Source organism: Zootoca vivipara, chromosome 12 (genome assembly GCF_963506605.1).
Source record: "Zootoca vivipara chromosome 12, rZooViv1.1, whole genome shotgun sequence".
NCBI lineage: Eukaryota > Metazoa > Chordata > Lepidosauria > Squamata > Lacertidae > Zootoca > Zootoca vivipara.
In genome coordinates, this window is record NC_083287.1 from 39,496,001 (window position 1) to 39,640,179 (window position 144,179).

Sequence of the window (144,179 nt, forward strand, 5' to 3'; positions counted from 1 at the left end):
GCGTGCATGCGCAGAAGCGATCTGCGGGCTTCACGCATGCGCAGAAGCACTCTATCGGCGCTTCATGCATGCGCGCTATCGCTGCTCGGGTTAAATACTTTTCGGGGTGTGAATGGCACCCCGGAACCAATTAAGTACTTAACCCGAGGTACCACTGTAAATGTTAATTTATTTCATCTACAATACTGTCTTATTTATTTTATAGTACAGTACATTGATTATTGCCTTCATTTTATGGATCAATGGTCTCGTTAGACAGTAAAATTCGTGTTAAATTGCTGTTTTAGGGGGTGGTTTTCATCGTCTGGAACAGATTAATCCAGTTTCCATTACTTTCAATGGGAAAGTTTGCTTCAGGTTAAGTACGCTTCAGGTTAAGTACGGACTTCCAGAACCAATTAAGTACTTAACCTGAGGTACCACTGTATTACTTCAGTTGCCCAGACATCTGCCCTCAAATCCTGCTTGATGGCACCTTTATGCAAGCAAGGCATCAAGGTGATGGACTGCTTTTGCTGCTGTTGCCCTGAGCCTGTAAAACTCTGAAGTATACTCTCTCTGAACATGACTGTACAATTTAAAATAAACAAAGTGCCACACACCACCACACAGGCTTGGGACAGCATGAGAGACTCTTTGCAACAAAGATAGCGGGATAAAAAGGGATTCTTTACACTTCAGAAAAGAAGAGTCTTAGTTCTTCTTCTTCTTCTTCTTCTTCTTCTTCTTCTTCTTCTTCTTCTTCTTCTTCTTCTTCTTCTTCTTCTCCTCCTCCTCCTCCTCCTCCTCCTCTCCCCCTCCTCCTCCTCGTTTTCTACAGATTCAATCGCAAATTCCAAAATTGTAAAATTAAATGCAGGAGGCTGTCAAAACATATTGCTAAATGGAGTGCTTACTCTCCTGGCTTGATTGCAAAAGAACTACTGTAAAAACCAATCACTTCTTTTCTTCAAATTAGCAATGGTGGTTGATGAATGAATTTCTCAAAATAAACCCAGCAGTTAAAAGTCTCTACTTTCACTATGGAAAATCCAGACCTTTTAGGAAGGGAAAACACAAACAATTCCATCTGTACTTCCAATTGCACAACCTAATTTACTGCAGACATTGTTCTGTTTACTGTAAATGGGCATGTTTCACTACAGAAAACAACATGTTGCAGTGAACAAGAAATTATCTGCATAGTCTGATCAGATTTAACCCAGAGGCTTGCTGCTCCCCAAATGTCCTGATTTAAAAGATAAAACTTTCTTCTGCTGGCTCTGTCAATTAAGATGCAAAAGAGCAGAGCTGGTAAGGGGACAGATCTGACAAGCAGATCTGAGCAGGGGGAAAGATCTAACCATTAAGGATGATATGCCTAAAACCTCACTATGTTCTTAATTGTGGGTTATAAATAACCTGAAAGAGGTTTTCAGTTAGGAAGGCACCACAGACTGTTCCCATGTTGGTCCAGCAATTTGGCTCTCATGACATCATGGCAGAACTGCTTTTGCTATTTAACAGGATTTCACTGATTTTGTAGGGTGCCTCGAGAGCTTTTATACTGGAAAGGTGGGTTGAAAATAGGGTTGCCATATTTGGAAAAATAAAAACCAGGAGACACGCTCCCCAAGTTGTTGAGCCTTTTTTAAAAACAAAAAGCGTTGTCTTTCAGAAATTGCCCTCAGATGTCAGTTCCTCCTTTGATATCCCAGTAATGTCCCGGAGAATCAAGATGCATGGCAACCCTACTGAAAATATATTTCTGTAAAGAACAAAATGAGTTCCACAAGCTACAAACTCTGTGTATAAAAGGAGAGGAAAAAAGGGATGGAGCCACCATTTTTATTACATGACACTGTTTTAAAGGTACCCTTGAAATTAAAGTGTGAATGTGACAAATATGTGTTTGCAAACATACATATCAGGGCCAGTCCAAGCTCTGAAAAGACACCCAGAAAAATGACACTCCCTTATGTCAATGGGCCCTGCTAGGCACACTGAGCAGCAGAACTCTGCTTGGGGAGAGCCGCCATTTGAATTCCCTACAATGACATGGAATTGTGCTCAGTTGTGAGGCATTCTGGGAAATTTAAATTGACTCCAAGCTGCTGAGAAAGGGAGAAGGGGAAGGCAGGTGCTAGCATTATAATCAGGAAAAGCAATGCAATATTCCCCACCTCTGAATGTACCTCGGAAGGGCAGCCAGGTGGGGACTGGTTGAGGGCAGACTGAGATTGGTGGGGCAGCACCCCATTCATCCTCATGGACCATCCTCCACCATCAGGCCCTTCTGCATATAAGACATGTGCTCTATGTCTGAAGTACAGCTTCTCCCCATATGGTTCTATAATACCATTTTGTCTTTAACCACCTATTCCTCGTCTCCAGACTTTGTTTAAACCAGTGTTTCTTAACATTCTGTAGGAGGGAAAATATGTTATGTAGGCAACAGACCAACAGATGATACCAACAGTGAGTGGGGAGGGGGAAAGAGAAGCAAATCTGGCTTTGATTTGTGGAATGCAGAAGGAAAGATGGAGCGCGGCTCCATCCCTGACCGAAGAGGTCAGGCCTCCAAAATGCTTTGGGAATGCAATTGTGATTAATCATTTGACAGCCATTGTTCAGAATCGGAGGTCAAAGAGGCCAAGGCCAAGCCGTCTACCCAAGTGAAACAAAAGCCAGCATGTGTCCGCACCCAAGTGCTGGAATTCAAGCGGGTCTGTCTCTTCGCGCAAAGGAGGAGGCCAGTCATAAATTTGATGTGCGCCTCCTGTTTTCACTCTGCCAGGTTAGAGAAACAGGGTGCTTTGATATTTGATCCTATAACCTTTCACCCAACATCTGGCCCTAATCTACATCTCTTTGGGAGAGAAGCATAGGCCTTGACAGAAAAGAGAGGGAAAGTGAGCTCTGGGATAGAGGTTGCAATCCACAGCAGGTTCTTCAATCATAGGCCGGGCCCAACGAGGCAGCTTAAGAACACAAGGAGAGCCCTGCTGGATCAAGTCAATGGCCCATCTAGTCCAACATCCTGTTCTCACAGTGGTCCACCAGATGCCCAGGTATACTAGCGTTATAGAACAGCCATTATTCTTGCCGTTCCCCTTGTGAATTCACCAGGGGAAGGGGAAGATGCTCACTATTATTGTTTGAAGTGGCACGTGAATATTTGTGTCCATCCTTTACTTTGCACCCTTCCCATCAAAGGCATCAAAAAACAAACAAACAAAAAGCTGCAAATTGGGGATGATGGAGGAGGAGGAGGAGAGAGTGAAGTACTCACCTAAGAATACTTGCCAGGAAGACTCTTGAGCTCTGTGGGAGTTTCTTGCAATTAAAGGTGATTAAGACCTATCCCATCTTTTAAATGATTATTAGGAGAAGCTGCAAATTTCGGGTTCTCTCTGTTTCTTATTTTTCCCATCTTAGGTTCAGTTCTCCACATGTCCACACCAGTTTGATTTTCCTTTTTTAAAAAAAGTCGTTATGAAACTTCATAAGCATTCCAGTGCAAAATTTATCCTAATAAATACATGTCAGGATGCAATTCTTGCAATGCGTACCCTAATGAAATGCATTTTTGTATGTTATTTTCACGAATATACACATTTTTACCCAGACTTCCCCTTGGTATATGCATTTTTGTACGCATTACTTGTTTGGAGAGCTGCATATATTGCTATGAGGGACCCAGGTGGCGCTGTGGTTAAACCACTGAGCCTAGGGCTTGCTGATCAGAAGGTCGGCGGTTCGAATCCCTGTGACGGGGTGAGCTCCCGTTGCTTGGTCCCAGCTCCTGCCAACCTAGCAGTTCGAAAGCACATCAAAATGCAAGTAGATAAATAGGAACCACTACAGCGGAAAGGTAAACGGTGTTTCCATGTGCTGCTCTGGTTTGCCAGAAGCGGCTTTGTCATGCTGGCCACATGACCTGGAAGCTATACGCTGGCTCCCTCGGCCAATAATGCGAGATGAGCGCGCAACCCCAGAGTCAGTCACGACTGGACCTAATGGTCAGGGGTCCCTTTACCTTTACCTTTATATATTGCTATAATCAGAGAAGTGAAAATTTCAAAGGACGTCTGCGGTCCGATTCTTACATCATTTAGGAAAATGCAATTGGGTAGGCTTGCCTTTAAATGCAAACTGGACGAAATCTCTTCCTTAACCCTCGTGTACACCCAACAACTCATGCTCCCTTTTTCAAACCACTTTCAGCTGTTTACACCAAATGGAGCATGCCCTCCCACACTTTAGCTTGTTGCACTCCCTAGCTGTTAAGCAGTTCTCTCCCCCCCCCCCCCCGCCCAAGCCACAGCCTAACTCTCTTAGGCTAAGAGTGTCCTAAGTAAGCCAATTTGTATCATGTCAGGGCAGGCATAGGCAAACTCGGCCTGCCAGATGTTTTGGGTCTACAACTCCCACCATCCTTAGCTAACAGGACCAGTGGTCAGGGATGATGGGAATTGTAGTCTCAAAACATCTGGAGGGCCGAGTTTGCCTATGCCTGGCCCTAACTCCAATACCAGAAGAGGAGAAAAGTGCCTAAATCTACAGAGTACAATGGCATAAGGCGAGGGAGAGGCTGGATTTACCCCCCTTTCCAGCACGCTCCATTTTAGGTAAAAATACATTCCACTGCCTCATGTGAATGGCACACACGCATGTTTAGCATGTGCACATTTTCCATCCAGCCTCGTTTGGCCCTAAGTTGCTGCAAATATAAGCAATTACTGCTGAGAGACGGGTAAATGCAGGCAACTTTTGCTAGGAGGCTTTGCTGCTGCGTGCCAGTAGGAAATGAAGATGATTGTGTGTTAATCGAAGAGAGAAACCTCATTAGCTCATGTGCAGCTTATTAGATCTTTTAAAGGGAGCAGCCCACAGAGGGGGACCCAAAGCCACATGCAGCGCAAGTGCAAATAAGGGAGCGACAGCATGTGCAGCAGCCCATGGTAAGCCACAAGTCTGGTTTCTGTCAGCAGAGACAAGAGACTCGTTGTCCCCTTGCAAATCCCTCCAGCTCTGCTGAGCATTAAAACTTCTGCCTCATGCCAGATATATTTGACTCCCATCTTACAACAACGTTAATTGCAGGCATAGGCAAACTTGGCCCTCCAGATGTTTTGAGACTGCAACTCCCATCATTCCTACCTAACAGGACCAGTGGTCAGGGATGATGGGAGTTGTAGTCCCAAAACATCTGGAGGGCCGAGTTTGCCTATGTCTGGTTAATTGCCTCTCCTCCTTCCAGCTCTACTTTTCTGTCTCTTTTAGGACACCTTAGTCCCCAAAAGCCTGACCTTTCCAAATAATGCTACATGAAAGCTATTTTTCAAGTTAGAGTCTCAGGATTGCAGTATCTTCATATTGAATGTGCAGGTGAAGAATATCAGGGTGTCAGCTACCTCCAGTTCTCCTCCTTGAATAGCTTGCATGATGGCTTTTTCAGGTGATCAGTTTATTTTTCCAATACCATTTTGGTATGGGTGAAGCATGGAGGGGTGGAATCCTCAGCTGTATATATCACATGCTTGTTTGCCCCACATCACAAGGATCTTCCAGGATGAAGCGAGGCGTTAGAAAACCTAGATGGTGCTGCCTTGTCAACATCACAATTGGTTCGGGGTTAAAGACAATAAAAATAGGACTTCTCATAAGTCAACATTACCCACAATACATGCTGTGAGTTCAGCTCAACTTGGCCTATTCATTATACTCTCTGTGGCATTATTTACACAAGTCAATGTTGTGCCTTCAGATGTGCTTGGACTACTACCGTATGAGTCCAACAAAACTCCTCTGAATTCCTCCTCCTCCTCCTCCTCCTCCTCCTCCTCCTCCTCCTCCTCCTCCTCCTCCTCCTCCTCCTCCTCCTCCTCTTCTTCTTCTTCTTCTTCTTCTTCTTCTTCTTCTTCTTCTTCTTCTTCTTCTTCTTCTTCTTCTTCTTCTTCTTCTTCTTCTTCTTCTTCTATCACTTGTAGCCGAGTAAGGTTGCCTTCCATTAAACATGGTTTTAACAGTGAGTCCGTAAGTGACTGTGGAGGCCAATTCTGGACCCACACATCTTTCCACAGTGGGGACATAGATTTATGGGAGGGAGTTGACCATGGCGAGGGTTTGCCAAGCGTGCCTTCCTCTTATCATTTTTCTCCCTTTCGTCCTGAGTTTGAACGTCTTCAAAGCCCACGACACCACTACTACAGCTCAAAACTTGCGGGATAAATGCAGGACAAATTTCTTCCACAAGAGACAAAAGGAGCAAAATCCCAGTGCTGTGGCAATCTCTAAATCCAGAATAATCCCACAGATTCAATTTTACGTACTTAGTGTACCAGTGTATCAATGGCGCTACCTAGTGATTCAGGAGTAAATTTAGAATACTGTAAATGGAAGTTAAACACGAGGGGGAAAATATCCCTGGCAGGTTTCCTTCCCTCTATTTTGAGCTCAGGGTATTAATTTGACTGAGTGAACTGGGATAGCCAATGCGGTGCCCTCCGGATGCTTGCTGGACTACAACTCCCATCGCCCTGCCTAAAACTGATGGGCCATAGGCGCCATACCTAGACCGTGTCCTCCCTTTGAAATCCAAGCATCAGTGACTTCCTGCATGATTTATATTTTCAGCGTGGAATGCAAGACACCCTGCAGCCTAGGACGCTCTTCGGCATGCAACAGTCCTGCGTTTCAGGGAACGTGTGTGAATGACAAGCCGTCGGTAGTGGGTGTGTTTCTCACATTAACCTGCGTCTGGTTGATGATTCCACGGGAAAGAGCGTGGGGAACCTTGGGCCTCCTGCTGTTGCTGAACTGCAAGTCCCCTCAGTCCTTGCAAGCCTGGCCAATGACCAGGGATGAGTAATGTCCAATATGGTGTGACTGCTTTGTTCAGCTGCCTATCCTTGAGTGCGCCTGCGAACAGGCCTAGGCAGCCATTTCTGTTCTCTTGCTGCAAGCCGCAAGCCTTTATTGGTTAATTATTGCCCATTAACCAGCACTCATTGCAGCGGCCAAGCCATTAAGCAGGGCAGCATAGGGTTCCTAACAGCACTATTAACATACTCTTAGGAAGCATTTCCTGAAGCAGCAGGGCATTTCAAGGGGAAGAGAGTGGCTTTGCTTCTTTTTGAAAGGAGCTCACTGGTTCAATGCCTGGGCCCAGATGACAAAAAACCACTTCCGCACCTGCAAACAATAGCAGGTGCCCTTAGCTGAAACAAGCATGTGAACATGCTGCAGAAGAGCTACATTGGGAGATAATGCCTTAATCTCTCCTGCAATAAATGAGTGGCAAGCAACGATGGACTCAGCTAAACTGATAAAGAAAAAGTGATTTATATGCGTTGTATATGCGATATAACATTTTGCCACCAGATGGTGCTGTGGAGCCCTGTTTTTCTCTACTTGTTTTCCCTGTTTAAATTTACAACATGTTTAACTGAAGCGCTTCTTTGAAGTGTCTTAGATCCAGCCTATGTATTTTACTGCATGGGGGGAATGTGTGAAAAAAGTCCAAAGACTGAATGTTCAAAATTAAATGAAAGCACATTTGCCAGGTCTCTCTCCACAGATCTTTGGGAAAGAGCAGTTCGAGATGCTTCCCTTTCCCGCCCCCCCGCCCCCCGTTCAGCTTTTAACATGACCTGATTCTGCTGCCGCTCTGCATTTGGATTGATTGATTATTTATTTGCTGAAGTGTTTTGGTTTCATATATTGACATTCTGCAGTACCCTTGGGAATCTCCATGATTGAGAGGCGGGACATAAATTATTATTATTAATAATAATAATAATTGTGAATTGTGTCATACTTGTTGAAATAAAAAGGATAGCAAACAAAATGCATAAATAAGAAAATATTCCATTGCATTTTCTCTTCTCTATGTGAACTGTTTATCTTCAGGATCAGATCTGAGCAGTGCTCCTCTTGCCTTTAACCATCAGTGCCCCCATTTTTAAAGTAGCAATGCTTGCTCCCCATAATTACAGAATACACTGTTTGCAGAACATACGGTATCTGTTAGTTTATGCTCTACTTCTGTTATTTTACTGACACAGTTTTCTATTTTGTGATATATGCAAAACACTTAACCAATGCAAAAAAAGAGAACTCTCTCTTCTGGAATTCTTCAGTCGCAAAAATTCTTCAACCTCTCTGGGTTTTCTCTTCTGATTATCGTCTCCTTTTCCAACATCTATCTTATTCCTAATCTCTCCATCATGTCAGGCAGATCGTTAATCATGCTGCACATCTGCTTTGGGTTTCAGGATGATTCTAGTTCAATAAAATATAGTTTCTAAACCCATGTTTTTCTGCTTTGTACTCTGGATTTGTGATCATTTCTTTTGGCATCTCAGATTCTGTGGAGCCCAGGGTGTATGTTATCTACACATACTGGTTTCATAAACTGGAATTGTTTCCATATCTGTTTATATAGATTGCACAGATCCATTATAAATAAGAATGCCATTTGTCACCTTGCAAGCCTTTCTTCTAAGGATGGAATACATATATCTGTGCCCTACTGCTCCAGAGCACCCACACCTTAGCTCAGGGCTGGGCAGTGGCAGCTGATAACATTTTGATTTCATAGGGTTGCAGTTTTCATCTCAACAGAAATTGCACAGCACTTATTTAGGAAAGTGTGTCATTGCACATGTGCAGAGTGTCATTGTCTCCTCCTCTCTAAACTCCACTCCCCAATTGTTCTCTCCACATCTATTGACAGAGAAACAGCTCCAATGTAAGAGGCCCAAGTATGATTTCCAGACAAGATTGACTCCATACCTCATATTTAGAATTTAAGCCATGACACACAGCATAAGTTTTCAAAATTTACATCTATGCATCCATTGCCCCCCAAAAACCTGAACACAAAAAACTTTTAAATGCAACAAAGGCTTTCTTTCAGTTGCATGCAGTTTTCCTTTCCCCAAAAATCTAAGTACTGTATTCATTATCCAAAACATTGTTTTCCTCTAAATTCAAAGAACAGAGTATTCCAGCTAATAGGGGGAAACATGATTGTTTCATTTGAGTCAGGACACAACAGAGCACACCAGAAAATATTTGCCATGCATGACTCAGTCCTGAAAATGTGAAGGAATACTCTCTGTTCATGTGCAGAGTTCATCATACCAGAGTGGTTGTAATCAGCTCTGTAATGTTTGGGAGAGCCCGAACTATTCACTTCAGAAATTCACCAACAAACTCACAAAGAACAAGGGAGAAATAATAGGGACCAGGGAAGTGGCTTACAGTACTGTTAAAACGGACCCACATACCTTTTCTGAAAATGATCCTGGAAAATAATCTGGAATTGCAAATGGCCCAGTATCTACCTTACTTGCCCTACTCCACCCTTGCAGCTGCAGTAGTTTTTAATGAGTGAATATAGGAAAATGGCTGATACAGAGCTTAATGCAACACACAATGCCCCAAATTTCTTTTAAAAGTAAAATAAAAATAAAATAAAATATAGCTATTTATTGTAGAAAGAGACTCACTGTAGTTCACAGTGGTCTTTGAGATGCTCTTGGACTACAACTCCCATAATCCCTGACCATTGCCCATGCTGGCTGGGTATTGTATTTCAACAGTATCTGGCAGCCCCCAAGTTCCCCAACCCTGGTCTAATGGAAGTGACTGAATTGGACTGCAATTTTGTGCACGCTTAACTGGGGGCAAGCTACCGTGGGACTAACATCCGAGGAAGCAAGTCTAGGCTCACGCTGTTAAGCTTAGCAATGAAGAGGGCTTTGACGGGAGAGAAGTATGCAGAGCCCTCTCTAAAGTGTCTTCTTGGGAGTGAGAAGACAACAGTTGGCCAGAGGCTTCCCTCTCCATTCAGCGAGGGAGACTCAGCAGCTGCTGTAATCATGTGCTGCAACTCTTAACATGACCTCATTTAGCTTGATAAATTAACTGAGTCTTGCAAGGCTTTCTTAAGAGAGCAGCAGGATGCTTAGGAGTGATGTAAGTACACTTTATTCCACAGACTTATTTATGTAGGCAGCGGATTCTGAGAGCGTATTTATGGTGCAGACAAATTTGGCTCAGGCAGCTGGAACCCCCTACTTTCTTGCAAATAATCACTGGAATTATCACATTAGTTTGGGAAGATGATATGAGTGAAACTGACAGATAGAAGACCCAAGGGCTTAGGAGGCTTAATTTTATCCTAAAACCCTTCCCGACCAAATGTTTTCAAATTGACATCACAGCCTTCAAGATTATGCGCCATTGGCACTTCCTTGTAAGCAGAGTTGGAAGTGGAAAATAAAACCAAACGTTACCTAACTGCTTGATTTGATCGGTGCAATCAATCAAAAAGTTTTGAAGTGACTGGTAAAATGTGCCTTATTAAATCAAAATATACCTTGAGTTAATCTAGTGGCTGCATACTTAGTCACCATCCTTCAAGAGGCGCTTCTCTGCAAAAAGTGCCGGACCAATATATTTTGCTGCCTGAGGCAAAGGGGAAGGTGGCGCTCTCCCTTTTCCAGACGTTGAGAGAAGAGAGTTGACTCTTGTGTCAACACTGGCAACAGGACTTCGTGCTCCACAGCAGGCTAGCAGAGCACATATTATTTATTGTTATTATTTAAAACTTATTTATTTCCCATAAGGCATCCCAAAGTGATTCACAATATAACAACCTATATAACTTACATATATAAAATCTTTTTATTATTATTTAAGCACTTTATAAGCACTTACAGCGCCTGAAGCTATAGACGCAGATATGGGAGACACATGCTTTATTGTAGGTGGGACAGGTGAAGGTGTCTGGTTTTGCTGCTGCAGGTGCACCATGGCATTTCTTTCCTCTGCACTCCTCCCAGCGGTCATTCCTCCACTGGTCACTGCTCTGGATGCAGCACAACCTGACTGCCTGTCGTGACTGTTGTCAGGCACGTCAATAATCACAAGTGCAATTTTGCTAGAATTAGATATCATCCTCAAAGGCAGAAAAGGAAGCTTCAACTAATAGGGAAAATGGAAATTTAGACAGCAGCTCTCTATACAGCTGCTGCCCACAACTACCAATATTTTGGAGGCATAACAGACAGCAGCAATTTGGCATGCTGGAATACTATGTATATAATTAGAGAGAGAGCAGCTTTTCCTGCAGTTGTTAGGACCTCGAGAATGACTTAAGAATGGTTGCTGTCAGCGGGTTCTGTTTTTTCAGAGCCGTCAGCCAGAAGTCCCTTACTCTGTCATATGCTGATCTGAGGACATTTCAGTCTCCTTACCTGCATCACCCCTGCCCTCCACCGCTCCGTGTTTTACAAGGTGGCCTTCCCAATAATACATGCAAGTGTGAATTACAAATTAAGCTGGTTCTTAGTTTATTTTTTGCAATAGGTTATGAAAAGTTAGAGTTATATATGTGTGTGTGTGTGTGTGTGTGTGTGTGTGTGTGTGTGGTATCTATGCATAATCAGGTTTTTTTTTGGGGGGAAGGAACTTTTTCATTGGTTGGTTTAAGTATATATATATATATATATATATATATATATATATATATATATTAAAATTCTGTGGAATTGAAGGCTTCAAAAACATGATCAACAGGTATTCAGTTTTGAGATTTCAGTGCACATCCTAGAAAACAAATGATGTGCAAAGCAGCCTCCATGAGCATTTTTCCATGTACTGATTTTAAGATTTAATTTATATCCAGCATTCCTTTTCTCAATACAGTGGTGCCTCGACTTACAAATTTAATCCGTTCCGAAAGCACCTTCGTAGGTCGAAAAATTCGTAAGTCGAAAAGCGCCATTGGAAACGCGATTTCCCATAGGAATGCATTGGAAACAGAAAAATTCATTTAAGTCGAAGCAACCCTATCTAAAACCACGACGACCCTCTGACAGACGTGAATTGTATTGTACACAAACAATATACATTTTTGTTAGAGGACAACTGTTGCCTCTAAAATTGTCATCTTCTCTCTCTCTCTTTTGCAAAGATTTTGTTTTTTTCACAAGGAGGGGCATTGTTGTCTTCGGAGCTGCTGATGTAACACTTTGTCATCGGCTTATACTGTACCTCAACACAGGTGATGGCTCGGTACTTTGCATAGATCACAGGTGAGTTTGGTCACTCAGGGGTAATGTAATCCAACAGCTTGAAATGACTTGAGACTGGGACCCCAGAACCCACTGGCCGAGAGACTTGTCCTCATCTTCCAAGGAGCTCCTTTGGAAGGAATTGTTGCTGGTGTACTACAGTTGTGAAGGGACACAGTAAAAGCTTGCAACAAAAAAGTGGACAAGCCCTGCAGGATTTACCCAAGTGTTATGTCCTAAATCCTGCCCACATCGCCCTCAGACGCATTACTGGAACCACAAATGTTTTACAAACCAATTCTTTCCTTTCCGTTCTAAAAATAGTAGAAGCTGCGCTGTTGCTTTAAACACAGCCAGTGGTATGCTGAATCCCAAGTACTCTGCTCACTGATCCAGCAGCTGCTAGGCTCCTTGGATCATGTGTCAGTTGGCACTAGCATGTAGTCCTTGCAGCATCTAAAAAAATCTTAGGATAAGCAGTTAAGTTTTAAAGAACTTGATTTTCAATTGTTTATTGCTTCCATGATATTCTTTATAAAAAGTAACAATTGATACATAATAAAAACATTAATAAACCCACCAATACAAGATCAAAGACTGACATTTATTGTATATAACTTTTCACCAAGCCTAATGCTGTGTTTGTTGGAGCCCAAGTGTTTGTATATCCCCAGTCACATTTCTATTCGGCATTATCATTTTGTCTAAATTCCCCGTTTCGGCTTTCAAAACGTTCAGCAGCATCCTAGAGCTTTCCAAGATCTTATCATAAGTCAACGATGCTTCAGCAATAACTTCGTTAAGTTTCTTCTGTGCAGCATTTTTCTGTGCTAAGTTCTCACACACACAATCCAGTTGTTTTGTCAGTGTCTCGATTTTATCCTGGATCCTATTCTTTTCCTCTTCCACTTCCCTGATCTGCTTGCTCACTTCTTCTCTTTGCAGGTACAAGTCTTCTATATGTTTCACAAGTTCGTTATTATAGCCTTGCAGAACAGCCCCCTGATGAGTCATCCTGCTGGCTCCACCCTTCAGAGAAGGAAATGATCCCTGCTCCCACCAGCTGATCTCACCACTGCCTGCCTGCATTTTATAATTTAAAAGGAGGAGAGAAAGAAAAATTGTTAAGTGCTTTTGAGCAACACTGTAAAACCAGCACATACATAATGGAAACGTCAATAGCAATTGTAGAAAATGTGATTAAGGAAACCATTTGAGTAACTTTCCAAGGATCCTATTTTGCCATTACTTTAACTTCTTCCACTCTGACATGCAAGTGGCCAATGGTCTTTTCCAAGACGTTATGAAGCTGCTGCTATTTTGAGACAGCTCTATAATGTGTGCACTTAAGTGCTGTGTGCAAGAGAATGTGTAGATGCACAGTTCCATGTATGAATGATGCAGGAGTGAAATTATATGAATGCATGTGCCTTGATAGGCATGGGAGAGGAGCACTGAGGAAGAACAGAATAGGGGAAAGAATTGGAGGAAAGTTTAATCTCCCCATGCCTTCCCTGCTTCTCTCACAAGGTTCTCATGCTGCTTTATTATTGTTGTTAATAAGTATCCTCCTCCCTTTGTCCTAGGATACGGCCATTAAGGTGCTCTCTAGCTATAGGATGGCTTAGAACAGTAACTACACTGGCAGCATGTGCACCAGACTATCCAGGATTGATTTACTGCAGTTTAAGTAAGGTTTCTGGGGAGATTTGCAGGGTTTGAGGGTGCTGAGAAGAATCCAAGCCTGCCCAAGCATTTGCTTCCTTACCTCTACAGTGCCTGCTTAACTTGTTCGTTTGCTGGTAATAGCAGGTAATGCAGCATTAAGGCTACCTGTACTAGCAGAAGCTCGGCACTGCTTAACTCCTAAATAAATATACTTAGGGTAATACAGCAAGTCTCCAGGGCACTTTTCTCCCACAATTTCCGGAACGGCTGCCTTAGGATTCTGACCATGGGATTGAAAGGAGGGGAGTGAGAAATAGACCAGCTACTAGAACTTTTCTGTCTGAAGGGCTCAGGCGTCTCACCTTCAACCCACAAGAGAGTAGTCCCCAAACTTATCCAATCTCAGCCTGCAAACAGAGACTCTACTACTTTGATTTTGTTGCTAGTGGGATCCTCCAGCACAGGCGCCTGCGCAGTAGTAAGTTTGGCTTTGGAAAGCGCAGCTTTTCATGTGAGCTTGAGGGAGAACATCCCTACTCTTTCCTGCACATCCATTAAGGCAGGCAGGTCAAACCTGCGGCCCTCCAGATGTTTTGGACTACAATTCCCATCTTCCCCAACCACTGGTCCTGCTAGCTAGGGATCATGGGAGTTGTAGGCCAAAACATCTGGAGGGCCGCAGGTTTGACATGCCTGCATTAAGGGGAAATAAAGCTTCGCGCTGACTGCCTTTATTCTCTCTCCCCACAAAACCTTCCGCTAAAGCCGCAAAAGAAAGGCAAGCGGAAGCACCAAGCCTCCCCGGCCACCCGCCCTCTTTCCTTCGCCTCCGCGCTGCGGGCAACTGTTTTCCCCCCGGACCGAGAATAGACCAGCGGCCGCCCACGTGCCTCCCAGAATAGCTCCGTTGTCACCCTCCTTCCTGCCGCGGATCGCTCGGAATGAGGGGCCGGGAGGGGGCGGAGCCCGCAGTAGCCACTGGGCACCTCGGCGCGGGTACCACGCAGGAAGGGAAACGAGCATCTCCGCGGCTGCGCACTGCGAACATTGAGGCCACGGCGGCCCTTACCTCTTCCCCTCTCGCAAGCAAACGCCCCGGCAGGTCAATGCGGCATCAGCCCCGCCCAAGCCAAGCTTTGCGCGGGACGCGCGGCGCTAAGTTGTTTGGAAGGAAAGATGCCCTTGTGGCGATCTCTTGCTCAATAAGCCAGCACGGGACCGTAGCTTCTACAAAGGCTCGTTCGGAAATATATGCCCCGCTTCAGCTCGATGGAGCTTGGAGTAAAAATCCCATTCAGGTCCATAGGCGCTCACTCTCAGGCAAGCGGGATGGGATCGCGCCTATTGTCTACCTGGGAACACGCATAACTGAACTAAACTCGTTTTACTCCTGGATAGGCATGCAAATAGGACGTTTTCGTCTTCTCACCCCAGAAGGCTTTTCTTGGAGACTCAAACTACAATCTACACACAGTGCAGAAATGGTTCTGGTGACGTTTTGTTTAAAATTACAGGGGCTTGGACTAGATGACCCTCGGGTTTCTTCCAACTCTATAATTCTACGAAAGTCGCATTCATAGCTACATTTGCTACATTTTTCTAGTTTTCCATCCTCACCTCTGGTAACGCCCACTAAATAACTCCGGTAACTTCGGCTTCGTCCGGAATGGAACAAAACGCGTTTCTGTAATCCCAGCAGAGAACGTCGTTCAGCTGAAACAGGAACGAAAAACTCCAAGCCACCTAGCTTGAATTTATCCACCACTTTAAGAGTGTATTTCCGGAGCTCATTCTCGGAGGATTAAGGAGGGGAGGGGGGAGCTACGGAAATAGCCGATTGTGGCGGCGTTTCTCCTTCCCCTTGCGGAAATAGTCGAAGTGAAGATAGCGATCCGTGACGGAGAAAGCCGGTGCCGCCCGAATGCGAGGGCTGCAGGCTGCACGGAGACTACCGATGTTTTCCGAAACCGCAGCGACCGAACAGAGAGCGAAGAAGGGAGGCTAAAAAAACCAAACCCTGGTGAGGGTTTGTCGGAGCCTGACGGAAATGACCGATGTTTCCCGAAGGAAAGCGCCTTAGCATCCAGAACTGAGGAGGCGGGGCATAGACTTAAGAAAGAGGGTGGGTTCAAAAAAGAAAAAAGGACTGGATGGAATGGGAGGAGCTTTGGCGGAAAGAGCCGATATCAGCCGACGTTAAGCGAAGGCGTCGTCGTCCGAGTTTCCCGGATGTAGTCGGACGGCGGTAGTGTTGGGAGCTGGAGCTGTAGCTGAAGGGAGGGAGGAGGAGGTGTTGGCGGCGGCGGAGGGCGAGCGAGCGAGCGAGCGAAGGCGGCCAGTGGCAGCAGCGGAGGGGACACCGCCGCCTTGTGCCTCCCGCGCTCCGCTGCGCGTGTGTGTCCGTCCTGCGGGGGCGCCTCTCCTTCTCGCTGGTGCGGAGAGGAGGAGATGGGCCCGTGAGCGCTGCTTCCCCTCACAGCCGAGCTGCCTGAGCCGCCCCTCCTCCGCCTCCTCCTCCCTCCCTCCCCCTCCTCCTCCTCTTCCCTGTCCCCGGTCGGAGCGCTGCCTCCCCCTCCCCCCTCGGCGGCGCCCGTGGCCCGGCCGCGCCCTCCTGGTCCCCTCAGTCTCTCACACACAGGCCGGGCATTGATGGTAATGTATGCGAGGAATAAGCAAAGACTCAATGATGGGTAAATAACCCCCTTTCTCGTTCCGCCCTCTTCCCGTCTTACTCTCTATCTTCTCTCTCTCTTTTTCCTCCCCCCCCCACCCTCAATACCAACGGCCAGTAACGGTCGCTCACTAACGTAACGTCTTTTTCTCCTCTCTTTCCAGCTGTCACGACCGCAAGGGGGACTCGCAGCCCTACCAGGTACCGACTTCTTCGCCCGCCGCAGCCCCACACACCGATAGGCCCCGGCGGCGGCGGCAGTAACTGGAGTGTGGGAGGGCGAGCGAAACTACTCGAGCGCAGGCCTCGGCCGCCGCTGCAGGCCGCGGGGGAGGGGAGCCAACCGCTTCCCTTCGCTATACTCCGCGCGCGGCGGGCCGGGAGGGGGGAAGGGGGCGGGAGCGGCGGCGACTCTGGCTCTTGCTCTCTCTTGCCCCCGCGACCGCGAGGGCTTGAGCGCGAGCTGAGGCGGCGATAGGCGCTTGGCGGTGGGTCAAGGAAGCAGAGGCCTAGGCCCGATGCGGGCCGCAGGAGGCGGAGGGAGGCATTGTTTTTTCTGTTTTTTTTTTCTTTTCCGCCGAGCGAAACCCATGGGATGGCGGTAAGCGGCTGGAACCCGAGTCCGAAAGGGCTTCCCGAGTGCCGCTGATCCTCTTCCCTTCCGTAGGAGACGAAATAGGAGCCGGGATAGGTTCTAGGCCTTGGGCTTGTAGTAAAGCCCGAAGGGAATTCTAGTTCCTCAAACCATTTCTGTCAACTGAGGAAACTTTAAATTGGGACCATGTTGAAGGTACCCCTGAAGAAATTTGGGAAATGGCCGGTGTGAAGCTGTGTCTGTGTGAGAAACATTTGAGGCTTTCCCTTTGTCATCCCCCCAGTGTTAAAAGGATCGGGAGGGCTGGAGGTGTAAATAGGGTCATTTACAGTGGGTTATTTGACCACTACACTTATAGACCTGAGTGATCAGATGAAAAAATGCAGTTTTGATAACTGGAGGCTGCAGTTAGTGACAGCACATCTAATGTAAACATTTATCACACAGCCTTGTGAAAAGGGGCAGATGGAGAGAGGTAATGGACAAGGCCCTGTTGTGTTTAGTATAACACAAGGCGGTGTGGATGCTACAAAGCTGCATATTCCACTCATACTACTACAAAATCTATCAAAGCCTTTGATTCTTTTGCCAGAAATCTCACCGCTCTTTAAAGTGCGTAACAATCTCAGTTCATAGATGAGTAGTACCACTGGTTAACATTGACTATTTGTTTAGATTGTGCGGGATATATTTTTAAGGGGGGAAATGGAGAAGATGTCTTATTGAAGCTGGTATCAAATCCCTCAAACATTTTTCATTGTCACCTGTATATGGTAAAAGGTATTTTCCATTTAGTAAGTAAATAAAAACATCCTGCATCCTGCAAATGAAATAATTCTATTGGGCAGTATGCATAGTCGAACGTGTTTCAGCCAAGGTGGTACTTAAGACTTATTTGAGAATAGTCTCCCATTAAACACAATGGAATATACATAGTTATGATGTAGAACACCAAAAAGAAGCTTGACTTGGTTGAAGATTGGCACCATGTGTTAATTGTACTACTCTGAATAAATCCCAATTTTGGAAATAGAATGTTTGTAATAAATTGGAATTGGGGTTGAGAAACCCAGTATTACTTGCTATTAAGTTTGTAAAATGACATAGCACTAGTTATCATCTAGACCAGGCATCCCCAAACTTCGGCCCTCCAGATGTTTTGGACTACAGTTCCCATCTTCCCCGACCACTGGTCCTGTTAGCTAGGGATCATGGGAGTTGTAGGCCAAAACATCTGGAGGGCCAAAGTTTGGGGATGCCCGATCTAGACAATTGTGAAACTAGTTCCATGATTTAAGAGGATTTCTAGGTTTGATTTATTTTGGACAGCAGCTTTTCCATGCTGCATGGCAAACTGTTTTTTAAAAAGATATTTCAAAACACAGCTTCAGAAATCTGTACTTGTTATTTCTTTCAGGCTCTTAAATACTCATCAAAGAGTCACCCCAGTGGTGGTGATCACCGGCATGACAAGATGCGAGACACCACAGACCCTTCACCACCAAATAAAATGTTGCGGAGATCTGATAGCCCTGAAAACAAGTATGGTGACAACACTGGACACAGTAAAGCTAAAAGCATGCATACTCACAGAGTTAGAGAAAGGGATGGTGGTGAGTTAAACTTTAACTGATTTGTATTCAATATACTGCTAGTAATTGAAATAAAACTTGCACCAAAACAAAAGCACATTAATTGAGGTGAAGAATTTACCTCACCATTATTTCAGTTCATTCACAACACTGCCACAGGTTCTGTATCCCTGTGTTAGGGGGCTTTAGGGAAACCTGGCTGCTTTTGTTGGCTAGTCAGGACGGCTTCATAAACCTGGGCTTTTTGTAGAAACTGCCATCCAGTGCAATCTAGCATGGTGGTGTTTGAAGGAAATGATACTGTGTCTTTTGGAAGGCAGGCCTTCATGTGCCTGATATAAAATTTGTTCTTCCCTATAAGTACAGTTTACAAGAGAGACAGTGTAGTGTAATGGATACAGTACTGGCCCTGTACTGGAGGTATCTGGCTTCAGATACCCTTACTCAAGCTTAAAGCTTGCTGGATGGTCTTGGGAAGCTACACATCTCACTCAGCCAAACCTTGCATTCAGGGAAATTATGAAGAAAATGGGGTTTACCATAAATACTCTGCAAGGAGCTATAGGTTGAAAGATAGGGATACAAATGTTATGAATAAAATACACTGGGACCTCGACTTATGAATTTAATCCATTCCGAATGCATACTCATAGGTCAAAAACTTCGTATGTTGAGTTTCCCATAGGAAAGGTGGTTTCCCATGGGAATGTATTGGAAACGGAGAAATTCGTAGGTTGAGGAAACCGCATCTAAAAATTCGTAAGTCGAGGAAACCGCATCTAGCTGCGAATGGGTTTTCCATTCGGATATCGAAAAAATTGCAAGCGTGCGGCCACTTTTTCCGCTCGTAAGTCGAAAACATCTGATGTCGAGTAGCTCATAAGTCGAGGTCCCACTGTAAAGTGAACAATTAGTGAAGTAAACAACATATAAAACAAATTCTTAATGCAATGAGTTAACACAGTTCTTGTGTCTTGGTTTTATTAAACAAAATTTATATACCATTTTATTGTAATAAAACCTATTACGTGGTTAGTTGAGATTTGCAAGTATAGAAATAACAGTAATTCCATGAAGCATTTTCTTTTATGCTAAGGCTATCACAAATCATTTTAAGTTTTTGGGACAGCGAGGAGGTTTTTGTTTTTGACAAATTTTCATGTTGGGTATCCAACACCCATCATATTGTTGTAGTTAAATGCTCTGATAATGGCTGCATCCTAGTGCTATAGAAGAAGAAACTGTTTTCAGGTTCTGCTATATTACATATTCGCCGCTACACTTTGAAGGTTGTAATTGACAGCCCAAATCCTGTTCTTATCTATAGCTGTTGTGATGAAGGGACAACTATGGTGTCATCTTGCATGATGTGTAACTACATCTCAAGAAGTCTAATTCTAAAAAGAGAAAGTCTCTCGTTCCAATACTCTACTGGAGATTCTCACTAATGCTGGATTAATGGGGCTGCTTCTGAAACTGTATGGGATTTTGTATGTCCCATGTCCCCACCTTTTCCTTGCCCCTTGCTCCCTGCTCCCCAGGCTTTCATGTGGTGTTCATGTTCAGTACTTTCGTCCAGTACTGGAATAGCAGTGATGAAGCTGTTGATCTGGTAAAGACAGCATCTGCCTACAGGCCTGTGATGCTTTTCTGCCACACTATAGTAGAGTAATGGGCCTTTGGTAGTTTTTACTAGAGGCGTGCATCTGCCACAAAAATCAACTTGTATCTGTAGATTTGAGAAGTGGCCAGTTCTGTTACTCAGAACTAAATTGGATATGATAAATAATTAAGCTCTCTTTTCTTTCTATTAACTATTATAGGGAATCTAAAAATGTCCATAACCACCTCCCCCTTCACAGACGTGGATGGGATTTTCAGGCACAGCAGTCCCTCCAGAGTGGTTTTTTGTATATTTTTAATGCATTGTTACAACTTATAAATACATCATACAATATTCATCATTATCTCTTATCCTTGGACTTCCCAGTCCATCTCTCCATGGTGTTCTAGGTAGTCTTTTGTTGGCTGCATAATCTATTATTCCACCCATTTCCGTCTCAAATCTTCCTTTATTTAATGTTATCTGCTGTTCATATGTTCATTCCTACTTGTAGGTTGAATTGACTATTATACTTTCTAAGATAGTCTCTAAAACACTTTGAAGAGTGGATTAAGCCTGCCAATTTAGAGGCAGATGCACCCAGGAATTTTAAAAGTTTGTTAAAAGGAAAAAAATATATTTTCTACCAGGTGTGGTTGCAATTTGCAGGCATGCTCCCCACTTTGGTGGGGGTGAAATCTGCCAAATTTCAGCTGCAGTAATTCCCCTTCAAAGCCATATTTTTTACTATTTTGGGGTGGTTGTGGTAGGAATCATAACATGGTAGATGGGGTGGATAAATACCCCCAGGAAAGACTGGGGTGGGTAAAATATCACCCTGAAATGATTCTATTACACCTAGGGTCATTAGTAGAGTTGGGGTGGGCTACTGCCCCCATCAATGATTTTTTTGGGATATAGCCTTTCCTTTTTGTGACATAACACCATTGACTTGCATAGAGAAGGGTGTTGGCGTTGGGGGAAAAATAGCATAGGTTGAAATAAACAGCATAGATTGAATTGAGCAGCAGTTTTTAATGTTTTCTTGAACATTTCTCCCCCAAATTGGTGTGCTCTGGAAAATAATTAATTGTGATTAAAATCTAGACTTCTTCATATTGAACTACAGTATTCTCCTTGCCCCCCTACTCCCTCCCCATCTGAGCTCAGTGTGTGTTTCTCTAGTTAGCTTGGCTTTACTTAAAAAATAAAATAACATGCACTTAAAAATGCAGTGCTTTAAGGGCAACGGAGTTCACAAAGTGATTTGAGACTTTAGGGAGTCCGTCACCTGACTCAAAATGCCTTAGCAGTGCAATTTGACTTGGGAATGTGAAAAGCTCATACAAATCACCCCTTTTTGACTCATAATTTTGGAGGTACACAAAGATGATGCACATCTCCAGTATTTACCTTTTAAATGCGCCTGCTTCACGGATCCATGCTTCAAGGTATTAGATGTTTAGACTTGCATGGATTCTTCATTCACAATATCACTGACTTGTTCATCTTAGGTTAGAAAATAGGAGTAGCAGTATTAAAATATACGGTAATGTGTTATATTTGCCAGTATCTTAGTACCGTGTCAGATTATCTCTACATCAAGAATGTTTCTGTGGGGAGCTTCATTCTTAAAGGATGGTATGCAATTGCGACTCTACTAGCATCAGTAGAATGGGGAGGGAGACAATTTTTAGGGAGTTGAGGAACTCTCTGGAGCAGATTCAGGAGGACGCCAAAAATTACTTTCCTCCCTGTTCTGCCGATGGATCCCTTCAATCAATGGGCGGTCACCGTCACCATTGTATATAGTACCACCGTGGGAATCATCTTGCTCCCATAGTAGAAATTAATACAGATCATCTTGACCAATTTGCTTGGAAGTAAAGTCAAAGGTAGTAAATGTGTGCTTGTCATTTAAAAAATAGTAGAATAATTTTAATATTGGGGGTATTCATCCTTTCCAGAAAATAACTTGAGGCCTCAACTTCAGTTGCTTACAATTCAAAGGGCTTGCTCTTAATGTTGAACCCCATTTTGAAACAGATACTAGTATGATCACTTTGTACCTGGAGCGGGGGGGGGGGTGTCTTTCTTGAAAATGCCTTTCCTTGGCTAGAACCAGGGTCGGCCCTATGGCAGGGGGGCGTCGCGTCGCGAAACGGGGCGGAGTGGGGCACCGGAGGGATCCTCGCACCACGGTGCCAGGGCACCAGATATGCTTAAGACGGCCCTGGCTAGAACCTGGAATGAACATATTGGGTAGGTGGGTATAAACTTGAAAATATGAAAATTGGGAGAAGGTAGCAGAAGCTGTTAGGTTGAACAGCCACTCCAGAAGTATATTGATCCATTTGGTTGTGCAGTAGTACCCAAGTGGGCTCTTGCATGTTTCCTCTTTCACAGGAATGAGTGTGAAGCTTTGTATGTGACCGTGTTGGGTGTAAAAAGGCAGGGCTTTGATGTTACTGCCTCTTGGAGACCTTTGTGGGGTCCCTGAAAGTTCTGTGTGATATAAAAACACAAAAGACACTAACTGAATGCCTGATCCTATTGGATTAGCTTCCCAGTGATGATGATAATTATTTAATTTAATTTGTCTGTTTGCTTGCTTGCAGCCCACCTGACCGGGTTACCCCAGCCATTCTCTGCAGCTTCCAACAAATTAAAACACACTAAGACATTAAACATTAAAAACTTCCCTATACAGTGCTACCTTCAGATGTCTTCTAAAAATAAGATAGTTCTTTATTTCCTTGACATCTGATGGGAGGGTGTTCCCCAGAGCAGGTGCGACTATTGAAAAGGCCTCTTCCTGTTTGCCTGTTACCTCACTTTTTGCTGTGAGGGAACTGCCAGAAGGCTGAATCTGTTTCCAGGCTGAATGCTAGATTTAATTTTTCATAATTCCTAACACAATTTATTTAGAACAGAATGGTAGGTATAATAGTAGGCAGGAAAGTTTGATAAATCTGGAAGTCATCCTTTGAAATGTAAAGTTGTTTAACATGGCTGTTCTAATCTTAATTTGCACTTTAATGAATTAAGTCTAATTTTATATCCATTGAACCTGTTAGAACTTATTTGTAAGAGTAGACATGTTTAGGATTTAGCTGTCAGACATTTTTCGATTTTGGCTTTAGTTGAATTAATTTTTAAAATGGATTAAATAAACATATAAAGAAAAATATATTGTCTTCGGTTGAATCCATCCTTTAAAAATTATTGAAAACTAAATATCAAGTATTAATAAAATGATAAAACAAAGACAAATGTAATCTTCATAAATTGATATTGACATAAATAATCGATAAGCACAGACCAAGCAAAATAGACAAAATTAATACTTGTTGGGCTATTTGTATTTTTATTATTCTGCCAGGAAAATAGATGTAGTATTTGCTTTCTGTAAATCAGATCAGTTAATTCTGCTGGGCAAATGTAGTTTTATAGCTAATGTCATGTAGAGGCTAAAAGGTTTGAATCATAGAGATTGCTCTTCTGTAAGCTTAAATATTAGAATTAGAGAGTTCTCAAGCTCAAGATTCAGTTTATGACACAGCTAATATTCTCAGCCTAGCTTCCCTCCCTCTCTTACTGCACAAATTATTAATGTGGAAATATTAAGTGTCAATGGCTTTTTGTGCCATTGAACTTAACATTTTTGCTTAATCTTGAAAAATGATGTAGACCTCTTGGAAATTATTTCTTTATATTTGTCCCAAGGCCAGATTCCAGGTTCAAGTTATCTGTATATGCCTGGGAACTTTATAAGACTTCTTTCAATCAGCAGCCATCCACACCCATAAAAAGCTTCTTGCAAATATATGGAGGGCTGTTATTGAAATGTATTTTTGACCCTCAACCCAATGCAAGAGCAGAAGCAATTTATGCTCATACCAACTTTGGTTTTTAATCTCATGTTCTGAAATTCATATCATTTATATTAAAAATGATGTGTAGCTGTTGAATATCGTAAAGGGGTGTGTGTGTGTGTTGATCCATGAGTAAAAACAAGTTTCTATGTGCAAACCTTTTATCTGGCAGGCACATGTGTTGGATGCAGTGCTGTTCTACTAGCTAATGATTGTTACTGGTCCATCAAATATGATGGTTACTTGTCACTTGTTTAGAGAGAAAAGCAGCGAGAGAGCATTTGTTTAGAGCAGGCATCCCCAAACTGCGGCCCTCCAGATGTTTTGGCCTACAACTCCCATGATCCCTAGCTAACAGGACCAGTGGTCGGGGAAGATGGGAATTGTAGTCCAAAACATCTGGAGGGCCGAAGTTTGGGGATGCCTGGTTTAGAGAGAAGCATTCTGGTGATGAGTACTTTCAGGGTGAATGCTGCTAATCACATTTTAGGTCACATAGGCAAGTACAGTGGAACCTCTACTTAAGAATTTAATCCGTTCCGAATGCACATTCGTAAGTAGAAACATTCGTAAGTCGAAACGATGTTTCCCATAGGAATGCATTGGGAATGGATTAATTCGTTCCGGAGCCTAGGGAAAATACACTTTAAAAGAGACTTTGAAGACTTTTAAGGCATGGAACCTGCACAGCAACATTACCTTGCAGTGCAGAGAGCGCGGGCGGCGGCGGAGAGGCTGCGGGAGACCGGTTAGTGGTGGCGGTGGGGGCCTGATCCAGCTGTAGGCCGGCCAGTGGTGGCGGCGGGGCCCGATCTGGTCGTGGGCCGAGCTCCAGAGGCGGCGCAAGGCCACTCTGAGCGGCGGCGGGGCCCGATCCGGCCATGGGCCGATCGCCAGAGGCGGCGCGAGGCCGCTATTGCTGGCGGCGGGCCCCGATCCGGCCATGGGCCGAGCTCCAGAGGCGGCGCGAGGCCGCTGGGAGCGGAGGCGGGGCCCGATCCGGCCATGGGCCAAGCTCCAGAGGCGGCGCAAGGCCGCTATGAGCGGCGGCGGGGCCCGATCCGGCCATGGGCCGATCGCCAGAGGCGGTGCGAGGCCGCTATTGGTGGCGGCGGGGCCTGATCCGGCCATGGGCTGAGCTCCAGAGGCGGCGCGAGGCCGCTGGGAGCGGAGGCGGGGCCCGATCCGGCCATGGGCCGAGCTCCAGAGGCGGCGCGAGGCCGCTGGGAGCGGAGGCGGGGCCCGATCCGGCCATGGGCCGAGCTCTAGAGGCGGCGCGAGGCCGCTGGGAGCGGAGGCGGGGCCCGATCCAGTCATGGGCCGAGCTCCAGAGGCGGCGCGAGGCCGCTATTGGTGGCGGCGGGGCCCGATCCAGCCTTCGGATGTCGAAGAAATTCGTAAGCACACCCCAATTAGTATCGTTCGTAAGTAGAATTTTTCGTAAGTAGGGTTATTCGTAAGTCGAGGTGCCACTGTACAGCAGTGGATATAGCAGCACATTTTTGGATCAGCAGCAGTATTTTATTCTCCAGTGGAAAAAGAGTATGAGTATTGAGTATACTTAAGGACAATTTCAAATAATACAGTGGTACCTTGGTTTGCGAACGCAATCTGTTCCGCGGAGGTGTTTGCTCGCCGAAGGCATGCTTCTGTGCATGCGTGAGCTGCGCAGATCGCTTCTGTGCATCCGACACCGCGGAAACCGGATGTAAACACTTCCGGGTCCGTGGCGTTCGTAAACGGAGGCGTTCATAAACTGAGGTAGGCGTTAACCAAGATTCCACTGTATCCCTTACAAAGCATTCCTTAAAAGCATTCCTTAAAAGAAGAGCTGCCAATTTGTTGCTTTGGCAAAAAGTTGATCTGTGCCATTTTTTCTCAACTCCAGAAGTTATACTAGATAGAACTAGGGATGTATTGCTTTTCTATAAAATTAAAATAGACAGCTTCCAGAGATTAAACATGTAATGTAGTAAAAACTGTTATAATGTCCAAACTATCATTAAACCTACCAGTTACTAAGCACACAGAGAGAACAATATATAAAATAGGAATTTGGTTAGGATGTTTACAGGCTTGATCCCCGGAGAAGTCTCATATTATAAAAGGTGTTCCCTAAGCTTTGCTGGACCATCTCGTGTGGATTTTAAGGCTCAAAACCAAATTGAAATTCAACTCATTGGCTTCAAGGGCAGTCCCCATACGTTTAAAGTAATAAGATCATAGTGGACTGTAACTGTATAAAAACTGTGTTTTTATTTTTGGGTTGGTTTGTCTGACGTTTCTGAAAATGAAGATGGTTGGTTTGATTTTAATTACTAGTTCTTTAATTACTAGTAGTAAAATCACTTCTAAGTATCTTGGAAATGGTTCAATGAAATCTCCTCTGTATCTGGTAAATCATGGCCTCAATTTCCAAAGCTTCTGTCACTTATTGTTCAGCTAATCCAGTGTATTACTATGCCTAGCAGATTTGCAGAATGGTTCCATTGCAGTTCTGCTTTTTCTCAGTATTTCATATAGCATATGTTTTCTTACCTCTGGTGCTAGCTACCATTTTGCAATGATCTATAATGTGCATCTCAATATATGGCGAACATATTTGACTTACAATAAAAAGGACATAATATTCTTTGTCCTGCAAGTGGACATCTAGACCCTTTCCAAAAACTTTGACCCAGTCCAGTGCAAGAGCAGAAGCATTTTGTGCTGTACTACAGAAATGGTCTTGAAATTATTATTATCCCTTTCTGAAATGTTATATTGAAGAATAACTTAAAAACAGACAAGGTTTGCCTATGCAATCAAAACTTCTGCTTATAAAAATACTTGTGTCTAGCATTTTAGTTGCTGAACAGCTGTAGAGTGTGTATGATTTTAATTAAACACGGGGAAGACAGGATGCTGGTGATCATAGGTTCCTGCAGTCTTAGAATATGCAGCTTGTTCTTGGCAGAGTTGTCCCTCTGAAGCAGCTCATGTACAGATTTGGGATACTCTCTAACTTAGCGCTTTCCTTGGATGCACAGGTAGCAGTGGTTATCAGGGGTGCATTTCCCTAGCTACAGCTTGTTCACTAGCATGTTTTCCTAAAGACGTTTGGCCTGGTATTAGTTACTCATAGCATAGTTTGGTTACTTCCAGACTAGATTACTGTAATGCTGCCTTTGAAAACCAGAGACTTAGAACAAAATACAGCTGCCAGACCCACTCCCCCTGCCCCCCCCCACTGTTGGAGAAAATGGATGGGAAAAGACGGTTATTTGGGAATGCAGTTGGGCAGGCAGGAAGGTTAAGCTCCTACGTGTGACTTCTTACTGGTATTTAGCTGTGAGATCTATCCAGGCTTGAGCTAAGGCACTTGCCAGCAACATTTTCAGTTTGGTAAATTAGAACTCCCCACATCTCCTTAACTATGAAACAATGCTTTGTGAAACTTGCAGCCTGATTCCATGCAAAATTAGACAGAATGTCTCACCAGAGTGGTGCATGCTCTAGTTATCTCCCACTTGGACTACTGCAATGCGCTCTATGTTGGGCTACCTTTGAAGGTGATTCAGAAACTGCAGCTAATCCAGAAGGCGGCTGCTATACTGATGACTGGGAGTGGCCACCAAGACCATATCACACCGGTCCTGAAAGACCTTTATTGGCTCCCAGTACGTTTCCGACCACAATTTAAAGTGTTGGTACTGACCTTTAAAGCCCTAAATGGCCTCGGCCTAGTATACGTGAAGGAGCGTCTCCACCCCCACCCCTCAGCCTGGACACTGAAGTCCAGCTCCGAGGACCTTCTGGCGGTTCGCTCCCTGCGAGGTTGCAGGGAACCAGGCAGAGGGCCTTCCTGGTGGTGGCGCCCACCCTGTAGAATTTCCTCCCATCAGATGTCAAGGAAATAAACAACTGTCTGACTTTTAGAAGACATCTGAAGGCAGCCCTGTTTAGGGAGGTTTTATTGTGCTTTTAATTCTGTTGGGAACCATGGCTTTAGGTGCACCTAATCTGCATAAGGATTGGATTGCTACCACAGCCAGGTGATGGAGGCTATTAGCAATGTGTGCATTTGTGTTGGGTCAGGAGGGAGCTGTACCCTGCTCTTAGACAGAGGCAGTTAGTAGCCCATGCATTGAATGTAGGGTGAAGGAGGGGACACCTGACATTTTAACTGGACAGCAAGAGACAGGCCCTCATAATAAACAGTTGTTTTTGGACATAATGGTAAGGGCTCTTTTGGATTATAAACCCTATTCATCTCTGTATTCTGATTTGAAAGTGAAGAAATAAGCATGTTGATGGCTAGAGAGCAAATTACGGAGAACAGATTAAATCTGTAAGAAACTGTTTTAGTATCTAATCTGTGGCAGTGATGGCAAATAACATGCTATATCTCTGACACTATTGTGTCTGCTTTATGTTGTCTAGAGGAGTTGTCCCATGTGGCAAAAGGTCTGTTGCAATCTTGCCAGCAGGGCAAAGAAGTCTGGCTGTGCCAAGTTTGCAATAAACAGTGCAAATAATCACATCTATTCTGACTTTGATTCAGTGGCTATTTCAGGAGTATGGTCACAAAGGATTTCTCTGGTTGGCCTTGGGTATTTTTCAGCTTGTGCAATCTGAGGATATGGACAAGTTATTTGGAAAGATGAGAGCTACCACATGCACTCTTGATCCTTAACCTTCCTGGCTTATTAAATCTGCCAGGCAGCTGGTTCAGATAAGATAGTAAATCCTTTATTGTGGGAGGGAGAAGTTCTAATGACCCTGAAGGAGGCTGCAGTGAAAAACCATCTAACACATAATTTACTCCCCTCCACATGCTTTCTTCATGTTATCAGTGTGGTGTGTGTGTCATTTTGTTGCCATTGCTTAGCAGTTATTTGACTCCTAATTGTCTACACTCTACAGTGTGGTGTAGTGGTTAAGAGCGGTAGACTCACGATTTGGGGAACCGGGTTCGCGTCTCCGGGATATCAAATCCAAACTCTTCTACTTCAGATTGCCAGAAATCTACCAGTAAATTCCTATCTACCTTTGGTCCATCGTGTATTGAATTTTCCTTACCTGGTTAAGGTGATGAACCTGTGATGACAATATTGCACTAGGTTGTCTTGGATGAAACTGATAATTGGGATCCTTTCCAATCTGGTTTCCAGGCTTGGTTTTGGAACTGAAACTGCTTGGCTGCCTTGGTGGTGGTTGTTTACTGGGTGATAAAATGGGGGTGGGGAATTGGCATTCGTCTGTCTCGAGACAATGGAGTGTACCTCTGGAGTTGATGTCAGACCACACAGACGTCGTGACCTAGGGGCACAAGCCTGGGCAGTGTGTATGGAGGAGGTCCTGAACTATCCAGAAGACAGAACCCCTGGTGTGGTCCAAAGGAATTAAAGCAATACGTTTGGCACCAGCTTGGCTGCAGGGGTTGCTAGGAGGTGGTGTACAAGGTGCAATCCAGCTGTTTTAGGGACTTCACTCCGAATTTGTGTACGCTTTATTCCTTAGCCTTTTCTTCCTCCAAAGATATCTCACAAAGCAGCAGAGGTTTAGGATCAGAGTTTTCCTTCTCCTGGGTGGGCTACCTTCCCAGGTTGACGAGTCCCATCTGCCCCTCACTTCCCTCTGCAGCACGTGCAGAAACCTCCTTGACTGTTGGACCCACTATTGGTCTCATCCGCTCAATCCACTGAAGCCTATTTTTGCATGCAGGGGAAGTCCCTGTTCACTTGGTTTAGCTGGCCTGTTGAAGCCCGTTTCCCAGGGTGTGGCCACTGCTACATGCTGACAGCTTCTAGGAGCCAGGGGTGAGAGTTGAGTACCAGGTGGGAACCAAAGTAGACACCCCAGAAAGGAGCATGACGTGTCCCCCCCTAACAGAGGTATTATCTCTTACTTAATGCCCCATATACCCCTCCCCAAAACCCCCAGGAAGTGTATCCCTGTTAATTCCCTGAGTCCTCTCGGTAGCTTTTGATGCCATCAGCCATTGTATCCTTCTGGGTTATTTCTCCAGGTTAGGAGTGGGGAGTCCTGTTCTGATGTGTGTGCTCTAGAACCTCATGCTGGGAGACTGCTAACATAGCCATTGGCCTGTGGGATGCCACAGTATTTCAGCCTGCCTTCCATGTTGTAACATCTACATGAAACAGATGGAATATGCTTTCCAGAAATTTGAGGTAAAGTGTCATTAGTATGCAGATGGTACTTGGCTCTTAATCTCATTTCTAATTTCTAATCTCAGGGAAGCAATGGAAATACTGAATTGTAGACAGGCAGCTGTTTTGGCCTAGATGAGGTGCTTGCAGTCCCACTGAAGCATCACATTTGAAGTTTAGGAGTTCTCTTAGGCTCAGATATGTGCTGGGTGCTAAGGTGTAGGAAATGACCATGAGTGATCTTTACTGATTCTGTCTTGAATGCAAACTGTGTCATTTCCAGGAGAAATTAGACCTAGTGTCAATCATTCATGCTCTTATCAGCACCCTGTTGAATTATTACAATGTACTCTACATGGAGCTGCCATTGAGTACAGTCTGAAAGCTACTGTTGGTTCACAATGTGACTGCCCAGATTGTGACAGAGTCTGCTTGTTTATATTGCTTTCAGGTTCAATTTAAGGTGTTGACTTTGATCTTTTTAAAATCCCTAAATAATGTGGAACCAGACTATATTGGGAATCACATTCTTCCATATCAACCTGATTGGGACTTTAACAATACTTCATAGATTTCTTTTGGTTCTGCTGCTGTCTGAAATAGGTTACATGAGGACCCAGGAAAATGTGGTGTTGGCAAAACAACCTCACCGCACCCCTTTCATTGGGCAGTGAAGATTATTTTAAGCAAGTTTTTGTAAGATTCGGATTTTATCAAGTGTTTTGCTGCTATTTTTGCTGTGGTTTTGCTATAATTTATTGTGGCTGCCAGTGATTATTTTATCTCTGTATTATGTTTAAATGGCCTTGTGTGCATGGTTCAGTAATATAAAAAGCATTCTGAGAATGTTTTCCTGCCTTGTACATTTAACACATATCAGTGAGCCATGGGAGCAGTATTAAGAAGTTAGTGAAATCATCCCATTCATGAACTGGAAGTTATGTTACTGGGTTCTGGTAAGGTGCAAGGCTTCAGCAGATGCATGTGAGACAGAACTTGGTACTGAGCATAGTTGCCAAGTTTTCCCTTTTCTCGCGAGGAAGCCTATTCAGCATAAGGAAAATCCCTTTAAAAAAGGGATAACTTGGCAGCTATGGTACTGAGTAAGATGGTTGAAAGTAGTAAGTGGTAACATAATGTTAAATTGTCACTTACCGTATTTTTCACTCCATAATATGCACTTTTTCCCTCCTAAAAAGGAAGGGAGAGTGTCTGTGCGTCTTAGAGTGAAGGCACTGGACGGCAGTGGGATCCCTCGAGCTGAGGAATGCTTCTGCCGCTGGAGCCATAGCTCCCGGTGGCGGAGGGAGGAGCAGCCAAAAATCAGGCTGCTAACAGCGGCGGAGGGGCGGGGGAGGGACGAGCAGCCTGAAAGGCTGCTCCTCCCGCCGCTGCCGACAGCGGCATTGATTCAGAATATTTTTTATTTTGCTTTCCTCCTCTGAAAACTAAGTGTGTCCTTTGGTCAGCTGCATTTTATGGAGCGAACAATACAGTATTTTTCTACTTGACTAGATGTAGTACTGCTTGGGAAAGAAACTGGGCTACTTGCATTCTTCCATTCTTGTAGTTCTTACCTTTATCTAGAAGATGCTTGGCAAAAATTTGTAGCCTTTGCTTTACCAAGGGTACCTGTACAAAACATATCTCTTATAATTCAGGGATATCTTGTAGTTCTCTGTTGAAGTTGCTCCCAGCCTTAATCTTTATCCTGCACTTCTTATAAGCATGTATGTGCACACCCAGAGGGAAGAACAAGCTTCCAACATACATAAAAATAATAATAAAACATCAAACATGAATAGTAAGAATATAATCCAATATAAAAAGTCACAGTAACTTTAAAATAATTTACATCAAATACAGCAGTATTCAGGAATCCAATAGTAAACAGTAAAATTAAACATCAGCAAATAATAAACAGTTTGTACTTACCAATCTGTATTAGTTTGTACTTACTAATCTGTAATCAATAAAAATACAATACAAAACTATGTAAAATTATCAAATTGAGAAACAAGGACACACAACTTACAAAATTATATTTTAAAAAATATTCCTTGCGGCGAGTCATAATGGCGGGCGCCACGGAGCTCCTGAGGTCAGCAGGCAGATCTTGACTGCCCGGGGGGCTCTTGAGCCGCCGGGACCACTGCCGCCGCGTGAGAGCTGGGGGTGTCGAGTGAACCAGTTGAGGGGCTGCCCCCCCCGCCCGCCCCCTCAGTGTGTGTTTCGGGCCGGAATTGAGGGCGCCCGGTCGTCGGTCGTATAGAGCCCCAGGGCCTTGAACCACCCGCCCCGCGGCGCACCGGAGCCTCAGAGAGGGAAGGGGGACATTAAAAAATAAAATAAAAAATATTCCTTAACTCCTCTTTTCCCAGCTGCTTCTCCTGCTCTCAAAAGTCATGGTCTGATAGACTCCCAGGGCTGGAGAGTGGGGCGAGGCAGATGGAAAAATGTGCCTGCAGATGTGCCCGCAGAAAGTCTCTCTCCTCTCACTACTATGGTAGTGTAGGAGCTATATTCTCCCTTCCTCCCCTCTCTCAGTATAGAATAGCATTAAGGGTTCTTGCTGTGCCCTCTCTCCATGTCGGTGTCAACTCTTGGGAAACTGGGTTAGCATTCATGGGGTGAGGTGACATTTATGGTTCAGGCATTTTTGTAAAACCCAGCAGTGCAGGAAAGCCTAGTGCTGCTATGGCTCCCACATTTCCAGAGCAATGCAAATTTTGGGCCCTGTAAATGGTGTCTTTACGGCCACTGATAAAACATAGTGGTACCCTTTCGCTATTTTTCTACCAAGAGAAAGTTTGTTTACTTGTGCAACAGTGACAGAACTGCTTTAGGGGATGCTTATTAAACTAATAAGTGCTTTGTTTTAGGTTTGGATTACTAATATACAGTTAACTTGCAACTTCTGTGGGAGTTACTTTCCATGGATGGCATGTAAAGCTGAAATAACCCTGAATCTCCCCCCCCCTAAGCATCCCTACCTTTCTGAAGCTGGCATTCTGAGCAGGCTTTTGCCCTCCATGCAAGGTGGAGAGCTTCTAAACTGTCTGCATATTTGTGCATTTAATATGTGCAATATTAATTGGCCAGCCACCAAGTGTGTAAACCTGTGATTGTGGAAGTTAAATGCCATGTAGGGTACAAGTTGGCTATTACATTTGAAGACTATATTTGGTACTTCTGGAGAGGATGCTTTTGTTCTTTCTCCTAGTTCTTGGCATTGGCTTACTTTGAGAAAACTCAAGATGCTGCTCTCATTCTTTCAATAGAGAGCATTTGTTTTATTTATAGCGTTAAAGCATTTCTGGATACTACATAAGGTGCTAAAAAGTAAAATAAACAAATAAAAGACGTTTGGATAACTTAATGCAGGGGTAGGGAACCTCTGGCCTATGGGCCTCATTAGGCATACCAGGTTTTTCTGTTTCACCTGCAATGCCTTTTTGGCCAAGCCGTGTTTATTTGCCCTATACCTGATTTCACAAATAATCTTAGGAAATTTATGCTTGCAATACAAACACTATTTACTAAAATAATGCAAAATTGTAATTTACATGTGATAGGCATTCAAAATTAGAAAACATAAGCAATATAAGGTATGTTCATTCGTTTATTTTTCAGTTTTGTTAATGTTTTATCAATTATAAATGTCTTATTGATTTGTTAAACATATAATATGACTTATGCTGTAATTGTGATGTTCTAATTGTTTTGCTTATTTTTTTGGTTGCTGGTTTGTTAAATACTATAATATAAATATAATATAAATTGCAATTGTTTTACTGACGATTTGTTAATTATATGATTTATGCTGTAATTGTGATGTTCTAGGATGTTACTGTTATTTACTGTTTCTAAGCCGCTTTGGGATTCATTTGAATGGAAAGTGGCATAGAAATGCAATGAATCAGCAATCAAATCAGGTGTGCAGCAAGTAACAGTCTGGCTCAGCCAAAAGGAGATTTGAAGGCACTGCTGATCAGAGGTGCTTGCTGATTGTCTGGTCTTGTGAAGCCCTTTGCACTACACTGAGATTGCATTGATTATTTGATAGGTGTGTCATATAACTGGGTTCTTTATATTGGTGATTACAAGTCTAATTAAGTTATTTGATTAAGTATGTGATGAAAGTTGTGTAGTAACACAGAAAATAAGATGCAAGCAAATATGGTTGACTTGTAAATGCAGCAGAGTTGAGAAATGATAGTGCTTCAGTAGTGTTTTTGTTTTGATGACTCAGCAACTGTGTGTTGTAATGTTGTTCAGCAGGTTTAATATTCAGCATTTCCAGTAATTATTGGAGAAGAAATATAAGAGCTACCTACCTGAAATTCATTTTTATAACTTCTGTTTTTGAACACTATAACCTAACATTTTAAAAATATGTCTGTTTAGACATGCTTACAAATAATAAAGAAAAATGTGGCTTGAACAGATCACCTGACTTGGCTCTGGCCTAGAATACTCACCAAAAGCTTCTGCTAACTCTTGTGTCTTTTTCTTGGTATCAGTGGGAACAAAGCTAGTTAATAAAACTTTGTGCTCTCTGGATTTTTATCTAGTGGTTGCCATGTTTCTTAAAACTCTTTATATGCCTTCTGTACAAAAGCAGGCACATTAACCTTTTTACATAACTTATGTAATATTTTTTAATGATTTTCAGGTTTTATCATTTACATGTTCTTCACTGCTCTGATATTTTATGGGATTGCAATATGTAAGCCTATAGAAGTGTTTATAGAAATCAGCTTAAAGTAATTTAAGACTGCAATCATTTGCACACTTAAAAGTAAGCTTGTGCAACACAGTTGGGTTTACTTATGCGCTGTGTTCTGCTGTGATCGTGTCTTCATATGAAGATGATTCAGAACACATTTAACCGTTTGAAAAAGCCTTTATTCAGATCTTTACTGTTGAAAGAAAAAAATTATTGCACTTTAAATTACTGAGATTCTATTACAATGGAAACTTGGGTTACGTACTGTCCTCCTTATGAACCCCTCGGGTAACGAGCTCCGCTAACCTGGAAGTAGATGCTCCTGGTTGTGAACTTTGCCCTGGGATGCGAGCAGAAGTTGCGCGGTGGAGGCAGTGGGAGGCCCCATTAGTGAAAGTGCGCCTCATGTTAAGAACGGATTCGGGTTAAGAACGGACCTCTAGAATGAATTAAGTTTGTAACCGGGGGTACCACTGTATAGCATTTGTGGTTGAAAGTTTAAATTACAGCAAAATGTTTTCAACATTAGTTATTTGAGTTGTTAGTGATAAAGTTTGATGCTATTGTAAGTCTAAACTCTAAAGCAGGGTTGGCCAGCTCCCAAGAGACTGTGATCTACTCAGAGTTAAAAACTGTTTTGTTTGATTTATTTGTTTCTGTTGGAATATTTGGTTGTTTATGATTTGTTTTGTTTTGTGGTGTTTGTTATTAGATAATAATGGAATATACATTTGTTTGGTTTGTTTCTTTTTTGATTGGTATGTTTTGATACAATTTTCAATAAAGATTATTCTATTAAAAAAGAAACTGGCAGGTCAAAGTTGTTGAGCTTTTTTTAGAGAGGAGGAAAGCGCCGTTTTGATGGGCTGCAGGGGGGCAAAAATGTTGAGCTTTTTTTAGGGGAGCCATAGTTGTTGAGCTGCTTTGGGGGGAGCCAGTGATCTACTACAGATCACAATCTACTTGTTGGACGTGCCTGCTCTAAAGAATCCAGTTGCTCTTTACACCAGGGGTGGCTAATGTGTAGCCCTCCAAATATTGGACTCCAATCCCCATCTGCCACAACAAGCATGTCCAGGGGTTGTGGCTGATGGCAATTGTAGTTCCACAACATCTTAAGGGTCAAAGGTTCTCCACATCTGCTTTACACAGTTTAAAATGTGATAGTATTGGAAATTATAACTTCTTCCCTCATCCAACCATTCACATTGGTTAGAATTAATACTGTTTCAACTTTTAAGGCCACAGAAACATAATACAGACTTTGAGCTTAATTATTATATATGACAGTAGTCCTTACCCATTTTATTAGCACCAGTAAAATCTCTTGCAGCTAAGGCTGTGATAAGGGAGTGATACTGGATTTATTTTCTAACAAGAATTTAAATACTGTGTGTGCAGATTAAAGATAATACAGAACCAGAAAGAGGTTTGATTGAAATATATTTCAGTGTACGAGGAGGAACAATTTCCTTTTCCTATTTGAACATGCTGCTTTGTAGCTAATAAAAATAATCACAGCTTATGTATGTGGTATATTAAACCATAGCTAGGGCTTGCTTGCTCTTCTTGTTCTTCCATATGGTTGGAAGTAGGTCTTCTGTCAAGTTTTGATTCACTTTCAAAGAAATTTGGTTTTGTGTTAACATATGAAATGAGGATTGTGGCTTTCAACTAACAGTGTTACCAGTGTTCTGGCAATGAGCTACAAAACCATAAATGACTTGGGACTTTTATACCTGAAGAAGCACCCTGGAAGCATTGATGGAGAGCTTCTGACCCTTGTTACCATCCCATCTTTATGTGTTGCACATAGTGTGGCGTGGGAGAGAGCCTTCTCTTGTGGCACGCTGCTTGTAGAATGTCTGTTTCACTTATATTTGACTGGCATTAGTCTTGTTTTCATTTTGACACCAGGTTAAACTTGGTTATTTGCTTAAGCTTTGATCATTGTTAATCTCACTGATTAATTTGTATTAACTGTTATTTGTATGTTAAGAATATTTTATCAACTCCCGGTTGGCTTTATTACAAGATTGGTGTATCCTGCCCTGAAATTCTCGGATAGGGGACATATTATTTGATGTAAACTGTGGTGCTTAACTCATACTTGATCCAAAGCCAAGATTCTTTGAAAGTGAAACTAAGCTCTGCAGAAGACTTCCCAGCCCTGCAGAAGGAGCAGAGAAGTGCATGGACCTGATTGTTTTCCTTGGTTTGTGGAGGTTCATGCATATAATGCTGAACCATGTTTTAGCATTTTATGCAAACTTTGAGTAGCAGTAGAGCTTCTACTTCATAACGGATCTTAATCTATGGTTTGCTGCTTTAAAATGCTTTTCATGGAATTATATTCCTTCTTAGGCATTGCTAGTTTGTCCTAATCTTGCAAATGCATAATGTTTTCCAGTATGTCCGATACTGGGCAGTTTGCCCCTAGACGGTTGGGGTTTTGCAGCTCAGAACAGCATTAGAAATGCTGGAAGTTGATGGTTTCGAATAAAGAAAGAAATAGACAGTTTTCAGGTAAAACATTGCATACTCTCATTTTGTAAGGCTACGAAAGTCCTGGTTCTCAGTCTTAGGTGCGAAACCTGCTGCATCTACATCATGGCGGTGTTTGGCTTCCTGAAATAAAGTTTAAAAGAGGAGTTATTTCTGTTCCAGAAACTAGTTATGTCTGTATCTTTACAGAAGGTGTGTCCAGCTGTATATACAAATGAGATTTCTGTTCTAGATCAGCCATTGTTCCTACCTTGATGGCTATTGTTAATCCTTTTACCCAGAATCCATTAGTTGGATGAAATGGGTGTTAATTAGGGTTTGGGGGACATTGCATCAATCAATCGGGTGTGATGCATAAGACCCCCACATTTTCACTTTGCAAACCTGAAATTTCAGGGGTCTAGTCTAGATCATAGAGTGAGGCAGCTGAGTTCTGTAGCATAGACACTGTCAGATTGGTGCTATCTGGTGTGTTCCTGCTGTCTTGAGAGATTATAAAGCGTTTCCTCAAACTTTGTCACACTAGAGCAGTGGTTTTCAACCAGTGTGCCGTGGTACCCTGGGGTGCCTTGAATGATGGTCAGGGGTGCCACGGCCAACACTAGCCTGTCCCTCTTCCACCCCCTCATGCGCTCTCCCGCCTCTGCCTTCAAAGGCTTGCACAGCTGTTTGTTGCAACAGCCCCTAGCTACAAGCTCCCCAGGCAAATGGTGCCTCTGGGGCTGGACCGGGGTGCTGGTTGTCAGGAGCTGAAGTGGCCTCGGAGTAAGCAAGCAAGCGGACAAACAAGTCCCAGGCCCCTGTGGGGCAGTGTGAGGAGACATCTCTCTTTGGGGCAGGGGCAGGTCAGCTCAGACACCAGAGACAATAGCTTTAGCTGCCTGGAGAACTCCCAAGGAGAGGGAAGAGAAACAGAGGCTGAGGGAATACTCCACAAGGGAGGGTGTTCTAAAAAAGTGAGAGGCTGCTAGCTCTGCAGGCAAGGGGTGACATAACTGGGCACCTGAGCCCCACAGGGTTGTCACAGAAAGAATGTAGTTGGTCAAAGGAGCCATGGACTCAAAAAGGTTGAAAATCTCTGCACTAGAGGATAACTGTGCCAGGTCACTCCCCTTCAGTTGCTATGGAGAGTGTTAGATGTTTTTCCTATCAGAACAGACAGGGTTAAGAGCACTTTGGGCAGAAAGATTGTATAGTCTTCTAGATGAAGAGTTTCTTGCTTTTTTTTTTATGAAGGCACTAGAGCAGGGGTGCCCAAACATTTTTCAAAGAGGGCCAGATTTGATGAAGTGAACATGTGTGAGGGCCAACCAAAGTTGTTGAGCTTTTTACCCCAGGACATATACTGCCACAGGGGCTGGATTAGCCCCCTGAAGCAGACTTTGGACATGCCTGTACTACAGTTTTAGGATCCGTATTAGAGCAATGACTGTCTATCCTCCAGGTCCTCAAAAGCTACGGTAGTGGGATGTTTCCAAACACAACAGCAAAAGAACCCATTGGCTCCTCTAGAGAGCTCCAGTCAAATTTGAATTGCCTCATGAGTTTTCATGAGGATGTAAGGTTTCTTTTAATGCCTCTGTGATATTTATATTTGGAAGCATTTTTAAGTGTAGCAAGGCAGAGTCCCAGTTTGCTCTTCTGAATAGCTGCAGTCCAAAATAGGCGAATGAATAAATTTACATTGTGAATTATTGAGGAGTTTGAAGGGTTTCCCTAAAGAATGGCCTTGTAGTTACCTTGCTAAGTAAAAATTAAAGATGAGCTTGTTTTTATCCCAACTTTCATGAGGCTTCTGTCTTATCGATTTCAGTGGCATAATCACCTCTTTTTACCAGAGTTTCAGTTCCCTGGCTAAAGGAACTCCTGGAATAATAATAACAATAATAATTCAATTTATTACCTGCCCTTCATCATCAGGTTCCAGGGTGAGTTCGAACAATTTTAAAATCAATTTTCAAACAGTAAAATCATAGCTTGGTATAGGGCTTAATTCTCTGTACTATATGTGTAATACACTTTTAATTATATATTATGCTGAAATCCTAAGAAAGAATGAGAAAAGCACTCCTGTTGGCGAATGGGCTTGACTGTATCAGGTGTGTACACCAGGGGGAGGGGGGAATTATGTTTGTTGCTTGCAGAGAGCACAGAGTGCTTTCTATTGTACCTTATCAGAGATAGCTGCTTGGTATTCTCTTAATATTTTCCTCAATATTAAGGAATGTGCTTGGTAAATGAAATCTGGAATTCACAGTGTTCAGCCTGTTTTCTGGGTCTTCATGCCTTGATTTCTTCATCTTCGTATTGTGAGCTTCTCAGATCCATATGTTGTACTTTAGCAAAAGTAGAGACTGGTGGATTGAACCTGTTAATAGGCAATCTTCTTGTAGGAAGACTTTCGTGTAGAAGGGCTTCTGGACTGTTGCCTCTTTTTCTCCTGTTCTGTCTAGTGGAGCCTTTCTTACATTGATTTAAGTCAGGGTTTCTGAACTTATGAGTTCATTGCCTCCTTGTTGAACTTTTAAAGTTGCCATCAACACACACTTCAGTTAGGAATGTAAAGGAAATAAAGGAAATGAATAACAGTACTGTATATATTCAACTTTTATTAATTATCCACCACTTTTACTAGGAATCTCAAATGTAAGAAAAGAAAATAGAACAAGTGAAAATAACAATGAAACCATGCCATTCTGTACATGCCCTTTATTTCTGAGCGTAATAGTTTCTATTTTTTTGCTCTACACCATGTAAACTTACTTTACACCCCTAATAGTGCAGTTAGACAGGTCCTGCTTGCATGCTTCCCACAAGCATCTGCTTGGCCACTGTGAGAACAGAATGCTGGACTACATGGATCATTTCCCTGATCCAGCAGGTTGTTTTTATTGCCCTTTACGACCCTATGGTCTTTATTCACACTCTGCATCATCCCATTTACCCCAGGAGGTCAATACAGACTGCTTTGAGAAACCCAGAATTAAATTACAGGGTGGAATTGCCCTGTTTTCCCTCTTCCCTGCCCCTAGAGCATCACATTCCTATTATTTATTTATTTATAAATTTATCTATTCATAAAATGTTAAAAGTATGTATCAAACTTGAACTTTTCATGTCAAGAGCAAATTTGATATCATTTTGGGTCGGTGAGTGTGTGTCACCTTACCATCTTTATATGCTAGCAAATGAAACTTACATTTTGCTAATATGAGTAGAGGTTTCCCAAATCCAAGTCTGAGTCAAATCTATAGATAAGTGCTTGAATAGATAAGTGAATTGATGTAAATTAAATAATGATGAAATCAGCAAGAGAAAAAGTTGGATTTCCCACTGATAACTGCATATATTTCTTAAAACTTAATGGTGTTTTATTTTACAACTAACAATAGTTACTGTATTTATCTGCGTATAAGACGATGTTTTTTGCAAACTTTGTAGTTTTAAAAAGACCGTCAATCTCCGCAGAAAAGCTCAACAAGTTTGGGTGCAGTAAATTTACTGGTGCTTTGAATATTTAATTTAAAAAAGCGAAGTTGCTCTGTTTGATGTTAAAATATTGATTTCTTAATTTGGGGTTTTAAAAAATAGGGATTGTCTTACACATGGGGGCATCTTATACATGGGAAGATACGGTATATTCTTACAACCAGGCCTTTCATCTATTTATTTCATGTTATACATCTTACAGACTTTGCTTTAAAAACAAAACAAAACAAAACAAAAAACCCTATATAGTTCAAAATATTGCAGTACAAGTCTCTCCTATGACTGGCAGCCATGATAGTTGATTAAGTATGGGTGTATATACAAATCTACACCAGATAATTTTTATTTTCTTTCCAGTTATGCTCTTTTATATTTCACTTTGCCTTGGCTTTGCAACCCTTTGCAAAGTAGCAACCAAAAATGAAATACCAGTGACTGATAATTACTGGCAGACTAGAGCAGTTTATATTCACAAGGTGATTGTGGTTATGTTGAGCTGGTACCAACTTCTCCATCAGCATAAGAATTGCCACTAGCACAATGAGACTTTCCCCATCTCCCCTCTCTATGCACACCCCACCATTTCCCTGAATCTGCTCTGGGGGGTTGGGGAAAATCTAGAACAGATTTAAGGGGGTGTACAAGAAGGGGTAGAGTTCTGTGCAAGCAGACAGCTTTGTGCTGATGAAACTACTTAGCACTACAATTGAATACAATCCTAAGTATTAATATGTGAGAAATGATCAGATTGGTTCTTTTATATAAAAGTCTCCTTTGGCTCAAATGTATCTGATAGAGGGTCTTGATTTGGCTTAGAGATTAACTGTACAGTAGTGCCTCGCTAGACGAAATTAATTCGTTCCAGGACTCAATTCGTCCTACGAAAATTTCATGTAGCGAGTCACCATTTTCCATAGGAACGCATTAAAAGTCAATTAATATGTTCCTATGGGCTCCGGGGGCCTGGCGGCGGCAGCGATATTTACTCTCTTGGCTCGGAGAAGGCAGGCAGGCACTTGTTTCTCTTGCCTGCCTGCCTGCCCCAAGCCAAGAGAGGTGTGTGCCACCACCTCGCCCGACAGAGCCGGCATTTGACAGGGCTTCCGAACCCCCGTCAGATGCGGGTTCTGTTGGGCGGGAGGGAGGGGAGGAACGAAGGAAGAGAAAGCAGCCCTTTCTCTTCCTTCCTTCCTCTCCCCCTGCCGCCGACAGCTTTCCCCCCACCCCGCCTACACAGCGCTGATCAGAGGAGACGCTGTGTCGGGCGGGGTGAGGGGAAAGCGGGGCTTTCGGCAGCCGGCGAAAAGTCCCCGCCCCGCCCCCCTTCGGCTCCGGGTGACAGGGCCGAGGTGCGCCAGTGCAGGGATGTTTTGCCAGCTGCCTTCCCCTTGGCTTGGGGAAGGCAGCCAGCGAAAACGTCCCCGCATCGGCGCGCTTCGGCTCCAGGTGACGGGGCCGAAGCGCGCCGGTGCGGGGGTGTTTTGCCGGCTGCCTTCCCCTTGGCATGGGGAAATCTAATAATGTTTGTAGACAGTGTAACTGATACAGGCCCTGAATTTAGACCCAAACCCTGTTTCTAATGTCTTTATATCACTCCTGAAAGGGCAAAGCACCACCAATGTTACCTGTAGAAGTGAAACTTACTGGATTTGGTGGCACCTGCAAAACCTTAATGTATGGGGTTTTTACAGTATTGTAAGCATACATAATTTGGATGGTATCAGCAAGGAACAGGACACACAGTTGTGAAACAGGTTGCCCCTCACCGGCAGAGACCAGCGGAACACAAAGGGGAATGAGCTGCAGCGCAGGAAGAAGGCAAAGGAAGATCAGCTGAGAGGCGGTGACAGCTGTCAGCGCCTCTCCGCTGATCTTCCTTTGCCTTCTTCCTGTGCTGCAGCTCATTCCCCTTTCACTAGTGGAATGCCCTTTAGGTTTTGTGATCGGAGGTTTTTATGGCCACGCTTCGCAAGACGAAGCGGCGGCCATAGAAAACCTCGTCCTGCGAGGCAACCTCCGATCGCAAAACCTATTTGTATAGCAGAAAATTCGTCTAACGGCATTTGTCTAGCGAGGCACCACTGTAGTACTTATATCTAGATATAGTACTTATATCTAGATTTAAAAGAAACGTTTGCTGAAATCAACACCGTGTGAGTTGACACCTGCAATTTAACTACCCCTTCCTCTTCTGTCTGCCTGCAGTCCCCCACCCACCTGCTGCAGAGGTTTGAACAAGGCATAGTATCAAGGGTTAGAGAAAAGGAAAATTGTATTGTGAAAGCAGATGTCTGTTACATTGGCAGATAGACACAACTGAATATCACCCTTAGTATATATATATTTAAAAAGCAACACACACCATTTTTATCCATCCTAATTCTCACAGCCTATCTTGTGTGTGTGTGTGTGTGTCTTTGAACTTATATTGCAGTGGTGGTCTTTAAGGCATACTTAATACTCTACATTTGACTCCCAGATTTTATAATGCTCTGATTTTAGATTGCTCTAGCGGTGAATGTGTTGACCTACATTTATGCTAACTTTTAGCTTTCAGAATAGAAATGGCCTGGCCATTTTGAAGCACACATAGTATTTTCCCATTTGGAGGGATTTTTGTACAAATAAGTTGCCTAGTACTATTTCATGGATTGTTGTAATTTAGCTGTCAATGTGGTATTAGGATTACTTTTGAATTAGGTGCTCCCATTTTGAGTGAGGAAAATGCACATTTCCTACTTTTATAGTAATTGCGTTTTTTGGATAATGATGTATACCTCAGCATTATGGATCATGTGAAAATGCCCTACTTTGACATTTCTGTAAATAGGTAGTCTCAGATATTATTATGTATGAAAAACAGACTTAAATGGATTTTAAATGCCTTAATATAGATATAGGTTGAGCAATAAGTTCCTGTTTGTGTCTTGTAGAAGTTTGAGTCATATTTAGGTAAAATCCTTTCTTTTCATTGGTTATATAGCAACTTTACAGGCTAATCCTATTTAGCTGAGCTAACAGCAATGGGTAATTTTTAAGGGAACAGGAAGCACTTGTACAAATCAATACATATCAGGATTATAATTTTATATTGGTCTGTCATCTGCTACATGATATAGTAAGCATTTTACTTGTACCTGAAAATTAATATAAACTTTAATTTTATTTTTTAGGGACCAGTTATTCTCCACAAGAAAATTCTCATAACCATAGTGCTCTTCATAGCTCAAATTCACACTCTTCTAATCCTAGCAATAATCCAAGTAAAACATCAGATGCAGTAAGTATCTATGGTGATTATGCAACTTTTTCACATTTAGTATTTGAGTTCATAGCACATAATTTGAGTGATACAGACACATTTCAGAAAGCTATTCTCTTGCATATTGTTGTGAACCCATTGTTTCTTCAAGTCTGGTATGGCAGTAGGTTTAAAAACTCTGGCAAATAGAACATTTCTAAGAGCCATGAAGGAAGATGTAGGTGTGCTGTTGGAAATATTTTTACCCATTGCAGATGTAACATTGGTGTATGTTTAGGGAGTAGACTACAAGATTGTGCATTCTGTCCCTTGGTTTGTCTGATTGAATGTTCAATTCCAATTTAAAGAAATTTGGACAGTCCCAGATTCCTTTTCACAACATTGATTCATCCCAGTTTGGAAACAGAATTTGGATTGTCCTCAGATTGAGCTAGAAGTAATTATGATCAGACTTAAACCAAGGTAGGTGGGAAGGCATGCACAAAAACTTGATCCCGTGCTGGAAGCCTAGTTGGCATTGTCTGCACTGACCTAAATCTCTATGGACACAAGGGTTCCTCTTGCTAAATGAAAGTATATGTTAAAGGACAAACTGGAAAGAGGGGTTGTTGTTGTTGTTTGTATAATATATTAAGCTGATTCCATCACTTTTGCCCTCCCTCCCCCAAGTCCTATGATTCTGCAGATGACTGGTCTGAGCACATTAGTTCTTCTGGCAAAAAGTACTACTATAACTGCCGAACAGAAGTTTCCCAGTGGGAAAAACCAAAAGAATGGCTTGAAAGGTAATTACTAATATAATAGGTGAAATGCAGTGTTGTACACTTGATATGATTTAACTGTTTGCTTTTTCCTCTCCAGAGAGCAGAGACAAAAAGAAGCAAGCAAAATATCTGTCAACAGTTTCCCAAAAGACAGAGATTACAGGAGAGAGGTGATGCAGGCAGCTGCTGCTAGTGGGTTTGCTAGTGGAAGTATGTATGTTTTAATACAATAAAAAAACTGCCTATCCATTTTCTATGCTTTCTCAGTAATTTTACATCAAAATAAATTTTACAGATATGCTAGACTTTATATGTGTTTTCTTGATGTACTTGTACCTGATTCTTGCATAGACACTGAAATGGTTCCTGTGATCTATCTTATGAGCATGAATTGTACTCACAGCCCTTGCACAAAGTACCATAAACTGGTGCTTTCTCCCTCCAATCCCCTTCAATGACAAGCTCACCAGCATGTCTAAAGTTCTCTGTTTGGGTTGAGAATCAAGGTTGCTTTGTGTATTTATTAATTTCAAAAATTGATCAGTTTAGGAATTGTTATAAATATTGCCTATTCCACCTTTCTCATGAATTTCAAGCACAATTGTAATGTCAGTATTAAAGCATACTGAAGATGAAACCTTTCGTTTTTATATTAAAAACTAGCTGGCCCGGCCACGCGTTGCTGTGGGTTTTTGTGTTAAATGGACCCTTTTCTGTTAAATGGACCTTCAGAGTCTCCCCTCACCTGCCCTGTCCCAACCCTGAGTCCCCTACTGTAAGTTTCAAAAACAAGACTCCCCCACCCACGCGTGTTCCTGAAAATGTCCCCACCCCCACTGCTTTGGCTGATTCAGGGTCCTACCTCCCCCCCCCATGGCTATGTGTTTCCCACCTCCCTTGGTTGTGCCTCATCCCTGTGGCCCCCCCCCCCCCGTTGTGAAAGGCCCTATTCTGTTTGTTTTTCCCTACTTGGCAATGCTGCAGCCTATTGAAAAAGCTGGGCCTTGTTGCTGCAAAAGGACTGCTTTCAGTTGGTTGCTGTGGAATTTTGTGATGTCATCTGGCAGCGCAGCTTTGGAGGCGGCAGCATGCAATCTGCCTTTCTATTGGATGCTGCTGGAGTCTTCAGAGCTTCTAGTGGTAACATCTAATTTGGGCGCCACTTTTTGTGTTTAATCATTATTTTAGGTTTTTTTTGGGGGGGGGGAATTATGCCAGATCCCTCCCTGATGGGCATGGAACATTGTGGCCAGATTTGTTAACATTACGGTTCAGCAGTTATGGAGAAAGGCTGTGACCTCTGCGCGCAATGCCTACATTTATATATATATAGATATACTCCTATGTCCCTTTACAACTTCAGTGTTGTGTACTGTAGGTTTGATTACAAATGCTTCTGAGTTTTCAAACTTGGAGTAATCAATTTAGGGATGTGTCATTGGTTTTTATTATTTCATGCTGGAATACTAGATGCAAGTGTGTTTAGCTCCCTATAACCCTTGAAGGCAGTAATGTCATTGCTTCTCAAGAATATTTTAGCAGCTTGTCCCCAGAAATGGTAGTTCCACCTCAATCAGAAGATGAGGGAGGCCTGGGAGAGGGCAATCTTTGTGGCAGCCCCTCTTTTCTCCCCACAGAGTTGTTTGCTTTCTTCACTATGTAGCATTTTGCAAATGTTGAAGATACACCTCATTACCCTAGCCTTTTGACACCTGAGATGTGGGTTTTCAGGGCCCACCCTATTCCTGTAATTGGAATCTGTTTTAACTTTTTAAATTTATTATGAAGTGTTCGGATTGGGCTGTTCCTCTAGCAAAAGACTCAGGCAGGAGCAAATAATTGTGTTAGGTAGACTGCTTCTCCTCAGTTTTTTCCTCCTGCCTAAGACAGAGCTCTCACTATTTTGTTGGCTGTTAGTCAGCTGAGTCCTCTTTAACTCCTTTCATTGTTATTCTTAGTTACTTAGTAATCTTACTCTTCTTTAATTGTTTGTCACATACTTTTTCCTGTCTTTGTTACTGTTTGGTGTATGTCCTTTTTTACTGTTTGGTGTCTCCTTTTATTTGTCCTCCACTGAGGTAAAAACAACAACCCTTGTCTCCTTGCTAAATGTCTTTTGCTATTCTATGCTCTGTGTTTTACTTCTATTTTGCAATTAATTCCTTACTTCTGGTCTTTATTTCTTGTTGCTGGCCGTTGCCGTTTCGGTGGTGCCTTTGACACCTGAGATGTGTGTTTTGGGGGCCCACTCTATTCCCGTGATTGGAATCTGTTTTAACTGTTTTAAATTTTATATTGTTGTAACCCTCCCTGGGACGTACTGGTAATAAATTTAACAACAGCAACAACAGTAAATGGAATTTGATACTGAAACACTCAAACCTTTGTAGTATGGCATTTGTAGATATGAATATTAGAAAAGTTAAATTTGATAAATACATTAGTATTTTATGAAATAATGTTCATTCTTCACAATTGGAGCTAGAATAGGATTAAAGTTCAGCAAATGCAGATATATTTACTTGGTCAGTATTGGAGCTCTAATTTGGTCTTTTCCGTTTCTCATTGCAACATTGTGAATGATAAACAAAAGTGGAAGAGAAGCATTCCAGTGATGCCGCTAATATGCTCCCACAGAATATTTTGTCTCAGACAAGCAGACACAATGACAGAGACTACAGACTGCCAAGAACAGAGACTCACAGTAGTTCTACCCCAGTACAACATCCCATCAAAACAGTGGTTCATCCATCTACTACCCCAAGTTCTGTTCCACCTAGTCCATTTTCTCTACAGTCTGACCACCAGCCAAAGAAATCGTTTGATGCAAATGGAGCATCTTCCTTATCGAAACTGCCTACACCCACCTCTTCCATCCCTTCACAGAAAACTGAGAGAAAAAGTTTGTCAGGTAAAAACGTTTTTGGCTTCTCCATGTTGTTCGGTCAGATAACTAGAATACCCAACCTTTAGAACTTTAGCCTGCTTGCCCTATGCAGAGGAGTTGAGGTTTACATTAACCATGAATTTTAACTCTTGTACAAAACCTAGAGCTACAGCTCATATATTTGCTTGTCACCTAATGACATGTGTTGCTATTTTTATTTTCTTTGACATTACATTTTCAGTGATTTACTCATTTTCTTAATCTAAAAAGTCTGCTTAAACATCGAATTGCTTCAAGCCTTTTCAGGAAAGCATAAGTGGTATAACTGGCTTGTTTGACATATTTGTGTGATTAGTATTCATACACAGCCTCTCTGAAGCCACTGTGTTAAGAGATCTTGACACCTGGTATTGAAACTTTAGAATACTGTGGGGTGTATATGATTGGTGCTCTTGTTTAAGCACAAAGTCTGATCCAGCAGTAGGTGTCCAATAATGGGGGAGAAAGAGAGATTTTTGTCCAGTCCCTTCCCCCCCCACCTGTATGAACATAATTTCATTTGTGTATTCTGATATTCTCCAAAATCAGTGAGATCTAACATTAGCACAGGATATTTGATAGATATTTTTTCTGACTGCATAAAGTTTAGCAGATGTTCTAGGGGGTGCACGACATCTTTCACAAGCACAACATACCCATTGAATTTACTATGATGTGCTGAGAAGGGAACTGCTTCTAGTAAAATGGCTGTTGCATGAGTGGGCTGTCACAAATTGTAGCATTGTTTTTATCTCATTAACCACTTTGGGAATTTGAGTATTCTATAATACAATTAAAAAAAACACCTTTATAGTGGGAGAAATTTAAAACCAGCCACAAAATTTTGTATTATTTTTGCAAGTTTCTGATATATTACTGGATTTAGGGTGTGTGAAAGAATGTAAGTGGGTTATGATGGGAAGAAACATAAATATCTCTGTTTCTTCAGAATCTATGTCAATGGACAAATCTCTATCCCACTCGTGCACAACTCCTTCCACATCATCTGCTTCTGGGCTGAATCCAGCTTCTGCACCAACTTCATCGGCTTCAACAGTTCCTGTTTCACCTGTCTCACAATCCCCAATTCCTCCATTACTTCAGGACCCAAATCTCCTTCGACAGTTACTACCTGCTCTTCAAGCCACATTGCAGCTTAACAATTCAAGTGTAGATATATCCAAAATAAATGAAGGTAAGACAGATTTTTAATACTGGTAGGTTGTCCTAATAATGTATTTAACAAAGTGACCACGTATCTGGAAGTTACACTTCTACATAAGATAGATTTCAAGTGTTAGTTTAATGTAATGACTGTATTGTGCACTTACTTTCAGAACGAATATTACCTTTGCAAATATGTGTCCAAGCCAACATTTACTAAGGTGATGGGCAGGAAGGAAAGATTTACGGGGATGAATTAGAGACATAAAAATATGACTTGAAAACAGCCTGAGGGAGTGGCATTTGTAAGGGAGACTCCAGCTGGTGATTCCCCCCTACAAATGCCTGCCACTGTATTCGTGTAACATGACAAATGGGGTTGGGAACCTCCATGTTTTTCTGCCTTTTATCTTTCATGAAGCCAAGACTGGCTGTATTAATGAATTGGAAATTATTTACCATGTGCTATTTGCATTTTGCTTAGGGGAAAGTGGGGGCAACAAATGGAACTACTTGCATTTCAGCCAGTGAAAGTTGATTAACCTCTTAAATTTGATTTTGGTACAGTGCATTTTAAACTGCAGTGATGTACTTAACCATTGAACCCAGTGTGGCATACATCTTAGTAGAACACACACAGGATTGCACTACAGATCCCTGCAGATTCCTACAATTGCTGCTGCACTTACAGGAATAATGAGTACAATTCTGGTCACTGCAACTCAAAATATAGACCTGGGAAATAGGGGATATTCAGGACTTTTTAGTTTTGGGGAAATGGAAAGTAGAGGAAGTCATGATAGAGGAGAATAAAAATGTGTAGAATGGAGAAAGTTGATAGAAGTTTTTCTCCCTTAATATTCAATGAAACGGAATGTTGGAAGATTCAGGACCAAAAAAACAACAGTGCCACTTCGCATAATACATAGTCTTATCCTCCACTACTTTGTCATATAACTATCAGTGGTTATTAGTCACGATGTCTATGTTTTACCTCTACTGTTTGTGGTGGTATACATCTGAATACCAGTTGATAGAGAACAGAAATTGGGAGAGTACTGCTGCTCTCAGGCTTTCCTTAAACGTATTGTTGGCCACAGAGAGAACAGGATTCTTACTAGAGGGACCTTTGGTCTGCTGCAGTAGGGGTGTTCTTAGGTTCTTATGAGAAACTGGATCAGAAGCTTAGTTTTTTCTTATAGCTATTGTAGATACACTGTTGCTTCTTTTCAGGGAATGAAACTGATAATCTTAATTTGTGTGTTAGTTCTTACAGCTGCTGTGACACAAGCTTCTCTACAATCTATACTTCATAAAATTCTCACCGCTGGACCATCTGCTTTTAATATAACTTCCCTGATTTCTCAAGCAGCACAGCTTTCCACACAAGGTATTTTGGAAGCTTCTTTTTGTCTCCATGTAAAATTGCCTTGTACGCTATGAGACTTCAGTTCATTTTACTGTAGAGGGATTCAGTTAAGAAAAATATATGAAGTGTTAGTCCTAGTCAGAGTAGACCCATTAAAATAATGGACATAACTAACATATAGATATAACCTTTAAAGTCAGATTCCTAGAGGGTGTTCAGAAAAGTTGGTAGCTTCCACTGCAGCAACAATTTGTTGTTCTGTTATTCTGAACATATTTATGAAGCTGAGTTGGAGAAGGGTGGGATTCAGTTGTTTGGTGAATTCAGTCCAAATGTTTCTGGACCAGTCAAGCATAATAACCTTATAAATAATCAGCATTTACTAAAGCCAACAAAATTGACACTGCATATATTCTGTTGGACTGAGCTGCATATGTGAAGATGTTGTTATTTCTCTTAATGTGTTTTATTACTCAAGGTTCTCGAATGGGAGACCAAATCTATTCCAAATATAAAAAAGCTAATAGTGATCTAGTTCAAGTTCTTACTATGCGGTACTTACTATGAATACCTAAAATAGGTTATCTAGAAAACTCCTGCTATGTGCTATATTACTTTGAACTTAGTGGAAGCATTGGGAATTGGTTCTGTTACAAGCTAATAATAATAAGCAGGAAATGATTCTGACCAAAATTAACTTCCTTTAGTTTTTGTTGTTTGGTCTTCTGGGTCTATGTAGGGACAAAATGCCTTCATTGAAAAAAAATTGTGAGCTGAAATTAGAACTTCTTAAAGAGAGGTCTGTGGTCAGTGGTAGATGTCAAAAATTAAGTAGTGCATGGCCTAGAAAGGCTGCAGCTAACAAATTAAATAATAATAATATATATTGGAAAATACACTTTACATTTGCAGGCATAGAAATATTTTGTTTGCCATTTAAAAGACCCCTTAGCCCCCCTGTCTAAAACTGGCTCAATGTGTGAAGTGGGAATTCTCATACACATCAATTATTATTCATATGCAACTTGACTGCCTGCTACTTTAAAGTAAGCTTTTTTGTATGCTTCCACATGATATACAGTATATTTTCAGACTCTTCATGGACAAATATATTTGACTATGCTATGGTCTGCATGCCATGTGATAAGCCAGACTATGGCTCGCTGGGACCACATGAATATGTGGGCTCCTAAAGAGGAGTTCACAATTGTTTTGCTCCTCCCCAACCCTTTTTATTCCCATGCTAAGCTAAGTCAAGATCTAGCTTAGCGTGACATCCAAACCAGGGCTTCTGGTCAAGTGCTCTCCTTGCTAACCACAAACGATAGCTAAGGTTTGTTCCATGACTTAGCTTAGTGTGGCACAGGAGTGAAAAAGAACAAGGACAGTATGTACTTAAATTGTATGTTTGATAGTTTGGTCAGTCTGAGGCTGAAGCATCTGTGTATGTAAGTACTGTACAGGATTTACACTTGATTATATAAATTGGTGTGTGAGGCTTTAAATAGTTAACTTTTAAGTAAAACCATTTCAGCAGTGAAAATTCCATACAGATCTTGGTGCTGAAGTAGCAAAAGATAGTCCAAAGCTTTTAAACCCTTCAGCACCTAGTTTCTGCAAACAATGTAATGGCATCATCTGGATATGACTCCTGTTACAGCATAAAAAGTTGCTGAGTTTGTAATTTTCAGTCTTCAGTTGTAATTTTCAGTCCTTCATGGAGCAACTGTTTTATGTCTCTTGGCTTTTCTCATTTGGTCACAGCTCCTTTTCTCCCTTCCATTGCTTAAGTCTTCCAAGCTTTATTTCCTAAGAATACTTGTTTAAAAAAACATATTGAGTAAGATTTTATAAAATTGTCATGGTCTTATTTACAGCTCAGCCATCTAATCAGTCCCCAATGTCTTTAACATCGGATGCCTCATCACCAAGGTCATACGTATCTCCAAGGATAAGCACGCCTCAGACTAACACAGTTCCTCTGAAACCTTTGATAAATACACCCCCTGTATCCTCACAGCCAAAGGTAAGATTTTAATGAGTTACAGTAGGAGTAAAACCCTGCTTCTGTTGTTAAAGCATCCGCAAGACTCCAATATTGTAAGGCTTTAAATATTTTTTAAAAATATTTTTGGCTGTTTCTTGTATTAAACAAGAAACCCAAATGATAAGATTTAGTACTTCAACAGTTTTCATTAGATGACCTTTATTTCTGGTGGAATAAACCAGTTGCTTTAATTATTATTATTTTAGTCTACAACTGTCACTGTTTGGACTTTGTAACAAAGTGGCTAAGAGTGAGCCAGGAATTCCCAGTACAGATCTTGCCTTTGTTATATTGGTAGGCAGCCTCAAGCAAACCACTCGCATCTCCTTCTACCTTCAGCATGGGCATGATAATAGTGGCCTACTTTAAATGTTATTAGCAGGATTTCTATTCCAAAAAAATTAATATTAGTCACTATTCTGTGCTTACTGAGCACAGTCCTTGTCGGGCTTTGTGGGAGGAGGTTTAGACACACTGGTGTCCATCTATTAAATTATTAGTTCTCTGCAATAGTTTTAATAGACAGCTTTCACTTCTGTCCTTTCCATACTACCCACAGTTCTCTGAGCAGTTTGACAAAGTACTAGCATAAATTTTATCGTTATCAGCCAGACCCAGTTAATCTAGCTGTCCTTGTTGGCATCCCTCTATCTTGGGAAACAATGGAGGAGTGTACCTTTGACGGTAAAGTCAAATTTTGGAGAGTTACAGCATCTGCTGTGACTGTAGAGGCCAATAAAGGAGAGAGATGTTTTGTTGCAGCTAGGGCAGATGTGTGGTTGTGGTGCTTCAGATGCACCATGGTCTGACTGTCTCCAGGCATTGAATTAGTCTGCAAGGGATTCCCACATGGCAGGATTGATGTTGCCAGCCTCGTTCGCAGTATAATTGAAGATCATGGACTGTTTTGAAAGTTGTATAATGCACTAACGTGGTGCCTATAAGGCTCCCTCCTGCTGAAATTAGACTTAAAAGAAGCATTCTGCTGTAGCCAATGGACTAGGTTGAAGTGTGTGCTCAGTTGTGGTGTGTTTGGTGCCCACAACAGTCTCTGGGGCAGGAGTCGGCAAACTTTTTCAGCAGGGGCCCGGTCCACTGTCCCTCAGACCTTGGGGGGACGACGACTATATTTTGAAAAAAAAATGAACGAATTCCTATGCCCCACAAATAACCCAGAGATGCATTTTAAATAAAAGGACACATTCTACTCATGTAAAAACATGCTGATTCCCGGATGGTCTGTGGGCCTTAGTTTGGGGACCCCTGCTCTGGGGTTTGCAAATGTGCCTATTGGCGGTCCCTGCTGTAATTCAACCAGGAAGTTACCAGCAACAATAGCAAAGTACTCACTGTCCTTTTTATATATCTGGCTCTTCCTCTGTCCTTTTAAAGTAGCTCTATTCCATTCCAGTTTTCAGATTTCTCTCCCCAACAGTTGGTCAGCATTCCGTCAACACTGAACTTGCTTAGTCTGTACTGAACTGTCTCTTGGTCCTTTGCTTATATATTTGAATAAAGTTTTATTTTTGTGGGGGTACTTCTGCAAACCTTAGGATTATCCTCAGTCTTCTGATACCTTTTTTGTGTGGGAGTTGTGTGTGTACAGTTTTGAGTATCTTTGGTCATGCAACTTGAGTTAGATTAGAAGACATCCTTCCTTCCATTTCTATGTACTATGCCTGAAATAAGTTGCAGGAAGTATCCCAGTTCTGATCCTGATTGATAGCTCTTCAGTTTAAGCTTATCTAAAGTAATACTGAAATGTGGTCAAATTTTTAACTTTCAGGTTACTACTTCAGGTGTTAAGCAAGGACCAGTTTCACAGTCAGCATCTCAGCAGCAAGTGATTGCTGACAAACAACAAGGTCATGAACCTGCTTCTCCTCGAAGTCTTCAGCGTTCAAGGTATATGTTACAGTGGTGTTGGCTTTTGACTTCACCATATCCTATTCTACCAAGTGTTGCTTTTTGGAGCTGCATGCTCTCATCTGCAAATACTGCCTGTACAGTATTCTTGCATTCAAAGTTGGGGAGAACATTACAGTCTCTGTGCAATTGCAGGATAGATTATTTACACATCGCCAGTTATTGGAGTTAGTGGGCTGTTAACTGTAGTGTCTCGATTTCAGTTTTATGTTTGTTTTTAGTGAGCTAATACCTGTACACCCTGAAATTCTGTTGCCTTAAGTTATGCAGGAAGAACAAGAAGGACTTCACAAGCTACTTCTTCACCACAAGTGTGTGCATTCAGTTTTGAAACACGAATGGAAATATTGGGGCCTTTTTGTGTATTGTCTTTGAAGACAGCATAAGCTGTTCATGTTAACAGATAGAAATGTGGCAGTGCTTCAACACAACTGGTGTTGGTGAATGTAAAGATGAAGTCTTAGTCCCATTATTAGAAGGTGGTACGGGGACAGAATTTCCATATTAAATTCCTAGTATTGTTTTAAAACCTGTATGTTACCATTTTTAACTAACAAATTGAATACAGTTGCATTTCAGAAATTTGCCTGGTGCTGTTTAAACAGTTGTGGCTCTCTTGGTTGTGTGATAGTAGCAGATAAGCTTATGAAGGCACACTAAATTTTTGAATTAAAGGAAATCTGTTGTTAATCCCTCCTTTTTAAGTGTAAAATTTCATTGACATGGATCAGCTCAGATTTTTAATAATGGTAGTTCTGAATTGTTCTTTACGTAGCTTTGATCTTCAGGTTTGAGCTACATTTTGTCCAGGAGAATATTGAAAAAAGATGCTTAAAAAAAACTTAGAGCTTTGACACTAAAAAAATTAGTGCTTTGACACTAAAAGTAAATGTTTACATGACATAAATATCATGTCTAAAAAATAAAAAATATAGGGGTAAAATTATTATTGGCTTTGTTGGTTAAGATTAAGGCAGTCAAATTCTGGAAGTGCTTTTCTTCAAAGTTGTTTGGTTTCTGGGTGGTGTTATTTCCCACCCCATGGGATAGGGTTGCCAAAGAAATACTAGGAGCAAAACAGTTTTTATGTGTGCAGAGCAATGTTTCAACAGCCATCATAGGGCCAGGAAGTGCTTAATGCAAACAAAAGTACACTCGTGCACAAATACACTGACTGCAACTGACAGAAGTAATTACTGTATGTATATATGATGAATATGCTATTCATTAAATTGTCCTAGTATACCCAATACTGTGCTTTGGTCTGAATTAAGGCTCCCTATTGATGCATAACATCAACTCCTAATCTTATGCAAGTGGCTTCTCTGGATTATTTTCTGCTCTGCGCCTACTGTGTTGGATTGGCTTCTGGTTGGTGTAGAATACATGTGGGTGCTAAGCCATAATTGACTTAGTGTGACATGTGATCCCCAGGCTACATGTACATCTCTGTTCTGAATCAGAGCATAACCCTGGAGTAATTATTACTTGCCTGGAGTAAATTATTACTTGCAGAGGTGACTAGTCAAGTGTCTTCAGTACAAAAATGTTCAACCATTGAGGACTGGAGAAGCATAGATACTAGGCATAGTGTCCTTTCATTTCACTTCAGGCATTTCCCAATTTGGGGCAAGTGGGAATTTGGGCAAATCCCTGAAACAAGAGTCTGGTAGACTAGTGGAAGAGACCAATTCTATTAAAAGAGTTTTTGCTTAATATAACTTTCAATGTTTGCTGTTCTTATTTGCACTCTAGCCAATATGAAGAAAATTCCTGTGTTTATGATGGTCAATCAGAACTAATGCAGGTGGTGCCACTATCAGTATACTAGTGTAATATCCTGGTTTACAGAACTGTTAGGATGCCTTTTGTGGAATTGACAGTTGGTGTTATGTGGGATTGTGTTTTTTCCTGAATTAGCAAGCATTTGGTTCTTTTAAAGTGAAACTGGTTGTAAAAGACAAAAGGCGCTAGGCACATACACTTAATATGTGGGCCTGTGATTTATAAAACCTGTGGCATTTGCTTTTCGTAGGAAGAAAGTTACTGGTGTATTCTTGGAAAAGAATGGGGTTACCTGCTGTTGGGACTAATGACATCAGGGAGGCACACAGAAGACATTAAATAACCTTCCTTATTAAATAAACTTCAAGAGAATTTGGTTTCTCACCCCCCCCCATACCCATGTCAATTGAGACAGAATTAGTTTGAAATCAATTGAAGAAAACACTTCTCCCTAATGACTTAGTTATTGTCTTGTCGCAGACAATTTGCAAAATGATAATCTCACGATTACTGGTTATGCAACTTTCAGGTGGACATTTTCCCATGGAAGAGATTGGAATTATTCTATATGGTCTTCGTAGAGTTGGAAGGGAACTTGGACATAACAGTCCAATCTATGCTGAATCTACTGTGTGGGGTGCAGATTAAGCATCCCTTACAAGCTAACTCAACAAACAGCACTGTTCATTCTTTTTCTTGTAGTAGTCAGAGAAGTCCATCTCCTGGTCCAAATCATACCTCCAATACAAGTGCTTCTAATACGACAGCACCACAGAATGCATCCGCACGACCTACGTGTTCATTAACACCCACGTTAGCGGCACATTTCAATGAAAACCTTATAAAGCATGTCCAAGGGTGGCCTGCAGATCATGCAGAAAAGCAGGTGAGTGTACATTTTGCAGTGTTGGGCAGAATCCAGTGTTGTTTGAATAGACTTTGCTTGCACAATAGGATTTCACTTTCCTCTCCTATCCCCTGCACACCTCCAAAATCTGCCCTAGACTTCGGAAGCAGATTTTGACAGTACATAAGGGGGCTGCAGTGAGGAGGAGGTGGAGATTAAATACTTTTTTGCTTGCAACCCTTTGGATTACAACACTTTAGCTTCCTTTTGAATGTGTTTTAAATTTCCTCTGTTCAAATTCTTGTGAACACCAAAGACCTTTACAGCAAATAATTTAATGCTAGTGAATATTTCACAGCTTGCATTTCCATTTCCATGGAGGTTGGAAGCACTGGAATTGTTCTTATGCATGGGTGTAATACTGTTGTAGGTAGTTTGGTAGGGAAAACAGGTTGTAGAATAGGTATAGTGATTTTTTTATATACTGGAAGATTGAAGTACCTTAAAACTGTTAGCCAAGAAACGTTGTTTTATTTAGATTTTCCTCATTTTAATCCAGTGATTTAGGGCAGTGTTACATAAGCTTTTATAATTTGTCAGTTACCTGGTTCATGGTTGTCTGCAACAATTGACCTTGGTGATCAGGGACTGTCTGACCTGGAAATTCAGTAGTAGAAGAAGAAGAGTTTGGAATTGATATCCCGCTTTATCACTACCCTAAGGAGTCTCAAAGCGGCTAACAACCTCCTTTCTCTTCCTCCCCCACAACAAACACTCTGTGAAGTGAGTGGGGCTGAGAGACGTCAGAGAAGTGTGACTAGCCCAAGGTCACCCAGCAGCTGCATGTGGAGGAGCGGAGACACGAACCCAGTTCCCCAGATTATGAGTCTACCGATCTTAACCACCACACCACACTGGCACTTGTATTCCTGCTTTAAAAGATTACTTGCCCTTTAAGGCAAAAATGTGGGAGGGGAGAGTTCTATGTACCAGGCTACATAGCACTGCACTGTTATTTCCAGGTTTATGATTCTATTCTCCCTTTTTGGGAGGGTAGATGGAGAGCAGAGAATAGGACTAGTCACTGTTTCTGTCGTTTGAAGCAAGAAGCAAGGGGCCTTCCTATTCACAGCAAGTAGAACAGAGGATGAGTGAGGGTATTTGCAGGTTTAAAATATATTCCTCTATTATTCACCCAGCAACCTTGTGAAGGAAGTTTAAGTTGAGTGTTATATAGACATGGCCCCCTTTGTTTCATGGCTTAATAAGATTTGAGGCTGCCTTAGCTATTCTGATTCAGTCATTTGTTTTCAGGCAAACTTGCATGCCTATTGAAACAGAAAAGAAGCTGAGAAGATTACACTGGTGTTAGAAATCATTGTTGAAGTTTAGAAAGGCTTACAGAAAAATGTTTACTTTTCAATCCAATGCTGTACAAATTAAAAGTTAAAGGTTGTTTTCTGTAATTCTCAAAACCAATAACCTTTTTCTCTATGTCAGTTTTATAAAGTTGAATGAAAAAAATAACCAGTTAACTGTAAAGTATAAAAGAATAAAATTTCTTTTTAGTTGTGGTTTTTAAATTTTAGCTAACTGGGCCTTTCTGTTTTGACCTTTTAGACTTCATAGTAATTCTTGATAATGTTGTAAGATAAGGCATTGCAGCACAGATGCAGCATTTTAAATATTAGTTTTAACATGAATTCCAGTCTGTAACAGAAACATCCTGTAGCAGAGAGAAGGACTGAAACTTCATTACAGTATATATAATGTAGTACTGTTCGTTTATAATTTGTTCTGGTCAGAAAACAAATTTTACCAGAGCCCATGAACTTCACAAAGAGCCATACAACATGAATCTCTTATCTAGATAAGGGATAGGGAACCCCAGATGCTGTTTGCACTCCAACTCCCATCAGCAACAACTGGAAGGGTCACAGGTTTGACACCTCTGATCTAGATGCTTTGCGCAAAAGTTAGAATGAAAACACCATATTTTGTCGGTGTGGTGGAATATGGAATGGTGTATGCTGAAAGAGAGCATTGTTGGTATCAGTCTGTCTTGAGAGACAATGGAATGCGCCTCTAGTAGTGAAGTCAAACCATTGGAGAATCACAGTGCCTGCTGTGGCTGCAAAGACTGGTAACTCATAACTGCTGCCTCCCAAGCCTGGGCAGTATGTATGTCCTGGGCTGCCCAGACAACAACACCCACTCCATTCTCAGCCTCTCTGATGTGGTCCAAAGGAAAGCAGAGCGATACATTTGCCTCCAGCTTGGCTGCAGGAGTTGACAGAAGGAGGCATCCAATACACCATACAACCATCTTAGGGACTGCACTCCAAATTTGTGTAGGATTTGATCCTTAGCCTTTTCTTCTCCTGAAGATGTTCCACAAGGCACTGGGTATGGGTTTTTCCTCAGGTTTACTGCCGAAGCCTTTCTCACTGATGAGTATAGCCACAAGGTAGCAGAGGTTTAGAAGAGACCATCACTGGCTGGGATCTTGATCCACAGGAGTACTCCATGCTGTAGTGTTTTGGGGCAGCTCCCACTTCATTCTTCTTGTTTCCAAATTCGGGAAAATGCTTGCCCAGATCCTTGACTTTTCAGTCAATCTCTTTCCAATCCCAGAATCAACTACAGTCAGTGTACTCAGTTAAATCTTAGTAGGATAGCAGTTCTTCATGTTGCCTAATCCACATTTGATGGCTCTACTTTTAGGGTACCGATTCTCATCCATCTTTTGCAGTTGTAGCCAGTGCAGGAGAAGTGCTTTATGCACTCTGATGGAAGGAAGCCCAACTTCCACATGCAGCATTGCAGCCAGTGTACCATTTGGTAGGCACAGATGACTTTTAAGAATTGGTTTTGGATTACCTCCAAGGCATTTTAACTCCAAATTTCTACCTCACACTGTATTTGGGCAAAGAGCTGACAAATAAAAATTATAATGGTTGAGGCCAGTAAATTTTTACCCATTCCCTGTGAGAAGTCAGTTTTAGGCACAACATTTCGTATCTCTACTCTGCCTAGACAGACAAATTCATTAAATACCTAGTTATTTAAAGAAGATGTCTTAAATGTCTTAAGTGGAGGTGGGGAACATGCTGTTGAACTTGGGTTCTGCCATGGGCTTCCCATGTGTATCTGCTTGGCCACTGTGAGAACAGTGTTGGACAAACATACTGTTTGGCCTAATCTGTCAGGCTCTTCTTAGATTCAGACTACTTGCTGTAATGGACAGTTCTGAGTTTTTGCTGACAGAAAGCACCACACTTTAGGTTTACTTTAGGTTTTAGATGCCCATTTGAATTAAGTAGGAGAAGCACCATGTTGCTGGCATATAACAGGACTGGGATTTTATCATTTTGATTGAATGGCAAGAAATTGAGGGTTCTGAGATTATTTTGATACCAATACCATACTTTGTGTTTATGTCCAGAAGTTACTCCAAAAGCTGCAACACACTTTCCAACTCCTCCTCTTAACTGTTTTAGGCATCAAGATTACGTGAAGAAGCTCATAACATGGGAAGTGTCCACATGTCAGAAATTTGTACTGAATTAAAAAACTTAAGATCTTTAGTCCGAGTATGTGAAATTCAAGCAACTTTGCGCGAGCAAAGGTAAGAATTCTGGGTTTCTCATCTTGATTTCCCAAATCCTTTTCATCATTGTTTTTGTTTTATAATGTTTTATAAACTTTAGAGCTACTGAGCAACTTTCCCTAGCATACAGTCAGGGGCTAAAAACTGTTATAGCTTAACATATAGGATGACATTGACTTAAACAGGAATAATACCTCCCTCCACAGCCATTGAACTACTGAAGGTGCCCTTGTGTGTTCCTGGATCTTGAACAATTATTTAGTCCATTATGTGTACCATTAAGGTAGGTCAACTATTTCTAGGCCCAGCAATTTTGTCCTTTTTAAAAAATAAAAAATGCATACAAAACTGTGTTTATCACAGTATTATCCCTTCAACCTATTGTAGATTGAATAACTAACTTTAAGAATGTGCATGTCATTATTAAAGTACTAATTCATGGAGTAAATTACTCATCTAAGAATGGATTTGACATGCCAGTACTAATTGCTTTCTTTTCCCTTTGTAGGATACTATTTTTGAGACAACAAATTAAAGAACTTGAAAAACTAAAGAATCAGAATTCCTTCATGGTGTGAAAAAGTTGTGAATAATTGCACATGGGTTTTGAGTACAGGAACTGTAAAACTGATTGCCCAGTCTTAACATTTTTGAGCTGCATTTGAGTAGACTTTGGACCGTTGAGTTGGGCAAAAATAAAAATAAAAGATAACATGGGAAAGGGGTCAGGAGGGGTGTCATTCAGGGGAAGGAAACGAGGATGATTTGTAAAACCCTTGAAATGTAGATTTCTTGTAGATGTATTCTTCACGTTGTAAATATGTTTTGTAGAGTGAAGCCATGGGAAGCCATGTGTATCAGAGCTTAGACATCCAAAACTAATCAATGCTGAGGTGGCTAAATACCTAGCCTTTACATGTAAACCTGTCTGCAAAATTAGCTCTCTCTCTCTTTTTTAGTTAATTTATCATTCAGAAATCTTGCATTTCTTAAAATTCAATGCAAGCGCCAGGCGATCTGTGTCTCAAGGCTGCAACAGTATGAAACAGTTTGGGTAATGTACAAAATATCATGAAACAACTGTTTCCACACTTGCACCGAATCAAGAGCAGTGCTTCTCCATTTCTGTTTTACAGAGCAGTGTTTTTCATTTTCTGTGTTCATTTTCCCCTTAAAATCCTAGGTCTGATTTTATCAGTTTTTTAAAAAAATTCTAATTTCCTCCTTTCCTAAAGCACTGTTGCTATGGCACTTTTCTATAATCTTTTCATTCCTGTGTACAGTAGCTTAAAATTGCAGTGATTGAGCATAACCCACTTGTTTGTATAAATTATTGAAATGTATTTCCATTTGCACCCTGTAAGAATGGACTGGTAGTACTGCTGGGCATGTGTGCTGAAAGTACATCCCTTTTTCAAATTATAAGGAAACAGCCCAATGAACATGTCAACATGGTTGTGGGAGGGAAAGAAGGAAAAAAAACTAGTCAGATGTGAATTGTATCTGTTGTAATAAACATGTTTAAAACAAAGAAACACTGGTTTTCATTTCCTTGGGTCGAAACATTCGAATTTGGCCTCTTTGGGGATTTGTTTACCGAAGCTATTCTTGTTGAATACTTTTTTACTTATCTGAAAATAAGTCCTCAAGGGAGGCTTTATTTTAAAAATTGTAAACAGAAAATTGTGTATAAAATATTTAATGACATTCAACAAGGATCATTGACACCTCCCCAACAGTTGTCATATGTTAACTCCTGGTTTTACCTGTCTTGCTATTATGACATTTCATTTCGAAGGATGTTTGTGTTGTAGCTAACTGTTCAAGTCTGGTGCTGACTGCTGTTCTTAGCCATCACAAAACGCTGACTTTGTGTAATTGGAGTTTCTCACTATTTGAAAATGGTGGGAAGGCTCAGCTTTGTATATTGTTTCCTAAAGTATATTAAAAATAAAAAAGAAACTATTGCTACTACAAAATAAACTTGGGTTTTCTTTGCAAAACACTGTTAGTCATAATATACTGCCACAGATCTTTGTACATTCCCAAACTTGCCCATTTAGAATTCCTGTTAATGCTGAAAGATGAAGGAATTGCAAACTTTGCTAATGTTCATGTGTTGCTTTAAACTCCTTCAAAGGTGCTGAAAACTCATCAATAGGTTTGTTAGAATCCTGGTTTTGATACATATGTTTGCCTCCTGATTTGTGATGCTGTTGCCTTTTATCTTCAGTAATCTCTGCTTACATATTTGCTTTTGTCATTTTATAAGAAATTTCCATTGCTGTTTTCTCTTTTGAGGCCTCTGGATAAACTAGGGACTGCCCATTCTTGTTAGTGTCGTCTGCCATATGCAGGAATCATTTCCACCTCCTAAGTTTTAGCATTGTATGGTAAAGGTGGTATACTAGCATTACATAGTAAGATTACAGCATAAGCCTAGTATTGTGGAAATTCATTACGTTGAATCATTTGTGACACATTGAGAGCCTGGAAAAAAAGAACTCTGCCAAATTATTTTGTCTGGCTATCTGACTACTTGTCCATTGGCAACCAGGTAAGTGACTTGTCTAAATGCTGCTAACTTGCCTTTATCTGCCTATAATAAAAGAGTTTTGTATTGAGAAATTGGTGAGGAATTTTTTAATCTGTGTAAGACCTCACTTTGCATCTACTCAACCTCCATGTGTTTCAAAGGAAATGCAGTTGAACTTCCTTCCACTGGTTTCAGTAGCAGCTGGCTACACATCCACAGGGATTGATGACTCTTGCTTTCTGTTACTAATTTCACTAACCTGTCCACTTTCTCTAAACTAACTATTTTGTAGGTGAAACATTATTTTAAAAAGCAATTGACATTTAAAATACGCAGTACCCACCCCCAAGATATGCTATAAATTTATCACAGTACCACACCTAACAGTGCTTTTCTCATTGCTCGCTCATTGCTGGTCTAACTTTGTGTTCCCTGCTATCTTTGTATAATATCCGATACAGTGGTACCTCTACTTACGAATGTTTCTACTTACGAACAGAGCTCCGTCCGCCATCTTGGATGCGGTTTCGATAGAGGTACCACTGTACCAGGCGTTCATGGACTATATGAATCTTTGGCATGACCCATGAATACTATTCTTGTACTAAAAAGCTTCCGAGCTGCTTATAAACCACTCAATACTAATTTTGATGCACTGAATGAGTTTCTTGAAGAAATTAGCTTTGTCAAATCAGGTTAAAAGTTCGCTGGAGCTTTTTATATAGTTGGGAGGAAATTTAACCAAAAAAAAGCTGTATGTGAGAGGAGTTATATGCATGTCAAAGTAGTCAGCTGAGCTAAGTCTGTGTATGCACGCTTGCTGATTCTGTGTAAACACACATTTGCTGTGCAAGCACTGAATCATCACTGACAGTAACATTGTCCAGATAACCTGTTTTGAATATGTGTGTGTGTGTTTTGCAGGGAAAGCAAGCATTCTAGATGTTTGTGTAGAAAACATTGGAAATATCTCCCTGTCTTTCTCTTAGATGGAGGGGAGGAGAGTCTAATGTAGCATTCTCTCTCAGCTGCTGTTCCTAGAGCATGAGGGCTATGAGGGTAGGAAAGGGAGTTGATTTAAAGTCTAATCAGCACATTGGTGGTTGTTTTTTTTAGAGAAAGTTCCAATTGCTCTTTTTCCTAGGTTCAGAACGCTCACTACTTGGCCAGGCAACAATTATAATAAGCTTACCAGGTGTTCCATAATAATGGTTGCATTAGCCAAGTTGAACCAAACTGAAATTATAGGTGTTTGGTTTTTCATGAGTTTGAATTGCATTTGTTTCAAGTTTTGTTCAATATATTACTACCTGACACTGAGGTGGGTGGGGTTCCATCCAAATAGAATGTCCTTTTCAGGAATCTTACTCCCACAAGACATAAGACTTTCCATATCTCACACAGATTAAACCCATCTCCATTTTATAGGCAACTGTTCCTGTCTCAGGAACAGTTTCTTCTCTAGAGCGATTTTGGCCTTAAATGGAAAGCCTGGACTTTGAAGTCATCTTATTTTGTTATTTGTATTATATTACTGTTTTTAATTAGGTTTTGTAATTTTGGATTATGCGGAATGCTTTATCTGAGTGGATGTAGCAACCAAGTAATTTCGTTGTTCCCGCAAGGGGACAATGACAATAAAGATACCTTATCTTATCAATTTAAAAAGGTGCACATCCTATAAGCTTCCTGTTGACTTCATTGGGATACATGGCTTTGTTTTTCCTGCTTAAATCCTTTGTGTTTATCCTATGGGCATGAGAAATTCAGGTATTAAACTAGTCCTTCAATAAACCATACTTGCCAAATTTCAGACAGACTTATGGGGAGGGATTCCCCCCTTCTAGAGGCAATGGGAAAAAAGCAAATTGATAGCTACTACTCAGCTGAGCTTTCCAGCCTGTCCCCGACTTCCAACTCCAGAACCTATTCATGCAATTTCAGTTTCAGTTTCTCATTCCAATAGAAATTAATGGAAAGCAAATCAAATAAATGAAGTATTGCATTTTATTTCGCCTTTTCATCCTACAAATGAATGGGCCGCTTCTTTTTTTTGTTAGCGCGCCCTGGTCATTGAGAGGCAAAGTCAATTATTTTTAGGACCTTTTGACCTGGGAGACATTTCAATCGTGGAAACTACTTAGCTGGCTACAGATGGAAGTTTGGTAAATGGTAGTGGACTGTAGGAGTAGGGAACTGAGGTCTTCCAACTTAATTTCATGTTGTTGAAGGGGGGGGAAGAGAAAAGTGGCAAAAAGAGAAGGGGTGCCCTGTCTGCTGCCAGCAAGTGCCTCCCAAAATATTACTCCCAAGAGAATCTGGTCCTCAATGGAAAAAGGCTCCCCACCCCTGCAGTAGACTTGTAGCCTTTGCTTGGTAGCATAGATTTAAAAACACATGAATTTAACTGGCAGTTTGGTGCTGTGCATTCAAAGGTTGCTGAGTAATCAACTGGCCTATATGAAGCAGTCAGCACTCCACACACTAGAATGCTCCTTTTGGGTGATCTTCCTCATTCAAAAAGCATGCAGGCCGCTTAGGCCAGTGAAGTACAAAGTTCAGCAAGAAACATGAAGGATGCCCTGAGACATGAAAGAGCAAGGAGAGGAGGGTGCCAAAAGATGAGCATCTCCTCTTAGTTGTATCCAGGGTCATGTTGCTAGGATACCAAGTGCCCTGCTGCCCAGTAAAGGGTTTTTTGTTCAGCTCATGAAAACAGAATCTCCAATTATTTTTATTCTCTTCCCCTTCCCTTTGTTCCAAAGAAGAAAAATTTTCATACAGGTAAAAGAAGCTGAATGTCCTGCACAGTACCTGCCCTTCTCCCAGAGTTGCTGTTTCAGGTACATCTATGGTGCATGTGCCAGAATAGCTCCCCCGCCCCGCAACCCTTGGCTACAAGGTGCGAGGCTTGAGAGTTCAGAGTGGCAGACAGCCGCCTGTCCTGGGCAGGGAAAGAGCAAATGGATGGTAAGACCTTGAATGTGGATGTGTGCTAAAGGAGAATAAGGGATTGCAGAGAAGGTGAATGAATTATTTGCCCCAGCTTCAGAGTGGCAGATACAGGGCAAGTCTTTGTGCTGGAACTATTGCAGGAAGGATGGTCTGCGGAACAGAAGCAGATAGTAAAAGCAAAAGATAAGTCCTGGACAGTTATGTCCAGTCAAAGGCGACTGGGGTTTGGCAATAATATCGCTTTTTTCAGACCCAGCTTTCTGGGTCATGTGGCCAGCAGAGGAGGACCGTGATGAGTGCCAGAGTGCACGGAAACGCAGTTTGCCTTCCCACTGCCTCTGTTCCTATTTAATTGCACTGGCATGCTTTCAAACTGCTAGGTTTGCAGAAGCTGGGACAGAGCAACGGCAGCTCACTCCGTCGTGCGGCCGACCGCAGTCCCCCAAGTTCAGTGGTTTAGATCACAGCGCCACCCGCTTCTGACAAGAGATGACATTCTAAGCCTGATAGACAAAATAAAAGCTAACAAACACCAGGTCTGGCTGGCATCCATCCAAACGTTGTTGGACTCAAATGTGAAATTGCTTATCTAAAATACGTAACTTGTCCCTCAGTTCTGCCTCCATACCTGGGGACTGGAAAGCAGACAATGTAACTCCAATCAGGGGGATCCTGGAAATTACAGGCCAGTTATCTTAATGTCTGTCACAGAAAGACTAGTGGAAAGTTGTTAAAAGATAAACTAACCAAGCATATTGAAAAACAAACCGTGCTGAAGCAGAGTTGGCATATCTTCTGCAAGAGCAAGTCTTATCAGAAGCCTTTTGGAGATGATTCAGTTGCATATTTATTAATGAGGTCTCTGTCTAAACAACAGCAGATTGTGTTAGTGGTTGCGCCATCTACTGGCCGCCACAGCAAGATATCCCATAAGGATTCAATTGTCAATGAATTGAGATTCCAAATAGAAAGATGGACATTCGTTTAACTACCTTTCCAGCCATCTGTGTAGCAGAAATGAGATGACTGGCTTCCCTGGTCTGCACAATGTGGTTCTCTCCAGAGGTTGGTGACTACAAAATCCCATCATCCTTGACCACTGGCTATACGCTATGCATGGGGCTGGTGTGAGTTGTAGTGCAGAACAGCTGGAATGCTGAACATTGGCTGCCGCTGGTGGAGACTCTTAGCCAGTCAGAGTGGATGCTTGCTTCCTATGTATTCAAACGGGTTTACCTGTTCCCACTTATGTTCCTGCACTGGAGGTTAGTTTGATAAGTAAGGTGTGATTCCTGGATAAGACATTATCCCGTCCAGTCTGCGCTCTGCAATAATTTATCTCCTGATACCCAAATGGAGGAAGAAAATACACTGCCTCAGTCAGGTGATGGCAGCTCTCATCATCATTGCCCCACAGTTTCCCCCTGATTTACTTTGAGAAAGTGTCAAGGGAGAGGATCTCTTCCTCAGAGTGAAGCATTCTGGGCACAGCAGATTTGCTACAATGGCTGGAAGTTCTGTTGAAAACTGGGAAGTTACTTTAAACAGAACTTCAAGCTGCTGGCCATCTTTCCCAGAATGCCTCACTCTACAGAAGGACCCCCTGCCCCTCTCATAGTGAGGGTGGGAGAGGAGAGCCCACACAAGTTTGAGGCACTATATCAGAGCAGCATTACAATTTTGGTAAACCAGTATAATTTGCAGTGGCATATTAATTAATACAGGAAGGCCAAGAGAAATGAAACACAAGAAGGCATTTGTTTCAACAATTGTGAGCAGTACAGTAATTACTCAGGTTTTAGCATTCCTCTAAGCCAGGGGTCAGCAACCTTTTTCAGCCGTGGGCTGGTCCACTGTCCCTCAGACCATGTGGTGGGCCAGACTATTTTGGGGGGGGCGGGGGGGAATGAACAAATTCCTATGCCCCACAAATAATCCAGAGATGCATTTTCAATAAAAGCATACATTCTGTTCATGTAAAAACACCAGGCAGGCCCCACAAATAACCCAGAGATGCATTTTAAATAAAAGGACACATTCTTACTCATGTAAAAACACACGGGCCGGATTGAGAAGGCCCCCGGGCCTTAGGTTGCCTACCCCTGCTCTAAGCCAGCCATAACCAATCTGGTGCCTTCCAGATGTTTATTATTATTATTATTAAATTAAATTTATATACCACCCTATACCCAGAGGTCTCAAGGCAGTTAGCAGTTTTGAACTCCCACCATTCCCAGCTAGCAGGACTTGAGTGAAAGCTGCTCTGCTCTAAACACTGACTCAAATTGAGAAGGTTAAGGGGTGATATGATAGCCATGTTCAAATATATAAAAGGATGTCATATGGAGGAGGGAGAAAGATTGTTTTCTGCTGCTCCAGAGAAGCGGACATGGAGCAATGGATTCAAACTTCAAGAAAGAAGATTCCACCTAAACATTAGGAAGAACTTCCTGACAGTAAGAGCTGTTCGGCAGTGGAATTTGCTACCAAGGAGTGTGTGGAGTCTCCTTCTTTGGAGGTCTTTAAGCAGAGGCTTGACAGGCATATGTCAATAATGCTTTGATGGTGTTTCCTGCTTGGCAGGGGGTTGGACTGGATGGCCCTTGTCGTCTCTTCCAACTATGATTCTATGATTCTACGTAGGACAGCCTGCCCTGGAGTTCACAGATTCCATGCACCGGCTACTGCGATCCTGGAATCTGTGTTTGCTTATGTTTTGCAGTGTTTGCATATGGCAGGAATGAGAGGAGACATGCTTCCCATGGGCTTGCTATGGAACAGGGCTTCTACCCAGACTATTTGTCCCTTTAGCCTGGCATTAATTCCAATTGGCAGTGGCTTCCTATGGCCTCGTGCCACAATCTTCTACTACTTGGTTCTTAAGAGCAAACGGGAGATGTCAGATGTGGAACATGGGTCCAACTGCATGTAACACATTTGGTCTACCATTGAACTGCAGCCACTCCATAGAGCTATGGCTGCAGAGACATCCTCTCCTTGCATTTGTCGTCCATGGGCCTATGTCATGTGCACTGCCTGGTCCAGTACTTCCTCCTATTGTCTGTTCCCTCTTAATTTTACCAGCTTACTGTGATCACTGATAAGGCAGCACCAGTTTTCTTCCAGAGGGATATAGATGCAGGGCACAATCCCAATGTCACTGGCTCTAAGGGGTGCCATTTCAAGGAGCTGCTATCTGGAGGGGAGATAGTGGGTACTTGCACATTCAGAAGCTTAGCCACGACAGGGCGATATAGCTGTTAATTTTGGGAGAACTAGCAGAGCCCACTAGATGGCAGCAGCACACTGGAGATCTTCATTGGTATGTGGTTGGAGAGTAAACCCCATTCCTCACTGCTTTTGCTCTTACACAGCTTTCAATTTTTAAAGTGCTTCTTCCCATCTCTCCTTTACAGGGTAGAGACCCCTCTGTCTGCCTGCCAGCCCAAAATCCAAGTGTTCTTAAATGTAAAATAGGTTATTGCATTAATTCACAAAGCCCTGTGCAACCTAGGCCAAAGGTACCTCAAGGTGCAGCCAATTCCTTATGCTTGATCACCGAGATCCTTTGATGGGGCAAGTTTGTTGGTCCTCTGAAGTTCAGTCCACCTTCCCCAGGGAGCAAACCTTTAGTGTGGCAGGACTTGCCCTGTGGAACTCCTTGCCAACAGAAGGTCAAATGGAATTTCCAGTTGAATTTCAGGGCTCATCCAGACTTCATTTGGTGCCTCATTTCTAGGGGATAGGAACTGCACTTTGTTCCGATTCAACGGTAAAGAGGAGATTTTTCTGGGGAACTGTTTCCTGGACCTCTGTTTTTATTTCAGAACATTTAAAATAAAACAAAAACCCAAACCATAATTGAATGCTTATCCCTTGCAAGTGTTCTCTCTAAATGACACATTAGATTGCAATGTTGTTTTCCCAGCCCCTTTCTTTGTGATCCTTTTCTAAGCTTGTACATCAGGGTTGTAGACCAAGAACATCTGGAGTCCCTGCTAGAGAGTATAGTTGACTTCAAGGTCCTTGGAGCTCTTGCAAATCAATCTCCAAAGTGCCTTTTTGTGGTTTGGTGCCCTTTAAATCCATAGTTAATATACAGAAGGGGGGGGTCAAACTTATTGAGGTGACTTTTTGCACCGCAGCCTTCAGTCCCGGTGATTCAAAATCAAAAATCAGAAGTTGCTTTAGAAACCAAGTAGTTAGGGGTATCTGCAAGGTAAAAGTGGAGCCCAAAATGGATAAAATAAATCCACACAAAGCACTTTAAGTGTTCAGGGCAGCATCCAGATTAAGAACAGCTCCAGCAACTCATGCATTTTTGCATCCACAAATGGGATTATAATAGCAGCTGGAGGGGAGCCTAAGAAAACTCATCCTTATCGATCCGTGAGAAAAAAAAATTCCCAGGGGGGGGAACCCACACATGTAAAAAAAAAATGCCCAATGCAATGTCACTGTCAGATAACATCCAATTTTACACTGGATTTCTCTCCCCACCCCCCACCCCGCTGCCTTACTGTGGACTGGGAAAATCAGAATTAAATTGGTGTGGGGAGGAAAGAGCGTAAGCTGCCACTTGGATGAGGGCAAAACAAGAAGACTTGTAAACATGGGATGCACCAAATCTGCTTTCAACGGCTGTGTGCTCACAGCCTTAACATCCTTACTTAAGTGAGGGCAAGAAACACATATAACAGACGGGGCCATGCTCAACAGACTGCAGCAGGTTGTGCAGAGATTTCTGCGCTCCCTCTGGCGTTAAGTGCAAATGGCAACTCCTTCCACAAGTGTAGTGCTAAGCAGAAAGAGGTGGCAATAATACCTCTTGGATCCCCCAGCTTGGAATAAATAAAAGGAAAAAAAATGGGGAAAGATCCCCTTGCCTATGCTGACTTTGCCAGAGGCTTGCCGAGATTTCAGACTCGGGTCTCCAAGCCCTATCTGGAAATGCTGGGCATTGGGAGGGAATGAAGCAAAATACCTTCCATCTTTTTTTCCTCCTCTGGTCACATCCTTTGCTTTCTGGGACAGCTTCTTATCTTTTATTATTTATGTCTGTATCTCACCCATCGGACACCTGTGATGTCTCTTGGCTCTTGGCTATGATCTATTTTTGGTTCCTCTCCCACCCCTCACCCCTCACCCCACACGGAAGACAATCCTTGCGGTCCCTTCCAAATCCTACAATTCTACGATTAGCAATCTGCCTGCGTGTCACAGATTTCAGGAGTGAAGCAAAAAAGGTGCAGTTAGAAGCTCCCATGAGAAAACACCCTCCAAAGAACTTCACACTGAAACACCTCTAGTCCTCAACTGGATTGTGCAAAAGCTACAAAAAGACCAGCCCCTTGAAGGCAGATGGCTCCACGCCCCAAGGCAGGGCAAGTCCTGAACTGCGGCCTTAAGTCTTTTTCATAAAAATGAATAAAAACTAATTGCTCGGGCATTACTAAATAGCACCTATGTCAGGCAATGTACCTGCCAAAATTAACATTTTGAAATATATCCCTGAGGCTTCTTCTCTTGCTTTTTGTTGATGCTGCTGCTCATACTTAAGATAAAGCACGGACCTTTAGGAGGCACTTGGGGCTTTTAATTGCCCTTTGCATGGCCTTGTAGGACAGGTTCAACTGTATTAACCAGTCCAGTGTGTGTGTGTGTGTGTGTGTGTGTGTGTGTGTGTTTAAGGGATTAGAAAGCAATACTTTGCAAAGTTAGTTACAGGTAGCTAGCCGTGTTGGTCTGACGTAGTCGAAACAAAATAAAAAAATTCCTTCCAGCAGCACCTTAAAGACCAACTAAGTTTTTTATTTTGGTGCATGCACACGAAAGTTCATACCAAAATAAAAAATTTAGTTGGTCTTTAAGGTGCTGCTGGAAGGAATTTTTTATTTTGCAAAGCTAGCAAAGGTAAAGGGTCCCTGACCATCAGGTCCAGTCGTGTCCGACTCTGGGGTTGCGGCGCTCATCTCGCTCTATAGGCCGAGGGAGCCGGCGTTTGTCCGCAGACAGCTTCCAGGTCATGTGGCCAGCATGACAAAGCTGTTTCTGGTGAACCAGAGCAGCGCACGGAAACGCCGTTTACCTTCCCGCTGGAGCGGTCCCTATTTATCTACTTGCACTTTTGATGTGCTTTCGAACTGCTAGGTGGGCAGGAGCTGGGACCGAGCAACGGGAGCTCACCCCGTTGCAGGGATTCGAACCACCGACCTTCTGATCAGCAAGTCCACTGATTTAACCCACAGTGCCACTGCAAATTCTAACTTATGCAAAGCCTGATGCCCTAAAGATAACTGAAGATGTCAACACGCAGATACCACAGAGCTAAATGTTTGGTGTCCTGCAAATTTGGCTTCGGAGGACTAGCATTTTTCTAGCATTTCTGAATTCAGCATGGGGAAATATATATTTTTTTGAAGTTCAATTCATCAGTTGTGTTGACTTTTGCAATACCAAAAATGCAAGTCTAAATGCAGGGAATTATTGCTTCTTGTATAAGGAGATCAAAAAATCAGATGGTAAGTTTTTTAAAAAAATAAATAAATAAAAATTAACAGTTTAAATCTAGTAGGTTTTCTTCAACCCACATATTCTGAAAAACTCCAATGTTTATGGGGCAACTGCCTTAAGTAATTCTTGGTGACTTGTGCTTCCTTCATCAAGGAGGCCAGTGTAATGTAAAAGGAACAGACCAAAATGGCACAGTATCCAGAATGAGTCCTAAATTAGAGCTAAGTCTATGGAAATTCAGCATGTATACGTAAATGTGCATGAAATTTAATCTTCGGAGGTGCAGAGAATAAATATGCTTCAGTATTATATAAAAAAGGCTGTGCCATTTCACTTACATGGTGGTAAATGAATAAATACTTGACTAAATATAGTTGAAATCTATGGCAAAGCTGGTGGTAACAAGCTGGCTGGTATCTTGTCGGGATTGTGAACTGGAAAGTCATGCGTTCAAATTTCTCATATGCATTTCTGAGGCTATGGCTATGCCATTGTTCTCCCAAGCACCCATCTGCAATCTTGTCATAACAGTGGCCTACCTTCCAGCTCCTGCCAACCTAGCAGTTTGAAAGCATGTCAAAGTGCAAGTAGATAAATAGGTACCGCTCCAGCGGGAAGGTAATACGCCGGCTCCCTTGGCCAATAACACGAGATGAGTGCCACAACCCCAGAGTCGGTCATGACTGGACCTAATGGTCAGGGGTCCCTTTACCTTTACCTTCCTGTCAGGGACATGGGTGGCGCTGTGGGTTAGACCACAGAGCCTAGGGCTTGCCGATCAGAAGGTTGGCAGTTTGAATCCCGTTGCTCGGTCCCTGCTCCTGCCCACCTAGCAATTCAAAAGGATGTCAAGGTGCAAGTAGATAAATAGGTACCGCTCCGGCGGGAAGGTAAACGGCGTTTCCATGCGCTGCTCTGGTTTCGCCAGAAGCGGCTTAGTCATGCTGGCCACATGACCCGGAAGCTGTACGCCGGCTCCCTTGGCCAATAACGCGAGATGAGCGCCGCAACCCCAGAGTCGTCTGCGACTGGACCTAATGGTCAGGGGTCCCTTTACCCCTTTACCTTTTACCTTCCAGTCACTATCAGCCTTGCCCTACCTCACAGGGCGGTTGTGAGGATAACGGGAGAATTTCTCCTGCTCTTTGGAAGAAGGGTGCAGGCGATGGTGTCGATCTTCATTAAGAAATATGATGGGCCTTAAGCCGAGATGGATGCTTTAGCTGAGATTCCTGCATTGCAGGGGGTTGGACTAGATGACCCTTGGTGGCCCTTCCAACTCTACAGTTCTCCCTGCAGCTGCTTTAAAGCAGCAGGTGAAACTCCTGCATGGGGCAGCCTGCTCTTAAATCTGTGCAAATGTGTTGCAAACCCTGCCCTGGGACTGGTTGAGCAGGTGGCTGCCTGCTGGGACTCAGCTGGAGGGCAAATAGGACCAGAGATGGACTGAGCTAGGGTGGAAGCAGGGAGCCAGAAGGTGAGCTGGGTCTGGGTCAGGAGTCTCCCCCACCCTTTCCTCTCTTTTGCATGCCTCCCTTTAGTGATGTTAAGCAGACCTGGAGCTGGCGCCTGGGCCTCATTACCTCCAATTACCATAATAGTTGCCTCTTTCTTGTGTGTAGCTTCTACCCTCCCTCCCAGTTCTCCCTGGGGGTGAATATCTGCCTCTTTTCCACCTTGACTTGCTCTATCGATTCCCCCTGGCCCAGATCCCAGCAGCAAATGCAAACGTGTCTCTCTCTCTCTCTTGCTCACTGGCGAGCCAGGGATGGAAGCTCTGCTGCTTGGGCCGCACTGTTATTGATCACCTGGCCGAGGAACATTTATAGGCACTTAGAGCCACTTAGACATCTGCAGGGTGAAGGTGTTTTCTCTTTCTCTCTCCTTTCTGCAATATTTGGGGGCTCGGCAGTCTGGGCTCCGTGAAAAGGCAGAGCAGACGGGACGCCTCCCCTCCATATTAGCTATTAATAATAACACAGTAATATTATTCTGCAATTTTAAGTACAAGTGGGTGTTATTTCTATTACATTTTCATCTCTAAGGAGCAGGTGCCAGTGCACATTGTCTCTCCTGCTGCTGCTCCATTATCGCTGCACACACAACATGCATATTCCACCACCTGCTCCAGAGGATCCCAGGAACTGTAGTTTGTGAAAGGGTGCAGAGAATTGGAACCCTGTTGGGGGGGGCAAACTACAGTTCCCATAAATCTTTGGGCAGAAATGTGCTTAAGATGTACGGTGTGCCTGCAGACTCCAGTCCCCTTTCGTATTCATGCACAACAACTGATGCAAGCGCATTTGATTAGGGACCAAATAAAATGCCACCGTGAGCCAGTTTTCCAGTTCCTCGGGATGCTTCTTCAGGCTGGATGTTAAGCAAAGCAAAGCAAAAATGAGGAGGGAAGAGAAAGAGAAATGCTGTAAAAGAAGAGGTTGCAGCAGTCTTCAGAGCAGGGTTTTCTTAACCTGTGGTCCCTGGGCAGGCTTCACAGAGCCCATGAACCAGGCACAGAAAAACCAAAAATCCAAGGGAATAAAATTAATTGTATTCAGGGATTTGTGTGTATGTGCTTATGGGCATTTTTCTGGGGAGGAGGCCCATAGCTTTCATCACATTCTCAAAGCGGTCTGTGATCCTAAAATGGTTAAGAACCACAGCTTTAGAGGAAAGGAGGTGTTCTGAATGAATAATTTATTACGGTCAGGGACCAGCTTATAAAAACACATTTGGGGGAACAAACCCGGAGGACAAAACATACATATAAAACATGGAACAACGGTAAAATTAATGTTTATACATGAAGTGTATAGATACTTTAAAACTTTAAGATAAGCTGCCGCAGAGAACTGACCCTGGGTCACTCGCGGAACCAAGTTTAGGGATTTTCTAACGAACTAGTTTGGATCGGGAAGGTCTATGCCTGCAGATCTGAACACAGAATCTGGCGACCATCCGGGTCGTTTTCTGATCTTTGCCTAACAGGAGCAGGTCGGATTTTTGCTTTTCCGGGAGGTCAGCTAGCCTCACCAGCAGCATGGGGGAGTGGATTTCAGGTGGCCTCAAGGGTCATTGGGACAAGGAAACAATGGCTGTTGTCCCCTTGAAAACAGATAAACGCCGCCATTTGTTTGGATCTGTCTCCAGCTCCAATCAGAAGACACAAGTCCTTTTGTCAGGCAGGGGACAGAAGTGGCCTTAAGTGACCTCAGTGAGCAAGCCAGGAAATTCCCCATTGCATGTTGCAGCTGATCCCGGCACTCAGTCCTTGTACATTAATGGTGCCCCTGAAAGGGATGTGCACAGATCTCTCCTGATCCATGCTATCGTCCTGGTCTGTGGCCCCTGGATCAAGCAGATTTCCTCTGAGCCATCCATCCCACTCCAAAGCAATTTGGGAATGGGGCTAAGTGTTCTTAAATGTTTTTTTTTTAAAAAAACAACCCCACCCTATTTTAACATAAAGTGAAAATAGGGTTTGAAGAAAGGGGCCATGAGTGTGCATGACTGTATCCTCCCACAAGCAGTTTTCCTGCAGGAAAGAGAAGCAGCACCCACACTCCACAGGTCTGATCCTGCACAGGCCTAGCAGTTATTGAAATTATTTATTCATTAAATTATTAAATTTGTATAGCGCCCTTCATCTGAAGAGCCACAGGGAGGCTCACAACATAAAATACAAAATGAGAACGCAAGATACAGAATAAAAACCAACTAAACAACCAAGAACCCCCTTCCCTCCCACAGTCAGCTATGGCGGCCACTGGGCGACTCGGCCTAACATTCCTGACAGTTCTCAAAGGGGAGGAGAGAAAGGATTTGGGGTGGTTAGGCCTGTCTCAGTTATCAGCACCCGTGTGGCTTAGTGGTTAGAGTGTTCGACTAGGACCTGGGAGACCAGGGTTCAAACCCCCAAAGGCCATGAAGCTCACTGGGTGACCTTGAGACAGTTGCTGACTGCCTCAACAGCCCAACCTGCCTTGCAGGGTTGTTGTGAGGAGGGAGATAACCAGGTAACCAACCTTGCGCTCCTTTGAGAAAAAAGGTGGGATATAAATGCAGTTGGTCAATATGTTCACCTGAAAAGAAATGGGGTGGCATCCCACAACCACTTTGAGCCCTGGTTGTGAGGCTAAGGCAGGCATCCCCAAACTTCGGCCCTCCAGATGTTTTGGACTACAGTACAATTCCCATCTTCCCCGACCACTGGTCCTGTTAGCTAGGGATCAAGGGAGTTGTGGGCCAAAACATCTGGAGGGCCGCAGTTTGGGGGTGCCTGGGCTAAGGCTAGGTGCCCCCTGCACCTTTAAAGGATTTCTGTCCTCTCAGTACAGTACTTTTCCTGAGCCTTCTGCTATGTTATTTAACTCACGGGTGTATTTAAAGAAGGTTGGGTGAGGAAGGTCCCCTTCTGACCAAATCTGGGCATCACAGACCTTCTTCTGGGGAATTCATTCTTAATGTAAAACCTTCCAGACAGGCAGCCTTGTGAATCACTTGCAACAACAACAACAACAACAACAACAACAACAAAAAGAGACTTGTGTCCCTTCAAAGACAAATGAGTTTATTATGACAGGAGTTCTCATGGGTTGCAGTCCACTTCATCAGAGGCAAGGATCAGCTACCCATTGTCAACATGGAAGCAGGGTTTTGTTTTTTTCAGTTGGAACTCGCCAGAACTCATTCTGGCACCTTTCAGTTGAGCGCCATTGCCGTTTTAAGAGAACGAGGGAGGTGTTCATGGTGAGAAAAATAGCACTGCATGGAAGTATTTCAGTTTCTTCAAGGCTACAGGAATGCCAGAGCCCTCAGACCAGGAGGATAAAGTTCTTCTTGGATGGCGAGGGCCAAAGTGGAGAGCCTGTGGGCCTCCAGATATTCTTGGACCCAAACTCCCAACAGCCTCAGACAGCCAGGGATTATGGCAGCTGTACTGAACCAAACCCTGGAGGTTCTCCATTCCCGCTGTACAAACTTATCCCTGGAAGTAAAAACTGCACAGGCAGGACTGGGGCAGCGGAGACTGGCCTATGAGAGCAAATGGCACACTGCCCCATCAATCTCAGCCAGCTCTCACCTGCCAGCCTTCTTAATTCTAACCAGTCTAGAGGGTGGCCATGCCTGGCATCTTCCCCCTCCTTAAGTCTCAGACCAGGCTGTCACACCTATCAACCTACAGAGTGCTGCAAGTGAGCTATTGACTAAGATTACCACTTGGGTTCTTTCTTTCTTTCTTTCTTTCTTTCTTTCTTTCTTTCTTTCTTTCTTTCTTTCTTTCTTTCTTTCTTTCTTTCTCCCCCCCCTCTCTCTCTCTTTCTGTTGACCAAGGCCAAGCCGTTCCCCCACCCCCGCAACACACAGAAATCCCCCACAGTAATTGCTAGGTGGATGTTTGTGTCTAAAGTTTAGGGTGGGATTCCTTTAGGCTGCATTCTTCACCCAAGTCTAGGAGCGATTGGGAGGGCTGGAGAGCTCTGCTATTTGGCCTGCAGGAGTGGTTGCGGGAGCCTTTGTGAGCCTCAGCATCCACTCTGGGCTGCTGCTTTGAGTGTGGGTTCCTTGGCAGGGAGGGAGGGAGCGAAACAAAGAGAGGCAGACAGAGGGAAAGAGAGAGGCCCTTGGATGTGCTTAGCCTGGGCCACACAATCAGTACAAGTTAAGTCTCCAAGCTGCTCTCACAGACCTTGTAACAGAGACACAGGATGATGCTTCAGGCCTCTGCTTGTTGCTTCCTCGTCCACAGAGTTATTATCTTGCATTCCTTTTGGCTGCTGAACATGTCATTACTGTTGTTTTGTGCAAACCTTCACCTTCTACCCTCTTTTTGGTCAGCCCGCTCCCAATTTATCATTTGCCTTTTTTGCCAATTTTTGGGTTTTGCTTCACATACGGGTGCTCCTTTGTGCCTCGACGGAAGAATGGCAGCACCATTTATTACATTTAAGGTTGCTTGCCATCGTCTGGTGTAGATTGCTGCTGTTGGGACGGGGAAGCACTCTTGAAACCACTCTGACCACAATGCAATGCAGGCAACTGGATACAGTACATGCTCCAGAATCATGGGAGCTGGCCTTAGAGTGCAGGACTGACATGCAGAGACAGCACTCAAAGTTTGTTTGTTTATTTATTTATTGGTTCTCCCACTGTGAGGTAGGTTGGGCTGAGAGGCAATGACCAGCTTAAGGTCACCCAGTGAGCTTCATGCCCAAGTGGGGATTTGAACCCTGGTCTCCCAGGTTCTAGTCTGACACTCTACCCACTACACCACACTGACTCTCCAGGAGTGTGTGATGAAAATGGGGTCTGGACAAGACAGATCATCACAAGAAGTAGCTCAGCAGGGAAGAGGCATACAAACAATGGAAAAGCAAAGCATAGCAGTAATACCATTTTTGGGATACTTTACACAGAAAGCAGTTCATGGCGAAGCCGCAGACAAACAAAAAACTCCCTGTAAAGCACAGCTCAAAGCAGTGTCATATTGTACAACTCCAAAGAACAGCATGTCTGCATACATTTTGTAAAGTGCAATTCAAAACAGGAGCATCTCTTATAAAGTACAATTCTGAGAAATATTGCTGAACGAAAAAATGGAAAATTTGGGGGGGGGGGAGAGAAAGGTATGGAATGGAGTGTCCTGAAAGACCCTGCTGGCTGGCTGGCTGGCATCCTCTGAAGAAAAAAACTCCGTGCTGAAACATTTTGTAGCCATGCTCAGAGGTAGATACATAATAAAAAGCCTGCATTTCAAAACAATGGATTTGCGATACATTTAGTAACACAAAGAGTGTGAAGCACCCTCTGATTTAGGAGGTGGAAGCAGCAGACCGAGACCTTTTAAGGACCTGTACCTGGAGCAAGGTGAGTCCTCAGGGATGTAGTCAAATGCCCTCTGGCAAATGTTCTTTTTTCTCGTGTGGGGCTCCATGCCTCCTCTATGCTTGCTTCCTTTAGCAAATGCCTGTTGCAACCGCCTTAGCACAAATATCCAGAATGCAGCTTTTGATGTCACTGTTACATGGTTGAGGCAACAGATTTTATTCTATTACTGTGCATCGTACGCACTGAATTAGGCACACCACACATTTGGCTTAAAAGGTAAACCCTGCCCTGAACATTCCTCCCATTATTATGGCAGAGCCATTGTTGGAAACAGAAACCAAACAAGATAATGTCTACACCAGTCCGCAGTTGTAGACAAATCCTTAAAAGCTAAGGTATGCTTTATATTTCTATCCTAAGTAACCATGAGACTGTGGGAATGAAGGGGTGGCACAGTCTGGCCCGTGGCCTTGACTAGGGAATGCTGGGAGATTGTTTTCCCATGGCAAGGGGGAGACATATTTGGCCCATACCCACCAGCATTTCTCCAGTGAAAACAGGGACATCCCATTCTATAATGATAATTTTACTATTTATTCCCCAGACATCTTATTGAGTTGCTCCAGTCATTCTGGGCAGCTTCAAACATATATAAAAACATAATAAAACTTCCCTATACAGGATTGCCTTCCGATGGCTCAGGAGTTGGATAACTCCATACCCTCCAACATTTCTCCAATGAAAATAGGGACATCCTAAGGAAAAGCGGGACATTCTGGAATCAAATCAGAAACCAGGATGGCTTCTGCTGGAACAACACTTACAAGAACATCTGACAAGTGCCTGAGTTTTCTTTCTTTTTTCTCCTCTCCTCCTCACTCTCATTTCCTTGTAGATTTTAAGCCTAACATTGCCTTGCTATAAGCCACTCTGGGTACCTTTCTCGACTGAAGCATGGGGTGGGGGGAATACTTCAAATAAATAAATAAATAAGTGTGTGTGTGTGTGTGTGTGTGTGTGTGTGTGTGTGTGTGTGTGGTGATTATAGCTACCGGTACTTGTTCTTCTGGGTTACAGTAGTTTTCATTACCCCCCCTTCTTTCAACAAGAAAACCAAGCTTTAGCAATAAAGAAGCACGACTCTTCAAAATTACCTATGGTGACAACGACTTAATTTTACTTAAGACAACGACTGCCATTCCAAAAACAGTTTTCCCTGCGGGGTCACACACAGGGCTTCTGCTAACGTAGTAGAATTTTTACTTCCACTGTAGAACAAGAAACAAAAACAAAAACCCTGCATTTTAAAAGTAGTTTGCCATGTAGCCTGGAGGGATGCTATTCTGGGAAACAAACCTGAAGCCCTATTGGGCTCATAGAACTCCACAGTACGGTACTTAGGATCATGGCCAATGCCTTGCGCCCATTAACTTTTGAACCCCTTGGCTGGTGAGTCCAATGATGACACCCCAGGAAGCCAGATTAGTCTGAACTTAGCCTTCTTGCAAGTACCGTAGTTTTAAGGAGTAATCTAACTGTAGCATGTGGAGCTGGGAGCACTCAAGTGGCTGACAAGAAGCTGAAGCAGCAGGGAGGATGTTTTTCAGGGGCTTATCCCATTGCAAGGTTGTGGACCTAAAGTAAGGTAAAAGTAAAGGGACCCCTGACCATTAGGTCCAGTCGTGACCGACTCTGGGGCTGCGACGCTCATCTCGCTTTACTGGCCGAGGGAGCCGGCGTATAGTTTCCAGGTCATGTGGCTAGCATGACTAAGCTGCTTCTGGTAAACCAGAGCAGCGCAACACGGAAACGCTGTTTACCTTCCTGCCGGAGCAGTACCTACTGTATTTATCTACTTGCACTTTGATGTGCTTTTGTACTGCTAGGTTGGCAGGAGCTGGGACTGAGCAACGGGAGCTTACCCTGTCATGGGGATTTGACCTTCTGACCGGCAAGCCCTAGGCTCTGTGGTTTAGACCACAGCACTACCTGCATCTAAGGCCCTTCTACTGTAAATCCAGCCCACGGACGGTCCAGGAATCAGCATGTTTTTACATGAGTAGAATGTGTGCTTTTATTTAAAATGCATCTCTGGGTTATTTGTGGGGCATAGGAACTCATTCACACACACCCCTATAGTCTGGCCCCCCACAAGGTCTGAGGGACAGTGGACCGGCCCCCTGCTGAAAAAGTTTGCTGAGCCCTGGTCCAAATGAATAAAATGTCCTTTTAAAACAGAGGTCAATATTTGCTTGTTTGATTATTTCCAATAATCTAGGCAAATAAACTAAACTCTTTATTTTAGTTTCAAATCCAACCTTGGCCACCCATGTCCCGGACCTAAAGTAGGATGAATCATATTGGTCAGCTGCTGCTTTGAGTGTCAAAAGCATTCATGTGGACGCTGGAGTCTGACACAGCATAGATGCATCCGAGAATCTGAGATTAGTGGAGTCGTGCAGCCAGCATCACTGTTTGTGTTTGTACTGCTAAATCGCTAAATAACACACAAGAGTCTTCTTGTGGGTGTGACGGAAAGAGTACAGGTGGACCCCATCCTCTGATGCAGCACCCCCCCCCGCTATTTGTTTAAGAAAATGTATGTTTTGTTATTTCTAAAGAAACTCAAGGTCACTAAGAAATCCAAACATCACAATGATATTAAAATAACAGTTCTCAGTCCAACCCCAGGCGCAAGATCAGAATAGGACTACAAATCATCCCCCCAACCATCAGAACTAATCAAAGATAAATTGGAAGAATAAAAAGAATAAAATGCTGTTTCAAACAGCCACATTATCACAGCAGCAATGAGGTTCCACAATGCAGGTGCCACAACAGAAAAGGCTCTGACTGGTTAGTGTAGAATCTCAATTGGTGATTTTGAAGAAAGCTGCGTCTTTCCTATCAAGGATGCTTTGGGTATGTGTTTCAGAGGAGCGGGTTAAGACTAGGTTTAAGCCGGCTCCAGTGCACTCCCACCACTGGAGTTTGAAGACACATACACACGCTGTTAGCCACCATCTGTCTGTACTGTATCCTGTAGTTTCTTGGGAAATGCAGCTGATTGAAGTGTTTCCTCTCAAACCAGCTTCCATCCAGTTTGAAGACGTCGTCGGCCATGGTCAAGCTGGGGTGTATAACATTGGAGACAACTATTGTGCATGTACAGATGACAGCTTCCTTGAAGATGAGTTTGGGGGTGGGTTTACAGGCTGGGGAAAACCAGGTGACCAGGTACTGATGTGTAGAACAAGTAAAAATGTGTCTTGAAATGCAGCATTGAGTAAGGGAGACCCCTGTATTCTAAGCTGCTAATGTGTACCTAGCCTAGGTCATGGAGTCCCAGGCTGTTATTGGATTACAACTCGCAGCACCCCCGACTACTGGCCATGCTGGGTGGGGCTGATGGGAGCTGGAGTTCAATAACCTCTGGTGGTCCCCAGGTTGGCTACCCATAGACTAGGTGTTGTGGCATATGGGAGTAGTGGTTAGAGCAGGCTTCCTCAAACTCGGCCCTCCAGATGTTTTGAGACTAAAATTCCCATCATCCCTGACCACTGGTCCTGCTAGCTAGGGATCACTGGTCCTGCTAGCTAGGCCAAAAACATCTGGAGGGACGAGTTTGAGGAAGCCTGGGTTAGAGTGTTGGCCTAGGCCTGGGGAGACCCAAGCTTAAAATCCCCTCTTATGTATGATGCTCACTGGGTGATTTTGGCCCAGTCACTATTTCTCAGCTGAATCTACTTCACAGGGTTGTTGTGAGGATATTTTTTTCATTATTATGGAACGTGGAATCATGTGCACTGCTTTGAGCTCCTTGGAGGGAAGCTGGTACAGAACTGTAATTTAGTAAAATAAACTGTGATTTCAGCAGCCTGAACCTAACTATGAAGTGAGACCCTCTGAATTTAATGAAACTTTGCCCTTCGAGTCTGTGATCTTTGCATATTTACCTGGATCGTGTCCCGTTGACCACCGAGAAGGATTTACTTTGCAATCAGGCTTTGTGGCCCACATGATTTTGTACCCAGGGGTAGGAAAGCAGCACAAAGTGTTACAGGCCCTAAATATGTGATATGGTGGGGAATTTGCACCTTGATGGTGATACATAAGACCTGCTGTACAATCAGGGACATTGCCCAGCTACATCTCTCTCCCCCCCCCCAACAATATCGCTTCCCAGTAAATCCAAAATCGTCATAAAACAAACCGTGGAAAGAAAAGACAGAAAGAAAGAAAGGCTGAGAGTAATTCTGCCTGCTCGGTCGGTGAGAGAGTGCCCTAATAAATGAATTAGCATCTCAGTAAGGAGATCGCTTTGGGGCTGATATTGATCAGGCCGAGCCTGTGTGTTTGCCTGGGATTGTTTGGGGGGATAATTGAGTGTCAGTCTCTGTCTGTGTCGTCTCGCTGGCGCCTGGCGCTTTCGCGTTTGCTAATTTTCACTAAATGTCTTCTCCTGGTACATCTATATCCCAACCGAGCAGCCAGGCTCCTGCTGGTCAAACCGTCCGTCTGACTAGGCTTTATTGATCATCGGGACGGGAGGAGGAGGGGCGGCTGCGGCGGCGGCTGGAAGTGCGCACAGAAGAAAGGGGGAAACGCTGCTGTCTCCCCGCCGGGAAAAGGGATTGATGCGCTTCTTAAGCTGCCTCCCGCGATCGCCTCTTTGCAGCCTCCCTTCTGTCTGCAGGTTCCTAGAGAGAGCTCGCTTGCCCCAGTCTGCTTTCGTACAAACACTGCAAACATGTCCGGCTTCTAGGCTCTTAAGATCTGGGGTCGATCCCCTTTCCTTTCCCGGCTACACCGTGGAACCTGGAATCGGATTGCTGTGCTGCAAGTGGGTGCTAAGAGTTTGTTTCATTCCTCCTCCCTTTTAGCACCAAATTTGGAAGAGGAATGCCTTTAAAAAAAAGAGGGGTAGGGGAACCACCCGGATCCCCAGAAGTTCATTTGGCTTAATTTCAACCCCCCCCCCAAATTTTTGCGCTACTAATTACACCGCAGCTCAAGCCCGGGAGAAAGTGAAGCGGAGCTGCTGGCGCTGCGTGACACATCCTACCTTCTGCCCCTTCCCGCTGCTTTGAGTGACGCGGCGCCGCCGCCTATGGGAGCCGTTCTGGAGGGGAGCGAGGGGCGGGCCGAGGGGCGGGCCGAGGCGGGTCAGGCGGCGGGGCGGGAGCATTATTTACAGAGCGAGCGCGGGGCGCCCAGAGAGCCGAGCCGGACAGTCGCTCGTCCTGCGCGCTGAGGTGGGAGCGCCGGAGCGAGATTCGGGCGTAGTGAGGTTTCCGATGCGGCTGCAGCAGGGCTCGGGGCGCGGGTGAGAGAGGCTTACAGCTCCAGGAGCCGGCCGAGGTCGAGAGCGGGTAGCGAAGGGCAGCCCGCGGCGGGGTCCATGCTCTGTGCCCGGCCGAGGCATTGCCTTGCAGCGTTGCAAGGGGACGAGAGCCCTGGAGGGAGCGCGGAGACTCGGGCGGCGGCGGCGGCAGCAGCGGCGGCGAGGCCCGTGCGGGGAGGGTTAAATGGATCGCCACTCCAGCTTCATCTTCGTGTGGCTGCAACTGGAGCTGTGCGCCATGGCCATCCTGCTAACGAAAGGTGAGTCCGGCTCACGAGAGGGACTCCTTTCCAATCCTGGCGGGGAGACTTTTAAGTTCGCGGGGGGCTTGTCAGAGATCGTGTCGGTCGGTAGGCAGAGGGAAAGAGAAGGCAAAAGCCGCGCGTTGAGCACAAAAAAACCAAGGCAAGCGATGGACTCCGCGTTGGTGGTGCTAACGGGACCGTCGTCATATCACGCCGCTATTTTGACAGGGGGACAGTCCGGTTCCCACTGGAACGTGCAGCCCGGTCCTGTGCGCGTCTCCTCGGAAGCAAAGCGCACGGATCTTATGGTATTTATTCCCAAAGAAGAGGAAATAGGATAACGTAAAACTAGCACCACTTTACATATTGCAGTGTACGCGCTGTCCTATACAGTACATGGTTATTCAGAGGCAAGCCCCATTTGTGTTCAGTAGAAAAGCATGACTAGTTTGCACTCGAACTCAGTGGGGGCTCGCTTCCAAGTCGACATGCTTAGGACCGGATTATGGGCTCTTTTTGGCGCAAGCAGCTCCCCTCCCTAAATCCAGCCCGGTTCACGAAAGCTCTCTTCCTTTTGAAATGTCTTATTTAATGCATTTCTACCCTTCGGCAGCTTTCAGATTGTTTTTTTGCCCTAAAAAGAGCGCGCGCGGGGGGGGGGTCAAAACAAAATACGATGAAATACTGTTTCGAAGCGTGTGTGTGCGCGTAGCCTATCTTAGTCCCCGGAATGAAGACAACTCCTGGAAGAGGGAGGCGAGGGCTTGGGGTTGTTTTGCAGAGCAACGTGGTGGGCTGGCGAGTGCTGGTGCGTGTTGACAACCTCACAAAGGCGTAACGTGAGGATTGTCGCCCCGGGGGAAACCTTTGAAGAGCTGCTGCGAGGCTTCCTGTAGGGTCAGGGGGAGGGCTGCTGGAGGAGACGGGGCGGGTACTCGGGAGCACCCGGAGGCTTTTTCTTTCCCGAAGAGAGACGGGCCTTGGCTGGGCGGGTGATGCAGGAGCGCACGACCTGCGGAAGGGGGCGCTGCTGTAGTCCTCTGGGCTGTCGGCGCGGCATCCAGGAGAGGCTCGGCCTCGCCTTCTAATCGAAACCGAGCGGGATTTAAAACTTCCAAGGGGCTGATCCGTAGCAACTCCCGCTCTGGGTGGCCGACTGCGCCCGGCCCTGCGCGTAAACCCGGCTGCGGGCCCCTTCTAATTCCCTCGTCGCCAAAGGCGCCCAGGGTCTCTGCAGCAGCTGCCCCGTCGGGGTTGCAGTGGGTCGCGCAGCTGCCTCCCTCCCGTTAGCCCCCCTTGCGAGCAAGCGCTCTGGAGGGACGCCGTCGGTGGCGGTTGCGCGTTGGCAGTGACCGTCAAGAGGGCTGTGTGCGCGCAGCAGCCATTCCAGGGGAGCATTTGCGGGGAGCAGCCTCGTGCAGTTTCAAGCCCCAGCTTTTATTTCCTTTCCCCAGGCTGGGGAGTGAAACCTGGGGGTGATGTCGGGGCCGGGTTCGGGTGTCTTTGGCCCTGTCCGTTTGGTCTGCTACCGGCAGAAGCAAGAGCGAGCTTAGCTTTCTTTTGGCAGGGTTGCCGCCGGTCGGAGGTTGCTTGGTGGGGCGGCGGCAGCAGCTCCCAGCCAGCGAGGCAAGCCCGGTAGCTGTTCCCCGGGGCAACTGCCCTCCCCTTGCCCGGCCGGGGCTTCTCCTGCTGCTGCTCCCGCTGCTCTCTCCCCTCCTGTGGCTGGCGAGCTCCGTGCGCCCGGCCCGGCGCAGCCTTTGAAGCGCTCTGCCAAGGCTTTGTGAGCGTGTCATGTTTCCTCCTGGGCTGAGCTTCGCAGGCCAGAACAAGCTCGCCTGTTCTTGGAAGTGGCGTTGCTTGGGTTTCCTTCCCCTTTCTCTCCCCCCCCCAGCCTTGCCCCGCTTCATTGAGGGAAGTCAAACCTTGGGGGCAAGCGGTTGTCAAAATGTTTTTGTTAGGTTTTCTTTAATGAACTTCTGAACGTCTCCAGCCCACACCCACCCACTTCTTCTCCCTCTCCAAGCTCCAGAAAGCAGCTCTGGCCCAAGGCAAGCTTTACCTGTTGATAAGGTAAAATTGGAAAGAGACCCCGACTGTATGCCCTCCCTTCTCCCTCGTGGCATGAGGAGAAATCCAGCCCATGCAAGTAAGGGACTTAAAAGAAGTTTGCTCCTGCAAAGCGGCAACAACCAAAATTGTGCTCAGGCTTTGTGATCCTGTGAACCAGCACTTGAATCCTTTAATTTACAGATGAGGTTTACTTCTGAGTAAACATGTGCAGGATTGGGCTGTGCACCCTGATTGTGAGCATGAGATGTGAACTGTTAAGCATCTTGTTGCAAATGTTTGAAACTCCCCTGTGTGTGTGTGTGAGCTCACACAATCCACACTCTTCTTCCCTCCTCTCCACTTTAAAGAATAAAAACTTAACTGGGGGAGGGAGAGGAGGGAATGGGAGAGTTGATGTCTCCCTATAATTGCCACGTTTCACAGAGAGGAGGTTAAAGGATAAGCTAGCACAGTGCTGATGTGCTACAGTATTTATTTATTTTGGAAAGAAGGGTGTAATTAACCCCAAATAACAGCCCTTGCAGCAAGCAGAGGGAAGTCTTCTGGCCCCATCAAAGAGGGGCAGAGAAGGGAGTGACTGAGAGTAATGTGCAGTTGCAGATACTGAAACTATGCGCCTGATAATGATATAATTAGGGGATCACAGACTTCTGGCTGCTGTCGACTTCAAAAGCTTTCGGAGAAGCCTGCAGTCTCTCCTGTAGCCACCTTGACTAAAAGCAGACATTTTTCTTTAATAGCTACATACAGTAACAAGAAAGAGGAGGGGAACAGAAAGGGCATTGTTCACTGTTTGAAAATACCAAATACCCTCCCTGCCCTTTTCCATAGTTCAGGAAGAAACTTTATGAATTGACAGAAATAAAAGGTTTGTTTCCCCCCTTCAAAAGTACGATAACACAAAAATGCCATTCTCTTCTGCTGAGGGGGAGGTGGTGGAATGTGTCTCTAATTAAAATGGAGTTGTAATAACCCGATGACTAGTCCATCATGTTTTGTTTATGAGACTGTGCTTGGTCAGGAAAAGAGGATTGTATGAACGATTGAAACATTTTCTCCCTTGAGATGCTCTCTTAAGACTGGGGTGGGAAAGGACTAGCTTATTGATTTTCCTCTCCCCCCCAAAAAAAAGAGTGTTTTGTGTTTATCCATAACTTGTTTCAGTGAAAGCTGTTCAGCTGTCGGTCTCAATTTGCTGGACAATAGTGCTTAAATGACATTTGCTTTCGAAAAGGGGACTTAGGAAGTTACAGATTCGTGGTGGAGGAACAGAGGTCCTTAAGGAAAGAGAGGTGCCTTCTGTAAATCTAAGAAAATTGGACTTCTGGGCCCAACTGCTTGAAGAAGGATGTCCAGAATGTGAATGTCACCTGCTTGGTGACATGTAACACATCCCATATTATTTTTTGAATCTTGCTCTGGTTACCTGTTTTGGTGGAGAACCTCAAGGGACTCCCAAAAATGCAAACACTTATTTCATCTCTGTGATGAAAGACTTCCAAGCAACTGAATAAGGGAAATGCTTTCTGTCAAACTAGTTCTCTGAATGTTTAAGCAAGCTTTTGAACTGCATGTATTCTTTGGCAGGCTTGGGCTTCAGATCTTGCTTCACACATTTACACAAATGAGGGGCAAGCTTGTTTACATACGGGCACTGTGTCATTTGGCTTTGATTAAGCAGTTTATTAAAATGTAATGGCATTCTAGTGAAGGCTGAACTTAAGATAGTCTGGCAGGCGAACCCTGCAGAACTGTATGTATGTGTTTGTAATTCATATCTTAAGCATAAGCTGGGACATACTGTAGTGTATATATAGTGCAATATAACCTGGGTGCTAAAAATTCATCTCCGGGTACCTATGTCCCTTAAATATAGACGTAATAACTCTTAATTTGGCACGAGGAAGTTATGATTTTAAGGGCTTGGCTTTTTTTTAAAAGGAATAAGTGGCAATTCTCTTGTGGCTGAATTGCCCCCCTTCTAAAATAAGTGCTATTCATCACTGTGGTTGTTAATACACTTCCTCCAGTAGTTTCTGAAACTGAGAGACAGATCCAGCTTGCCTCCCAACTTCCTTTCTTTCATGCTCTGAACTGATGGAACAGATTTGAGCTGAAATGTCGAGAAGACAGTACGGTTTCTCTGTAGAGTAAAATGAATGCATTTCTGAAGAATGTAAAATGAATATATTTTTTTAAGCACTTCCTTCAGAAATTTTTGTGGTTTCCTGTGCATTTTTTGTTCCATACAAACAGAGTATTTTCCGTCCAAATGTTTACCATTTTTGACCACATGATGGATTGGGGAGTGGGCAAATGGGGGGAAGGGAGGTGGTGGAAGGAGGGTTCGATCTTTCCACCTCCCCCCATTTATGAGCTTTCATATAAGTTGAAAGAGGTTGATTTTGGCAAGCAACACACTCTGATTGCAAACTGAAGATTTCCTGTTTTATAATAAAGACTAAAACTATATTTTGCATGAGAAGATGACGCTGTGAGAAGCCAGATGCTTGGCACAAATGGGATGTGTGACTATTGTCCTGTTTCGTGAGTTTCCCAGGGGCGACTTTTGGAAATGAATTGCCGGGTGAGATGGACCCAACAAAGCAATCCTTGTGTTAAGAATTAACTTAAATAAAAATACATGCATGATTTTAGTACATAATTTCATAAGGCTAAAGCTCTTAAACATTGGCACCGTGCCAAAAGGCAGTAAACAATTCCAACCGCTTTGATTAATTCTGCCAGGCGTAAATATTTGAAGTGTGCTTTTGACTTTGCTATACGCTGACGTATGCAATGTAGGTTTCGTTTTAGAGTAGAGATGGAGAACCAGTAGCAGTAGGTTCAGTTTCCATATAAGCCTAAGTCAGTATAGCCCAACGGTTGGGCATAAATGGAAGTTGTATTCCAGCAACATCTGAATGGCCACAAGGTTTTCAGCCTTGGTTTATAGTAACTAGTATCAAAGGTAATGTAAAGGACAAGTACCTGCAGATTTGCAAAGATGCTAAAGGGGGAGTTATTGCTGCCCAAAGACCTGGAGATGAGCTGGAATGTGATAAGTGGCCAGTTTACAGATTTTTGCCTATGGAACTTTGCTTCATAAGGAATAAGCCCCCTAATTCCCATGCGCCTACTGCTTCAGCTGCTACAGTGGTGACCTGTTCCACTGCAGCTGAATTGCTGATGGTTCTGCAGGTGGGGCAGAACCACCCATATTGCAGTTAATGATGGAAACTCTTACAACTTTGTGCCTACTCAAGGGGCACAGGGATGCTGTCTTCAGTTTTGCATAAGAGGTTATGCCTCTCTCCCCAGTTCTTTGCCTAAGTACAGTAAGTTAAAGCCCACCTACACATGGCAGCTCCTCCCATGTAGTGGCAATTTCGGATTCTATGCAACACCATCCTCCCCACAGGGACCCCGATTTGTCATGTCTGCTATGGGGATCTTGTACACTGTGCAGAGCAAGAGCCAGGGATGGACGAAAGGTAGATAGATCTCTGCATGGTCTGCAGAAAATCTGGAAGGGCTTCCATGTCTCAGTGGTTTGGCAAAATTGTCAGGAAACATGTTTTTCTGCCATGATTATCCATGTCCTGTTTGCTTATATATCTCCCCTGGAGATGCTTGCCTGTACAATAGGACTATTAATGGATTGTCTTTTCCCATGGCTGTGCGCAGCTCTGTTGACCAGTTCTAGAGAGATCTGTGTTGAAATCCTTGATCTATAGCAGGGATAGGCATCATGGTCCCCTCCAGCTGTTTTTGGACTACAGCCATAGCTGTCAAGTTCTCCCTTTTAAAAAGGGAAATTCCATTATGCTGAATAGGCTTCCTCGTGAGAAAAGGGAAAACTTGACAGCTATGACTACAACACCCATCAGCCACAGCCAGTATGGGCACTGCACTTATCATGGATGATGGGAGATGTAGTCCAAGAAACCTCTGGAGGGCTCCGTCTCCAAGCCTGCTTTCAAAAGAGACACTTACTTTATTTGTTACTCACCCATCTTAATGCCAGTATTGAGAGGATACAGAGTATCTAAATCCTTCCTGATCTGCTGCGGACTAACAAGCTTGCCACTTTACTTTTGTTGCAGGTGAAATTAGATGCTACTGTGATGCTGCACACTGTGTTGCGACAGGCTACATGTGCAAATCTGAGCTCAACGCTTGCTTCTCTAGACTGCTTGACCCGCAGAACAGCCATTCCCCACTTACTCATGGCTGCTTGGACTCTCTTGCAAGCACACCGGACATCTGTCAAGCTAAACAGGCCCAAAACCACTCTGGCACTGCCATTCCTACGTTGGAGTGTTGTCATGAAGATATGTGCAACTACAGAGGGCTGTACGATGTTCTCTCTCCTTCCAGAGGAGAGCCTTCGGGTAAGTCGTGCTCTCGTCTGATACATAGGTTTGCTTGCAACAGGCAAGACCTTGTTTTGTCTGCTAATGATTTTGGTCTTTTAATACAACTAGGTGCGCTGGAGTGGGAGGCATGTGGCTAGATAGATCTCTGCCAAATATCTTTTGTATCTGCATTAGCATGAGACACAAAGTTTGCTCCTTTTCAAGCGGGCCTGGCATCTTGCCTGGGAAAACTTGTTCAGGGAGGGGCACTACTTTAAGAAACCTAATTGTGCCCAATTTAGTCAGGGAAAAAAAAAATAAAACTATTAGAATGTGCAAAGGAACTTTATGGAAGCCTGTTAAGTTTTAATGAAAACATGCACACAGCTTTTAATTTAAATCTGCTGCTTTGTTACTTCGCATACACGAAGGTGAAATCATCAAGTCAAAGAGAATAAAGTCCCAATGACTTTTCCCACAGCCGGGTGAAGTTAGTTATTTAAAAGTATGCAAATAATTCATCTGACTCAACAAACTTTGGTGTTGCAATTTCACTTATGCCCTGCAGGTCATGGAAGTAAAATAAAAATAAATCTCTCCATCACTGGGTGTATCCATTTAATTGAATTGATGTGCCTGGTGTATTCATAACATTGAAGTTGATGTTTCCTTGCATGGAAGGCTTGTGGTCCTCGGGATGTTGGATTACAAATCCCATCAACCCCACCCAGCACAACCATTGGTCAGAGATGATGGGAGTTGTAGTCCAACAATGTTAGGGCAGGACACAGCTTCCCCATTCCTATAATAAAGCTTAGCCAAAAGCCCAAAACCAATACTTTGCAGGGGGTGGGGACCATCTGGCTGCTTTGTGTACATGGGATGCAACAATTGCTTTGTTTTTGCTTCCTTAATGATAGTCACTAGTACCCAGGGACCCAGGTGGTGCTGTGGGTTAAACCACAGAGCCTAGGGCTTGCTGATCAGAAGGTCAGCGGTTCAAATCCCCGTGACGGAGTGAGCTCCCGTTGCTTGGTCCCAGCTCCTGCCAACCTAGCAGTTCGAAAGCATGTCAAAGTGCAAGTAGATAAATAGGGACCGCTCCAGTGGGAAGGTAAACGGTGTTTCCGTGCGCTGCTCTAGTTTCGCCAGAAGCAGCTTAGTCATGCTGGCCACATGACCCGGGAGCTGTACGCCGGCTCCCTCGGCCAATAATGCGAGATGAGCGCGCAACCCTTTACCTTTACCTAAACCAAATGCCTGTTACAATAGTTCTTTAAAACGTTTTTGTGTGGCTTGCTAAAGCACCTCACAACTCTCATTTATCTTTGCAATCATGTGAAAAGAAGAGATAGCAACCTGCCCATGGGTCACCTTGTAAATTGCAGAGCTGAGATTTCCATGTGCTTTGGAACAAACCTGCATTTGCCTCTGCATGCACAGAGCAAATAGTTTCAGTTTGGTCCTCTCTCCTTGGTGTGTGTTCCTATGCACTGCAATATTCCATTACATTTTGTGTGTGCCTAAACATGTAATATGTACAGAAGTGTAGAGCTATTGAATTGAAAGCTGGGTTCCTGGTGTCCACATATAGCACCAAACTGATCTTCGTTTATCTTTGGTGATAATGCGAGCATCTAAGGCAGGCATCCCCAAACTGCGGCCCTCCAGATGTTTTGGCCTACAACTCCCATGATCCCTAGCTAACAGGACCAGTGGTCGGGGAAGATGGGAATTGTAGTCCAAAACATCTGGAGGGCCAAAGTTTGGGGATGCCTGATCTAAGGCCATAGAAATGCCCTCCTGTCTGGCACACACGGATTCCAAATACAGTGGTGCATTGTTGTGCAAATTGCAACATGGGTTAACACTGGTGAAGTCACATTACTGCATAACCCTGGGCTGGGGTACCTGTGACGCTCCGGATGTTGTTGGATTACAACACACACCACCCTGGCACCCTTGACCTGGGGCTGATGAGAGTTCAACAATGTCTGGAGAGCAATAGGGTTCTCTGGATCCAGCGTAGCCTAAGCGAATAGCCGAGTTTCTCTAGACTTGGCAAGCTTTGGGTCATGATCAGGTTAGGGAGGAAAATGTAGGGGGCGCCCCTCTTTGAAATGAGCGGGCCTTTCCCCCTTCCATCACCTGAGAGGGTAGTCTAAAAAAGAAAGGGGCTTGGGGAAGCTTCCACTTTTTGCAGTTGAAACACAGGGCTTCGGCATGTGGAACGGAAGGGACCTTTCTGAACACCACCCCTCTCTTCTCTCTTGCAGGCCAAGGGAGCAGATACCAGCACGAGAGCAGCAGAAACCTCATCACGAAGGTTCAGGAGCTGACCTCTTCCAAAGAACTGTGGTTCCGGGCAGCTGTCATTGCTGTCCCCATTGCTGGTGGGCTGATCCTGGTGCTCCTCATCATGCTAGCTCTCCGCATGCTCAGGAGCGAGAACAAAAGACTGCAAGACCAGCGGCAGCAGATGCTCTCTCGATTGCACTACAGCTTCCATGGGCATCATTCCAAAAAGGGACAGGTTGCCAAGCTAGACTTGGAGTGCATGGTGCCAGTCACGGGGCACGAGAACTGCTGCATGACCTGCGACAAGATGAGGCAGCCAGACCTGGCCAATGACAAAATACTCTCGCTCGTCCACTGGGGAATGTATGGCGGGCATGGAAAGCTGGAATTTGTGTGATCACGCCGTCGTCTGGTCTTTTTTTTTATAAATATATATAAAAATATTTTAAAATTTTGTTCTTTAAAATTGCTAGGAAAACTTTTCCAAGGCCTTTGGGTTCTGCTGGACAGGAGCACTTTATACAGGGAAAGCCTACAGTCATTAATCGTTTTTGTTTGGTTTTTTTAAGAAAACAAAGGACCTCTGCAGATTGAACCTTGGATATATGTCTTCTGAAGGATCCCAAAAGTTACCTTATTTGCACAGAGTAAATACATTCAAATGTATTGGTTGCTTTAAAGTTATGAAAGCAAAAAAAAAAAAAAAAAAAACCGAGAAGTTGTACACACTGTTAACAGGGTTGTCTGAGCTGTAGGGAGGTGGAAATTTTGGGTTATACTATTAAATTGTATGCAAGTTCTGATGTAAAGATTTTTTAAATATATATAATTAATTATATATATATATCTATATTTGCCTGAAACCTATTTTGTGGTTTTGTGTACGAAGCACTACCCTTCTAGCAGAAGCACTACACAAACTGTTAACCATAGTTTCCTTCAGTGTTTAGTAAGGTTCACGTAAGTGAACTCTGGTGTTCATCCAGGTAAATTCACATAACCTGAATCTGCTGCCTTCCCTTGCTAACCTTTTCAATGCTTCAGCTTTTCAGACAGCAGAAAAAAACGTATTTCGTGCCCTTTTCCTCTAAAGGCAAATTTGTGGTCCAGCTACAGCTTCTGTATCATGCAGATTCTAATCTTCCACTAGGCAGCATGGAACAGAACAGTCAGCCAACTCGTGTCTTCTTGGAGTCAAAAATATTCCAGGCATATTCTGGGATCTGTTAGCAGGAAGGGCTGGGCTGTGCAGTGGTTAGAGAAGGCTGAAGTTGACCTAGCTTCAAATCCCCATTTGGTAATGAAGCTCCATGGGTGACCCTTTGGCCTGACATACTTCCACAGGTTAAAATAGGGAGCGGTGTGTGTGTGTGTGTGTGTGTGTGTGTGCGTGTGCGTGTGTGTCACCTTGAGCTCCTTGGAGGAAATTACAATGCATGAAAGATTTATTCGGCAGACAGATGGGCAGCAGTCCTTATGCCTTCCCCAAATATGAATGATGTAACAATGCACTTAACATCATTGTGAAATATCTGTGGATGCTCCTTAAAATTCTTTCAAGCATGTCCAAAACGGTTTACCTGCCTTGATTATGTTTTGATAGGGCAACTATTATCTGCAGGTGCGGGATTTGACTTGCTGGCCATTAATTATAACCTAGGGACCCAGGTGGCGCTGTGAGTTAAACCACTGAGCCTAGGGCTTGCTGATCAGAAGGTCAGCGGTTAGAATCCCTGTGACGGGGTGAGCTCCCGTTGCTAGGTCCCAGCTCCTGCCAACCTAGCAGTTCGAAAGCACGTCAAAATGCAAGAAGATAAATAGGAACCGCTACAGCGGGAAGGTTAACGGCGTTTCCATGTGCTGCTCTGGTTCACCAGAACTTGCTTTGTCATGCTGGCCACATGACCTGGAAGCTGTACGCCAGCTCCCTTGGCCAATAATGCGAGATGAGCGCACAACCACAGAGTCGGTCACGACTGGACCTAATGGTCAGGGGTCCCTTTACCTTTACCTTAATTATAACCTAACCCTGCATGCAGAAAACTAGGAGGTCAGGGGAAAGTGTTCAGCTTAGCTTTCCTGATAGTTTTGTTTCAGTGGGGATTCTCTTCCCTTCCGCACCAGATGAGGAGTTTTTTTAAAAGGTGGCCTGCCTTTCCAACGTGTTGCCCAAAGTGGTACATGCTCTGACCAGTTTTCTGTCTTCATCTGACTATATGTATTCTACATGGCTCCTGCTTGCCTCTCTTGGTACCAATTCCTGCTGACTTCAATGGGACATAGTCCCAGGTAAGCCTGCATAAGACTGCTGTCTTAGTCTCTCTTGCCAGTGCTGTTTAAACATTGGTATCTGTTGAATACTAAATATGGGATGGGTTGAGGCTGCAATGGAAGAACACCAAAACGATCTTAAACCTTCTGAAAAGTCTAAATGGAGAAATGTACAATGAAGTCTCCCTCTACCAAAACTGGCCAGCTCTGTAGAGGAGTTTTACTGGATGGTAGGCCTGGCAGGCAAGAATTTTGGGTAAACAAGAGAGCTGTTTTTACTTGCTCCCATTTGTTAATGTGGGAAGTAGCTGATTGGGCATGATCCAGACAATTGTGCTTGTCCCGCTGCAGTCAATGGGACTTTTAAAACAGCACTAATGTTTGGTGTTCAGGGGGAGCCTGCCCACCCCAACTATGTTTTGCAAGCATTCAGAAGTTGCGATAACCTTACAGTTTATAAAAATAAAAATAATTTATTATTTATGCCCCGCCCATCTGGCTGGGTTTCCCCAGCCACTCTGGGAGGCTTCCAACAGAAAAATAAAACACAATAATCTATTAAACATTAAAAGCCTCCCTGAACAGGGCTGCCTTCAGATGTCTTCTAAAAGTCTGGTAGTTGTTTTCCTCTTTGACATCTGTTGGGAGGGCGTTCCACAGGGCAGGCGCCACCACAGAGAAGGCCCTCTGCCTAGTTCCCTGCAACTTGGCTTCTCGCAACGAGGGAACCGCCAGAAGGCCCTCGGTGCTGGACCTCAGTGTCCAGGCAGAATGGTGGAGGTGGTATAAACCACAGACAACGCATGATTTTTCATATCCATAAGTAGAGGAGGAGATCCACCAGTACCTGAAATAAAGACCAGTACCTGAAATGTCTTGGCTTACAATTCTCTACATGTTTACTTCAGAGTAAGCTCTATTGAGAACACTGGGACTGACTTCAAAATTATCAGAGAAGAATGGGCTGCATGTCTTTCATTTAAGGCCCTTCCTTGTTTCTGATCTCCAAGCCCCTCCCCTTCTCTCCAGCCTTTATTGTGCCTACTGATTCCAGTCTCTCCTCTTGACTCCTGCTTAACTGATTCTTTTAAAAAGCCCTTACACCACAGGGGGGTTGACCTTCCGAAATACCAAATGTGTCTGCTTTGGAAAGAGCCCTCCTCAAAAGAGCCCGTAAATCTGGTTTCAATATTGGGTGATTACAGGCTGAGCAGGGAGCTTGAAAGTAACCAGCCTCCTCTGGTAGCTCAGGCACTGGGCAGGCTTATCTGGGTGGCAAATCTGGGGCTTGCTAGCTATCTTACTTCTTCCACTGTTTACAGCTGCCAAAGCCAATAAATTCAGTCCAGATTAATTCGCATGTAACGAAGATCAGAATCCAACTCATGAGGCTCAGTCAGCAGCAGAAAGTCTTTGCTTTACATTGCTTTAGGGCAAAGAGCAAGGAAGTTCTTCTCCCCCCCCCAAAAAAACCCCCACCAGCGCCCTTTGACTTTTCCTTGCATCCTAGCCTCCTTTTGGAGGCTTCTAAAAGCAAACCTATTGGTCTCCAAAGCAGAACCCAAGCAGCAATTTTATTAGAAATATGAATATATCCTCATTAGACCAGCAAATGTGGTTCCCCCCCCTTATTTGTATCCTCCTCTCAAAACTTTCTCCGTCGCAACTCCCAAGTGTGTGTGTGTGTACGCATGCTCGCACTTTGAGAGTTTCTGTTTTTCATAGCCAAGCCTTATATACCGGTACATTTTAGGAAAAAATGCACATGTATGCCACTGGACATGAAGATGCATTTGCTTACCATTAGGTGTGTGTGTAAGAGACGGACTGTATTGGGGATGGGTAACCTTAGCCGTCCAGATGTTGTTAGACTGCGGCTCTTACTATCCCTGACCACTGGCTTTGAGTTCAGCAATATCTGGAGGGCTGCGGGTTCCCCATAGATACTGTCTGTCATCCAAGGACTAAATAATATATTGAAAGTATTTAAATGGCCAAACAGATTTAACATGGTTTAGCCAAACATTTCAGCTTCCACCTTAATAACGTAACTGGGATTTCAAATGAATGCTCTGGGACCCAAGATAACACCTTTTTTATACATAGCACATTCAGGATCAATGAATTCTAGGGAGTGGCATGAGCAAAACAGACTTTTTTTTATAATCAGAAAAACCAAAGAGTAGACATAAATGAAGGGCAATTTTCCAGATTGAGTTCATGGGGTGATAAGATCTTGAGCCTACACCCAAAAAGTATCTTCCTAATATCCACAGGTTTGATGGTTGCTTGAAAGGAAATATCAGTGTATGAGAGCACATAGCTCTGCCTTCCTCACTGACCATCAGTGCCGGATTTATGTACTGTATAAGCTAAACAAGCTATAGCTGAGGGCCCCACTCTCTTAGGACCCCCCCCCCAAATATTAAAGGAAAAAAATTGAATTTCCAAAATATAAGTTCAACAATTACTTTGATAAAATACATATTTTGTTGTGTGCAAATGACTTTAGATACCTATTAGTCCATACATTACTACAAAAAAGTGACAATGTGTTGTTGACAAAGGACAGCTGGACATGTAAAGGGCCCTATTACCTTCAGTAGCCCAGGGCCTTATCAAACCTAAATCCGGCCCTGCTGGCCATTAACCAGCCTGGCTATAAACTATTCCATACCAGATCTAGCTCTTTTGCCTGGGCAACAGTCTGGATTAGGCCTTGTGTGGCACAATCCAAAATTTTTGCTTGCGGCCTCCAACCTGCTTGTGTCACATCCACAGCATACATCTCAAGCACATTACTTCCCCGAAAGAATCCTGGGAACTGTAGTTTGTTAAAGGCGCTAGGGCAGGCACCCCCAAACTTGGCCCTCCAGATGTTTTGGACTACAATTCCCATCATCCCTGACCACTGGTCCTGTTAGCTAAGGATCATGGGAGTTGTAGGCCAAAACATCTGGAGGGCCACAGTTTGGGGATGCCTGCGCTAGGGAATTGTAGTTCTGTGTGGGTTATAGCATGGAATGTGGTGGTGCTGTCAGGGTAGGATTTGAGAAGGGGGGGGAAGGCCATGTGTTTTAAATATATGCTGTGGGTGTGATCTCTGTTTCAGAATGGTACAGTTCCCAGCTGCACAGGTACCTATAGCTTGGCTACCTATAGCTTAGTGTTGACCCTAAAGTATTCATGAATACCCCTCCTCTTGTTTTGCATTGACACTATAATGTGCCTTATTAAGAGTGAGCATATAAATTGTGAAATATAAACAAATGTACAAGCAGAAGGATTCTTTTACTTAATAAATACAGTAATACCTCGGGTTACGAACTGTTCCGGATCGCAGTTCGTAACCCGACAAGTTCACAACCCGAAGCGCCATTTTGCGCATGCGCAAAGTGCTATTTTTGCGATTTTCACGCTTTGTGCAAGCGCAGACCGCGTGTGCTGCTTCTGCGTGCGTGGGCGCGGCGAAAACACTTCCGGGGTTGCGCAGTTTGTAACCCGAATTGTTCGCAAACCGAGGTGGTCGTAACCCGAGGTACGACTGTTAAATTCCATAAAACTTCAAATCTTAGGCTGTGTATGCAATATACTTTAAAAAAAATTTTTCTTTTTCATATTATGCCAATCACCAACAACCCAGACACAAAGGTGAAACCTCCCCAGGCAGTCGATACATCTGATATACATCAACAGTAAAACATATTTAAATCTATCATTTGTACAATTCTATATATATTCACATTCCATGAGGTTTATTTAACTTTTAACATTTTAATTACCCCAATATACTTTCAAAGCATGTTCAAAGCAGTAATCTTTGCAACCCAGTCAGAAGAGTGGCATATTAATTATTATTATTATTAATAATAATAATAGAATCATAGAGTTGGAAGAGACCACAAGGGCCACCCAGTCCAACCCCCTGCCAAGCAGGAAACACCATCAAAGCATTCTTGACATATGCCTGTCAAGCCTCTGCTTAAAGACCTCCAAAGACGGAGACTCCACCACACTCCCTGGTAGCAAATTCCACTGCCAAACAGCTCTTACTGTCAGGAAGTTCTTCCTAATGTTTAGGTGGAATCTTCTTTCTTGAAGTTTGAATCCATTGCTCCGTGTCCGCTTCTCTGGAGCAGCAGAAAACAATCTTTCTCCCTCCTCCATATGACATAATAATAATAATAATAATAATAATAATAATAATAATTCCCCTCAAATGTTTCTGGGCACTGTAGTGTTTTTATAAAATGATTTTTATTAGTTTTCCAATATACCCTCCAATAATAGCCAAATTATAACAATAACAATTAATTCCCAATTTATACAATTATCAGAATGCCAGTCAACTTCCAATTAATACATTTTAGTTAAAGTGGCTCCCGACATGGTGGTTTGGGTGCATTTCCGATCTTATATCACTGCGTTCTGTAATCTTAATGTCAGTTACATTTCAGTTACAGTGGTACCTCGGTTTATGAACACAATTGGTTCCGGAAGTCTGTTCATAAACTGAAGCGTTCATAAACTGAAGCAAACTTTCCCATGGAAAGTAATGGAAAATGAATTAATCCGTTCCAGATGGGTCCGCGGCGTTCATAAACCGAAAATTCATAAACCGAAAATTCATAAATCGAGGTTCCACTGTATATGATAATCAGTGCTTTTTTTCTGGGGGGACGCTGGGGTACACATACCCCTAAACATTTTGTGAATCTGAGTTTGGTCTCATTGAGGGGGCAGTATTTCAATATGAGTAGGAAAATTAGAGTACCCCTAAACATTTCTGGGGGGGGGGATTTGCAAATCCTTGTTTTTTCTTTTGCTGACGATCCCCCACTGTCATGGGGGACTGCCTCCATTAAAGCAGGTAGGACCGGAAGCCCCTGTAGTTTACCCCTCACAAAATTAACCATTACAAACAACTCTTAACAAACTACAGGGCCCAGGATGCTCTGAGGGCAAAAGTGTGCTTTGAATGTGGTGAAGTGCACTCCGCAAAAGAGGCTTCAACTGTGTGGAGTTCCCATTTGCCCAAGGACAGATTCAGGGATCCTTGAGCCTCAGCCTTTGTCTTCTTTTGCTCCACCCTTTATTTATCACCTCCTTCTTCCTTTAACCAAGCCACTTGTTCCACTTCCTCATCCTCAAACGCTTTCAATGAACAGAAGTTACCAGGCTTCTGAGTTGTTTCTCCAAAAGACTGGTACGTGGCTACCTTTGGAGAATTGGCTTGTAATCCTAGCTCTTTGTCAAGTCTCTTTCTATCGCGTGTGGTTACAGATCCACTGCTGCCTAACAGAACTATCCCACAGACACGTAAGACCCCTAAATATGAAACACATTTCACCTGCACAACCAGGAAGTGGGAGCTCAAAGTGTATGCAGAGCAGATAAGCAAGGGAAACAAGCCACATAGGAAAAAAGTCAAGTCACACCTATGCACCCGAGCCAGTGTGGTGTAGTGGTTAAGAGCGGTAGACTCGTAATCTGGGGAACCGGGTTCGCTTCCCTGCTCCTCCACATGCAGCTGCTGGGTGACCTTGGGCTAGTCACACTTCTCTGAAGTCTCTCAGCCTCACAGAGTGTTTGTTGTGGGGGAGGAAGGGAAAGGAGATTGTTAGCCGCTTTGAGACTCCTTAAAGGTAAAGGGACCCCTGACCATTAGGTCTAGTCGTGACCGACTCTGGGGTTCCGGTGCTCATCTTGCATTATTGGCCAAGGGAGCCGGCGTACAGCTTCCAGGTCATGTGGCCAGCATGACAAAGCCGCTTCTGGCGAACCAGAGCAGCACACGGAAACGCCGTTTACCTTCCCGCTGTAGCGGTACCTATTTATCTACTTGCACTTTGACATGCTTTCGAACTGCTAGGTTGGCAGGAGCTGGAACCGAGCAACGGGAGCTCACCCCTTCGCAGGGATTCGAACCGCCGACCTTCTGATCAGCAAGCTCTAGGCTCTGTGGTTTAACCCACAGTGCCACCTGCGTCCCTTGAGACTCCTTAGGGTAGTGATAAAGCGGGAGATCAAAATCCAAACTCTTCTTCTTATGCAGTATATGGCCAAATAGCTAAAAGTGAAGATCGTCTAGAAAGCAGGAGTCCGCTGGTTTTGTATGCTGAAGCAAGATTCATACCAATTTGCTTGGAACAGGGTGACTTGCTTTTAATCTCTTCCCAGCTATGAGGCTCACTGGGTGACACCTGACCCCCCCCCTCTCTCTCACCCAGAGCTACCCCACAGGATTGTTGTATGAGGAAAATTGGGTAGCCCCATGTCTTCCTACGCCTTAGAGCAATGTTTCTCATCCTTTGGTCCTCAGATGTCTTTGGCCTACAATTCCCATGATCCCTAGCTCACGGGACCAGTGGTCAGGGATGATGGGAGTTGTAGGCCAAAAACACCTGGGGACCCAAGGTTGAGAAACACTGCCTTAGAGGAACGCTGAGGTCCTACCCACAAGTTGGCCATGGTGAGAACAGGGTGCTGGAGTAGACTAGGCAATGGCCCTATATGTTACAGGATATATAGATGCGATAAATAATTGTGGGCCAAATACAGTGTGTTGTATTTTGGAATACAACATTGGAATAAAGTTAAAATGTTTGGGAAATTTAAAGTGCTGACAGAGTGATATAATTCACCATGTCCAAATATGTTTTGTGGTATTTAAATGAAGGCAGAATTTGGCCCTCGGAACTTCAAGGGCGGTATAAGAAGATTAACTCCCGGAGAACAAAAGAGCTGTTGTCACAAAGAGTCCTTAGTAATGAAAGCCAGCCCAAGAGAATGGATGTGTCTGAGGTAAGCAGAATTCTCACATTATTGAATTTTTGAAATAGTTCCCCTTGAGGCATCAGCGAATTCTCTTTTTTTGTCAGGACGCCTGTTCATATATTATAAGCAGTAGGGCTCTTCTCGCTTTTGGCTATAGGGTTTCATTAGGAACAGGGAAGGCTGAATCAACCATTTTATGAGATTCGCATTAAAAATATATATCGAACACCCTCCCTCCCGCCACCCCAGAAACAAGCAGGAGAAGGGAAGGAGTCAGCCGATTACGGTTATCTCTCTGGGGGAATCTGATGTCTCCAACAATATGAATCCTGGCTCCCTCCAAATAAACAAACACAGTCTTTTCTTTTGTCTTACTCCTAGACTTTGTTTCCATCTCTCATAATCCCTGTGGGGAAAGCCTGAAGTAAAACAAACAGCAAATAAAAGAAGCAAAGGGAAACAGGTCCACACTTAAACACACAAAGAAGCGGGGGGGGGGGGGGGAGAACAATTTTCCAGTCTTGAAATGAAGATGCAGATCCCAGGAGATGACAACCCAGGGGGTTAAAACACTTTGCCCCAACTTTTCAGGAGCAACTAAGCATTGCATTGTTTTCCCAGCTTTTAGCAGTGTGGCTTATGGGAGAAGTAGTTGCCGTTTTTTAGGAAAAGTCTGTAAGGCAAACAAGCCAGGATGCTAAGGGCTGAATAAGTGGCTCGGCTGCTGTAGCCCAAATTAGAGCAGGCACCCCCAAACTTGGCCCTCCAGACGTTTTGAGACTACAATTCCCATCACCCCTGACCACTGGTCCTGTTAGGTAGGGATGATGGGAGTTGTAGTCCCAAAACATCTGGAGGGCCAAGTTTGCCTATGCATGCATTAGAGGGTTGCCAACTCTTGATTTTGGCTGCCTGGGTGGGTGGAGGTGTGGAACTGAGTGAACTCCACTGGGTCACGGGGTGCAGTTCACTCTTGTTGCTGATTCTGGTCTGTGCTGTCAATACGTCTGAGCATGGGTTTTAGTGTAAAGGAGAGAGGAATCCTGCAGGGTGGGAAGGGGGAGTGAAGAGAACCCCACAGCCAGGGTTGACCCAAGACATTTTGCTGCCTAAGGTGAAGGTCAAGATGGCCCTTGGTTCCATGTAAAGGTAAAGGGCCCCCTGACCATCAGGTCCAGTCGTGTCCGACTCTGAGGTTGCGGCGCTCGTCTCGCTCTATAGGCTGAGGGAGCCAGAGTTTTGTCCGCAGACAGCTTCTGGGTCATGTGGCCAGCATGACAAAGCTGCTTCTGGCGAACCAGAGCAGTGCACAGAAATGCCGTTTACCTTCCCGCCGGAGCAGTCCCTATTTATCTACTTGCACTTTGATGTGCTTTCGAACTGCTAGGTGGGCAGGAGCTGGGACTGAGCAATGGGAGCTCACCCTGTTGCAGGGATTCGAACTGCCGACCTTCTGATCAGCAAGCCCTAGACTCTGTGGTTTAACCCACAGCGCCACCTGGATCCCTGGGTTCCACATACAGAAGCCTAAACAGGCAGCCAAAGGTTACTTTAACACTGAGCAGTGCTCATCTCTCTCTCTCTCTCTCTCTCTCTCTCTCTCTCTCTCTCTCTCTCTCTCTCTCTCTCTCTCTCTCTCTCTCTCTCTCTCTCTCTCATCTGCTGCATTTTTTCGGTCTGAAAAAGAGCCTCTGCAGCAAGCAACTTACAATAGCAATAAAACCAAGAGTAAACAACAGGAGCAGAATAAAACAAGCAGAGCATAAACAATAGGAGAGACAAAATAATATTCAAACCAAAATCTATAATCTTGTCACAGGAGGCAGTGAAACTTAATTCACAGTTCTACAATATACATGCCTTAAATGTCAACTGATTTCCACTGCTTTAAAGGGAATACTGGATACAAATCCTATTACTTCAAATTGTCACATGTTTTATGAAATAGAGTTACATTGTCTGACTTAAGTAATCCAAAGTTGTTTCCCCCCTGAGACCTATTACATGGTGTTTTGAGGGAGAGGCTTAGAAGTGTCAAGAAACTACAGTTTAATGTCATTTATTGATGAATGGCTGAGGCCATATCTGAAAAATGCAGATGCTCCAAAGTTCATGCAACCCCAAGTGCTGTTTACACAAGGCTGACAAAGGCATAAAGTGACAAGGTGGAGCACCTAGTGGTTTTGGCTAACCAAAGTGGGGGTCATGGGTTTTACTAGAGATACAATTTTCTTGGGTAGGAAGGAAGAGGAGTGGAATGGAAAAGGGGGATTGAAATATAAGAGTCCGCAATAAATATGTTGATGTAAAAGAAATAGTTGTGCATTTATAACGTTCAAGGGGAATCCAAGGTGTTCTGTCTCACTTACGGATCATTCCCATCCTGTCAAGAGCAAAAAGGATCAGCCATAGGGTGCAACTGGAATTCCTTAGAGCCAGACCTCGCCTCCATTCACACAACCTCAATGCAGCAGTTCTCTGTGGGTACCCTTTGCTGCAGCACAAAAACACCTCACAGGGACAATTGTAGGGATGTTGGACAAGTCTGTCAAATGGGAAATAGCAGTGGAAATATCAGGCAGGTGAATATGATCAGGATTCACTGGTTTCCCCCGATAGATGGATAATTGCCATTATCAATCTCTCAATTGATATATATCTGTCCAAACCATGGGTAGGCAAACTAAAGGTAAAGGTAAAGGGACCCCTGACCGTTATGTCCAGTCGCGGACAACTCTGGGGTTGCATGCTCATCTCGCTTTACTGGCAGAGGGAGCCGGCGTACAGCTCCCGGGTCATGTGGCCAGCATGACTAAACTGCTTCTGGCAAAACTAGAGCAGCACACGGAAACACCGTTTACCTTCCCACTGGAGCGGTACCTATTTATCTACTTGCACTTTGACGTGCTTTCGAACTGCTAGGTTGGCAGGAGCTGGGACCAAGCAACGGGAGCTCACTCCGTCACGGGGATTTGAACCGCTGACCTTCTGATCAGCAAGCCCTAGGCTCTGTGGTTTAGACCACAGCATCACCCGCGTCTAAGGCCCTTCTACTGTAAATCCAGCCCGTGGACGGTCCAGGAATCAGCGTGTTTTTACATGAGTAGAATGGGTGCTTTTATTTAAAATGCATCTCTGGGTTACTTGTGGGGCATAGGAACTCATTCACCCCCTCCCCCCAATATAGTCCGTCCCCCCCCACAAGGTCTGAGGGACAGTGCATCGGCCCCCTGCTGAAAAAGTTTGCTGACCCCTGGTCCAAATGAATAAAATGTCCTTTTAAAATAGAGGTCAATATTTGCTTGTTTGATTATTTTCTATAATCTACCGTAGGCAAATAAATTAAACTCTTTATTTTAGTTTCAAATCCAACCTCAGATCCTCCCAAATCCTGAACTTTGATAACTACATTAAAGTTTCTTTCTTTGGGTATTCCTATGGCATATGTGACACTGCCAGTTCTTACCAACATTTATAAATAATTTTTTTGATGGCTATTGAGTTTAACGATGCAAGTGTGTGGAGTCCGAATGCGACAACATCCATATCTCCTTGTTGTAATGAAATGCATATTTTTATGGTTAATATGCCAAAAATTATATGGCTGGAATCCAACCTCAAGGAAGCAGTGCTGTTCTATGAGCCTTTTTATATCAAGCAAATAAGAGGAACTAATGTTTATTTGTCAGCTGCTGGAGAAAGACGTGTGTCTGCTTGCAGTTGGAGTCCCCTTTGCGACCTTCTTGTCACTGTTAGGAAAGGATTTGCATGCCAATTCTTTCCACTGACCTCCCCTGGAAGTAACAAGGGATACACAACACAGCCAAATAGGCCTGACCATCTTGTTGAACCATGGGTGGCAAGTGTCTTCTTTCATTTGCATGCAAATCAAGCCATGCAGCAAACAGCCTCCTTTGAAACATCCGATTTGCTTCCTGCAGACTGGTAGGATTTATGCAGCTATTTTTCATGGCTATCAACAATGAATTAACTTCATTCAGCAGGCTGCTTGGGGTTTTTATTAACCAAAACATATTTCACAAGCAAAGGTGCCGTACGCTTAGTTGTCTAGTGCCTGCTACGTCCTTTGACCCTAAAAAGATGGCTCAGTCTTAAATGGATTACCTGAAGTAGTGTGTTTAGGACTGGGGCACAAAGATTACACTGCACACACAATATAAGCAGGGAAGGAGCAGAACCTTTACCTCTAGGAGTAAATTATGTGGAGGGGACTGATGGAGTGACTCCCATGATTTAAACCAGCAAGTCTTACCTGAGAGTAGGAAAGCCAGCAATCAAATGGAATTGCCACTCAGGGCTGACTTGGCTGCACCAGCAACCTAAGCAGTAGTTTGGGCAGCCCATGTAGAAGACTGTACTCAAACAACGATTAGCAATCCCCAAAAAAGACATTACATTCTTTCTGTATGCTAGACTACTACTTGTGAAGATGTGGAAGACACAAGAGACACCTAATATAGATGAGTGGCAAATGAAAATGAAGGACTTTATGGAACTTGCTGAACTGACGGGGAGGCTATGTGACCAGGAAGAAGAGACAGTGGAAGAAATTTAAAGTATATATGAAAAAATATTACAATATTTAGATTTCTATACTGCTTAGAGGAGATGTTATAGGCTATCAGTATAAAATTTGGATTTTAGTATAGAATCTATGTTTTTATATATTAGAAATAGCAATAAAAGTAAGGTTAGTTTAAATTTTAAGGTAAATATGGTAGGAATATGATATATTTAACTGTTAAAGATGTTTTTAAATGAAATTCAGATGGAAGGGACCGAGGGAAGTCAAGTAATGAAGTTAAAGTAAGTTAGAATTGGATAAGATTTTTTTTGTGTATTCTGTTTGTTTGTTTGTATTTTTGTTTATAAGAAAATGAATAAAAAGTATTCAAAACAAACAACAACAATTAGCGGGCTAGTTGCTCATTGTGGAAAAATTGGAAATCAAACACTGAAAAACTAAGGGCACAGATTTTCATACAGTTTGTCTATGCATATGTTCTGTTGGGTGTTTGTGTGGAATCATTACAGTATGCAGGTTTAATGACCTCATTAATCCACAGAACAATTAAAACTCATACAATTAATTAACTTCTTAAAAATTGAATTGGATGAGGGCCTGCCCTACATTCCAGAAAGCCCATCTAGCCTCCTGTACTCCCAGCCAAGATCTCCAGCCAAAAGCCTATCTTGCAAATGAATTTGTGGGAGGCTCCTAGGAAGTTCCGAGTATCATTTCAGGGAAACGAAATGTCAAGATGATGGGGTGGAACATTTAGGGAAAACAGGAGAAAATGGCACAGCAATTACGAAAATGAATGTGCTTCTGTAAAGCAGCATGGAAAAAGTAAGGAGATGATGATGGAGAGAGCAGGAAGCTGGAGAGACAACATCAGCAGTTCCTCAGCGTGTTTCTGTTCACTGTCCACCCACAAAAAGACTCTTAAAACATCCATGCAGATCTGCTTCTTTACTAATCAAGGATGGGCAACAACAGCAAAACTGAGCTAAGCAACGCACAGGGTGCACCGCTTCCTTGTAAAAGAAAGAAAGAAAGAAAGAAAGAAAGAAAGAAAGAAAGAAAGAAAGAAAGAAAGAAAGAAAGAAAAGGCAACTGGCTTTGCTGGTTGAATTGAATCATCCCCCCACTCTGAAGTTAATGGTTGTGGTCTCAGTGTTGCCCAGTGTCTCTTCTGTTGTGTCTGTCTCCACTAGGGTCAGTATACCTGGTGTCTCCTATGTGGTGGCATCTATATGAAACCTCCGGGTGAAACAATGCCATGCAGTGACATCGGGATTGGCTCAGGACCACAATACCTCAAGGACCGCCTCTTTCCATATGAACCTACCCAGACCCTGAGATCACCTTCTGAGGCCCTCCTTCATGTGCCTCTTCCTCGAGAGGCTCGGAGGGTGGCAAGACGAGAACAGGCCTTCTCTGCAGTGGCTCCCCATCTGTGGAACGCTCTCCCCAGGAAAGTTCGCCTGGTGCCTTCATTATACATTTTTAGGCGCCAGTCAAAAACGTTCCTTTTAAACCAGGCCTTTGGTTGATCTGATTGACATCCTATGTCCTTTTTAAAATGTGGCTCTTTTGGGGGGGGGGGCATTATTGGGCTATTGTTCTTATTCTGATTTTATATATTGTCATCTTTTCTGTGAACCACCCTGAGACTTCCAGGTATAAGGTGGTATATAAATTCAATAAATGCATAAATAAATGGTGAATATTTATGTTCAGCTTTGTGTCTGTTATCTCAGCATTACGTTCAAGCTCAGCATTGCTTGGTGAGACTCATTCATGAGTGCCTCTGCATATATTTAGTTTTTTTTAATTTAGTCTTTTTATTCAATATAATAAATGTAAATTCATTCTTTTCTTTTTATTTAAAAAAACGTTTTCAGAAACGTTTTCAGTCCTTCCTTCCAAAGGAGCCCAGGTGGCAAACGTTATAATAGTAACACAATGCAACGTAAGGTTGCATAAAACACATTTAAAAGAATTAAAACCATCCAAAGCCATGGAAAAACAATATAAGAAAAATCACAATGTGCTCACAGTGACTAACGTCAAGGGTGCCATGGCCAATATCTCTCAGCTAACAAATGCCTAGGTAAGAATGGGTGCCTTTAAATTTCTCCTGGAAGTCAGTAGTGGGAGAGGGAGAAGCACATCGCCTGGGAGGAATGACACACATCATTCCGGGAATGGGGAGCCACCACTGAGGAGGCCCTGTCATGGGTCAATGTCAAGTGGTCAATAGCCAAAGGCGCCACTACAAACAGGGCTTCCCCTGTGGATCATAGAGACAGTTGAAAGCCAGACAGCGCCCGGCAAAGGTAGAGGCTTAAACAAGGGATTCCTTGCATCCAAGGATTCTCTGAAGACTGGGAGGCAGAAATCCTCTTTGATACAAGTTGCAAGAAGAAGGTTTGGCTAACAGGGCTGGGCTGGGGTCTGCAAAGGATGTGTCTTGATGCCGGTACTGTATCAGTTTGTAGCACTATGCTGTTCACTGACAATTCCAAGTGAAGGGTCCAGTTCTGCCCTCATTCCAGGGCAGTGCTGAACTGTGAAGGCCACAATCCAGAGTGGCTCTGCTTTCTAATGAAACTAGACACTGATGGGGCAGCTGTGTGCATTGGCCCAGTTCATGCATGAGTAGAAACTACCCTAGTGATCAAAGCCTAGGGTGGAACTAAGCCAGGCATAGGCAAACTCAGCCCTCCAGATGTTATGGGACTACAACTCCCATCATCCCTGACCACTGGTCCTGTTAGCTAGGGATGATGGGAGTTGTAGTCCCAAAACATCTGGAGGGCCAAGTTTGCCTATGCCTGAACTAAGCTCTACTCACAGGAAAGCCCTGAAATTAATGAACTGAATGCCATCATTTCCAGGAATTTTAATGGGTTTGCTCTTCATGGGACTTAGTTGCATTCCACCCCCTAGAATCATAGAGTTGGAAGAGACCACAAGGGCCATCCAGTCCAAGCCCCTGCCAAGCAGGAAACACCATCAAAGCATTCTTGACATATGCCTGTCAAGCCTCTGCTTAAAGACCTCCGAAGAAGGAGACTCCACCACACTCCTTGGTAGCAAATTCCACTGCCGAACAGCTCTTACTGTCAGCTGTAGCAGAATTCACATCCATTGCTCCACCTACTTTTGCCTCTGGCCCCGCCCACCACGGGGTTGTGGCCCTTGGAAGGTTTCTCCTAAGGGAATGTGGCCCTTGAGCTGAATACCCATTTTCTCTGAGTGTGAGAAGGACACAAGGACAGCTGCTCCCTGGCCCTGAGTGTGAGCTTGCTGTGGAAAGATATCCAGCAGAAGGAACAATTTGGTCCCAGGGAAGGGAAGCGATGTGTCTTTAATTTTGGTTTTAGCTGCTCCTGGTGGTTTATGATGCCCTGACAAGTGTGCTTTGTGTTTCCAATGCCATTAAAAAGAAAAGAAAAGAAGAAAGGGCATTTTCCCATCAATTTTCGTTAGTTTTTTGGTTGTTTTTTAAAAAGCTCCATATGGCATTTGCCCTCAAGATGTAATTAGTAATTGCATAATCTGGTGGAATGGCTTTGAAGGAGCATTTCCAGTCTGTTGCATATAAAACAAACTTTTAAAGAGCCATTTAAGCTGGAGACTGGAACGGCTCTCAAATAGATGTCTTATCGGGGACTTGGCTGCCTAATGAATGGGCAGCACTATCATGCGAATGCCTCTTGAACTCTCTCAGTTGCCTGCTCAGGTCCCTGCGAGCCACGCAGATGGGCATTTAATTCCCCCCTTCCACCTGCTCCTGACTGCGAAGGGAGGACTCAAAGGGAGCCTAAAGGGTGAAAGATTCACCACCTCCGCCATAACACTTGCAGTTCGAGGACCCGCCCCCCGCCCCCGTGAGAAATGAAGACACAGTGACACATGGATTTGAGTTAATGGGTAAAATAAGGCTAGAGCAAGTGAGAGGTATTGGCTTAGGCATTGGACACCCTAGCAAGCATGACCCCACCCCGCTCTGCGGGGGGTCATATCAGGTTAACACCCCGAGGGAGGAGCCTGTTGATGCAAATACAACTGAAAGCTCACCCCGGTGTCACCGGGGGTTGTGCCATGGCCCTAGCCTCAGCAGGGCATCGGACAGGATCCACGACCGCCGTATCCCTTAAGGGGATACCCCTATAAGAGGAGGGTTGGATGATGGCCACAACCAGTCCTCAAACACACCAGACACTCCATATTCCAATGCCTAACCGCCAAATACCGAAAGAAGTTGTGACAAATTGCTGCGAGGTAGGTAAAAAAAACCAAGAGGCCGGTGCCAATTAGCCAAATGGATAAAAAACTCCTACCAGTCCTCTTGGGCAACCAAGGCAACCAACCGAAGTCCATAGCAAGGTCAAAGCACACACACACAAATGGAAGACCTAAAGGGAGGGTGGGCGGGAGATCCGTCGGGATGCCGAAGGAGAAGGAGGATTCCCCTGCTGCCGCGCCGATTTAAACGTCCGCAAAGCCCGCCCCCAGGCCGGCCCTATTGGCCAGCCAGAGGCTTGGTGTGGCAGCAGGGATTGGCTGCAGCAGGGCACGCACCCCTGCTTGCCACGCGGAGCATGTCCCGCCCGCAAAGTCTCTCCTCGTGGAGGAGGAGAGATCTTCTGGGAAATTGTCATGGGCCTGTAGCCAGGAGAAGTAAAAAGAAACTAATTGAACTACACATAACCCAGATTCAGATGTACAAAGAGCTCGGGGACAAGATAAAGGCTGTGTACACATAGCATATTTCAAGGCCCATGGCTCCCCCATAAAGAAGAATGAGAACTGAGGTTTGTTAAAGGGTGTTGGGAATTGTAGCTCTGTGAGCGAGGGTAAACTACATTTCCCAGGATTTCTGAGGGGAAGCCATGTGTTTTGAATGTATAGTGTGTACGCTGTCAAAAGTGTCTAGGGCATGTGCGGACTGTGCCTGCTGGCCCCGCCCTGGGCCAGGTAGAAAGAGGCAAGAGCAGGGCCCCCCGGCTTTCAGCAGGGCAGTCCTCTCTAGGCAGCAGCAACAGCAGTCGTTCAGAGCCTCTCAGGCCCTGCCCTAGACCAGGTGGAGAGAGGCAAGAGCAGCGCAGTCATCTCTCTCTCTCTCTCTCTCTCTCTCTCTCTCTCTCTCTCTCTCTCTCTCTCTCTCTCTCTCTCTCTCTCTCTCTCTCTCTCTCTCTAGCTTCTAGGTGCATTCCGAGTTGTGTTTCTTCCTCTTGGGATGATTGCATCATTCAAACTCTTCTGTCGTCTTCTGGAAACTTTGTTTCCCTTGCAAATGCCTCCATCTGACCTTCATAAATTTTCCACCCGAGACCAGTTGCAGGAAGCATGCAGCCTTCCTCCACAAGTCGGCCACTGGAAGGAGAAAAAGCTTGTCACCATCTAGGGCGTGAGAGACAAGAGTCCAGGACCCTGGGGTATGGGCAGTGGTGCTGGAAGCAGTTCAAATGGTAGGCCCACACTCAGGAGCAAGTCCAATGGAGGTTAGGGACCAGCGGAGGCCAGGGTGCAGGATAACGGGAATTCTGGAGCTGGAGCTGGAGCTGGCCCTGGCTACAGCATGGCACAAAACCATGCTATTCCACGCAGCTCCCCTTAAAATAGGCATGTGTCCCCTATCACCTTTACTTTATATAATTGTATTGGAAATATTATTAAAAAGTGTAAGAGAGGAGGGTGTGATTAAAGGAGTGGTGATTGGACAGAAAAGAATTAAAATTAAAGCTTTTGCTGACGACGTTATCATAACAACGGAAGACCCCCTTAATAGCATACCCAAAGCATTGCAAAAAATTGAGGAATATGGCAAACTGGCGGGATTTAAAATAAATTACATAAAAACAAACATGATGGTAAGGAATTTGGAGATAGATGAAAAAGAAAAAATTACAAACATTAACAGGTATTGAAATTGTTATAAGAATTTTGAGGTCATATATATATATATAATAATTGTTCATAAAACATGTACATGAATGTACAGAAACATGTCTGAAGCAGCACAGGAAAACAGGCCTGACTGACACCATTTTGACTCTCTCTGACCAGGTGTTCCTCTGCAAGGAAGAAGTGAGGTGGGGGGAACCTTCTCATTGTCTCAGGAATTAAAATGATAACCCTGGCATCCTGATACCTGAGTGCCAGACAAAAGGGTGTGATTAACTTGGCTGGGAAACAGGGAAATGTAAATATCTCTCAATTTTGTTGATTAGGTTTTGGGGGCAGGGTCCAGACTGCTCAGATTACTGCCACCAGACCTCCCCTTTCATGATGTACCTATGATGAATCTAGGGAGGGGGGGTCTTGGGCTACACCCCTTCTGTGACATATGGATGATGCTTCTGGGGGGTGGGCTGAAACCAATTTCAAATTTCTTTTTAAGGGCAAGACATCTTTGTTTGGGTTCCTTCCTTGTTCTCCTGCGTGAGAGGAAGGACCCTGTTGCAACAGCGAAAATAAAAGTGCCTTGCTTCGTACGTCCTGGTTTGGTCTCTGTTATTTGGTGGGCAGGAGACGCTTAAATTCGTCTGCTTGCCTGGATCCTTGGGCTCTCCCTGGGTCAAGATCCATTTCTCTGGGTTCATAGGAACCAGCTTAAATTTTACTTCAAAATCAAAAAGAAAATGAAATATTTAGGAATTCAAATAACATCAAGAAGCATCGATTTATTCCAGGAAAATTATATTAAAGTTTGGAAAGAGATTAAAAAGAAAATGGAAAATTGGACAAAATTAAAAATTTCATTATTGGGTTGTATATCTCTGGTCAAAATGTCAGTACTGTATTAGCAAAGATGAATTACTATTATCAAAATCTGCCTATCTTAGGCGGAATGAATTGCTTTAAGGAATGGAAAAAGGATATCACCAAGTTCATATGGGGAGGCAGGAAACCGAGAATAAAATACAAAATATTAATTGATCATAGAAGCAGAGGTGGTCTTGATCTGCCAGACCTCGAACTTTACCACGACGCGGCAGCATTATGCTGGATGAAGGAATGGGTGGAGATTAAAAATGATGAAATACTCGATTTAGAAGGAGAAGGACTAGGCTTTGGTTGGCATTTTTATTTATTGCAAGAGAACTTAAAGCCACGAAACATTTTCTTTAATAATATCATAAGAAAGTCTATATATAAAGTATGGAAAAAACATCGCGGCATTTTAGAAACAAAAACCCCGGGGTGGATATCACCACTGGAAGCAGTGGCAGTTAAAAGATGCAATATGGGTTCAAACTGGCCATCGTATAAGATCTTGTTGGAGGATGTTGAGGGTGAATTAAAATTAAGAAATTATAATGAAATAAAATATCATTTAACTAGCTGGTTGCAGTATTTTCAAATAAATCAAAGGTTCCCAAAAGATAAAAAAGTAGGAAGTTTCAAAATTTGACAAAATTTTAACAATTGGCAAAAATAAATATATTAAAAAATTATATAGTCTATTATTGGAATGGGAAACAAAAGAAGAATTAACAAAAATATAAATGATTCGCTGGGGACAAGATTTGGGGAAAGCAATTATGATGGAAAGCTGGGAAAGATTATGGAATGGAGATATGAATTATACAGCAAGTCATGATTTGAAAGAAAATTTAATTAAGATGCAGCATAGGTGGCGTTTAACCCCGGAAAAGATAGCCAAAATGTATAAAGGAAGTGATGAGAAATGTTGGAGGTGCCAAAATGAGACTGGCAATTATATTCATATTTGGTGGAAATGCAGCAAAATTAAACCCTATTGGGATATGGTCTATAAAGAAATGGGAAAAAAATACTAAAGTATTCTTTCAAAAAGAATCCTGAATTATTTCTCTTTGGGATGCTCCATGACGAAATTCGGCCAAAAGATAGAAATATCGTAATGTATGCAGCGACAGCAGTCAGGATATTAATTGGAAAAAATTAGAAGAGCAAAAAGATACCGAGCAAAGAGGATTGGCAAAATAAAATGTGAGTATATTATAATTCCGCGACGAAAATGGCAGAAGTTAAAGGGATAAATGAGGATAAAAGAGATAAAGATTGGGGGGAATTTAGAAATTATTTAGCTACAATGGTGGGAAACGCCTCTCTTGCAGAAGGCATATGAAGACTCAGAAATAAAAGTTGTTTTTTTTCCCAACTGAGAAAATAAGAAATCAGGTACACAGACGCATGACAGAAAATGAAAGGGGCAGGACAAAAATGGCTGGAAGTTTGTAATCACTTAGGGTGGGTGGAGGGGAGGGTGGTGGGATGCTGAAAAGAGGTATATTTTGATCTGATTTGATGTTATTAGAGGAGATTTTATTTCATTTTCCCTTTTTCCCCCCTTTTTGTGCGTGTAAAAATTATTTTTATGTTTTGCTCTGGTTTTGTCTCCATGTTTATTTCATCCTTATTTTTTGGTTTGTGTTTATATGATTTGTAATGTTTGCATTTAATTCTTATTCTTTTTTGTTTGTGATTACATGATTTGTAATGTTTGAAAGTAAACAAATAAAGAATGTAATTTTTTTTTAAAGGCATGTGTGTCGTCACTTACCCCAGAATATGCACATCTTTGTATGCATTTTTGAATGAAAGCGGTGCTGCAAAATCTGGAGGACTGTGCAATCCCCAGCATCTCCAGGTAGGACTTGGAAGGTCCACTTGCTTTAACCTTGGAGAGAAACTGCCAGGCAGTGTAGAAAATACTAATTTGATGGACCACTGGGTCTGATTTAGTTTCAGACAGGTTCCTGTATAGCAGGGGTGGACAACCTCCAGAGACTGCGATCTACTCACAGAGTTTAAAACTGGCAGTGATCAACCCTCTTTTGGGGGGTTCAGGTCAAAGTTGTTGAGCTTTTTTAGGAAGGAAAGCCCTGTTTTTTTGGGCTCACGTAAATGTTGTTGAGCTTCTTTAGGGAGGAGGAAAGGGAGCTCTTTTTAGGAAGGAAAGCCCTGTTTTTTGTGGTTCAGGTCATTTTAGGGGTGCAGGGCAAATATGTTGAATTTTTTGGGGAGGAGTCAAAGTTTTTTAGCTTCTCCGGTGATCTACCACAGACGTCCAGTGATCTACCTGTTGGACATGCCTGCTGTATAGCATTCACAGAGGTGGGGGGTGGGAACCCCTGGATACCGTTCCTCAATGGGCTCTAGCTATATAGTGAAATATTTGATGCATTAATTATATCCATCACATCATGTAAACCAGAGCAGTGATCTGCATTGCTCTCCAGCATAACACAGGCTTATGTTGTCCTTCATAATATTGGCGCATAAATTAACTGGCCTTTATTCTCATTTTCTTTACTTGGAAGATGCACATGGAGTTTCATATGGGAGTATTTATGAATGGGTTTGTGTCTGATATTGCTGCGAGCTGCAAGTTTCAGAAAACCGGGCTGCGTTATACCTTGCGGCGGGCCTCTCCTTAATAGCATCCAAAGAGTTGCACTTTCCACCATTTTTTAAATGAATTCAGGCCTTTCCCCCTCACAAACGCTCAGTTGATGGGGACAATAAACTCATGCAATTTGAAGTCAAAAGCATTCAGAACTTGCCTGTAGTAAACCAAACATATGTTTAGTGCTAGACGCAAACTACCGTAGCTAAAGTGGGCAAGTGTTGTAAATTTCAAACGTGAAACAGATGCAAGTTAATTAGCGGCATGAGAGTGATGACAACAGAAGTGAAACTCTTGCAGTGAACTGAGGAGTTAGTCCAGGCAGAAATCACTGTCGGCTTAACTTTCACACTGAACTTCCTATTGCTATATCGGACTTTTAAAATATGTGTGTAAAGATTCCAGCATCTGCTTCTGTTGATGCTTAAATGATGTTTAAATGATCATTATTTTATTTCCTGCATCTGCAAATTGAATTAATTAGCTATGTTGTCTAGGATGAGCATTCCGCTTTCAAATAGGTCTCTCTGTCTCCCCACCCCCCTGCTTTCTGTAACAAGATTCAGAAATGACACAGTCCACATTAAAAGACAGCCTAGCAGTGGATTTATGCTTGCCACAGAACTGGTAACTGCATAGATTTTTCCAAGACCACTCCACTAAATGAAACACCTTGGTTAGCTATCTCACCAATGTGCAGTTTTCATTCTTTGGGGGGAAACCGGGGTTTCTCATTCGGACATCACACCAAACTATAGATGAGCTTCCTTACCTATGCCTTGGCATGCTGTTTGACTCGAGTCAGTGCTATTATCCATGACATTTGCTTTGTAAAGGCATTTCATTTGGTTGCAGTGGTTTATCAGTTACAGTATTAGTGACATTTGGCTATTATTGTATTCACTTGCATGGTTTATATCCCACAGGAACAAGGGCAGAGCCGTCAACTCCCGGATTGAAAAATCCGGGATCAGCAGTGGCGCGGCACCGGAAGTCGCTTCTACACATGTCCAGACATGTGTAGAAGCGACTTCTGGTGCTGGCGCTGCCTGATTTCCGGTGCCCAGACATGGGCAGAGCGGCACCAGAAGTCGCTTCTACACATGTCCAGACATGCGCAGAAGTGACTTCTGGTGCCGGGCTGCCCAGTCTGCATGTCTGGGCACCAGAAATTGCTTCTGCACATGTCCAGACATGCGCAGACAGCCATGAGCCGGGACATGGCCGCCGGCAGGAGCTGCTTTCTAAATCCGGGGGATTTACGGGATATTAATCAATTAGGGATAACAGCGGGAAACGGTAACAAAATATGGGGGTTTTCCTGTGAGAAATGGGAGACTTGGCAGCTATGAACAAGGGGCAGGAGAGCTTGCTTGAGAGAGGGTGGTGTGGCATTCAACATGGTGCTATCCGCATTGTGAGCAAGCTAGCGCTACACAATGCTTGCTTGGGAATTTCTGTTTCACTAGCCACAGTCAGAGGCAGAATACAGGGTTAGTTGCATCACTGCAAATGCTCCATAGGGGTGCTCTTTGACTCTCAGGAGTCTGGCCAAAGTACAACCACCTACCACCATATCACAATAATTTCAGGGATTGACAATGCTGTCTAATTGTTGTACCCCCAGAGAGCATATAAGCAAAGATCATTAGAAGGTTCACAACCAAATTCCTGGGCTGTGGCTCCTCGGTGTATAAGTGCACAGGTAAATGCATTCGTGATTGCCACCCAGATTGGAGGAGATCGTCCTAGTGACATAAAGCTTGAATCGACAGGCGCAGCTACTAATTCTGTACCAAATTACCCATGATTAGGAATATAATAACATAAAACTATTGTTTTTCTGACTCTGTGGGATCTTTTGATTGGAAATGTGCAATCATGAAAGATTGAGTGGGGGAGAGGTTACAAACCTATAATCTTTGAGAGGTGGTAAACTGATTTTTTTTTTAAAGGAAAGAAAAAGGGAAAGGTTGTAATTACTGTGCAAGTCAGCTATTCATTTAATGAAATCACACACCAGCTTAGTGTTAATAGGGGGGTCTGGAAGGATCTATGGGCACCAATTAAAACGAGAATATGCAGCCTTTGTTGGTATCTTTACATTGGGTTTGTTGTGTTTTCACCCTTTAATTACTGCAGTCAAGCTGATTTTTTCGTGGCCAGCCTAAGACAAGTTGTGAGTTAAAATAAAAAGGAGACCAGCAGTGGCATGAGAACAGGAATGCTCCATATAGGGTTGCCAACTGTTTTGAAATCAGAGCCCTCTATCTGTGGCAGAGCACACCTTTGCCATGTCCAAGGCTGGTTATTATTCTTGAATCGATAGAATAGTAGAATCGAAGAGCTGTTCATCTAGTCCAATCCCCTGCAATGCAGGAATCTGTTTGCCCAACGTGGGGCTCAAACCCACAATGCTGTGATTAAGAGTCTCATGCTCTACCAGCTGAGCTAGGCAATCTTATACCAATTTACCTTCAGATAATGCTCCATTGATCTTTTTATTGAATAGACAGATTGCACTGTAAGGTCACAGATGTGAAAAACAAATAACAGAACAGAATAGAACAGAACATACAATAAAAATAAATAGGTCAGAAAGCATTCCATACTTAATGGGTAGATTTATTAATCACGGGTTTAAAATATCAATTTTAAATTGGAATCACCCTAAACAGCATTGCTTTCTGCCTATGGTTCAAATGCTACTTCCTAAAAACAGTTCAATGGTGTGTGCAGGTTGACCAAACTGCCCTTTCCCTCTAGAACTGGGAAAGCTCATGGCGGTGGACTTGAGGCGATGCAACACTAAATTAAACAGAGCCCAGCTTTATTAAAAACGTGCCGTTCCTCAGTATGATCAGAACAAGGTGACCTGCAACAAAATGTGGCAGCACATACTTGCTTCCTTGCAGAACTTGTCCTGCTCAGGGTCACGGTACCCTCTGCCAGGGTACTATAAAGAACTCAAGCAGAATATTTTACTCCTTTCCCCTGTTTTGTTTTGTTTTCCAGCAGAGTCAGCCTTCTGAATGCTTTTATGATGATTTACTGCCCCGAAGTTTTTTCTACATTTTAAAAATAATTCCGTAAACTTCAGGCTTCCCCAGGCATGCTGAAACATCACCTCCCTCTTGATAATCAGGTGGACTATACACACATATAAAAAAATGCTGTGAAAATGATTTTTTTAAAAAAAACCATTTTGAAATTGAATTTGGCATAGCTCACTGTGGCCATCTAGTGTCACATTTGTATATTGCACTTTACAACACATTTAAAACGTTTTATTTGCAGCTGTATAGCTGAGACCTGAGTCCCTCTACAATCTTGTCAGCACACACCAACTGAGTTTGGTATTGGCAGAAGAGAAGATGGAAGAACTGGATTGTTCAGGGTGCTTCCTCTTTATCCTCATCTTCAGCTCTACCTCCCTCTCTCCACACATGAGTTCTTTTCTCCAAGAAGAAGCCCCCAACCTGTGGGACTCACTCCTCACAGAAGTGCACCTTCTTTATACTGCTTTCGGTGAACGCTGCAGATAGACCTCTTTACCTTGGCTTCTGAGACTTGACATGTAGTTTTACGACCCACCTTGTTTGTCTGGTTGTAAGTTGTTTTAAACTGTTTTAATATTGCATTTTGATTGTTGCAATTAACCTGGGACCTTAGGTAGTGGGTGAGTAAATAATAATAATAATAATAATAATAATAATAATAATAATAATAATAATTCGTAGTTGTGTAGCGGAAGGGAGGCCAGTTATGGGTGGGGTTCCTTTGCTGTGGTATTGTATTGTATGTGGAACAATGTTTGTATAAGGTATGTTTACATTGCAATGTAGCCGAAGCAAAATTCCAAGTATGTCGGTACTTGGCCAATAAATTAAAAAGGTAAAGGGACCCCTGACCATTAGGTCCAGTCGTGACCGACTCTGGGGTTGCGCGCTCATCTCGCATTATTGGCCGAGGGAGCCGGCGTATAGCTTCCAGGTCATGTGGCCAGCATGACAAAGCCGCTTCTGGCAAACCAGAGCAGCACATGGAAACGCCGTTTACCTTCCCGCTGTAGCGGTTCCTATTTATCTACTTGCATTTTGACATGCTTTCGAACTGCTAGGTTGGCAGGAGCTGGGACCAAGCAACAGGAGCTCACCCCGTCACAGGGATTCGAACCGCCGACCTTCTGATCAGCAAGCCCTAGGCTCAGTGGTTTAACCACAGCGCCACCTGGGCCAATAAATTATTATTATTATTATTATTAATCATTGTGGTTCTATTGCTTTATTTCATTGTATACTGCATTGCATGCTATTCCTACACACACACACACCCTCGATATTTTGTAGACCACTTACGGACTGTATGAATATAAATATTTAAAATCAATAAATACCCCCCCCCGATCCACTTTTCAGAATGTTCTCCAAGGGCAGCACATGGGAGACATACCTTTCCTTTCCTGTCCCCCTTTCAAAAATTCCTTTTGACGCCATTGAATCAGCTGAACTCGTTGGGAGAGGAAGCGCCATGCAGACAAGTGAAGCCACAGCAGCCAACAGCCTTTGCTCATTCCGCGCAAACAGTGTGAGGTCAGTCTTAATTTCCTCCGTATTTTCTCTCCCTGGGAGGCTGCCGGCAACTAGACCAAAGAACAGTTCTCTATAGAAATCCGGTTATTAAAGATTGCTCCTCTCCCTTACTATGACACAGACACGTATCTTAGAGACTGGTCAAGGAAAATTAAAAAGAGAAGGCCTTTTTTTGCATCGGGTCCTTTTTAAAATTTTATTTAAAAAACCCTCATAACTCCTCTTCATCCTCCCAAACCCAGGAGAGCTGAACTTTTGATTCTTTTCTTGTTTGTTTGCTGAGAAAGTTCCTTCGCAGGGCTCCCTGCTGGATCTGACAATGAATTTGGAATTCATTGCTATCTTCTGCTGGTCTTGTTAGAAATGCAGGGAATATTGCTGGATTTACATGGCTGAAGTGTCACAAAATGTTTGCGCACAAGCCTTTGAATCTTTCTCCCTTGCACTATGTTAACAACTGGCTGTTTGGAGGAGAAACTAGAGGAGAGAGACGTTTCGTATATAAATGAGCATTCTGGTCAATGTGCATTGGATCACAATATTGATGGAAGAAAGAGCCCCTTTTAAGGGTGCATGTTGCACTCAAGTGCTTCTCTGGGGGGGGGGGTAGATTAGGGCTGTGCGTTGAGACAACCAGATCCTACAGATTGACTTTCGCTTGAGCGTTATGAATTTGGACAAGCAGGTTAAGGACAAATAAGAGAAAACCCATTGTTGCAACCTTCCCCTTTTACATAGACAATTAGATGAAAACAGGGGGAGACATGGCTACTTGCTGTGGAAGTCCAAAGCCCAACTGCTTGTTTTCTTGCTACCAGATGCTTGCTGTTGGTGTGCTGAGCCAGTAGTCGCTCTCATTCCTGAGCACTTGAACTCACGTCTTTGCAGTTGCATCTGCTGTGAGGAGTCACAAAGATCTTCACTTCAGCACAGCCAGAGCATTGTACTTGGGGGTGGGGGTGGGGAGGGGAGAAAACAACGTGAGAAGGATCTGTAAGTTCTTGATCCAACATCTGACTACAAGATAACTCAGCAGCATCTCGCAGCACATCTTGGCTCTACTGCCTGCTAGTATTTTTTTTTTTATCATCCTCTCCGTGTTATGGCTGAGAACATTTCACTATTGTTTTGCCAAATCGGCTTCGCGAGACTTACAGGCTCCAGAGGGCTGCTGTAGACATTTACAGGAAAAGTCAAACATTTGAAAGCAAGGGTCAGTCTAAAGGTTCGTTCTTTATTTGGGGACAGCTTAAGAATGATTTAATAAGGTGAACTTCTGAAAGAAACACTCTGAAGTCCTCCTGGAGAAATAGGCTGGCATCCTTGCCAGAGACTTTATAGCTAGGATTCCTCCTGTACTGTAGAGGTAATTACTGCAGCTGCTTTGGAAAAGATTCTACGTATAAAGCCGCCCTCTTATGAGCCACAGAGCTCACAGGATCCTAAATCCACAAGGAGAGGCTCAAACCTTAGTCTGATTAAAGTTAAGTAAATCTTGGACCGGTGTCGGCGTTTCCCATGCCTAATTCCTTACCTTTGAATGAAGCATTATGAATGGAGTGCAATGTTAAGCCCAGTCTGAACCTTGTCAGCGATTTGTTAACATGGAAAGGACGTCTGGTCTGTATAGCCTGCTAAAAGTCCACAAGGCGGTGAAGGGGAAACTTTGACATTTGGGGGCATTAAGTATGGACAACAAAGAAGACTTTTAGCCAGCGGCTTGGAACAGTCACAGCAGCGACCTGGGTCAAGTTATCCCAGCCATCTTGTCTTCTCTGGCTGGTCCTGGAGCAAATCTGGGTTAATTGCAGCCGTAGAAGATATGAGTTGGAAAATGCAACAATACTCATTTCTTTCTCCAGCAATTGCCACAAGGAACTGGAGCCTCTCTTGGCCTGAGGTGAGCTTTTGCTGCTTCTTCCAGAAAGGGGACTCCATGGGCAGGTTGACTATTTCGCTCGGTCAGCCATCGGTATAGAGAACATTTCTCTCCTCCTTCCTGCACTCAGAAAGTGATGGCAACTCACTGACCACAGGAGAGAAGTTGCCAGTGGTGGTTCGTGCCCAATGGAACTGGTAGGGTGGAAGGCAGGGAGGCCAACAGTAGGGGGAGCCAGAGCCAATGGCAAGCAGAACAAAATAGTTCTAGTTTTGCCCTCTTCCTCCCAGCTGAGTTCTAGACTTCCTTTTATTATGCGTTTCTAGGCTATGCTTTAAAGCACGGTGTCCAAACCCTTTCCTTTTTCTGCCCTGGTGCTTTCTCCGTGAAAACTCGCTCTTTACTACTGAATCTGAGCAAATGATAATCCTCAGAAAACTCAAATTGCTGTATGTTCTGATTCTGTGGTAAAGAGTGGGTATTCTCAGGATAAGCACCGGGGCAAAAAAAAAGTGTAGCGGCTAGAGTTGAAGCTCACTGCGTGACCTTGGGTTAGTCACTGCCTCTCAGCCTAACCTACCTCACAGGGTTGTTGTGAAGGTAAAAACGGAGAGGAGGAGAACCATGTATGCCCCCTTGAACTCCTTGTAGGGAAAGATGGGACATAAATGCAACAAATACCCTATTTCACCGCATCATGGCCACATTTTAATGCTGATTTTTCTTTTTAAAGAAGGGGTATGTGACCATGATGCGGTGAATTACAGAGCAGGGGATGGTGTCAGGGATGGGCAGCCGAGGTGGTCGCTCGCCCTCTGATTTCCCTTCTTGGTTGGGATGTCTCAGGGTGAGAACCCAAGGCGGTGGCAGCAGTGGCAATGGCCCCCATGCAAGCACCCCAAACAGACCCCCAGCTCTCCTCAGAATTACCCCTGTGACTATTATGTGGTGAGTGTTTTGGGACCGACGTTAGGGCCCGATAAAGGGGTCTCTCTCTCTCTCTCTCTGTGTGACTGTTATGCGATGGTGACTATTATGCAGTGAAATACTCTAAATAAACTGCTGCTCTCAGGTGCAGGTGGAGATTCAACTGGCCATGTGGCACAGTGTGCCTGCACAACTGAGCATGTCTATGGGAGGTGACCTGTGACCTTTGCCTCGGGTGGCAAAATGTCTTGGGACAGCCTTGGCTGCAGGCGGTTTGACAGAAGGTCAGGGAAGTTCTGCTCGTTCTGCTGTTGTCTCTAGGAAAACTGGCACTGCAGATATTGTTTTTAGAAACCCGCTGGGCTTGTTTGCCTAGAGACAATGGTGGATTAAAAGATAGACCTGTTTGTGCCTTGGGAAGCAGAACCCGTCTCAAGCCACTTTCAGCTGTCTGAAGGACTGCCTCAGACACACAATTCTGCCATATATATATATATATATATATATATATATATATATTCTGACTGCAACGAAGTTTCCTACTTACCATGGGCTGAGTTCCCAAAATATGAACAGTGCATAAAAATTATGAATGGGTGGTAACCCTACCCTGTAATTACACTCCTGCGCCAGCATTTTAAATCTCTTGCTTGTTCTGCCAAGTTCACTGCTACGGCAGATCTGCCTCCTGGTTGCTCACAATGGCATTTAGTTTTCCCTCACAATCTGATGAGGCATAAATTCCACCTACTGGGCCTTCTGCCAAGCCAACCGCTGCAGCCCCCCCCCTAATCCCGCAAGTCTGGACATGCACCCACACATCTGACATGTTCAGATATTTCAAGGCCCTGGAGTGGCCATGCTTCCTTGCCCCATGTTAGCTTCTCAGGGTGGGGTTGGGGGAGACTCTTCAAGCCCTTCCTGGCTTAAAAACTTGTCCAGCGCTGTTTGCATTTCCTGGCATACAAACACTGGGGGCTTTTATATTATTTTACATTTCCTCCTTCCCCAAGCCGTAGGGAATTCAGGCCGAATCTGCACAGGGCCTTCTGGAGTCCTCAAACAACTGGGTCTTTATATTGTTGTAAATTTTAAGGTTATGTGTATATATATATATATATATATATATATATATATATATATATAAAATAAACATGTACATGAATGTACAGGCACATGTCTGAAGCAGCACAGGAAGACAGGCCTGACTGACACCATTTTGACTCTCTCTGACCAGAATCACACACACATTTCCACATGACTATCAACTTGGGAGCCATAATCCTGTAAACTGGAGGCTCTGCCAACTGGACATTTCCCCATCAAATGGTGCCAGACTGCTAGCCATCTTATTCACAATGGAAGACTCCTCCAAACAAAAGATAGTGATCAACTTTTAGGAAACTGTTAATTTCTCTTTGTGTTTAGGAATCCACACCTGGGAGGGGTGAGAGGACTAGGAGAGGTGTCAAAGGTGCTCAGATTTCTACCTTGAACCCTCCCTTTTTGTGAGGTATTCAAGGGAATAAGAGCAGATTTTTGCTTATATCAACCTTTTAGTTACCAATGTGCAGATACAGTGGTGCAGAAGCAACTGCATTGGTAGAACAATGTCCATATTTAACATTGGTCCTGTCCAGCTCTGCTTTCAGCTACCGTCTAGACGTGAGCTGCCAAACCTCCAGGGCTAATCAGAAGCCTCCAGTTTTTGCTGGCTCCCTCCAGGTGGTGGCAGGAGGACTTGAAGCTCCAGGTGGGTGAGAGCGCCTTTAATTTTTTTATTACTATTAAGAAGACCCTGTGAGCAGCTTGCAAGCTTTAACCAAGCTGTGAAGTACTGTAGAGATTCTCTGGGATGTTTGTGTGTCATCTGCCCACCTCCCCATCCCCTCCCCTCTCCCAATTAACCTCCGTCACCAGGGCTCAGCGGTGGGAGGGAGCACAGAGGAAGACTCACCAGGGCCCACCCTCATGACACCCCCAGGCTTTGCCCCTACTAGGTCTCAGGCTTGGGCCCTGAAATCTCAGGATCTGGGATGCTCCTCACCTGGCAACCCTAGTCTAGACTGAGACAAGGATGAAGAAAGGCCGGGTGTATCCTGCCGTCACACTGCCAGGTGAGTGTGCATCATAGTCCAGATCCCTGGAACAACCAACTGCCCATAGGCCACAGTCTCATGCCAAGGCAACACCACTATGCATGGCAGAACATAGGTCAGAACAATGCTCTGCGCAGGAATTGAGAGAGAGAGTGGAGTGCTGCTGTGCATGCGCCCAGTCACAAGTGCCAGGGAGTGCATGTCGTAAGACAGCAATGGGGAACATGTGGCCTGCCAGATATTGTGGGACTACATCTCCCATCATCCCTGGTCATTGGCCATTCTGGCTGGAAGGAGGTGGTGGATGATAGGAGCTGGAGTCCAGCAAGATTTGGAGGCCACAGGTTCCCCATCCTTGAAGGAGATCATCAAATGAAAAGTATCAGTTCTCATTTTCCATATTTCCCAGGAGCTTCAGGTTTGCTTTTTATGAAATGTTACTGGGATAGTCTCTCCGCCCCCCCCCCAACCCTTTGCCCCATCTTAGCCTTGTCAAGTTCCTCCTGTACTACAGACATTCTGTTTCCTATCACTTTTAAAACAGGCTGTTCATTGAAAGATCTAAAAAGTATAAACAAATAGTTTCATGTTGCTGGCACAGGGTTTCTCTCTCTCTCTCTCTCTCTCTCTCTCTCTCTCTCTCTCTCTCTCTCTCTCTCTTTTATAAAATGCAGACATCTGGGTTAGAGATGTGAGAAAAACTGTAAAGAATTTGGGAAGGTTCAAAGGCTCACGTTATTAAAGTTTTAATAATCTCCTTTCTGCCCAGACACAACTCCCTGCTAGCTTTTAAATCTCAAAGGAAAATGCAATCTCTGAAGATTAGGGTAGTTAATTAGGGTAGAATCTTCCTTGTGAAAACCTGTAGAAAGGAGTACTGGCTGTTTTTTGCCCCCTTTTTGTTGTTGAAAGAAAATATCCAAATGGGAGGTGAGTGGCAGAAACCTTTTTGCGTCCAGTGTTTTAATTTAAAAACTTCAAAGACTCCTGCTGAGCTTCTAAACTGAAGAGTGAAGGGTTTCCACAATTACAGCACTCAAATAGTAAACCCACATCTTCACCATTAGTCCAAAGGTGTAGAACTGGTGGCCTTGGCCCCCAAAGCAGTTTCACATGGCCCTTGAGAGCCCCACCAAAGAACTGGTAAAAGGTTTGCCCACATACGTGAGGAAAATGAATCAATTTCCCAGCTATATAGAGAAATATTACATGGATCTCTCTTACTTTTAGAATGCAACACGGCACCTTTTTGGGCATTTGTCCAGCCTTTGGCGCATCTGATGCATAGAGCCAACAAACAGGAGCTCTACATTAATTTTGGGCACCCAGTTTTCACCTGAACTTTCAGATGCAGTTGGAGTTAAGCACCTGCCGACAAATCCAGGTTGCACAATTAAAGTAGTTTTGGTGCTGTTGTGCAACAAACCCTCTTTGCACAGCCCACCCTCGACTTATTGCAGCAAGACAAGTGACGGAAAAAGTGTGGGATAACAGCAGCTTGATGTGATGTCACATAGCCTCCCTGCACGCAAATGCTCAATCAATAGGGAGCAACCAAATCTCATGACTTTTTGTAAACTATGGTTTTGTAGCAAAACCAGAGTGACTCCAAATGCTAGTGTACCAAGGGACTTTGCAACGGGGCAAAGAAATGCTGGTCCACCTTGAATCATGGTTGCCTTACCACAATCTCCTTTCGAAGACATCGTGCCATTCAGCCTGGGGGATGCTGCCTGAACACGGCACGTCTAAAAACCCTTTGGGTAATCTGGACCCCAGCTTTGGTTTTGGTTCTGTGCTTGAAGATCTAAACCTAGGGTTTTATCCAACCCTAGCCATACTCTGAATACGCCTGCTGAAATTAATAAACATTACTAACTGAGGTCCACAGAAAATATATGACAGGGCAACTCTTTGGGCTGAACAATTGGGTTCTTAGTCCAAACATTTTTTTAAAACACCTCCCACTTAAAACAGAATGAAGAGAGGAGGATGGGGGCAGAAGTTTTCTCAAACTTGCTCTGGCTTTTTTCTGTTTCTGACTACATTTTTTGGGGTAGCTTATAAGAAATCTTCAGAAATTGTTCTTTTCGGAAAACAGCTTGAGATCTTTAGTTTCCCTTTGGTTGGAATTCTATATTTATATGATTTTCTTGTCCTGTACATGCTTTGGTTAATAATAGCAATAATTCTCTCCCTCTCCCTCTCCCCCTCCCTCTCCCTCCAGCCTCCTAACAACCAATTAGAGCACAAAGTATTCTTGGCTACATTGCCATTCCAGGAGCTTATTAAGTTGGTGTGTGTGTGTGTGTGTGTGTGTGTGTGTGTGTGTGTGTGTGTGTGAAGTGGTGGTGGTGGGGAACTGCTAGCAAACAGGCATTCTTAAAAAAAGTAAACTTGCTTTTTAGAAGTCAGCCCCATCCTATGGTATGAAAAAAATGCATTTTACAAAGGAAGTTTGCCGTACCGGAATGCAAAGTGTCCAGGATTTTCTGATGTGGCCTAAAGCTTGGAAGCACTTTCCCTCACTGAGCGGTTCCACGGTTTTCTAGCTACAGAAATTTATTAGTTTTTGCAGTGGATTTGGGTTTTACTGAGTCTTTCAAAGCGGATCTTGCGGGTGCTTCCCAGCCCCGTGTTTCCTCCTTGACATTGGCAACTAAACCATGGTTACTTTCCCATGCTGAGATTGCATCCACACTGGATCAGATTTCTTCCTCCAAGTGCCCCTATTCTCTAGGGACAGTCCCGGATTTACAGAAGTTGTTCTGGGTCCTGATTTGATCCCGGAATGTCCCACTTTTCCTTAGGACATCCCTATTTTCATCAGAGAAATGTTGGAGGATATGGAGTTATGCGACCCCTGAGCCAAGGAGATAAGTAACTATACAACCTTTAGGAGACATCTGAAGGCAGCCCTTTATAGGGAAGTTTTTAAATGTTTTATTATGCTTTTATATATGTTGGAAGCCACCTAGAGTGCCAACCCAGTCAGATAGGTGGAAAATGATGATGATGATGATGATGATGATGATGGAATAGGACATTCCCATTTTCATCAAAGAAATGTTGGTGGGCAAGCAGGGAAGCAGCCCTGGTCAATAAGTTATGGAGTTATCTGGACTCCGATACCCATCGTTTATGCTTAGTATTTCATCACTGGTTTTCCAGTTACAAATGTGTTTTTCCACCCCCTTGGAACATCCTCAATAGTAAATGTGAATGAAACAGTTTGAGTCTTGCTGATACTCCAAACACCTTTTGCCAGTGGTTTCCCACCTTTCTTTTTCCAGAACTTTATAACTCCCCCACATTCCTCAAAGCAAAGACCACACAGCTCATCACATGCCAAAGGAAGAAAACTCTGGTTTGAGTCCACGATGTCTCAGCGACAACTCTTGATAAGGAGGACAAAATAGCTTCCCGAGTAAAGAAGAGCAGCCATCTGACTAAGGCTCTCAGGTGTCGACCCATTCAGACGCTGAGTTGTTCTGTGTTGCGTTGCATAAAGACTTCTTTTTCACAAAAAACGTCTCAGAGAGAGAGACCAAACTAGTCTCTCTTTTAAACATAAATATCCCTTCTGGCAAACTGGATCCCATTTTTAACCTTCCACTGCTTTGAAATACTAGAGCAACCAAGTGATGTAATCTTGTGACCTGAGTGAACGGATGGCAAACAGCCCAGCAGGAGGAATACCTGGCTGCATTGCTCATTCAAGGAGGAAATATTTGTATTGCTACTGGCAGTGGCCTAATTCTGTAGACAAACACGGTCTCACCGTGCATGCCTAATCTGAATGCCGCTGGATTCCTTAGCAGTTGACATGCAGACTGCACGTCATCGAAAAGCCCTGGATTTTGGGTGATGCTGTGAAACAATTGCCCCGTTTCTATATTACGTTGAATGCTAAAGGACTTAAAAAATGGATGGAGGCAACTTAGCATGAGCTTATCGCTGCTTGCACAAGGTGTATTAGTGTTGGTGGGCTTGCTCAATGGCTGTAGGCATGGGAATTCTGGTGCTACAAGCACGTCTCTCTGGCTGTGAAACGTTGGATGGAGTGGAATAATACTAGAATCATAGGAAGTCAGTCTGTTCATTTATCTAGGCTCGTATTATCTGCTCTGATTGGCAGAGGCTCTCCAGGATCTTTCTGCAGCACCCAATCTCTATTGTGCCTTGAACCATGGAACTTCTGCATGCAAAGCTCTTCTTCTTACCTATGTTCCTTCCCAGGACCAAATACACTGCCTGGACACCTGTAGTCTTATAAGAATTTCAGTAGCCAATTTATACAAACTAGAGCAGTGTCAGCTTACTGTCTGTTGCAATGATGCCTTTACTTAGAACCTAAAACCACTTCTATAAAACTGGACAACAGCTCATTCAAACTGGCTCCTCCCCTCTACAGTTAAACAGCTTGTTCTTGATAAACTGAGATTTAACAAGGCACAGTATGAAATACAAGGCTGTGAAATACCACCCCACTCCTAATGCCTCTTTGGTCTCCCAGGCAATTTGTCTTCCCAGTTCACAGTCTCTGAACCAGGGGTGGCCCAAGAAATTTTGCTGCTTGCAAGGTGATGCCTCAATTCTACACAGAGAAACCAAGTGTTCTTGGCAGCTGAATCTTACTTACACACTGGTGAAAGAGCAGCATCTTCCACCACACCCGAGGGCAGCAGAGCATCTTAGGGATATCATCTGACTAATAACCTGCTGCACACAGAGACCTGCCCTCCAACACCTTGTCTGCTGTCTGAGTCAGCTGCTTCACTCTGCCTAATGGTAGGGACCAGCTCCCAGCCACCAAATCTTCCTGGCCTGTCTACCAACATCCTGCAAACAAGCAAAATACCTGGAACCAACAGCAAATTTGAAGTAAGAAGACCTGTCATGCCAGCCAAGGGCATTTCAAAGTATGTAGCCTTGGAAAGTGGGGAAGAGCTTGAATTTTTGACCGTTTTTTACCAGGGGTTTATGAAGCCTGGAAAATGTGTGCTTCAAGATATGGTGAAAGCCAAACCGGGCAAAGAGGGGAAATCATTAACTCTGAAAGGCCCTGGAGTGGTTTAATAATTGTTGCTCTAAGGGGATCTGCATAAGGAAGGACTGGAAGGGAGGGTTTGATAAATGTGACTATACTCCGTTGGAGCTATTTGCAGGGGAGCTGTATTAACTAAGTGATTTGTAAGACACCACAGACAAGAGCCAGCTAGGGATCAAGAGCCTTTCTGATGCCAAAATAACCTGCAGCCTTGAGGCAGATGCTTCTCTCTCTGGTTCTCTCCTGGTTCATGAGCACATGGTACTGCTGGTCTCCATTAGAGGCCTTCTGTTTCCCTATGGCATGGCAGGCATACATTAGATTAGAGGTTTCCAACCTTTTTGAGTCTACAGCTCCCTTAACCAACTGCATTCTTTCTGCAGCTGCCCTATGAGCCTCAGAAGCCCAGTCATGTCACCCCTTGCTGGCAGAGCCCCTCGCCCCTTTTTGAACACCCTCCCTTGTGGCGTGTTCTTCTCTCCCCTCTTCCTGGGAGTCCTCCAGGGAGCAGCCGTCACAGCCCCAGTCTCTGAGCCTCCCCCTCCACCCCAAAGAGAGATGCCTCCTTATGCTGCTTCACAGGGGGCCTGGGAAGAGGGTGCCCCCAGACTTAGTGGCCTTAGGGAGACTGGACAAAGGTGAACGTGAGGTCTGCACCTTGCTCACCTGACTTCCCTTCCAACTTTAGCTCCTGACCGACATGTGAACGTCCAGGAAAAAAGGAGGAAATGTATGAGTGAATGGGTGATTTTTTTTATTTTAAACCTTGAAGGCTGCATGACAGGGCTGAGAAGTGCAGCTGGATTTGCATCCTACGTGTGATGTCTGGTCTGCTTTCCCTCTTCAAACCTCCCAAGGAGCTACCGCGAGCTGATATCTGGCTTCTCATCTGCCGCCTTGAATACACGTCTGGGTAATTGTTCCAAAGCAAAGTGAAGAGATGACATAATTTGACGTGATTTTAATAACTGTAAATACACAACCTGACCTTTGGAGTCAGTGCCCATTTTTGCACTTTGGCTCAGGTGGGGCCTCGGGCAGCAGGTGCCTCCTTTGTACCACCTGGCCCTAGTCAGTTAGCTAAGCTGCGAAAACTGGGCTAAAAAAGACCTGCAGCTTTACTCACACTGAGTAAACGGCGCAACAGCCCTCTGGCGAAAGGGCCTGGGAATGTTGATGTCTGGTGGATTAAGAGATCTCAGGATCCTCTCTTGCAGGAACAGGAACCGCAGGACAGCTTGGGAACAGGAAAGCAGAGGTGACCATAGGTGAATGGAGGGGGAAGGTAGTGTTTGGAGGCAGCTGTAGTAGACCAACAGTAGGAGGAAGGAGATTACGGAACTGGGGGTGGATTGGTAAGGAGGTTACAGCAAATGAATGGAATCAGCACTGTGACTCTAGCTCAGTAATTATTATTATTTTATGATTTTCAATTTTATACATTTCAATAATTTTACAATAATTTTAACATTTCAAAACTCAACTTCCTTCCCCTTCTTTCTGTGGTTGCTTAAATTAATTTTGTTTATATTTTCTGCATATTCTAAATTAACTTAATCATTTATTCATCTAAAATAAAAGACCTTAAAGACCAACTAAGTTTTTATTTTGGTATGAGCTTTCGTGTGCATGCACACTTCTTCGTATCTGAAGAAGTGTGCATGCACACGAAAGCTCATACCAAAATAAAAACTTAGTTGGTCTTTAAGGTGCTACTGAAGGAATTTTTTTATTTTACTTCGATCCAGACCAACACGGCTACCTACCTGTAACCATTTATTCATCTACTTTACATGTATACTCTTATAAAATGGCAATACAATAATCCTGCCAATGTTTTTATCTGTTTACAGTTTGTTTGTAAATATTCAATAAACCATTTCCATTCTTTTATAAAAAGTTTGTTATCTTGATATCTTATTTTTCTGGCAAGTTTTTCCTTTTCTGCATATTCCATCAGTTTTTGTATCCATTCTTCTTTTGTCAGGACTTCGTCTTCTTTCCATTTTGGGGCAAATAACATTCTTGTCGCTGTAGTCGCATACATGAATAAATTTCTATACAGTTTGGGTAGTTCTGTCCCTATAATTCCCAAAAGGAAAGCTCAGTAGTTCTCAAAGTTTTTCTTTTTCTTTTTCTGTGGGCCGCACTTTCAGATTAAAAAATTGCTTGTGCCACATCGAATTTCTTATTGATTGCAAAACGGTGATTCTAGAATTGTCCTTAGTGTCGCTTGATGTTCTTGCTCTCATTTGGAAAAGATACCGATCCATGTTCTGCAAATAATAAAAGTTTGGTACTGTACTTTTGCCACACTGAGATGTTTAAATGTTTGTTTGGTTGTCCTGGAGTCTTCCTGCCATGCTTGCCATCCTCTCCTGCCACACCAGTGTGGCGTGCCACGCCCTTTGAGAGAGGCCAGAGCCCTGGTGAAGCGCTGTGAGCCAAGCCACCTCCAAGCATTAGATGCCCAGATAAATTCCTTGGCATAAATTGTCAGGGCACTACTGAACCCACATGCCCACAGGACACCTGATAAGCTCAGCCGTTCCCAGAGATTCTATCTCTGCCGCTTTGGAGATGTCAGTTAATTTCTTTTTTGGTCAGATTTTCATCTGCCGCATGAGTTTGCTTTTTCACAAAAAAGCTGTGGGAACAAAGAACTTCATTAACCTTAAAACTGGGCTGCATAAATTCAAGACTAGTGCAGGGTTTTGAGATGTTAATCTGCTCCCCGAATAGCAGCCTGTGTAGAAGAAAATGTGGTGGTTCCCCTCAGCTTAAGTCTGGGAGTTTCTTCCTGCCATCCAAGCACCAGAGAGTGTCTTTATATAATCAAAGATTGTTTTTGGCTCTCCATATGTCAATCTCTCATCAGCTCCAGCCAGCATGGCCAATGGTCAGAGCTGAGGGGAGTTGTAGTCCGACAACATCTGGGAAGGCCACTTCTTCCCAGCCTCTCTCTCCAGCTGTCTCAGGGTCTTCTTGCATAACCGCTCTGCTCCTTTACTTGTGGGCTCTCTGAATTGACAAGTGAGTCGGTATGGGGACCATAGCTCCATGATGAAGAGCAGGTGAGATCTTTGGATGAGTTCTCCAGCATCTCCACCAGGGCCGAACTCAAAGTTGCTCACCTGTAACAGCGCCACAGCGGAAAAACTGCTTTTGTTTGACGCTACGGAGTAATAGAGTGATGAAGGAGGGGGCCGGGACTTCTGCTCCATTGTGTTTCACTGCCACCCATCAAGAAGGACCGGTATGCATTTGGCGCCCCCCCAGAGTTCGGCGCCCAGGTGCACTGCACCCCTTGCACCTCCAGGTAAAGACAGCCCTGATCTTCACTTAACAAGATACCAGCTAACAGGATTGGGCAATGGACCTTCAGCTGAGACCCTGGAGTTAAGTCTACACAGAACAGGATGATCCAATGGTCTGGCCATCTTTCAGAAGCACTAAGCATAGGGCTGGCAAAGTGCCTCTTTATCCCCTCCCCATCAACTGAAGGGGAGGGCAGGGAGAAGTTTGCATTTCACAGGTGTGAGTGCTGCTGCTTATGTAGCCAAGCTGGCATCATCTTCACACAAGAGGCACAGTAGATATCAGCTGACTTGGCTAAAGCCCAGGGTTTGCAACAGTGCAAACAAGCAAACAACCTCCACTACAGAAACTGTAAGGGGAAGAACTCCCAAAACATCCCAATGAGGACTGAATTGCTCAGTGGCAACAGAATGCAGATTGACTGGTTGGGGGAAATGTGGGGAAACTGGGGAAGGGGTACAGAACAGAGTAACCTTGAGCCTTGAAGAGCCACACTACTACTTACAGACACCTTCTCTGCTTTCATTCTCTTATAGGGTATGGCAAGGATCATTAACCTGAACCACCTAGATTTGCTTAATAAATGCTGAAATCCTATGCACAGTTGCTTGGGAGGAAGCTCCCATTGAACTCAGTGGGGCTTGCTTCTGGATAAACATGGTGAAGACGGGGCCTTTTCTGCAGTGGCTCCCCGTTTGTGGAATGCTCTCCCCAGGGAGGTTTGCCTGGTGTCTTCATTATAGGTGGTTCCTCTTCAACCAGACTTTTGGCTGATGAATATTCTACAGCCTTGCAAATGTGATTGTGGGAGGTGGGGTTATTTTCTTTTGTGGTTTTTTCTTTTAACTATTTATTTGTGCTTTCACCTTGTATTTTTATATTGCGAACTGCCCTGAGATCTTGTGATGAGGGGTGGTATATAAATCTAATAAAGAATAATTCCACCCTTTGAGAATAGACCTTTAATGCATTTGATACTTAAAAGATCTTGTTTTGATGCTGAGAACTAAATTAGATTGTCTTCGTGTCTCTACTAGCTCTATAATTATATAATTTGTTATTAAATGCATCTTTCATCTTGCAACTATAAACATGTTCTTGTCACTCAACTCCCTCCCGCCTTTCATCTCTCCACCTGAGGGTTGTTAACCAGGATCTGTTCGGGAGAACCAGGTCTGCATTGTGTCAGCAGGAAGATCACCTTAGAAGCACATCCCACAGGTACCATTTTCTCTACTAAACTGAGCTCAAGGTAGTGATGGTGGTGTCATTTCATCAAAGGCTGGAATTGATCAGCTCTGCCTCACTGACCCTTGTATCCTTTGCTAAGTGATGGATAATGTTGTACTGCTGGAAAATACTGCTATTTAGCTTGGGGTATTTGCCTGGGGTAGTGAGCTCCCATTGCTCTGTCCCAGCTCCTACTAACCTAGCAGTTCAAAAGCATGCCAGTGCAAGTAGATAAATGGGTACAGGGCCGGCTCTTCATAGCCCCCCGGTGGCGCAGTGCACCACGGCAGGGGGCTGGTAAGCTGGGCGCCGGCCTGGCAAGGAGGGCGCCACGCGGCAAAGCCGCCCGGAAACCAATTGCGCCCTGCGAGGGCGGGGCGGGCGGCGGAGCGATCTCCGCCCCTCAGCACCAGGGCGCGCGATCTGCTCAAGACAGCCCTGAATGGGTATCACTGTGTCAGGAAGGTAAACAGCATTTCTGTGCGCTCTGGCTTCCTTCACTCTTACATTGTGCCAGAAGTGGTTTAGTCATGCTGGCCACAAGACCCGGAAAGCTGTTTGTGGACAAACGCCAGCTCCCTCGGCCTGAAGCGAAATGAGCGCTGCACTCCATAGTTGCCTTCGACTGGACTTAATCATTCAGGGGTCCTTTACCTTTACCTTTCTGCCTGGTAGGAATCTGCACCCTGGTCACCCTGTGAGACCTTGCTTGCTTGGCTTGCACCATGGCAAGGGTCAACACTGACCAATTCCCACAGAACAGGTTTGGTTCAAACCCGGCAGATCCATTCCATCAACATGGGGCTTGTGGAATAATGAACTGATCCTGGGACCCAATGGGAGCCAACCTTTACCCGGCCTGCTGCTGTCAATAAAGATTCAGCCTGATTTTATCCCAACACCATTGTACAATCTTGTTATTTTGCTACTCCAATGGGTCACATCATGCGGCTGCCCAAGCAAATGTTTTCCATCATTTTGTGCAATTTCTGTTCTTGCTATTATGTTGTTCACTGCCCTGGGCTCCATCCAGAGGAAGGGCGCCATAGAAATAAAGTGGGTAATAACTACTACTACCACCACAACCACTACCATGCTGTTTTCGGAGAGAGGGTGGGATGCAAACATTGTCATTGTTGTAGCATTCTTTGGAGGAAAGGTATTATGTAAAAGCTGCTGCAGAGTTGTTGTCAGGTTCAGTGATAGTTGAAGCTCCCAAAGTTATTATTTTTTTGGGGGGAGGGGAGAAAGTGTTGAACCACAGCCTAGAAGAGAGTTTCGTTCAGACACTTAAGCATCTGTGGCTTTGGTGGAGAGCTGTTTGACTTGGTCGCCAGCAGCAGCCTTGGCACTGGAGAAAACAAGAACGCCACTTTTCTGGAGAGACTGGTGGGCATTCCAGGTCAGGCGAATGTCAGCAGGAGGGCAGCAGGGCTAAGCTGTTTGTCAGGCATGCAGCTGAAAGGCGTCACTCATTTAATCTCTGCAATAAATACCTATTTGTTCTCCCAGATCAGCAGGTAACTGTTGGCACGACAACGCCCCCATCGCACAGCCGCGGAGGAGACTTTGGTCCAGGGTCGGAGGAAGGGAGTGTAGCAAATGCTGTCTCAAGGAAATTAAAAAATAGCAAATGTCTGATTATGTCCGTGGAGCTGAGTGGCCCTGAAGCATCATTGCTGGCGGAGGTGGGGGCAGCTTGTATGAAAGATCACTCAGCAGCCTCATTCCTGGCTGGTTCCTCTGTTATGAAGCAGACCAGCTGTAAGCTCGCTGCACACACTTAAGTTGTGTAGGCTTGCAGGAAAAGCAGTTCCCTAGCAGGATCTGTGTTTGGAAAGGGGCCTCTGGCATCACTGGGTCCCCCTGGAATTGGATGAGTTGCAGTCGCACAGCTTGGATCACAAAGGAACCCATGGCAAAAACATTGATGTGTCATACGTTTTCATGGGTCTGAGCCCACTTTGACAGATGCATGAAGTGGTATATCCTTGATCAAACTACGCATCATGTAAGACACTTAGTTGTTTTATTCTTTTTTTAAAAAACTTTAAATAGCAGTCATGGCAGAGGGGCAAGGCTCGAGTCAGAGACCCCTTTCCATACCCTCCAACATTTCTCTGATGAAAATAGGGACATCCTATTCCAGCGTTTCTCAACCGCTGTTCCGCGGCACACTAGTGTGCCGCGAGACGCTGGCTGATGTGCCGTGACGTGCGGCGACGAGAAGGGCGATTTGCATTGTCACGTGCCTGGCGGCCGCCAATAAACAACGCTGACCCGCCGGAAAGCAATATTTGGCAAGTGTTTCTTACAGTCATAATTATAATATAGGGCGGCACAGAGTTAAATTTTTAAACTTTTTTAATGGTGGTGTGCCTCGTGATTTTTTTCACGGAACAAGTGTGCCGTGGCCCAAAGAAGGTTGAGAAACACTGTCCTATTCCATCATCACCAACATCATTTTACTATTCATACTCCACCCATCTGACTGAGTGGTTGCCCCAGCCACTCTCGGCGGCTTCCAACACATACACACACATATATAAACATAATAAAACATTAAACATTTTAAAAATACCTTCCTTATACAGGGCTGCCTTCAGATGTCTTCTAAAGGTTGTTGAGTTACTTATTTCCTTGGCTCAGGAGTTGCATAGCTCCATGTTGTTGTTTAGTCGTTTAGTCGTGTCCGACTCTTCGTGACCCCATGGACCAGAGCACGCCAGGCACTCCTGTCTTGCACTGCCTCCCACAGTTTGGTCATGTTGGTAGCTTCGAGAACACTGCCCAACCATCTCGTGCTCTGTCTCCCCTTCTCCTAGTGCCCTCCATCTTTCCCAACATCAGGGTCTTTTCCAGGGAATCTTCTCTTCTCATGAGGTGGCCAAAGTATTGGAGCCTCCGCCTCACAATCTGTCCTTCCAGTGAGCACTCAGTACCCTCCAGCATTTCTCAGATAAAAACAGAGGTGTCCTCCACTGAGCCTAGGGCTTGCCAATCAGAAGGTTGGTGGTTCGAATCCCCACGAGGGGGGTGAGCTCCTGTTGCTCGGTCCCTGCTCCTGCCCACCTAGCAGTTCAAAAGCACATCAAAGTGCAAGTTTCCATGCACTGCTCTGATTTGCCAGAAGCAGCTTTGTCATGCTGGCCTCATGACCCGGAAGCTGTACGCCGGCTCCCTTGGCCTATAGAGTGAGATGAGCGCCGCAACCCCAGAGTCGTCTGTGACTGGACCTAACGGTCAGGGGTCCCTTTACTTTTACCTTTAAGGAAAAGCAGGATATGCTAGGGTCAATGGAGGTGGAACACACTCATCAGGGCTACTCACCACTGATCGCCTTATCCTCAATTAAGTTGCCTAATCCTATCTTAAAGCCATCTATGCTGGTGGCCATCACTGCCTTCTATGGGAGTGAGTTTCACGGTTTACGCTGTGTGAATAAGTCCTTTCTTTGATCTGCCCTGAATCTCCCAACATTCAGCTTCATTGGAGGTCCATGAGTTCTGGTGCTACACATTCTCAATTCCACAATGCATCAGCACAACTTGCGGATATCCACCATAACGTGTAAATATATGTTTTCCCTAAGGGACCAGCAAGGTTTACATTTATTTATATGGTTGTGAGTTTGAGGGGGTGGGGCATTGTGCTGTATGCCAGAGACCCTTCTAGTTCCTTGATCCAGCAAAGGCTAATAATCCAGTGGAGGACTCCAGTTGTCAAAGTAACCCTGCTGGCTTCTTGGTAATGGCCCCCTGAATATGGGTTGTTAGGGTAACAAAGGAAGTGACTTTGTGCCAGAGGGTAAATGGGTGCCCTCCCTCCCTTAAATGGCTACCGGTAGAAGGACAAAAGTCCAAGAGAGCTGTGAGGGGGGTGGGTGGGAATCCCAAGGGAGCAGAAAAGACTATTGATGTGTGCGACCACCGCTGTGCAGATGTTATTGGCCCAGGGATGGAAAGAAGATAAAGAAAAATGGCAGATTAAGTTGATGGATTATGCTGAAATGGCTAAAATGACTGGAAGAATCCAGAAACCAGGAAAACCAAAATTTTAATAAAGAACGGGGAAAATTTATAATTTATCTTAAAAAGCATCGTAAACAGCTAAAATCATTAGTGGGATTGGAATAACACTTATAGTTTAATGGCGAATTTTGGACATAATGGAGGTGTAAAAGATTTGGATTATCATAAAAGATGCAGGAGGAAATGATTAACCATAGGACCCACAAAGGGGAGGAGGGAAGTCCAGGAGATTCTTTGGAATCTTGTTTTTATGTTGTATGTTGGATATGTGATGGTAAAACTTTAATCTGATAAACCAAATAAATAAATAAATCCAATAAAATAAAATAAAATATTATTATTATTTTAAAAAGAGAGCTGTGCGAGGAGATAGAAGCTGGCTGCGCGCAGAAGACCATGAAGGAAAGCCAATCCTGATTTTTTGCTAGGATTCAGGGTTTGTAGCTATGGGAGAAGGAAGACATTCTTGGGGTGTTAATGCTGTGAGCTCCTCTATCGTAAGCTCAGGTTGCATATACGAATGATCGCCAAAGAGAAAGAGAAAGAAGATGTGTACCGTATATAAACCATATATCCTAAAGACCCCACAGTCTCCCATGTTCCTCATTCTGAGGAAACTGAGCCCTGGAACTTGCCTGGAACCTCTAGAATCTCACAGCACTCAGAGTTTGGGGTGGCGTGCAGCAATATTTTTCCTGCCATCTATCCTGAATTCCATTCTTTCTTTACAAGGGGAAGACTGAGGTTTGACTCAATAGGCTATGGCCTGGGATGTGTTGCGGTCTATTCAAGACAGCACTTCTCGCAGTTTTGGGAGGCATGCATCTCTGCCAGATAAACTGTGGAAGAATTCATAACAAAGTACTTAATATATCTTGCCGTGTTCCAAGTATGTGACTTTTCTTTGATCATTATAAAAAAGGAGACGATAAATAAATGCACTGTAGTAATTTAAATGGAAAAAAACACCCACAGGTTTTGCCTCCTACTGAAAGCTAAGTATCATACTTATTTAAACACTGTAGAAAATATTTAACTTATCCACAAAAGGTTAAGTAATCAACTGATAAGATTTGTAGCTAAAGCATGTTTAAATGTACTCATTAAACACAGCCTATGCTAGGAGGTCATTTTTCAAAAGATCTCCTTCTGGGCATAAACCATTAGGAAGTGGAAGGTGGGGTGGGGGTGGGGGTGAAAGAAAACGTCGAAAGAAATCCAAAGCGTTCCTTGTGAACAAATACAGTTGTGCATTGTACAGAAGGCTGCTAATTTATATATCAGAGGGTATGGGGCAAGTCAAGAAGTCAAAATAACAAGACCAGGAGAATGGCATAATTGATACAATTTATTTGTCAGCGGGAGCAAAAGAGAACGAATGCCAAGCACTTCATTCTTTAAAAACGAGCCAAATATTTCCAGTGAAGTGAGGAAGACTGTACTTTGTAAAAGTTAAGTGGTCTGGGAGCTGTGTAGGCACACACACACACACACACACACACACACACAGATGGATTCAAGTGCCCTCCACATCTCAAGGACTGAGTGGGATCCAGTTCTTATGCATTGTGGGTGTTGTGGCTGCAGTTCCTCTCTTCCCTATATGCCCCTGTATGTAGATGCCACTCTATAATGGAACAATGTGGAATCCAAATGGAGAGGGTGGGCTTTAGGGGTGGAGGAGAATCAAGCTAATAGCAGAAGCTATATTTGAGGAAAGGGCTGCCGTGTGGTATCCCCTTCATGTTCCCATTTCACCCTTTCCACATCGTCCCTACATTTTCTTCTTAACTGGAGTATATTATTTAAAAAAATCCTTCCAGCAGCACCTTAAAGACCAACTAAGTTTTTATTTTGGTGTGAGCTTTTGTGTGCATGCACACTTCTTCAGAATGCAAACTATGGCAAGTTCTTAAAGAAATGGGAGTGCCTGATCACCTCATCTGTCTCCTGAGAAATCTCTATGTGGGACAAGAAGCTACAGTTAGAACTGGATATGGAACAACTGATTGGTTCAAAATTGGGAAAGGAGTACGACAAGGTTGTATATTGTCTCCCTGCTTATTTAACTTATATGCAGAATTCATCATGCGAAAGGCTGGACTAGATGAATCCCAAGCTGGAATTAAGATTGCTGGAAGAAATATCAACAACCTCAGATATGCAGATGACACAACCCTGATGGCAGAAAGCGAGGAGGAATTAAAGAACCTTTTAATGAGGGTGAAAGAGGAGAGCGCAAAATATGGTCTGAAGCTCAACATCAAAAAAACCAAGATCATGGCCACTGGTCCCATCACCTCCTGGCAAATAGAAGGGGAAGAAATGGAGGCAGTGAGAGATTTTACTTTCTTGGGCTCCTTGATCACTGCAGATGGTGACAGCAGTCACGAAATTAAAAGACGCCTGCTTCTTGGAAGAAAAGCAATGACAAACCTAGACAGCATCTTAAAAAGCAGAGACATCACCTTGCCGACAAAGGTCCGTATAGTTAAAGCTATGGTTTTCCCAGTAGTGATGTATGGAAGTGAGAGCTGGACCATAAAGAAGGCTGATCGCCGAAGAATTGATGCTTTTGAATTATGGTGCTGGAGGAGACTCTTGAGAGTCCCATGGACTGCAAGAAGATCAAACCTATGCATTCTTAAGGAAATCAGCCCTGAGTGCTCCCTGGAAGGACAGATCGTGAAGCTGAGGCTCCAATACTTTGGCCACCTCATGAGAAGAGAAGAATCCTTGGAAATGACCCTGATGTTGGGAAAGATTGAGGGCACTAGGAGAAGGGGATGGCAGAGGACAAGATGGTTGGACAGTGTTCTCGAAGCTACGAACATGAGTTTGACCAAACTGCGGGAGGCAGTGCAAGACAGGAGTGCCTGGCGTGCTATGGTCCATGGGGTCACGAAGAGTCGGACACGACTAAACGGCTAAACAACAACAAAGGTGCTGCTGGAAGGAATTTTTTTATTTTGTTTCGACTACGTCAGACCAACACGGCTACCTACCTGTAACTTGGAGTATATTATGAAATGGAGTGATGGAGCGTGGAAACCACGGCACTCCTGTGATATAAGCACCAGGCCAAAGAACACCATCACTGAGCTATGTGCCATCCAACAAACACTGTTAGGATATATATATTCTTATGTGCCACCCTGAGTTTGTGGGGTGCCTGGACCCCACTTCTAATTCCTGGGTGCCAGACACTGGGTTTAGTTAGTATGTTAAAATCAATCCAGGCTGGCTTCCCTTGCTCAGGAAATCACTTGGAATGGGCCATTAAGGAGAATGAAAGGAAAGTGATGGGTCATTGGGAATCATAGCTGCCAAGTTTTCCCTTTTCTCGCGAGGAAGCCTATTCAGCATAATGGAAAATCCCTTTTAAAAAGGGATAACTTGGCAGCTATGTTGGGAATATCCCAGAGAGAGGGGTCCCTCCTTCAGCTCAGAGTTAGTGGGGGACAGGGGACAGGCCAATGTTGGAAGGGGAGGAGTTTTTAGGATTTGAGTTGTATTCTAGAAAAATAGGGGCAGCCTGTTAAATGAAGCAAGGGAGCTAGAGAGTCATAGCAGATTTCAGCTGCCATGCAAGCCTGTGGCCATGGGAGAGACAGAACCCTCTGGGAGCACAAAGCTGTGAGCCCCTCCGCCATAGGCTCAGGTTGTATATATGTGTAGATAAACCATATAATAATGCTTATAATTTATAACTTATACCCCACCCATCTGGCTGGGTTGCCTCTATATCTTAAAGACACCACGGTTTCTGTTGCGCCTCATTTCCAAAGGAAACTTGAATCCTGGGTGAGTGAAGAAGGATGGATTGTTAAACTACTCTGAGAGTGGTAGCTCTGTGAGGGGAACAGGGTCTTCTAACAACTCTTAACTACAGCTCCCAGAATTCTCTGGAGAAAGCCATGACTGTTATCATTAGGCTTTAAATGTATGGTCTGAATGTGGCCCCGAGTGTGCTAGAAACAGCAAGTGATCCCCATTGGTCTCCGTTCTCCCGTGGTGTTGTTGTTTAGTCGTTCAGTCGTGTCCGACTCTTCGTGACCCCATGGACCAGAGCACGCCAGGCACTCCTGTCTTCCACTGCCTCCCGCAGCTTGGTCAAACTCATGTTCGTAGCTTCGAGAACACTGTCCAGCCATCTCGTCCTCTGTCGTCCCCTTCTCCTTGTGCCCTCCATCTTTCCCAACATCAGGGTCTTTTCCAGGGAATCTTCTCTTCTCATGAGGTGGCCAAAGTATTGGAGCCTCAGCTTCAGGATCTGTCCT

General features: G+C 43.8%; 2 protein-coding genes across 2 annotated transcripts; both read left to right on the forward strand.

Annotated features, from left to right (window-relative positions):
* The first annotated feature begins 15,951 nt into the window (after positions 1-15,951).
* Positions 15,952-68,004, forward strand: WAC (WW domain containing adaptor with coiled-coil). Its single transcript, XM_035128897.2, has 14 exons — positions 15,952-16,426; positions 16,572-16,608; positions 18,420-18,615; positions 44,121-44,227; positions 44,879-44,994; positions 45,071-45,183; positions 47,567-47,884; positions 48,849-49,094; positions 50,331-50,453; positions 52,310-52,458; positions 54,266-54,384; positions 56,893-57,076; positions 60,538-60,665; positions 61,156-68,004. Exons 1-14 carry the CDS (start codon positions 16,386-16,388, stop codon positions 61,223-61,225), a joined length of 1,947 nt encoding a protein of 648 aa, XP_034984788.1. The 5' UTR covers positions 15,952-16,385; the 3' UTR covers positions 61,226-68,004.
* A 16,694-nt stretch (positions 68,005-84,698) lies between these two features.
* Positions 84,699-94,625, forward strand: BAMBI (BMP and activin membrane bound inhibitor). The gene is made up of 3 exons (XM_035129460.2): positions 84,699-85,083; positions 91,245-91,532; positions 93,773-94,625. The coding sequence occupies exons 1-3, from the start codon at positions 85,008-85,010 to the stop codon at positions 94,189-94,191; spliced, it is 783 nt and encodes a 260-aa protein (XP_034985351.2). The 5' UTR covers positions 84,699-85,007; the 3' UTR covers positions 94,192-94,625.
* The last annotated feature ends 49,554 nt before the right edge of the window (positions 94,626-144,179 follow it).

Coding starts and splice junctions, on each gene's coding strand:
- WAC (XM_035128897.2), top strand. CDS start 16,386: ATGGTAATGTATGCGAGGAATAAGCAAAGACTCAATGATGG. Junction 44,995..45,070: donor CCAAAAGAATGGCTTGAAAG/GTAATTACTAAT, acceptor TTTCCTCTCCAG/AGAGCAGAGACAAAAAGAAG. Junction 52,459..54,265: donor CTGTATCCTCACAGCCAAAG/GTAAGATTTTAA, acceptor TTTAACTTTCAG/GTTACTACTTCAGGTGTTAA.
- BAMBI (XM_035129460.2), top strand. CDS start 85,008: ATGGATCGCCACTCCAGCTTCATCTTCGTGTGGCTGCAACTGGAGCTG. Junction 85,084..91,244: donor GGCCATCCTGCTAACGAAAG/GTGAGTCCGGCT, acceptor CTTTTGTTGCAG/GTGAAATTAGATGCTACTGT. Junction 91,533..93,772: donor TTCCAGAGGAGAGCCTTCGG/GTAAGTCGTGCT, acceptor TCTCTCTTGCAG/GCCAAGGGAGCAGATACCAG.